General features: G+C 41.4%; 10 protein-coding genes and 2 long non-coding RNA genes across 21 annotated transcripts in view; 6 read left to right on the top strand and 6 right to left on the bottom strand.

Moving 5' to 3' along the window:
* Positions 1-35,088: 35,088 nt before the first annotated feature.
* Positions 35,089-63,875, bottom strand: LOC121709962. Its single transcript, XR_006032065.1, has 3 exons — positions 63,864-63,875; positions 47,886-47,889; positions 35,089-35,337 (listed from the first exon to the last, which is right to left on the bottom strand). It is a non-coding gene; the product is annotated as an uncharacterized LOC121709962 (long non-coding RNA).
* On the bottom strand, positions 36,558-40,814 carry LOC121709957 (amine sulfotransferase-like). Its single transcript, XM_042093719.1, has 7 exons — positions 40,735-40,814; positions 38,751-38,952; positions 38,279-38,484; positions 37,975-38,101; positions 37,777-37,871; positions 37,341-37,524; positions 36,558-37,247 (listed from the first exon to the last, which is right to left on the bottom strand). The coding sequence occupies exons 2-7, from the start codon at positions 38,923-38,925 to the stop codon at positions 37,126-37,128; spliced, it is 909 nt and encodes a 302-aa protein (XP_041949653.1). The 5' UTR covers positions 38,926-38,952; positions 40,735-40,814; the 3' UTR covers positions 36,558-37,125.
* On the bottom strand, positions 42,863-43,655 carry LOC121709961. Its single transcript, XR_006032064.1, has 3 exons — positions 43,522-43,655; positions 43,161-43,211; positions 42,863-43,004 (listed from the first exon to the last, which is right to left on the bottom strand). It is a non-coding gene; the product is annotated as an uncharacterized LOC121709961 (long non-coding RNA).
* On the bottom strand, positions 47,983-61,886 carry sar1b (secretion associated, Ras related GTPase 1B). 2 transcript variants are annotated; one of them, XM_042093722.1, is made up of 7 exons: positions 61,738-61,886; positions 58,973-59,047; positions 56,086-56,205; positions 55,066-55,131; positions 54,590-54,693; positions 50,553-50,684; positions 47,983-49,671 (listed from the first exon to the last, which is right to left on the bottom strand). In XM_042093722.1, the coding sequence occupies exons 2-7, from the start codon at positions 59,028-59,030 to the stop codon at positions 49,555-49,557; spliced, it is 597 nt and encodes a 198-aa protein (XP_041949656.1). In that variant the 5' UTR covers positions 59,031-59,047; positions 61,738-61,886; the 3' UTR covers positions 47,983-49,554. The 2 variants fall into 2 exon arrangements, with proteins under 2 accessions (XP_041949656.1, XP_041949655.1); XM_042093721.1 differs by having other exon boundaries at positions 61,714-61,874.
* sec24a (SEC24 homolog A, COPII coat complex component) lies at positions 62,297-85,124 on the top strand. Of its 4 annotated transcripts, none has more exons than XM_042093716.1 (24): positions 62,297-62,663; positions 65,764-66,300; positions 69,145-69,324; positions 69,583-69,663; positions 70,012-70,083; positions 70,220-70,383; positions 70,486-70,667; positions 71,595-71,697; positions 72,212-72,338; positions 72,459-72,568; positions 72,750-72,862; positions 73,864-73,982; positions 74,570-74,625; positions 75,012-75,218; positions 75,600-75,723; positions 75,995-76,153; positions 76,363-76,536; positions 78,122-78,232; positions 79,073-79,248; positions 80,188-80,325; positions 80,949-81,053; positions 81,420-81,512; positions 83,082-83,185; positions 83,480-85,124. In XM_042093716.1, exons 1-24 carry the CDS (start codon positions 62,606-62,608, stop codon positions 83,592-83,594), a joined length of 3,408 nt encoding a protein of 1,135 aa, XP_041949650.1. In that variant the 5' UTR covers positions 62,297-62,605; the 3' UTR covers positions 83,595-85,124. The 4 variants fall into 4 exon arrangements, with proteins under 4 accessions (XP_041949650.1, XP_041949648.1, XP_041949652.1 ...); XM_042093714.1 differs by having other exon boundaries at positions 70,009-70,083; XM_042093718.1 differs by lacking the exon at positions 69,583-69,663.
* A 1,407-nt stretch (positions 85,125-86,531) lies between these two features.
* camlg (calcium modulating ligand) lies at positions 86,532-90,501 on the top strand. Its single transcript, XM_042093720.1, has 4 exons — positions 86,532-86,924; positions 87,505-87,959; positions 89,129-89,194; positions 89,378-90,501. Exons 1-4 carry the CDS (start codon positions 86,756-86,758, stop codon positions 89,576-89,578), a joined length of 891 nt encoding a protein of 296 aa, XP_041949654.1. The 5' UTR covers positions 86,532-86,755; the 3' UTR covers positions 89,579-90,501.
* Positions 90,502-97,577: 7,076 nt separating this feature from the next.
* On the bottom strand, positions 97,578-107,305 carry zc3h12b (zinc finger CCCH-type containing 12B). Its single transcript, XM_042093723.1, has 8 exons — positions 106,888-107,305; positions 103,489-103,755; positions 103,326-103,383; positions 102,782-103,271; positions 102,149-102,288; positions 101,421-101,655; positions 101,016-101,122; positions 97,578-99,323 (listed from the first exon to the last, which is right to left on the bottom strand). Exons 1-8 carry the CDS (start codon positions 107,086-107,088, stop codon positions 97,759-97,761), a joined length of 3,063 nt encoding a protein of 1,020 aa, XP_041949657.1. The 5' UTR covers positions 107,089-107,305; the 3' UTR covers positions 97,578-97,758.
* A 1,519-nt stretch (positions 107,306-108,824) lies between these two features.
* On the top strand, positions 108,825-113,326 carry zc4h2 (zinc finger, C4H2 domain containing). The gene is made up of 6 exons (XM_042093713.1): positions 108,825-109,112; positions 109,890-110,061; positions 110,742-110,914; positions 111,019-111,181; positions 112,069-112,219; positions 112,318-113,326. Exons 1-5 carry the CDS (start codon positions 108,889-108,891, stop codon positions 112,180-112,182), a joined length of 846 nt encoding a protein of 281 aa, XP_041949647.1. The 5' UTR covers positions 108,825-108,888; the 3' UTR covers positions 112,183-112,219; positions 112,318-113,326.
* A 625-nt stretch (positions 113,327-113,951) lies between these two features.
* Positions 113,952-116,454, bottom strand: shisa2a (shisa family member 2a). Its single transcript, XM_042093104.1, has 2 exons — positions 114,963-116,454; positions 113,952-114,792 (listed from the first exon to the last, which is right to left on the bottom strand). Exons 1-2 carry the CDS (start codon positions 115,246-115,248, stop codon positions 114,278-114,280), a joined length of 801 nt encoding a protein of 266 aa, XP_041949038.1. The 5' UTR covers positions 115,249-116,454; the 3' UTR covers positions 113,952-114,277.
* A 2,653-nt stretch (positions 116,455-119,107) lies between these two features.
* On the top strand, positions 119,108-131,915 carry mtmr8 (myotubularin related protein 8). The gene is made up of 14 exons (XM_042093095.1): positions 119,108-119,502; positions 122,631-122,753; positions 122,970-123,132; positions 124,517-124,674; positions 125,073-125,201; positions 126,229-126,363; positions 126,700-126,832; positions 127,837-127,946; positions 128,270-128,395; positions 128,603-128,652; positions 128,755-128,955; positions 129,054-129,176; positions 129,293-129,419; positions 129,512-131,915. Exons 1-14 carry the CDS (start codon positions 119,479-119,481, stop codon positions 129,743-129,745), a joined length of 1,836 nt encoding a protein of 611 aa, XP_041949029.1. The 5' UTR covers positions 119,108-119,478; the 3' UTR covers positions 129,746-131,915.
* A 5,290-nt stretch (positions 131,916-137,205) lies between these two features.
* On the top strand, positions 137,206-139,413 carry asb12a (ankyrin repeat and SOCS box-containing 12a). Of its 2 annotated transcripts, none has more exons than XM_042093103.1 (3): positions 137,206-137,306; positions 138,038-138,806; positions 138,966-139,413. In XM_042093103.1, exons 2-3 carry the CDS (start codon positions 138,044-138,046, stop codon positions 139,112-139,114), a joined length of 912 nt encoding a protein of 303 aa, XP_041949037.1. In that variant the 5' UTR covers positions 137,206-137,306; positions 138,038-138,043; the 3' UTR covers positions 139,115-139,413. The 2 variants fall into 2 exon arrangements, with proteins under 2 accessions (XP_041949037.1, XP_041949036.1); XM_042093102.1 differs by having other exon boundaries at positions 137,238-137,609.
* Positions 139,414-139,532: 119 nt separating this feature from the next.
* The window catches only part of amer1 (APC membrane recruitment protein 1), an 8,525-nt gene continuing 5,761 nt past the window's right edge, over positions 139,533-142,296 (top strand). For 2 of the 5 annotated variants that reach the window (XR_006031992.1, XM_042093086.1), the window contains exons 1-2: positions 139,533-140,002; positions 140,900-142,296. The exon at positions 140,900-142,296 is cut by the window's right edge. Coding sequence is in view for 4 of the 5 variants with exons in the window: in XM_042093086.1 (XP_041949020.1) it covers positions 141,009-142,296 (1,288 nt within the window). In the remaining variant the exon portion in view is untranslated. Of the gene's footprint in view, positions 140,003-140,143; positions 140,321-140,346; positions 140,706-140,899 lie in introns of those variants that run through there. The other 3 variants (XM_042093087.1, XM_042093088.1, XM_042093090.1) reach the window with 3 other exon arrangements.

Genomic DNA, 142,296 nt, shown 5'->3' with positions numbered 1-142,296 from the left:
TCTGGATTCTCTGAATGTTTTAAACAAAGTGATATCAGTATGTTATTACATACCAGTAATTAGCTGCAGTTATTAGATTTTCAAAGTTTTTTTTAACCCAGCGAATAACGTATTAACCAGCCAATAATTACAGTATAGGCAAGTTATTACATTATTTGCTTTATTATATTAAAATGATTGTGTTAGTGACTGTCATTACATTATTAGCTGCTACAGTGTGATATACAAAACTAAACACAATAATGACAAAGGTCTTCTAGAGATGTGGAAAAGACCATTTTAGTCTCATTTTTTTTGCTTTCAAATTGAAACTTTTTTAAAGAACCTCCTAGTATTTTATACAGAGAATATGTACACATAGAAGGGTTTGATGGAGTGCAATCAATCAGTTTCATAAAAAAAAACAGTTATATACACAACACATTTGAATGCACTCAGCCATATAGTGTAGGCAAACGGCATCTCTTCCAAATATGAAACAAAATGGAATAAATATATTTACATGAGAGAGAGAGAGACTACTTTCCTAGCTAAGACTAGGAAATCATGTACAGTGTGTGGGAGTAAATGAAATGCGCGGTTGTCCAGAGGATTGAGCGAAGGCAGTGGATGGAACACGCTACTTGTGGTTGTTCTCACAAGAACATTATGGCACACTGGAAAATACGCCTGTGGTGGTTATGACAACAGCTGTCACGGAGAACCTAGAGGTAATGTATATGAAGAACACAAACTGGACACACACCCGCACATACACACTCTCTCACACACACACACACACACACACACACACACACAGGGCTACAGCTGTTCTACACAGTCTCATGTTATACTAGTTCTGGAGCATTTTTCCAGAGGCAAAAATGTCATTGATTGGGCTATTTTTGTAATAAAAGATTCTTTTTATCTACCTGTCTCATACTGTAGATGCCCAATACCATGTGCACAGCACTGCAGAAACAAAATACTGTAAAGTAAGTAAAATACGAGACATCAAAAGGAATGTGTTGATTCAGCACTGACTCCTTTTTCTCTCGCTGATTCATATCCTGCTGAATGACCAAGAACATGGTTCGAATTACGGGGGGTATTGGGGGTGTCTGACCCCCCTAGATGAGACTTGGACCCCCTCAAAAGTGATGAAAATAAAAGTTTGGGGGGTACTGAAAAAATGTAAAATTTAATGTTATCCAATATTGCATGTAATTAAATGCAGTATTACCATCACATACCAACAATTCAGGATATAATCTAAGGAAATACGATTTTCAAACCCCCACTCCCATTGGGCTGTACCATTTCTCTGGTTCATCCAGACTGTATTGTTTGCTATGATATAATACTGATGAATTAAAACAAATGCACAGTGTAGGCTGCAAAAGCAAAAAATGGGTTAACAAGCGGTGGCCAACTGGCCATACATTTGTCTAATATTTCACTGCCTTTGTAACATAGTGATAGCCAACCTTAGAAAAACATTGAGTAGCAAGATCTGCCTTCTACTCAGCTGCCACGACCATCGCTGCTGCTTAGCTTAAAAATCAAGCCTACAATCACACGCCATAGGAGGAGTTCCATAGATATACTGACACGGGGAGAGGTTAAATCAGGCGATTTATCTTTTTGTGCAATTTCATTCGTAATGTCTTAACAAGAGGGAATTTGCACTAATAGGCTATTCAGGGAATTTCGCATGTAGATTAGTGGTTCTCAACCTTTTTTACGCAAATGCCCATACATCCATAATTGCAACGTTACCTGCAGTTTGTTTGAATTTTTTTATTTTCTTGATGTTTTGCAGGCTTAGGCTATCCAAGAAAAACGGATCAAATGAACCAAAGGCTGGCCTTGTATTAGGCTAGGTGAACTTGACTATTAAACGGGAGACTTTCTGAGGCCCATCTGTAAACAATTCTGGGTCTTAAATTTAAGTTGCATGTTTGCCATTTCCGTGCTATTGCTCTGTATGCATTTCCATGTTTGTATTGCACTGCTATACCAAAAAATATTTGACTGTGGCGTGTAATTTTACGCACGGGCGAACCTTGAAGCAGTGTTTACCCAATTTCATCCTTTCGCATAACGTGTAAAGTAAATTGTGCTTGCTAGTATGACTAGTTTCTTTTAACTTGTCGGCCAGCCAGCCAGCCACGGTCATATGACCTATATTTCGAAGGAAAATTGACTGTGAACCACAAGTGTGAAATCATGTGTGTAAGCCTATATAAAATGGAGAGTGACGTCACCAGTCGAAATAGCGGTACCCCCCGAAGCTCATGGTATAATTCGAACACTGGTCAGGACATGGTCAAAACCACTGAGCTATATGACCCGCTTAGAAAGAAATTACATCTGAAGGCTAAGTAGACTCATACATGCACGTAGCACATACACACGCTCTTTCTCTCTCTCCCTCCCTCTCTCAGGTCTGTGTCTGAAGTATGGGTGGTCCATGCAACAAAGCAGGCCATAAAGCGCGCAAGCAAACAGACACAGCTCAAAGGCAGGGGAAATCTGAAAAATAATGCACCCTGGGAGGGCTTTCAGGAATACTGTAACCAGGATTCGTGTTTCACTTGTACTTGTAACTTTCAAACTGACAAGGATAAAGCTAAAAAGACCATAAGAGTGGAGGTTCATTAAAAATACAAAAACAACTTCAAAGAAACGAAAGAAAACAAAACCACATCAACTGCAGTAAAGAATGACAACCAGTAAAATAAAACATTTGATGTACATAATTCCGCACACATAATTTCGTATCCTGGGAGAAAAAAAGATCCTTAAGCGTTTTGGCGGTCCACACATTTTGGTGGTGTTTGCTTGAGTGCTGCCCAAGGCACCTGGGCTTGCAGTCATGTACAGTAGATACATACTGTACAAAACCACTGACAAATAAATACAATAAACAAAAAAAACTGATCCCAATCAAACCTTTTGGAAATGATCAGGTAAATATGACAAGAAACACATTGCTTGGAGCACATCACACTATTCCCTGTGTACTGTTTCTTATGCCAAAGCACACAACCAGCACATCAAGATGGAACAAGCAATACATCAAAATAGACTGAGGACAGTAGTTTCGTTCCAAAGGAAATAAAGCATGAACACCATAATCTCAGAATTGGTGTGTGTTCACACACTCATTGTCCTGTACACACTGCACCACTTGACAGCAATCTAAACACAGCCAATATCAACACAGTACGCCAGCATAATGTGGCTCTTGTGCACCTTGTGTGTGTGTGAAGAGGGTGTTTATATGCATGTGAATTTATGTGTGTGTGTGTGTGTGTGCACTGCACAACATGGATGGACTATTTCACCGCCACTATACATGTAGATACAGTTGGCAGAAAGGTTACTGCCCCCACGTTGGGAGAAAACATGCTAACAGCACACAATGGGAGTCAATGGGCTAAATCGCTAAATAAATCGAACATTTTCCCCCACGGGGGGGCGTTTCAGCTACGGTATCCATGGCAGTTGTACGCCTGTTCTGATATGAGAAATATAAAATAAGAGACATGTTCCTGGCAAATAAAACATTTTGAAAACTAGGGATTAAAAATGTTGATTTAAAAAATGAGTTTTGAGTGTCTGTATAACTATAGGTAGTATGCTTGCATGCAGTTCCCTTTGGGAGAACCTTTGACTGTAGAATTGGTCTCTCAGGATTCAGACCAACCTTGCTTCAATTCCACAACAACTTGGCACTGCACTGCAAAGATCTACCCAGCACTGTGCACGGCAAAGATCTTAGAGCATAGCGTTCTAATATCTTTGTTTTGCACAGCAAAGATCTCTATTGTCACATAAGTATTCATCGGAAGACAGATTGCCATGGTGAAACTATTATGCTGTTGTGGACATGGTGACCCTTCTCTGTCCTATGCCATGTCTGTCATAATGTGTCTTTATGATGTTTATTTTGTTTGTTTCTCTGTTTTCTTGTCATCCTCTGAAATAAAAGCATGAACTATTACAATCATGGCTACAAACACTCCCAAATCCCCCCACATGTTCACCTGTCTGTCTTTCTTACACAGTTACACACACACACACACACACACACACAGACACACATACACTCTCACCAACACACACTCCCACGTATGGGTAGAGGCGAGAGACGTGCTTGGTGGAGTCCAGCTGACGTCATGCAGGAGGGTGCAGGCAGGCACTCGCTCCAAATTCTACTATAACTAAGTCTACAAAGGTTGCTCAGGTAGTCCAACTTATCCAGAATAGCACACCAATACGTTCCATTGCCAGAAGGATTGCTGTGTCTCCCAGCGCAGTCTCAAGAGCATGGAGGAGATTCCAGGAGACAAGCAGTTGCACTAGGCATCTAGGCACCTAGGAGAACTAGGCAGGGTGGTAGAAGGTCTTTAACCTGCTTTAAGAGAGCTGGGCAGTGTGGTAGAAGATCCTTTACCCTGCTTTAAGAGAGCTGGGCAGTGTGGTAGAAGGTCTTTAACCCAGCAGCAGGACCAGTATCTGCTCCTTTGTGCAAGGAGGAACAGTAGGAGCCCTGCCAGAGCCCTACAAAATGACCTCCTGCAGGCCGCTGGTGTGAATATCTCTGACCACAGAAACAGACTTTATAAGGGGATAAAGTTCCTGTGCACAGCCTTCCAGGTGCTGGTGAGGTGCAGTCGTCAATAGATTAACACTGTGCGGTGATCCTTCATTTTCCTTTTAGACTTTATAAGGGGCTTGAGGGCCCGATGGCCTCTAGAGGTCAGGAAACAGAGGATGCAATGGATACAGACATGTAGCACACATACTTTAATTAAAGCAGCACTAAAAAAGATTTGCTCTCAGGGCCCCCCTACAGTTGAGAAGCCCAATAATAAACAAACTAAATATACTGTACATCTTTTGCAACAAAGTATGAACATTAATCTGATATAATGTAGAGGGAATGCACCTAGCCGTCTGTATAAAGAGATTTCTGAATTCCTGTAGCATAGCAGCTCTTTTCCGTTTCAGAGGTGAGGCAGTGTACCTACCCGAACACAGAAAGTTGCTAAGTAGGTAATTGCCTATTACTCCTGGACCTGGCCTGTAGACCCGTTCGCAATTTGGTATTGGGGGAATTTCTCACTTGAACTGAGTTAGTGGGTCCCTAGACATGAAAAATCACAGAGGTGCTCATCTGCCATAGTGCCACGAATTGCACAATGGTTAAATCAAATATGGCCACCATTGGCTATGTTGAAAATGTATCTTTTTTGTTTCTGAATGTTTATACACATGTAATACCTCTATTTTGACTAATTATGGTATGTGGAATTCATTTTTGCCATTGATATGACCATATTGGATGAGTTTGACCTTGAAAGGTCATGGTCAAGGTCGTTTACCTATTCTGAAGAATCTCAAAAGACATGTGAACTAACTGCAATTTTCAGTCCGCCCTTATACTGTGTATCTGTACAACACTAGACAGAGTTCACAGAAAATAAGAGGACAAGGTTGAACTTTTCTTGTATTTTGCTAGGAGTATCAAAAGATTTCCAAGGTTCCCAAAGTTTTCATCTCACTATTGAGTATTGCACCAATTGATCAACAGTGCATTACACATGAGAACTAACTCAAATTTACAGTCTTCCCTTATACTGTGTATTTGTATACCACTGGACAGAGTTCACAGAAGACAAGGTTTGACTTTTCTTGTATTTTACCAGAAGTAGTCAAATTTAAAAGAGTTTCAAGGTTTCTAAAGTTTTTGTCTCACTATTGAGCCATCACACATATTGATAAACATGGAGCATTCTAAAATACCTGGTCCCAAAAGCTTGAATTTGGTTGCTTCAATGGCAGATCAGGACAATCTTAATCAAGCAGGTCGAGCAGACCATTCAGCAAGTGTCAAAGGGTCCTGGAGGTCACCAGGGTGTGATTTGTAGGGGGGGATGGTGAGGATTCCCCCCCCCCCTCTGTTTTTCCTATCCCTACCTCTGCTAAATTATTTTTATCGTCGGGGGGGACAACATTTATCCCCCTCTGCCCCTCATATTGATTAATGCTACTTCATATAAGTAAAGCGCTGCAACGTGAGAACAGTCTAGTAGGCTAGCCTACATAATAATCTGACATCAGAAACGCACCGTCACCGTCAGCACTCATGCTGCTGACACAGTGGCTGCGTGATAACTTAATTTGGCCTTGATCGTGCAGGACATTTCAGAATGTCGAGTGTGTAATCCATCATAAATGGCTAGGTTCAATGGAAAGGTTAGCTGGACAAATGAAAGAAAACGAGAAGGATTCAGTGGAGCATAATAATGTTTTAGAACCTTCAAAATTAGAAAACTGATGCAACTGAGATGGAGTACAACTGCACGTAGAGAACAATACCTCAAATGTCCCCGCCGTGATCGCCACCTACACTGCAAAAACTGCTTACCAAGTGTTATTAATCTTATATCAAGATAAAAAAAAAACTAGTTGGTACACTCTAAAAAATGCTGGGTTGAAAACAACCCAGCCGCTGAGTAAAATGGCACTAACATTACCATCAGCCTAACATTAGGCTGACAAACATAAATTCAGCAGTGCTAACGTTAGCTAGCTAATGTTAACACATTATTCAATTAGTGAATCCAAGTTAATGTTACCACCAAGAACCACCCAGTAGGTTACATGGCTATAATATGAGGCTACCCTGAATGATTTAATAAGATGTTGTTTGGCATGATTATTATCGTAAGTTACGTGTTGTGAAGAGACTACTTCGACTGTGTTAGCTAGTTGACAAACGTTAGCCACGAACCATATTTAATTAGCATAAAGTTTCCAAGTCTGCTAACGTTAGGCCTACCTACCAGCTGCTGGTATAGATAGATAGATAGATAGATACTTTATTGATCCCCAGGGTATGCTAATTGTAGTTCGTTGTAAAAGTTTGTTTTGTTTCTGTTCAGCAGTTCCTACCCAGTCAATACAGAACTATGTTTTTATGAGTCTGTACTTTAGTAGATTTAACATTAACAGTAGCTAATATTAGCTGGAATGACACCTGCTAACCTGCTTGAAGCTGAACGAAATGGAAAGCAGAATATTCCTTGATATCACGAAGGGTATGTCTCTGGGTGAACTTTTAAAATCCGTCTGGATAAAAATAAATAAACGCAGATACATACCTTCCGCAATCACCCGATTTCCATTGCATTTTGACAGCTGCTGGACTTGACGGTTGAAAGAATATGCCTGCCTGCCTGACGATTTTTTTTCCTCAACCTTCAAGTAACTATGCAGCTGTGTTGAAGTCACCCTGGTGCTGGGTAGTGTACTCCACATCAGGTGGGGACAGGAGGCAGCACAGCCCTAAACTATCAACCCAGCAGTGATAAACTATCAACCCAGCAAGCTGGGTTACAGAAATGACCCAATATGAGTAAAAACAACCAAACAAAATGACCCAACAGCCTCAACCCAGCGTTTGGGTTGAAAAAATAACCCGGCATTTTTTAGAGTGTATTGTTTTCAGTATAAACCTAGCGCTTTTTTGTGAAATCATTTGGCTTAATTTAAAAGAAATTTGACTTATTTTAAGACATCTCATCTTGAAAACAAGCAAATGTGTCTGCCAGTGTGTTAAGGAAATTTGTCCTAAAAACAAGCAAATTTGTCTGCCAGTGCGTTGAGCAAATTTGTCTTGATAAGACTCCTTAAAATAAGTTAAAGTCTTCTTAAATTAAGTCAAAATGATCTTTTGAGAGGGCGCTAGGTAAGTATTTTCATACTAAAAACAATACCAAATAGATTTTTTAATCTTAATATAAGATCAATAACACTTGGTTAGAATTCATTTTTTGCAGTGTACACCTCGTTCCCAGACTGAATGCCGACTCGGTTCAGGCTGTGGGAGATTTATTTGCACGTAAGTAACTTGTACATGCAGCCAGCCCCTTTTAGAAGCGATGCGGCCCAATATGAGAGATCAGTGAGACAGTTACGTTACCTCTTGATTTATAATGTCGCCTCGCAAACCTAGGACCCGACACTTCACTGCAGCACCAGCATTCTGATTCTCTGCTCCTTACTACCGGAAGCAAACAGTCCGCACGTAGAGGCCCCGATGTATAAATAGACATGCCAATTTACTAATCTATCAATTACCTAATTCATCAGTGTCTGATGATTAGTTGCCAATCACTTCCCCCTACCTAGTTGGCCTGTTATTCCTACACTGCCTAGTGATGGCAGCGTTTCCCCAGTTCCACTGCCCACATCATCCAAAGACATGGCCGAGGCACATAGGAGTATGGACATTGCTAAGGAGCGGGGCATGTGTATCCGGCAGATACTTTCTCATGATGTGCTTTCAGCATCTCCCCTGTTTGATGGTGACCTTCCAGCTCATGTCAACAAGTCAAAACTTGTCAGTGAGATTGAGCCTCAACTTGATCTCACCCACACTGTAAAAAATAACAGTACATCTTACTGCAGTAATACAAGTATACTTTACTTATTATATGCTGACCTAGTGTTCTTACTAGAGTAACATTAGTAATGTGCCGAACTTGCATCGATGGGGTCTAAAACTTGAGATACACGAGTAAGCGTCACAACTCAGACCTGAGTAAACTGGACTCACGCAGTGCACACGCGCACAAGTGCTATTGGGAGCATTCTGCATTCCACAGCCAACGGTCGACTCGGCAGTGTTCAACTTTCATGATGGTGTGTAGCTGACCAGTGACTTGCTCTGTCTGGTAAGTTTATAGTATGTATTAATGTGTCAAATATTTACAGTATAGGTTGAACTAACAACCTAATTTGTGCAAAACGGCACATTCGGTTTCATTAACAGCTGGGGTAATGTTAAGTTCAACTTGACTGACATAATTATGAGCTAACGTTAGCTGCTAGCAGTTAACGTTAACTGATATTCGAGCTAACACTGCCTCAGACCATGCAGAGCAGAAAAGAAATATTAGCCATTTAAGCCCTTTGATATTTTTTGTTATCGAAGTTATGAAGAAGTGGTGGTGTCTAGGCTGTATAAATTTGCCAATAACAGTTGCATGAGCTGTCTTAATGACATGTAGTGCTAGTTCTAGCTATACTTCTCACGAGAAAGTGCTTGCTAGCATGCCAAGTTTATTCAAAACGTGTAACTTAAAGATTAAACCGTGTATATGGTTTGCGTCGATATTCCTACTGTATTGCTAAAACAATTCGGATAATTGTACTCGTACTGACTGAGAACATTAGCCATGGTTTTTTTTATCTATAATCTTTGTTGTGATTTAGCAAGGAGACTTTAGGCTGAAGTGTGGAATTATAACATTAACGTTAACTTAAAGCCTTCTACCAAGGTGCCGTTATTGAGGTGCAAAATGGCGTCATATAATTTCAATGTAACTAAAATGGTGCACCTTAAAGGGGTGGTTCAGGATTTTGGACATAAGACCTTATTTCCAAGTAAGCAAGTGTGATATTTATCAGTGGAGACCGTTTTCAGCACGTTTCATGCAGTCCTTCTAATTGCAGAGTTCGCAGGTGCTCGGCTAGCGCAAGTCAACGGTATGTGCTAGCCTGCCACTAAAGACAGTCTTACCCACTCCAAAGTACACCTGAGGCAAATTCCAGACAATCGATGTAAATGTCTGTGTTGATAGAATAGTGTAAGAAATACAACTACCCTTGCATCGCGTTGCAATAGTTATACTTTGGTCCCTAAAGTTGTTAGTAGTCATTTTGCAACTCAGCGGCGGACTGATATTACCAAGGCTACTACTAAGTATCCCCATTGGAGTGCGCTTTACTGTTTACTTTTCGGCGCAGTACTACTAACTGGAGCAAGTATAATTCCGCCGCTGCTAAGAAACTAGTCCCTCAAAATGTAATGCGATCGTTGAAATGCAAGGATAGAATAACGTTAGAAATAACACTGTCAATACAGACATTTACATCGATAGTCTGGCGTTATAATTTATTTGCCTCGGGTGTACTTTGGAGTGGGTAAGACTGTCTTTAGTGGCAGGCTAGCACATACCGTTGACTTGCGCTAGCCTAGCACCTGCGAACTCTGCAATTAGAAGGACTGGATGAAACGTGTTGAAAACGGTCTCCACTGATAAATATCACACTTGCTTACTTGGAAATGAGGTCCTATGTCCAAAATCCTGAACCATCCCTTTAAGGCCATTGTTTTTAGCGTTAGCGTGTCAAGTCTCAAGCCTTTTTGATGTCTGCATAGGCCTATTAATTCTGTAAAATCTCCATCATATGCATGTCTTTTTCTTAGTAGCCTAGCTTTGGTGCATCTCTCACATCATTAGCCTGTCATTTGCATAACTGTTAAGTCTGATGATCTGACAAATGCTCCAAAGCAAAGGAGAGAAACTATTATTGCCGGATGATTGAGATTTTTAATTCTGATGTGTAAAATGTATTAGGCCTGAAGCAATAAAAAATAAAAGTTGCCAAATCATGATTTTTTTAGCTTAGTTATAATTAAGTCTCTGGAGGAATAAGTTCAATTATCATTTAATGTGATAAACTTAATTAATAAAAATGTTAAAATGAGAGCTCCTCTCTTTCTCAATTGTTTCTCCTAGACAATAATGAGATCAGAGTGATATAAAAATGAGATTATTGCTTTTGTCTCCCGCTTCTCAGGTTTGTCTCTGGAGCAAAAGAGTTAAGTTATCTCAGTGTAGACTCCCTTTAATATACAAATGAGATCTCGGATCAATATTTTAAATAATGCTCAGTGTTGTCTAATTTATACATCTCATATTTTACTCAGCTTGAACCGTTCTCATTCTAGTCATCTCAGTTTAGTCCTTTTTTGATTTACAAAAGAGATCTCAGCAAAGGCTTATACAATACTCAGACTTGCTCAATTTATATATCTCATATTTTATTCAGGCTTATCCATCAGAGAGCTCTCTAAGTGAACTAATGTAATGCTCATCCAGACCTATTTGTTTTATAAATTAGTCTGATCTGTAAGAGCTCTAGCTGATTTGATTTTCATTGGCTTATTTGTTTTAATTGCACATATTTTCAAGTTCACATTTGCAAACAGTAGCCTAACCATGTGATGTGACCACCACACATGACGATGCTCTGACAGACCTCTGAAGTTCGCCTACAAAAAAGCTACCATCTATGCCCATATAAGGAGATCACCTGTTAAATTCTCGCGCAGGGAGACGACGAAATCGGAGACGCAGACGTTTTCCTGAACGCACTTTTGTCTTCAACCTTCGAGGTTTGAGTTCCGAAGACGAAAAGGAATAACTTTTGTGAGGCTTTGTCTGAAGATCAAGTGTGTCAGGTTTGGTGTCGATCGGACAAAATTTGTGACCTTTGAAGACTTTTTAGTGTTTTTGATGAAATCCAAAATGGCGGAAAATCCAACATGGCGGAAAATGACAACAGAGGGTGCGTTGAACTCGGCTTGGTCCAAGGATTCTAACAATACCTTATTTTTGACAACAACTATCACCACCACATATAGTACTATTTCCATTTCGGGTACTTAACCTATCTTGCTGCGTCAATTCAGCCACGAGTGGCTAGATATTATAATCAATGGTACGTGAAGGCGGCACAATTTGATTTTTGCTACCCCAGAGCTAACTTGCGACTTGTTAGCAAGTTAGAGAAATCAAGTTAGACTCCAGAGGTCTATGATGGTCGGACGTGACAAACTCGCATGCAGAAGACTCCTACCAGAAAATGCAGTCTAGATTTGGCGCCCAGTGAAACCATTGTGAAACGGTGTGTGGGTATGAAGGATTGTGCAGAACTTGCCACCACGAAAACTCAGAGAAGGTACATTAACATTTTGGTAATTTGGTAATAACGTTCTTGCATATTTTTAGACTCAATATATCATTGAACAACCTGACGAAGCAGCACATAAAGTTAGCTAGCTAGTTAATGTTAGCTACTTGTAAGTTACATCACGAGCTGTGCCGCTTGTATATAAAGCTAACGTTAGACAATTTAACGTTGCTAGCTTACTTTGCCTTATACAGCTTTAGTCTGTATGTTTTGAATGGTGTTAAGCCATGCTGTAGCCAAAATGCACGGTATTTTAAAATGTCTTTGGGATGTCAGTCAAGATGACGAAGCTAACGTTATTGCCACTGGTTTAAACTGGTTCCAGCTCAATTCCACTGAAAAGAGGCCGGCAGCTTCTTAAAAAATTGGAAGACTACGCTAGACCATCAGATCAAATTGCTGAACAAACAGCGTACCAAAATGGTAAGTATATTTTTCCCCATAATATGTTCTCACTTTTGTTTAACCTGCTATAAATTACAGCATATTGTAACAGGAGTGAAAGGGCATTCTTGTAACCCAGGTAAACTAGGAAGTAGCGTTGCTGCGGTCGAGGGATCGAGAAATAGGCAAGTCAGCATCTGCAGTCATGAATAACTTACCAGTCAACATTTCTTTTGCAATTAATAGAATCTGTAGCATGCAAATCAAACCAGCTATTAGCCTAACTGAAATAAAACCATGATATATCTAGGTATGGTGAAGGGTATGTGATGTGGGGCTATCTATCTATCTTTTAATTACAAAGGCCAAGGGAACTTTATCAGGATGCATAGTATCCTGAGTCCATTCAATAACTGGCCTTTAAAAATAAAAATCTGCCTGCCTCTATGGGATTTTAACATAGGGGGTTCCTTACTTATGCCCCCTGTATTTTAAGGAATAACATGTATTAATTTACGATACCTGGTTCATTCACAAAGAATATTGGTGTGTTTAAAGGTTGGATTTTTTCCTCATTTTTTAATTGAGGCATTAAGATCAATTTCCAACAGATGATTTATTGTATTCCTCTGGTTGTCTTAACTTATGCACAGTTGATGGTTTTATAAAGACACCCCTACACCAATAAATAGTTCATGTAGACTGTCACACAATGGTAAGTGGAACATTGGCCACAGCTTGGAACAACTTCATTTTTTACCATTCTTTGCGTAGGGATGTGTACACAAGGATGTGTAACCTTGTGTAACTTGGGAATTACAACAGAAAGGAACACGTTTCAGCGAATCAAAATCAATGACTGAAACTGTCAGTTTCAGAGCTATTATTACCACACTGATAGATTGATTTTGCTTTTTATTCGCAGCCTACGTTATGCACTGTGGAACGCTCTGCGGATGGACAGCTGTGGAATCCGCAAAGGTCAAGAAGGCTTTTGTTACGAGGGCTGGAGGTTCCAAAACATCCATGAAGCTGGGGTAATTTTCTCTTATTTTAAATTATTTCCAATTGTGGTGAGCATTATTGGTGGGCTTTTTATAAAGGGTAGGCCTCTATTGCACTAAAATTATTCAACCTTTATACAGTTAACATCAAACTGTGTAGCTACGAAAGCTACAAAATCACATTGTCATAGAAATGATAGAGGCGAAATTTCCACTAGGTTTTATGAAGATATTTTACAGATGGGCTGAACATACATCAAAAGTAAAAAAAATGACATGGCCAAAATGATTAACTCACCAACAATATTTGTTGTATGGTGTATACCAGGGATCACCAAATGGCGGACCGCGATCCGAGTCCGGACCGTGACGTGATCCTATCCAGACCCAGACCATAATAGCCTAATTTAGATTTTCACGTAAGATTTCAAAGCTGCGCTAAATGTTTCGTTGGTTAGGATAACAGCATTTACTTCAGGAGCTTCAGGAACCATCATTTCGCTTGCTGCTACTCAGCCAGTGAAATCTGTGAATTCTGATAAAGTCGAGTCAGTGAGTAAAGTAGCCTACTATGGGGAAGAGACTGATAGCCTGAAACGAGCGAGGAGAGGAGACGGGACGAGAAACAATCAGATGGATATCTAAGTTAACGATAAGTAAGTTATTTTCAAATCATCGATTGCTCAAGAGGAGGAAGCTAGACAGCGAGAACAGAGCTTTATATAACGATACGGGGGCAATACCACGCAAAACTGTCACGTCCGTAACGCCAACTAGGCTAAATATGGATGTGAGAGTTTTGCGCAGAATTGCCCTGGACCGCTTCTATTCTGAGACAGGCGATTGTTAAAAGCGCCAATTTGAAGCACCTCTACTAGACAAAGCATATTGAGCAAGCATAGGGTAGGCTAGGCCCATTCAACAGTGAACTGAGACCACAGAATATTTTACGATTTAAGAATCCACCACAATCTAGTTAAGCCGACATGCATTGTTCCTGGGTTTCCAGGATTTCGGGTCAACATAAAAAAAACTAAAAAAATTAAATTAAACTTGCTGATTAATGGGTTCAAGGAACCAGCCTTGTCTCAGCTCAGATTTTATTTTAAGTTCACGTTAAGATCTTTAAAATAGCCAAGGCTACTCAGTTTTTCTCCCCAATCACTCTTATCTTGCCTTATTTCTCCTCATTTCGAATGTTGCCTTTTAGGCTACTTATTTTATTTCACATTAAACATTAGGCCTAGGCCTACAATCTTCTTGAATTTCCCCTTGGGGATCAATAAAGTATCTATCTATCTATCTATCTATCTATCTATCTATCTATCTATCTATCTATCTACCTATCTACAACTAGGCTCCATCCATCCATCCTAATATTATATATATATACACACAGTGGCGATTCTAGACATTTTTAACAAGGGTGGCACTAGTGAGGCACTGATTCAAGGGTGGCATGAGGCAAAACATCCAGATAAACAGAAACAGGCTCAAGATGTGAAATTAGCACAAATACATTAGGGAAACCAGATGCAAACACCATACTCATAAATTGAAGGACAAAAAAACACAAATACCTTACTCACATAAAATGTCTTTGTATTTGAATACAATTTAATACAAACATATTAAAGTTAATTATCTAAGTTGTCTGTCAGTGGGCTATGCTGTTCTAAAACAAATTCCATCATGGGGACATTAAAATATAATCAATTTTATTATATTACTGTAAATGAAGATATACAAAATATACTCATCCAAGACATTTCCCCCACTCTATTGCCATCTATTTTTGTAGCTGTTACAATAATTTGACCTGCTTTTTTGTCTTTGTTTATTTTCTCAAGAAACTTGAGGTTGGTATGAAGGAGTGTATTGTGGATGTGTGCAAACATTGTGCACGTTGAACATGGTGCAACTTCTTCCAGGGCAACCACATAACCGGTTCCATGTGTTTGAATTGGATGACTTCCATGTGTTTGAATTGGATGACTAAAGTTCTCAAGAAACTTATCTCCCTGAATCTCAATATTCTGATCACAACAACTCTGGGCAAATTACAAGTCAGCACCAGTGCTGCATTCATTGTTTTGCACTTTTATAATCACATCACCAAAAGTAGGTTATTGGTTTTACCAAAATAATTTGGCACTATTTTTAAACTACAAACCTATAAAGTATTTTGATACAAAATATGATGCCATTTTTTTCCAACTAAATAAAATAAAAATGACAACATACTATTTTGTATTTTACATACATGTATCAGACATACTGCCTATCCCTGGCTGTTGGCTGCAGCAACTCAAGCTAGGTAGTACTGATTGTTTTGTGTTTATGTTAGTTTTGATCCAATTTGACAGCTTTGCTATGTTGCCCACCCAAAATTTCTACCAGCCCACCCAAATACAGTAGCCTAGCCTAGGTTAGAACCAGCCCTGCCCTGCATGGAGACATATTTTACGATAATAATGGAGAAAATGTTAGCAAAACTTTAGGTTTTCTCCCGACCCTCATTCATCTATTTGCGCAACAGCCCACATTCTGCCTTCAATCCAGCGAGACAAGTGAAATAAATGTTTTTTTTTATTTAAAGCGGTCATCGTCATAGGCACGATATTTAGGCTACCTCTGTTAAGCCTACACAAAGTTGCGTATTAAGGAGTATTTCCTGATCAGGGAAACCTTTCGTTCCGCAGTTCAATTGTGCCGCAGGCCAATAAAGGCAAGTGTGCTTGCCACTTACATTTCTGACGTCTGACACTTCACACTGCTGCAAGTGCATCAAGAAAGGTCCCGCCTTACACCATGTTAATGGCCAATCGTAGACTAGGATTTGGGGTGGCCAATCGAATCTCAAGGGTGGCCTGTGCCACCCGGAGCCACCCCTCTGGCTCCGCCCCTGTATATATATTATACATACATACATATACATAGCCTAAACATTATGATGCTCCGGACCTTTGCTTGAGGAAATTTTCCGTAACGACCTCGCTGAAGATTAATTGAATACCCCTGGTGTATACTGTATTTTCTGTATTTTGTTTTTGTTCTTGACAATTGTCAGTGTCTCTTGAGTGATCAGAGCTAAATGTTTTGGGCTAATTTAGATGTAATATTGAGTCATTGTCTTTGATTTACCGGATTGACCCTAAAGCACTCCTTGTTTACAAATCACTTAAAGGACAAATCCGGTATGAATTGATCCATAGCTCTTGTTGGAAATCACTGTGTGCTGTTCATAGGAAAAAGAAAATGTGGCACAGCCAATTCTGAGTTATGGACAGGGAAGTATAGCCCAGAGCCGTATAGAAGTACTTTTGGTATTCCTGACATAATGCAGGGTAGCCACGGGGTCTTAAAAGTCTTTAAACGGTCTTAAATGTCATGTTCCTTAATTAAGGTCTGAAAAAGTCTTAAATTCCGTTGCCAAAGTCTTAACTTTTTAAATGAAGGTCTTCAATTTTAATTATACTAGCCTGCAAGCAAGGTGAAATGGGGCGGGCAGAGAATTGTCTTTCAAACTGCCTAGGCATGCAATGCGGTCAGCAAAACGGCAAATACATCCTTCTTCGAAAGGAATGACTTAAGTGCATTGTGTTGCGCAACTTTCAAAGAAAAGCACAAGTCCAACTCCTCCAAAGTTGACGCCAACGCCGATTCAAACAACCGCTCTTTGTTTGCCATAGCCACCTTCCTTGTTGTTCACTGTCGCAGGACTGTCACCATCCTGTTAAGCCCGCCTTAAGACTCTCTAACAAAATAGAGCGCTGTGATTGGATGACGTCCACGGCGTCAGCCAATAGAAATCCCTATGGTTTGATACTAGATGTACAGGCTGAGCAAATTAATTTGCTGCCGCTAGGGTGCGTCTAGATTTCTAGGCTAGGAAAAAACAACAACAATGTGAAAATTCAACAGGGGGTTGATTAACGTCAGAGATCGTCTAATTTAGTGTTGCACGGTGCACCGATACTACAAAAGTGTCGCAATAGCTATTAGCAGTTGTCACAATACCTAATTTTATTAGTATCAATACTTTTAAGAATGACCGTGTTCTTGTTTGTGTGCACAAGGCATGCTTCTAGTGCCTCCTCCCCAAGCCTGCGGCTGTGCGTCTTTTCTCCTCACACACATATGCTCAGCTGTCGTGCCATAAATAGCGAGACATGGCTGCTAGTTTAGCTTAAGTGATTCTGTGGTAACACATAATAATAGGCTAATATCAAGTTGATTTGCTCACTTGCACCTCTCAACTTTGTGTTGCTAACCTACCTAGGCTATGAGATGTACGTAGGTCTACTATTGGGTTTAATGTCATTTAGAAATAGGCAGCGCAACCTTTGCAAACTTTTACATCTGGAGAGAGCTCCTTGCTAACTAATTCTGCTAGCTCAGGTCATGTATGTCATTCGTAATTAGTGCTAAAATCATTATTGAACATGATCCCTTCTATGAACTTGATAGTTTTTTATTTACATTTATTTTATCTAATGACAGACAACAATGAATTGCATCCACATATCCTTATGCATTATGTGCAACTATTATTCACTAGCCTAAAACCGTGAGACTGAAGGCTACAGTAATTACTCACGTATTTCTTAAATTGACAAACACTCAATTACACCTAGGCCTACACACCACATTAAAATTTGCCTAGGTGTAATAGTTTAAAAATAAATATTTAGTCATTTGAATACTTAATATGTTTAGCAATTAAGCAGATTAATAGTAATTATGCAGATTAAAAAATACTATACATTAACTGTACACTTTATATGAATTCGAAGGTATATGAAATAGAAACATATGAAATAAGCCATAATTTTCCATGTGTGTGGAAAGAGTCAAGCAGAATCTAGGATGCCCACTGGTGTGAATGATAACACTATATTCAATATTACTGATGATGTCAAGGTGGTCTGGGCCCCCAAATCAAATACATTTTTTAAGAATTATCGAAGAAGTATCGAAATCGCAGTTCTTGATGTGGTATTGGTATCGAAACAATAATTTTGGTATCGTGGCAACTACACTAGTCTAATTTCTTAGGATATGCGCAAACAATACTTTGGGTTTTTGCACCGGCAGCAATGAATCAACATAATCAGTCGAAAGGAGAGGACAGCACATCATGGGGAAGTGTTGTTTTAATTGTCATTATGGATTTGATCTGGCGTTTTACAACCACATAATGGGTGTGACGTAGGTCTTAATTTTCATATAAGTGGTCTTAAAAAAAGTCTTATTTGGGGTGGTCAAACCTGGGGAAACCCTGTAATGGAAAGAAGATACCGAAGGCTTTTTTGCCATATTCATATAAAGCGAGTCAGCTTTACTTTCTTGGCCATAACTTGTCTAGGTTATGACACATTTTATTGTTCTTTGTCCTTTGGACAGTGCCTGGTCAGCTCGAACAACAAGGCTTTGAATCAGTTTACACCAGATTTGCCCTTCAATGAGACTGTGTGACATGTTCCAGCAATACTCATCACTTAAACCTCACTGATCACAGGAGAAATGTTCCTGTTGAAACCCACTATCAGAACTAAACAAGGCAACGCTGCATTTAGTTGTTATGCGTTCTGACTATGGAGCCAGCTCCCAGATGACAAAAAAAATTGCCCAAATTACTTTTTTGACATCAGGACTCTGAACTAAACTATTTTCAGATGCCCATTTTTTTTTACACTGAATAGGCTTAGTCCAACCAAAACAAGGTTTTGCCTAGTGGTAAGCTGGATAGGGGTTAATCCTAGGCTGACAATACAGTTTACTAACTAGATGAGGTGAGGGAATTCAACAAACTTGTTTAAGCTTGACAAATATATCAATACAATCTGTTTTTCAATTGGGCAACATATAGCAAATGTGAGTGGTAGCTATCACATCCCCCATTCTGTGTTTAAGTGATTAATAAGGTGTGTCTGATCTTTGTGCTGTATCAAAATTCCCACAGTTATGAAAGCAGACGGTCAAACAAATGTCTTACTTTGTATTTTTGAGTGGCTCACAAACTAACAATGTTCTATTTTCTGCTCTCTCTCCCTCCTCCCTTTGGTTGGTTCCACCACCAGGATAAAAGACGCAGATTGACCAGCCCACGCTTTCATCCACCATTGTACACAGTATGGCACGCTTTGGCACAAGTTCAGTTTGTTTATGTTATTGTTTATTAGTTCATTTCTCCATGTTGTATGATTTATAGATAGACTTAAATTGTCATTGTGCAGTTGGTCCGTACAATGCAATTTGCTTGTGCAGCTTTTAAAAATAATACTCACATACACACTCACACACACAAAAAAATAAAAAATAAGAATACACAATTTTTAAAAAGAACATATCAAGGCATTAACATGCTTCCATTGCTTGAAGTCCATTTTAAAGTGCAACTGTGCAAGCTCCCATTGCTTAAAGTCTATTTTTAAAGTACAACTGTTTTGCTTTGTTTTATAAAATAAAAGTTTGAAATGCTATGGAGTGCCCTATTTTTTGACCCTCAAACTGATATCTCAATTGTAACTCCTACTTCTCAACAGTTTCTCATTGCAATGTCTCCTCATTTGCTCTATTATTTCTCCTAAGGAGAAACAAGTTGTAAATGAGACTGCACTCAAACATATAAGAGATCTCCTGTACTTCTCCTGCTTCTCAAACTAATATCTCTTATGTGTCTCCTACTTGTCTTATTGCTATGTGTCTCATCTTTTGCTTGTTTTATTTCTCCTAAGGCAAAATTAGGAGAAATAATTGTGACAAAAGTAATACTTAAATGATCCTTAAAAGAGAATCACCATTTTGCCTCCTTAGCAACAGAAGGGATACAAATGAGAAGCAAAAGTTTCCTCTGGGCAATACCATGCCTTTATAAAGAGTGTCCCTGCACCTTTAAATCCTTTAATGCTCTTAAGGTGCATTTGTCAAAATTGCATTCAGTGAGTTGCAATCCTAGCACTGACACTAAGTACGTATTCCGCTGCCAACTCTGCGAATTTGAAGAGCCTTGCACGGAAGATGTTTTTTTTCTCACATTTACATGCCCACATTCGGATGCACCAAAAAGTACAGTGCCCCTACCAGGACTGTCAATTTGAAAGCAGTGTCTATTCCACATTTAATGCACATAGAAGCAAGCAACAGGACAGTAGAGATCTGCACAACCAATTACATTTTAAACCAGGAATTGTGACATGTACTGAAAATATGGAAGTGCAGTTTGAGAATACAGAAGATTCAGAAGACACTGATTTTCAGCTTGAGGATTGTTATTATGACCAAACAAAAGAACTGCCGCTCCAGCTTGAGCATAATTTGGCATCCCTGCTTCTTAGAATGCGAACAATACTTAATATTCCTGAGAGTGCATTGCAAGATATATTACAGCAAGTAAACCACATCATAGACCTTTCAAAGCCACTGCTTTTTGCTGCTGTTCATGAAGTAGTCCTGAACCACTATCCTGGTGCTGACCTGTCTGTAGTTACAGAAATAGTAAATGCCGTTTCAGACAGTAATGTAATTGCAAAACACACACAGGATGGAGGTTCCCTCTCAACTTCACACAGAAGAGCTACATACATGGCACGAGAATTTGCTATTGTTGAGCCTGTGGAATTTCTCACAAGCACCAAGAAAACATTTGTGTATATTCCCATCTTGGAAATGCTTCAGACTTTGCTCAGCAAAGAGGACATCCTTGAGAAAGCTTTTGTTGATCAGAGTAATTTTGAAGGATATGCAACTTTCAGAGATGGCTCTCATTACAGAGAAAATGCCTTACTGATGGAGGAAGATTTCCGTATTGCCTTATCCCTTTACATAGATGATTTTGAGGTTGCAAACCCACTCGGCACTTCAAAGAAATTGCACAAACTTTGTGGTGTATATTGGGTGCTCGGAAATATTCCCACCAAATTTCGATCTTGCCTCAATTCAGTACAGTTGGCCATCCTTTGCAATGTGAATACAGTCAAGCAATGTGGATATTCTGAGATTCTTCGCCCCCTAATTCAGGATTTAATGGTGCTTGAGAAGCATGGTGTATATCTGGAGAAATTGGGCTCAAGTGTCAAGGGAACAGTCTTATACATTGCAGCAGATAATTTAGGAACGCATTCATTAGCTGGATTTCATGAAAATTTTGTGTCAGACAAGATGTGTCGCTTTTGCATGGCTACTCGATGTGACATACAGGAACATGAAGTTAGTTCTGGTTACTTCCCATTGAGGACGAAACATGACCATGACCAGCATGTTCTGGCTGTCCAGCAGGATGCACTGTTAGCAAAACAGTATGGTGTTAAAAGAAGTTGCCCTCTTACTGATAGTTTGCAGTTTTTCCATGTCATTGGTGGGTACCCACCAGACATTTTGCATGATCTTTTGGAAGGCATCATTCCCTCTGAGCTGTCTCTTTGCTTGAAGAACTTAATTAAAAAAAAGTTTTTCACTCTGCAGATGCTGAATGCTGCCATAAAGGATTTCCCCTACACAAATTCTGATAAAATAAATCGGCCACAAATGATTTCTAAATATGCGCTTTCCAGAGGTTCTGTCGGAGGTAATGGGCATGAAAATTGGTGCCTAATGAGGCTGCTTCCCTTGCTGATAGGTCCTTATGTCCCAGAGGGTGATGAGTCATGGGAGGTTTTAATCTGCCTTAAAGATTTGCTAGAATTGACTATGTGTCCAAGGTTTACGGAAGAGACAATCCAGTATCTGGATTTCAAGTTGTCAGAGCATAGAGATATACTTCAGGGGGTCTTCCCTGACTACAGACTTCGCCCCAAGCACCATTATGTGGAGCATTATCCGGGCCTCATTCGAGTCTTCGGACCGCTCGTGGATGTTTGGACGATGAGATTCGAGGCGAAGCACAAAGTCTTCAAAAGAACTGTGCGTGCAGCTCACAATTTCAAAAATGTAGCTTGGACAGTGGCTGAGAGGCATCAGAAGACAATAGCCTACTACCTGGACTCTGCTTCATTTTTTAAACCAGCACTAGAACTGGGCAAAGTTATGAGCATTATGACCTCTTCCTTCTCAGACAGTGTACAACAGCAATTGCATGCAAGATATCCAAATCAAGAAATGGTTCTTACTGCAAAAGCGGTCACTATAGATGGCATTGATTATGCTACTGACATGGTGCTGTCTGTTGGCTCCTGTGCTGGCCTCCCTGAATTCCAACAGATTCACAAGATTCTGGTTGTAGACACCAGTGTAGTGTTTGTTTGCAAGCAGATGACGGCATGGTACCACGAACATCTTAGGTCTTTTGAAGTTAGCAAAAGTGGTTGCATGGTCCTGACCTCACTGAAGGATTGTAATGATGTCTATCCTTTGTCCGTCTACAATGTGAAGGGTACCCTGTATGTTACTCTGAGACATTATATTTTGTGCTGATGTCCTTTTTTTATTCATACAGAACCATGGACCAGTCCTGGCCATTGAGGGTTATAGTGGGCGAAAATGACATCAGAAAAATACGTTTGAATGAAAAGCCAAGAGATGTAGAAGACTTGAAAGGAAAATTGAAGAATGACCTCAACCTTGATTTCAGCTTTGTCCTCCATTATGAAGATCCTGACATCAATGCCTTTTGCAACCTCATGGATGTTGCTGAATTGCCGCATAGACCAACTGTGAAGATTATCTCACAGGATAGTGTGACCATCACCTTGTCTCAAGTTATGATGAGTTCCTCCGTCAGTTCAGCCAGTTCTTCCGACATTGTGACTGAAACACTTCCACCAGCAGCGCCAACACTTCACCAAGTATGGCCATCTACATTTGAGATACCCCTCTTTGCTGTTGACACTGAATATAAATTGAAGCAGGGAAATCTAGCTTACATGAGGGATGGCAGACGTCTAAAAGCGCCAAAAGAGATGAGACATGACATGCTCCAAAGAATCGCAGATGAAATCTACAAATACACTGCATACCCTGACAACGACCAGCTCTTTGACATTGCACAGGCCCTGATTAAGAAACACCCATGTCTTACCGAGCCAGGATCCCGCATTGGGTGTCTAGGGTGGAAAAACAAAGTTGTATTGGAAAATGGGCAATCTTCGCTCCAAACTACGCAAATTAGGAATGGCAGAGGTGTCCATCAATAGCAGAATGAGCCAAAGGGCAGATGGTGCGTCACCCAACCGACGCGTAAAGAGAGCCAGGAGGAGTGAGACGAACTTCCTCCCAAATTTCCCCCAGGATCAAGATGGGTCCGCATTGGAAGAGAATAGACAGCGCCTTCAAACCGAAGTGATGAAACGGACACCCGATGCCGTTTTGATCAACCAATTGATGAACTTGACCTTTGCATTGAGGAGGAAAGAAATTGTAGAAGAGCAGCCCCCTGTAAAGATAATGTTGGAGCGTTGGCCGGCACTTTTCAGAAAACATCAGGTAACATGATAGTTATTCTTTTTAGTAGTAGTAGTTGAGTCTATGAGAGAATGATTCAATGTCTAGAACTTGAGTGTTTTAGGTGCTGAGAAATAATAAGTGTAATGCAAAACAATAAATGTTAGTTGTGTCTCTCTCTCTCTCTCTCTATCACTATCTTTCTCTGTCGAAGGTTTTTGCTGAGTTCACATGGGTTGCAAGTAAAAACCTTGAACAAGCCTTCTTCGACTTCCTGGATCAGCATATCCCTCGATTGCTTGAAATTTTCAAAGCCAAGACTGGTAATGTTGGCAAAACACTCACCGAGATCCTTGGTCAAGTTCAAATGAGGGTAAGTAATTTTTGTGGCGCGCTTATACCCCTGTTTCTAACGGCTCCTACACACAGTTGCGTGCGTTGCAGTGCTGGAGACGCATCCCATTCACTTTACATCGGCTCATCTGCGTTGCGTTTCTCCCGTCGCTCGCGTTGAGAAGTTCAGCTGTTGCTGCACCGACAGACGGCACCGGCCAATCATCAAGCCAATCGACGGACGGCATCTCTCTCTCAGTCCCTCTCTCCTTTAATCTTTTACAATATCTCCATCTCTGAAATTAGTTTTCTGCAAAGTTCAGTCATGTATGTATGTTAAATGTCACGCTTTGATGAATTTTCAAAAAATGATCTTTTGCATTGTTGAGCAGGTTGCGTGTGGGCATGAGGTTGCAACTCCTTGTTGTATTGGAAAATGGGTTCAGTAATGTGTATGTTAAATTTCACAATGTGTATGTGAATGCTATGTTGAATGTGAATGTTACTGTAAATTTCACTCTCTCAGCCCCTCTCTCAATCAGTCTCTCTCTCTCTTAGCCTCTCTCTCTCTCTCAGTCCCAATCTCCATCTCTGAAATTAGTTTTCTGTAAAGTTCAGTCATGCATGTATGTTAAATGTCACGCTTTGATGAATTTTGATGATTTTTTTACAAATAATTTTAATTAAAAAAAACAATATCTGAATTTTCAGTTTCCTTTATTCTGTTATGTAAGTACTTTGGCTGTTCAAGTTGGCAGTACTTAGAAACTATAATTAATGTGTATATTCTGCAAGTAAACTTGACTATCCAACATAAAGTACCCTTTACAACTCCAAGTAAGGGTAACTCATTTAACAGTAGTAAATACAACTTTGTTTCAAGTAAGCTTTACTAGAGGGCATGAAGTAAACTTTATTAGTTGGAAGTAAGTAACCAGAACTTTAAAGTCTTAAGTAAGGATAACTTTCTTCTAAGTAAGCATTACTTGTAGACATAAAGTAAACATAACTTAGAAGAGAAAAGTTTTGTTTACTTAACTTATTTAAGGCAACGAGTTTCCACCCTTTTTTCAAGTAACCATAACTTATTATTTTAAAAAAGTGCAATGGAGTCCTGAGTCTACTTATGCCACTCATGTTGTGGTAGACTTCATGTCGAAAACGCGGCAGATGCCTCTAGGACAATTCCCTACTTTAGGTCAATCAATCAATCAATCAGATTTATTTATATAGCACGTTTAAACATGACTTGCATCAACCATCATCAGCTCAACATCATCCCTCTGCCAAGAGCCGGAGTTCATCCATCTTGTACTAGATTCCTACATCGAAATATCCTTGAAGGAAAGGGAGCGCATGCGGCGTACAGACTCAACAAAAGGCATCGACATCATTGGCATGAACAGATACACACCCATCCCTCAGCAACTTGACAAGTTCTGGGCGTCTGAGGAGAAGCGGAATCTGCAACTGTTAGCTCGGGATATGGTGTGCAATCGAACCAGTGGCAATGCTACTATCATTGTCAGCTCTGTTGTCATTAATGATGAGGTGCTACCAGCAAAGGCAGTTGGTGGCGAAGAGATCCCAGACCTCAGGTGCATGTTGAGTGGGCTGTTTGTGTGAAGCAGTGCAAGAGAGTTGTCATAGTCTCCAATGACACAGACACCTTTGCATTGCTTCTCCACTACAGCCCATACTTCCAAGAACTTGGGATGAAGGAGATCTGGCAGCAGTATGGCACTGGTGAGAGGCGGCGAATGCTTCCACTCCATCAAGCAGTCTCTGGTCTTGGAGCAACACTGTCAAAGACAGTGATTAAAGCACATATCCTGACTGGAGATGACTGTATGAGCAAGGTGGGGACTAAACATGCTGCTATGGCTTCTGACCCAGTCCAATACTTAGCCACTTTGGAGAGGCAGACACCTTGACAGAACAAGATGCAGCGTTGGCTGAGAAGTACTTGGTGCGTGTCTGGGCTGGGGCCAGGTCAACTACAACGGCTAAGACATTTGATGACTTCAGGGTAGAAATCTACACCAGTGGAAGGGCTGGACTTGATGCTCTCCCTCCCACAAGTAGTGGGATCAAAGGCCACATCCAACGAGGGGCTTTTCTGGTTTACAACAGCCAAGGACCCCAAAGCAAGACTAGAGCCAACGGAACATGGATGGAATGAGCACTTTGGCACACTCCTTCCATCAAAATGTCTGAAGCCCTTACGAGTCTGCTCACAGTATGTAAGTGTCCAGGCAGTGTGACAATCGTTGATGTGGCTGTCGTGCTGCTGGAGTTTCATGCACCGTATTCTGCCATGGAAAAATGGAAAAATCATCCTGTAAAAACCCATCCCACTAACATAGATAGATAGGTAGATAGATAGATAGATAGATAGATAGATACTTTATTGATCCCCAGGGGAAATTCAAGTGCATGCTTGCACACATACAGTACAGTACACTTTGAGAGAAATCAGACTATATGGTGCACTTTTACTTAATTTGGTATGATGTTATTTTGTATCACTTTTATTGCTACATAGTTTTATTTGCACCCAATTATTTCCTTTTATATCATTGTACTAACACCCAATTAAAATAAAAGTTCAAAGGGGATGTTTATAATTGTTACGTTTCTTCTCTTCATGTCTTGTTATAATTAAAACAAATAATTGTGGGGAAAAATACAATAAAAGTAGATAGATAGATAGATACTTTATTGATCCCCAAGGGGAAATTCAAGGTCTCAGTAGCATACAGACATCACACACAACATGCACTTACAGCAGAAATGGTAAATATAAGTATAAACATATTACAAAACTCCACTGTACAATAGAGACAGTAGAAGATAAGAAAAACTAACAAGACTAAATACTAAATATACTATATAAATTAAATTAAAAAATCCAGTGTGCTTGAGGGTGATCAAGCATGAGACGCTTGCAGTGACAGGGCCGGGACTGGCCTGTAGTTCTGTGTGCATGGTGAGGTGCTCAAGAGAGTGAGTGACATGGTGAAGGTGCAAAAAGTAGTCCAACAGTAGTCCTGTAGTTCTGTGTGCATGGTAAGGTGCTCAAGAGAGTGAGTGTCATGGTGAAGGTGCAAAAAGTAGTCCAACAGTAGTCCAACAGTGCAACAGTGCAAGAATAAGGTCTAGAGACCAGGATAAATAATATGGACAAATGAGAGAGTAAAGTATAATGTAGACAAGGTAATATAAAAAAACATGTCAGTGGTTGGTTAGGTTGAGGTAATAGGGTTACAGCCATTCAGTATTGTAGAAGAGCCATTGGTCATGTGTGCTAATATAGCATGAAAAACAGTGTAGCAGTAAAACAGTAATAAAAACATTAGGCTGTGGACAGTAGTAAAACAGTAGTGAGCAGTCAGTACTCGAACATGGAGAGGGTGGAGAGGCAGACAGACTAAGCAGAGAAGTCTATCTCTCCTCTTCCCTTTAGTGAAGCATTGAACAGTTCAATGGCCCTGGGGACAAATGACTTCCTCAGTATGTCTGCAAGGCAGTGAGCGAAGTCTCCAGCTGATCAGGCTCTTCTGCTTTACAATAGTGCTGTGGAGTGGATGACACTCATTGTCCAAGATGTTGATCAGTTTGTTCAGGGTCTTTTTGTCAGATATTGAAGTGATGCACTCAAGTTCAGCTCCCACTACAGAGCCAGCTTTCCTTACCAGCCTGTCAAGTTGCCCAGCATCCTTCTTCTTTGTGCTTCCTCCACTGCATAAAAGAGGACGCTGGCAACAATAGACTGGTAGAACATCCTGAGGAGCCTGCTGCACACATTGAAGGACCGCAGCCTCCTCAGGAAGTACAGCCTACTCTGCCCTTTCTTGTAGAGTGCGTCAGTGTTGGCTGACCAGTCCAGTTTATTGTCCAGGTGGAGACCCAGATAGTTGTAGGTGCTTACCACCTCCACGTTGACCCCATCAATGGAGACTGTTAGCAGAGCGGGCTTAGACCTGCGGAAATCCACCACCATCTCCTTGGTCTTTGAAGTGTTGAGTTGAAGGTGATTGAGTTTGCACCATTGCACAAAGTCCTCCATCAGGCTCCTGTTCTCCTCCTCCTGTTCGTCCCTGATACACCGCACAATTGCAGTATTGTCAGAAAACTTCTGCATGTGGCATGAATCGTGTTGTAGCAGAAGTCAGATGTGTACAGGGTGAACAGGACTGGAGAGAGCACAGTTCTCTGTGGCGTTCCGGTGCTGCTGATCACAGTGTCAGAGAGACAGTTCTTCAGTCTAACGAACTGTGGTCGCTCGGTCAGGTAATCTGTAATCCAGGTTACCAGGTGAGCGTCCACACCCATCTGCAAGAGCTTGTCTCCCAGTCTGAGGGGTTGGATGGTGTTAAAAGCACTTGAGAATTCAAAGAACATGATTCTCAAAGCACTTTTCCCCTTGTCTAGGTGAGAATGTAGAGAATGTGTAGAAGATAAGTGATGGCATCGTCCACGCTCACTTTCTCCTGGTATGCAAACTTTAACGGGTCTAATGCATGGCGTACCTGGGATTAGGGGTGGGCGATATGGACAAAAAATAATATCTCGATATTTTTTGTGATTTTGACGATAACGATAATTAGTCGATATCCTTTAAAAAAAAAATTGTTCAAGTCTGAGTTACTTTACAGCTCATTATTTATGAATAGCATCATTACAATAATAACCAATACCCTAACCTGTGACTTTTTAACCAAATCAACCAATGCATTGTCACTCTATGACACATTTCCAATTCTGACACCACTGACCAAGAGAAACCTAGTCAGAAATCCATGGCGAGTTGTTATATGTTATTTTAAGAGCGCATTAACAGTGATACATCTCATTAGTGATACACGCAGGTGCACAACTACGGAGCCCAGGATATGTCATGGGGTAAAAAATAATTTACAAAAAACAAATTACCTATTTCGTGGGAACGAATTAATATTTCGTGGCCACAAATTAGTACTTTGTGGGAACGTATTGCTATTTTGTGGCCACAACTTATTATTTTGTGGGAACGAATTGCTATTTCGTGGCCACAACTTATTATTTTTTTTCCCCATAACATATCCGGGGCTCCGTACACAACGCACCCTGCAGCGCACATCCATGCAAAACATTACAAATTACACAATTACAATGGGAAACAGTTAGAATTAAGATATTACGAAATACATCTCACAATGAGTAGTTATTCACCATCATTTGCAAATTGGTATGACGGATAAAAGTGATTAGGCGAGAGGCTAATATGAAGCACAGCTGAAGACGCACTGTCACGAGATGTAAGCAACTCCTCTGCAGGGTAAACGTTTTTTATTCAGTCATTCGAACATTATTGGGGGTAAGTGTTAGCCTAGAAATCTAGACGCACCCTAGCGACGGCAAATTAATTTGCTCAGCCTGTACGTCTAGTATCAAACCATAGGGATTTCTATTGGCTGACGCCGTGGACTTCATCCAATCACAGCGCTCTATTTTGTTAGAGAGTCTTAAGGCGGGCTTAACAGGATAACGACAGTCCTGTGACGGTGAACAACAAGGAAGGTGGCTATGGCTAACGAAGAGCGGTTGTTTGAATCAGCGTTGGCGTCAACTTTGGAGGAGTTGGACTTGTGCTTTTCTTTTGAGCAACACAATGCACTTAAGTAATTCCTTTCGAAGAAGGATGTATTTGCCGTTTATGGTCGTAGCGCTGGCCTATTGCATGCCTAGGCAGTTTGAAAGACAATTCTCTGCCCGCCCCTTGGATTAAGCGAGGTAAATGGTTCGATTCCAGACTATACATTTCAATGATATAGGATGGCCTGCCAGGCTAGGTAAGTGTTGCTTTTTCCAGGCTATGTTTTTGATGGTAACCAATTGTCAGTCAATAGTTAAAGTAATTAACTTTTTAGCCTATAAGTGTTTTGTTGTTGACTGACACCACCGTGAAGTTAGTTTCACTTTCAGAGTTCAAATAATAGCCGAGTGCAAATGTGTGTTGGCTACACTTTGCTATGTTTTAGTAAACATAGTTTAATGGAATAACTGTTCCATATGGTCACAAATGCAAGTGTAGCCGGCGCGGTCTGCACCTCGCCGACTACTGCGTTAAGGTGCACTGATGTGGTTTTTCTCCATATAAACAGTAGCCTATACAAAGAAGAGAAAAGCTGAAGCATATAGGCTATTCTGCATGAAGACAAAATGGCGAGAGCTAACAACACACACACACACACACGCATAAAACATGGTTAGGCCCTATTAGCTATTTCAAACATCTCATTATTCACTTTGGATATATCAAGGAACACAAATCCACTCATCCCATATGCCCTTGCAATATTATGCATGATCGAAAACATAAAGTGTACTTAAACTGACGTTAAAACGATTATTTCTGTCTTAATGATCACATTGCGTATAATACATACCTCCCCTCAGTCAATGGTAAACAGCCTGAGAGAACGCGATACAATTCACTCAAGACACTCTTCCCACAGAGGGCGCTATTACACGAAATAATATAAAACTTGCAATACCAAAGCTAATTTTATACAAGGCAGACAAGTAAAGGATTTTGGAGAAATAAAACATTGACCTGAACCAAACACAATTGAAAACAAAAAAAAGACTTACACATTTTCTTATATCTGTTACACAAGCAGATTCCTTCAAATGCTCTGCTGACTATCAAAATACATGTGCGCTGTTTGAAGTTGCGCTGCTTGCTGTTAAAGGGAATGACAGATGTCATTCTCATTGGTTTAAATGACACCCTAAACACACCCATCACTGATTAAGAACTATAGGAACGCTTTGTTGCGTGTACCTGTACCCTAAATTGAGGAAGCGTTGCTGGTCTAAAAATAATAATAAAAAAAAAACGTGTGATGGGGAGGACTGAACCCATGTCGACTGCGTGAAAAAGCAATTAACCTGTTGCGCCACAGGAGAAGCACCCAACGCGAGAATTAGGAAATAAAGTATCAAAAAAACATCAAACCCATGTTTACATGTCAGTAACATTAACGTTAATAGCCTATAAGCCTAAGAGTTTTGACTCTCCCTGTGCGCAAATTTTGTGTAAAATATGGACACGTTATAGACTTCTCCTGCCCATTGCAGTGTGCGTTTCAATACCTGTGTTTCATGAACTGAATTCTTAAAAGAATAGGCTGGACAAATTTCTGTGAGTGCCGTCAGCTGGTTCGTGGCGCAAGTGGATAGACGTCTGATTACCAAGCAAAGCCAATTAATTATTCGTGGTTCAATGCCCATGTGGAGTTAATTTAGGTGTTAGTTTTTTGGGTTGCATGTTCATGGTCCAGTGCATGTAGTACTACATACAATTTTGACTTTTAAACATGTCATGCATATTTGTGTGCGTCTCTAGTAGGCCTATATCAGAAAGTGACAAATCTGCAAGCGGCCACATCTGGCAAAGACTCGTCATCAATCATGAAACGTCATCAACGCAGCCAGTTAACATGGGAGCCAGTTGCCATGTAACACCGGCACAGATCTTAACCTTAAAGGAGTACAGTGTGACGGGAATGTTGAGAAATGAACGTTCTAAAGAATATCTGGGTTCATTGAATTCAACATAGAATTTTAGAACCTTCAATTGTTGCGGAACTTAGAACGTTCAAAAACCTACACCTTTAAGGGTTAATTAAGAAACACATGTTGGGTCTGTTTAATTTTGCTTGGCTCATGATCGCTGAAGGCGTAGGCCAGTGATTCTTAAACTAGGGGTTGCCAAAAACTTCCGTGGGGTCGCCAATTATTTTCTGTATTCAGTCTGAAATTATTATTAGGTGAAACAAAGGAAAACTAGATGTACCGCATAGCGGTACAAAATACGACAGCCGCTCAGTCCTGTACATCCGTTCCGCGAAAATAAATCACACTTCAATTTGTCTCCATATTTTACTCCATCCCCCGCTCTTGAAACTTTTGTGTATGCTTGTTTGGCATGCCTGAGTGTGTGTGTGCGGCTGCTCAGAGAGTAGCCTACTGGTGCTGAAAAGGTGAATAGATTGTAGAATAGCCAAAGAAGATGTAGCATTGTTATAAAACCTTTAACATCTCTAAACAATCACAAGTAGGGCAGTTCATCACAGTTCATCCATTGCAACTGGATTGATGAAAGGTCACTTACACCTGTAGGCTACATTGTATTTGGGAAAAGCAAAAGGTATCAGCATAATGTTATTTATTTATTTATTTATTTATAAACAAAAACATCTCTGTCAGTTCCGTGCCGTTTTCAACAGCTATCAAAAACAAAGGTCATTTTTGGATGGATGGATTTTTTGTGAATGTTTCTTCTTCTACATAAGATTTTAGTCATCTTTAGTTCATGTAATACTTTATTGTCAATGCACAAATTAAGTAACAGTAGTCTGAAACGTTATTGTTAATGCACAAATTAAGTAACAGTAGTCTGAAACGAAATGCTGTTTTACATCTAGTGGTGCAAATAACTGACATGTCCAAATGGGCCTTGATGAAATGCGTCGCTAGACTGTTCATACACATTTTAACGGGCCAAAGTTGAAGAGCTGTTGTCCGTTATTGTTCGTGCAAATATAGGCTGATTCATGTTCCCTTGCATTGTGTAACTGAGGTCCATGGCTAGTCTGGCTTTCACCAGACCAACCTCAATCTTTTAAGAAATCAAAAAATAAATAGCGGCCAGATCAGGCTGGGTTCACCAAGCCTAGTCCATAGGCACCCGATATTGTTCACGCTCTGGCTATTCTAAATGCAAAAATGCATCAGGGAGTTATGACAAAACTGTAACTAACACACTAGATCCTAATAGAAAGCTGTTAGCTTCCCTAAGCTACAGGTAGGCTTATAAGGTAGGCCTATTTACAACATAAATTGTCAATAGGCTATGCTGGCGACACAAATAAAATCTCCTTTGGAAACCAATGGCTTACGCCTTACAGTATCAAGCGGACTTAAACTGCCATATCGTGGCGAAAAGTTGTAATAAAATTCACGCAGCTCCATCAGTCAAGGAAAGCGCGAATGAAGTAGCCACTTCTAAATGGGACCCACTACACAGTAGCTTAAGGTGTGTTGCTAAAGCAGCCATAATGAAATGAAGTTGTCATTGTTTGGATACTTCACACACACGTGCTTTTTAATTTCACAGACTACAACTACCAAGCTGGAATCAAAGCACATCGATTCCCCTCTCGCACCCTGCACGCACTTAAAACAAAATAAACAGGCGTCTCAGTCTCAGCATGTATATGCAAAACTGTATCAGACCGGTGTAACGTTGGTAAATCTTCCATTGCACAGAATGATTTTTGTAGCACATGCAACAAATGACAGTCGAAAGATACAATTACAGTGCTGCTATCAATTTGCTTGGTATAACCGCATTTATAGTGTTCTACAAATGCAATCAATCAAATTGGCCTCCATCACTCAACCAACGCTAACAGTAACATTACCTAGGTCCTTATTGATATTATAAGATTAACGTACCTGCAGTAAAAACCAAGCATGTCCGATAAACATCCTCAGATTTATTTCGGCTTCAAGAAGAAATGGGAATTACATTTCATGTGAACATCATCCTATCCTTATTAGACGTTCTCTGCGGTAAACTATAGTCCTTGTAGGAAGCGTCCATTGTTATTCCAACCCACGTTTAACTTCCAACAAAATTACGTCTCACTGCAACGATGCGCCATCTAGTGGACAAACGACAACTTATCGCCAATACTGGAAATGCAGCCATGATGATGATGATGAATATATATTTTGGCTTTCTTTTAATCCTACTGAATTTGTAATTATCTATCGGCCGTTCTAATACCGATAGTATGTGGGTGCCTGTGTGTGTGTGCATGTGTATATGTGTGCACCGCCATCTACAGGCCAATGAGTGTACAGTCACTAAATGTACACATAATCTATTTTTTTTAAGACCCCCCCATGGATGAAATTCTACGAAACTTGGCATACCCCCAGAGAATGCCAGGTCAATCATACAAGTAAAATGTGGTGCAGTTCTGAACATCTTAACTGAAGATAGGGGCGATTAAAGCAGAATAATATTGCATTTTCATTTTTTACCGGGGGTTGGGGGGGGGGGGGGGTGCAAATCACAAATGAGTGATTATGGGCCAGATTGATGTGGGCCCTTGAGACCAACATACCATACCATAAAAGATTCTTCATCCTCGGTGCCACGGTTCAGGTAGTTATTTAGGGAAAAACTGCTTTTTTTGCGGTTTGGGGGGCCCAGCACGAGGGGGAGTGGACCCCGGGGACGAAACGAAAATTTTCCGTAAAAGTCTAGTGGGGCTACATACCCACCAAATTTCATGTGGTTCGGTGTCCCGGGTATCGTTGACCAAAAATTCAGGAAGTAGAAGCTAGCTTCGCTAGCGGCGGTCATAATAATATTGGCCTTTTCTGCCTTTTTCTTATTTACACGCAGTTAAGAGAAGAGAGAGATTTTTTTTCGTCTTTCAACTAGATCTGGTTCAGCCTATGGGCTACTGGTCCGCTGATAGAAACAATGTAACTATCTGCTCCCACTATGCAAACTCAACTTGTTCCCGCTATTTTAAGTAAAACAAAACAAAAGACATAGGTAGCCTACTAGCCAAAATGGACAGGTGGCTGCTTAAAAAATTGAACAAAAGCTCGGAAGTGCCATCTAGTGCGTCTACTCCTCCGTGATCCTCAGATGGGACAAGTCTAACGGCCGGTGAGAATAAAAAAAACAAACGGCGCGTCGGCTTTATCAGAAAGAATTTCTGAAATATGCATTCACTTGTCAAGTTAAAGATAACCTCAACCACCCACAATGTGTGAATTGCGGCGATGTTCTGGCGAATGAGAGCTTAAAACCTGTCAAAATGAAACGACATCTCAAAATACAGATGTCGGCTCAGCACCGTGGAGGAAAATCTCCGTGTCGCCGTATGCAGCATTCCTCCTAGAATTAACTTGCTATGTTCACGGAAGCATGCTCACCCTTCCCTTTGAAATTGTTAAAGATAGTACACCAGAAAAGAGAAATAAAAAAGTATTGTTATTGTTATCGCCATAAATATAATTAATGTAACGTTGTAGGCCTAATGCTGCATGTGTATGTGTGTGTGCGTGCTTGTGTGTGCGCGCGCTGCGATAGCGCTCTGATCTGATATGGCGGCAGCCTACACTTGTTTAATCGTGATTGTTTGGTTTTCTCGGTTCTTGTTCATATGGAGTAAATAAAACAAATGACTTTGCTTTTTAGTTTTTGCTTGATTTAGTTGTTAACGTTTGAGGGGGGTATTTGAGTAAGGACTTAGAATGGGTTTGGGGAAAGTGGGGTCGCCAGACCTCGCCATACTTTTTTGTGGGGTCGCCAGACAAAAAGTTTAAGAACCACTGGCGTAGGCTACACATGCTCCAATAATTCAAAATGACAGAGCAGCGATTTCATTACGTTACAGTTTTTAAGTGAGAAATTGCAGTAAGTGGAGAAGAATGTTCAATATAGCATGACCCTATAGACGAGCAAGTGGGCTCTAAAATGTATTGTGTGCACAAGCACATATAGCCTCACTCACTGAATTTGGCTCTCACATGATATGCTGCTAGCCTGACGAGCCAGACCCACATTAAAATGTAGGGTCTGGGCACTCACCATTCGCAGTGCTCAGTCAGAGGGGCGGGATAATCGGTTGTCTTTCAAATTCCCTCTGTACGCAATAGGACAGCGCTGAGTCCCATGCGTTTTCCCACCAGCGGAGCTAGTTGGCTAGTTCAAACTTTTGCCATCTTAAAACAAGCTTAACTCGTGTCACACTGTTGGCCAACAGCAACATCCATCTTCTTTGTTTTCAAGTAGCAGGGAATTCAAGCCAAACTGTTGCAACTCTGCCATCAATCATTATGTTAAGCCCGCCTAACGACTCTATACACGATTTGATTGGCCTGATAGAAGTTTAATTTTTCGAGCTCACAAGCCAACGGAGAGTTGCTAGACTAGCCCTGGAAGCAAATGTAATTTGCTGCCGCTAGGGTGCGTCTAGATTTCTAGGCTAATATGCTGCAGGAGATGCCAAGACTAAGATTGGATTTATGTTTGGGGGGTGGAGAAAGAACAAACAAAAGTCAAAATAGAAATAGAAAACATAATTTGATGCCTTTTAAGTCGCTTAGATGATAGTAGAACTATCGCATAAAAACAATATTGCACTTGTGGGTTGGCCTGACGAAGACCCACATTGGCACACGGGCATCCTGTGGGCACACAGTCAGGGTGCCCCAAGCAGAGCCTGTCTGCAAACATTCACTTCTATTTTTGGGCACAGAGACTGATCGAGTGCTGCCCGTAACAGAAGGCAGGAGATCGTGCAGACCGTTTCTGAAGTGTTTGAGATGTTCTAAAAACAGACATGTTCTAGAAATCACCAATTTGAAAAATCGGTTTTGTAAATGTCACACATGTGCATATAAATTCTTAATGTGACTTTCCAATGTTCATATAATATGTGCGTATATGGGTAATCAGTCAATACCCAATAATATGGGTATTGACAGATTATTGACCTGTGAGAGGCCGAGAGGGTTGGTTCTGTTCTACTTACTTACTCTTAAAAAAATAGGCTTCAATCAGTTTTTGTTTTTATTATAGAAGTAGTAAGCGGATCAGTTCTCAACAATTTACATAATACATAATTTACTACTTTATAACATGAATGTAATATCATATTGGATGATTGATGAAAACATTGCAAGGGAAAATATGCACAAACCAAATAGCTCTCCTCAAAAATCAGTTTAGTATCATATTCATATTTTGTTTCATGTCTCATTTCACATACATAATTAATCTTTAATCAGTGAACATTTGCTGGATATTGAGCAGGGGGGGGGGCATCTTAAAGATGGGAAGACATGACAAGGTCATACAGGAATGTGATGAACTGCAACAGATAAATTTAAACTTGCACTGCTCTTCAACCTGCATATGCATACGCTCTTAAAGCAAATATGTTGTCCCTATCTGGGCACAAAGATGTGTTAGAAAACAACGTAGGTTGTGTTATTTTCAACACATTTGTTTTAAGAGTGTACATAATGATTTGTGTGTGTGTGAGAGAGAGAGAGAGAGAGAGAGAGAGAGAGAGAGAGAGAGAGAATGCCAAATGTATTTATGTCTTTATGCTGAAACATTCACTCATGCAGCTCCTTGGTCCCAGATGACCTTGACCGGAAGATTCTTCATTCTCTCCTTGTAGACCTGGTCAAAGCGCTCGCTCTGCGCCACCGTCAGAAAGTTCTTCCAGTCCCCAACGGTCCCTGTGCTCAAAAGAGGAAGAACAATGTGTGAGGTCTCCTATGTCTTCAGAGGCTCTGAGTAGGAGAGAGATTCATTAGATCTTGTCATCTTGCCTTTCCGCATAAAGCTGCCTTTGCTTGAATCCAACACGTTCCCTTGAACGGAATTGTGATAGTTTGCTTTTACATCATTCTTCATGTTCTTAAAAGTGACCCTGTCCATGACCTTGTCAATGTCCACATCAGACAAAATCTTTCCAACAAACTTGCTGATCTTCATGACCACCGATCTCAAATCCTAGTTGGTGAGAGAGAGGAAAAGAGACAGAAAGATGTATTTTTAAGGAAATAATGTGCTTTTTTATTAGACTACAAGCTTGTTAAAAGTGGCCAATGGCTTGCTTATTTAGAGTGCATATAAGCCACATAAGACCACCTGTTGGCACATACTGCAATTTGGAGTTCTTGCAGTGAACAAGTGCCTGAGATGGACAATTAAAGACTATGTTTGGGTTTTGACCTGACATGACCCTCTTAGACTTTTGCTTACCATTTTCATTTCCTCGTAGCTCACAAACAGGATATCATATTTGTCTTTGTTGTTAAACCAACCTTCTATATGATCAAACCAGTTTCCCCCTAAGACTGAAGGAAAACACAAATTAACACCTCAAACATTCACAATAATCATTCAAAAGTTTATAATATTATGCTAGTGTCTGAATACATGTAGGTTTTCTCCCCTTACTTTTACCACTCAGAAAGTTTTCCAGCATTTCATCAAGGTTGTCGGCAGTCTCCAAAGCATTAAGCACTTGTGAGAAGTGAAAGTATGACACCAGAATATCTTTAGGGTTCCTCGTAACATAAATAATCTAGTGTGGAAACATACACATACACAACTCAATTTATTTTTTGCTTTTCATATTCCATGTCAGATATTATAAGGTAGATGTTTTCTATTGGCTTTTTTTACTTTCAATAAGGCTCAGTGGCAACCAAAGCCATCTTTATTTCCTCCTTACTTTCGGAGCTTACAATGTTGCACCTACTTTGGCTCTGTTGCTCTGTAGATCCAGGGGAACCATGTGCTGTGGCAGATGGGAGCAGAACAATCTGGGAGACTCCCTTGTGTCAATTTTATGAGCCGGTCGGAGGTACTCCAGCCAGGGCACACGAAAATGTGTAGGCTTCTCCAACAGGTCAGGATGGTCATTCTCATGGAGAATGGAGACAATGTACTGCATCCAAATTGTACCTGACATGTTGATTATGGGGTAATGTTAAATACAGACACAAAAATGATGCAATACAAATTTTCCACTACATTATGATTGCTAGGGCAATTTTGTAATGGCAACTGATATGTGATGTTTTTATCATTTTTTTGTTATTATTGTTCAACTTTTAGATAGGAACTCATATGCCTGGTTAAAAGGCATACATTTTGCGTGGGTATTTCTGATGTGTTTTGTATTAGTCCTTTTTGACAATCCAAAAAAAAAGCAACACAAACAGCCTTACCCGATTTGGGAAATGTCATTATGAAGATGTCACCATCTCTTATGTGAAAACTCTTCAAACTGTCCAAGTACTCAAGTGCCTCAGGTATGCCATTTTCAAAGTGTTGCAAGGCGAAAACTGCACCCTTGTACAAGAGCAAGGATTCCCCAAGAAGTGTGTAGTCTTTCTGTGCCATCACAGTTAGGTCAAACTCGCTGAAACCCTGTTTCCATCCAAAAGATATTTCGCATGAATACGATGTGGCGCATCAAACATTCAGTACGACACACGTGATGACAAAATAAATCGCTGTAACCTTTGGACAAAAGCGTCTGCAAAATACCATAAAACAACCTCGTTTTTTTTCACGCTGCGTTAATTCGCTTGGCAGAGGTGGTTTAGCGAGAGTTAAAAAATGATGTAGGCCTAAACATTAACTACAACCTGACGACCAAAGTGATACAAGCCAACAACTCCACAACCCCTGACTACTAGCGCGGGAATGATGCCAACGATTCCCCCGCCATAGATAGGCTACAGCAGACATGTCAAAGTCAAGGCATGCGGGCCGGATCCGGCCCACGAATGAATTATCTACGGCCCCCGGGATGATATTTCATTAGTATTAGAACCGGCCCGCAGGCCACAGCCGCCGGCTGCTGTTTTGCACGCACCAATACTCCATTTCCCACAATGCAACGGTAGCCCACGAACTCACTGCGGCGCCGCAAGTGGGCCTCGGCTTCATTATTCATCAGTATTCAGTCAGGGCAGATGTCAACTTTCAGCTACCCCACTCCCCAGTGTTGTGCCTGAACACGTTCATATTTTGAGCGAACGTGAACTGAACGTAGTTACTGTATTAGCCTACCACTGCCTGATGAACGTTACGAACTCGTTCATTCTGGTGGTGAACGGCACGCTCTTTCAGTTTAACTTCGTTGAATAGGGTGTCAGATTTCTACAGAGCCTTCCACGCGAAAACCCGGCTAAACACACCGTAAAAATGCCTTAATATGGCAGCATGCAGGTCACCATTTGTCAAACTATGGGCCGCGGTCCGCAATGTGGACAATGGTCTGCAGAGTGAAATTATTCCCGGGCCATCGTCTAATAATTTGCTGCGCAATTGATCAAGGAGCCGCGGACAGAAAAAGAAAACAAACATTTCTGCAATTAGTAGGAAATACTTGTTTGGTGTCATTAAACATAGAGGCATAGAATTAAGTCGTGGTATGGGCGTTGGGGAGACCGGGTATGGTTGTAACACATTTTTCTTCAGCACCTAAAACTACCATTTCTTTTAAAGCTACAGTTCTGGAACTTTTTGGCAAAGTACCCACATTTGTCTACTACAAGTGGCAACCATTTAAATCTCTTCAACTATATTACAGAATTTGTGAGATTATGACAAATACAGTGTGTACCTTTGTTACAACCTACCCCACTACTGGGGTAGATTGTAACACCTATTGGGGTAGATTGTAACAGGTAAAAAAAAATGCAGAATAACAATGGAATTCCATTTGATATACTGATTTATTGCATAAACAGGGTACACAGGGTGTGAAAATAGATTCACCAACATATTGTATACCATACAATCCGTTCTTCACATAGAGAATGGAGATCATATTAATGTTTTAAACTAAATATAAAAACCACAACGTTTATACTTTTGTGTGTGTATGTATTTGTGTCTCTCATGGAAAGAGAGAGAGGGCTGAACAGTCACACACACCATTTAAACAGACATTAAATGGGTCTACTAGCCCCATTCCACAGGTTGTAACATATTAAAAAAATGTGTTACAACCTACCCCACCACTGTCATCCATTGTTTAGCTAGCTGTATTAGCATGGTGCTTTGAAACTAGCAAGAGAGAGAGCTACACCATTCTTTACTAGAAACTATAGTTTGACCTGATGTAACTCATACAACTGTATCTACAATGGTAAAAGCACTAGAAAAAAATAAATCTAAAAAAAAAAGTTACTTTCTTACCTCAGATGTTGAATTTTTCTCCTTACTCCGGGATAAATGGCACTAACAACTTGAAAATGTCCATGTGTGATCGTTAAGGAAGTCTGATGAGTCAGAAACTGTCACATGGCTCATATCTTATCCCTGATTGGTGGAATTGGTGATGTTACAACTTCCCCCATGTTACAACCATACCCGGTCTCCCCTATTCAATGCATGCGTGTGCACGTTGGTAGCAAAGCTAAGCTTCAACCTATTGGAAGGCTATTCAATTATGAAACGACATTTAATAGAACGACGTGGATTTATGCAACTTTCATAAAAAACAGCACAGACTATATTTGGCTATATTTAAAGTCAGCCTTAAGCTATTAATTAGTCTTAGTTAAAGATAGTTAAAGATCTCCAGATCAGTGATTTACGCATGGTCTGATCCGCCATTTACCATTCACAAAAGCTGGATATTGTGTTTCCTGAATCCTTACATTCAGGCATTCAAATTAAATGTAATTAGCATATAAATATTCTATCAGTGTATGATGCTTGCATGAGGGAAACATCCCAAAACAACAGCACCCATATAACTGCTGTTGTTTTGAGAAGTATTTCTCATGCAAGCATCATGCAACAATGCAAAAACAATGAAACTATTGTAGGCCTAATTATATTTTACATTAGTAAAGCAGTACTCTGATGTGCGTGTTTTCACAAACTTTTGTGAACAATCTTAGCACTTTAAACATTGACTGTTTTGAAGTGCATAGCAATATAGTATAAAAAAATAATAATTGTGATATCATTATGATAATTTGATGGGGGGTGGGAGGAGGGGGTGGGTTCATGTAGGTGGGCCCTATGACCCCAAAGTGTGCCTTGACTGGGCCTCAGGTCAAATAAATTTGAGAAAGGCTGATGTAGACGACAAAGCAGCAAGAGGCATTGTATGATCATTTAAACATTTTTTATGACAAGGTCGGTGAGGATGGGAAAAATAATTTCTGTGCAAACGTTGCCCGCACTTCAGTCACAGTCATTATTCATTTAATCATTAAATAAAATACAGTACACGTCTTGGTTCAATAGGTTACGTGCAGTCATTTTAATATGTTTTAGGCTAATAAACATTGAACCAGTCCGGCCCTCGGCTTGTAGCAATTACTAGCAAATTTGTTTTTTTGGCCCTCTAATGTATTTGACTTTGACATCCCTGGGCTACAGCTTGCAGATCGAGGCTTGCCTCAATGAGGGAGCTCAACGTTGACTTCAGCCCACGTTCAGCATGTCATTCCATATTGACCGTCCGTCCAGAGCGACGCTGTGTCCGTCTATTTATAATAGCCTAGGCTACTGTCTACGGAGTTACATTTTTCTCAAGGAAGAAGGCATAGCTTAACTCTATAAAAGGGTATCCTCCTCGAACCCACGTTGATCATAGAATAGAAGAATAGAATAGGTGTTCATTGTCATTGTCACAGGTAGGCTACAACGAAATATAAAGTGCTCTCCCGTCAGTGCATCATTCATGAGTCTATAAAAATAGGCTAATTTAAGTGCTAGTGTTACTTAAAAAAGAATAAATAGAAGCAGGCTATAACAGCATTAGCAGCATAGCCTACATAAACACACACGGTCATACACACCCAGACATAGACTAGGGCTGCCACATTTGATTTGTGAAAATCCGGGACACCCCCCCGGAAAAAAATTATATATATAGTTCAGTAAAAATGTATGTAACCCCATACAGAAAAATTATATATTCACATATATGCAGCTTGAACATATTTCAGTATAAGCACATCTATGTTAAATAAATATATTTACATCTATGTTAAATACATATATTTCCATGTATGTATCAATATATTTCAAAATATAAGTAAATATTCAATATTGGCCACTTTCTTATATTTTATGCATATAATTAAATATATTTAAATATATGACACTAAGAAGCATGATCACATGACCCTTGATGAAGATTCTGATCACATGATCTATATATTTCAGACATATATTTCTCTAATATAGTTCATATTCTACTATGGTTTGATATTTTCCACATTGATCAATACATATTTCACTATTGTGTTTACTTAAAATCAACCATAGTATCAGTATAAAGAGGAAGAATCACACAACACTTCTGTTATCTTTTATTCTATTTTATTGAAAATCTTTGTTTTTGTTATGGAACCTCAGTTCTGTCACTTTGGCATTTCTTGCCTGGCCCAGCAATCTGGAGCAATCTGGAGTGAGTGTCTGGCCTGGGAACTGCTTCAGGGTGGTCTCTGAATAAGACAGAACATATACAAATAGAACATGCAAAATATTAGTGACACAAATACAGATGCTAAAGTGCAGAAACAATGTTGTGTTATCACGATAACTGGAGATAAATACAAAGTGAGTTGGAGAGAAAGACATAACAAATAAAATAAACTCACCAATTATCGTCTTAGTCCTCTCAGGGTCCAGGCATTCCCTCTAAGTGCCTCCTAAAAAATAGCACAATCAATTAGGACCTCAAATAGTTACAGTTTACTAACACAGAAAAGATATATGATGGTGAGGCGAAAATGTGAAGCAGTCCACACAGACAGCCTAACACTTTTACATGACACAACACAACTAATATATCATATACACAGAAGAGAGAAGCACACAGATACACACTGAAAGGAAAAGTTAGTTTCATCCTCAATTTTTTACTAAACTTGTACAACCAAGAAGCTGCTATTTCATTAAAGTTAATGAATGTAAATTTTAATGTAAAAGTTCACATCTGTATGAAAACACTCTACAAACCTTGTTGAATAAAAGCCTTCAGACTCACAACCTCCTCTTGGAGAGCCATTATCGCCACCTCTTCTGTAGGTGGTTGTCAGTTCTTGGTTATCTCCCACAGCTCACACTCATAGAGAGCTCTACCAGCATTCTCTGAAACCTGCAAGTGAACAGAATTTACAGCATAAATGAGAGTGGCGTTGGTAAAGGGTATACTCGGGTAATATGTAATGTCCTGGGATATTCCCACTCATGAAGTGTCTCCTTTCCCTGCTGCTGCTATATTAGCCTACAGAACAACTAGGACAGGCGCGTGTAACTACAAAGTGGGGTCTGGGCATAGACAGTAAAATAAATGCTTTAATGTCCTCAAGGCAGTCTAAGAGCTTTGTAACTGACTGGGAGTTTTTGAGATTGAGTGGATATCTAGGTATCATCTGCATAGCAAATAAGACAAATGTTTTTGCTGTAGAACTTTCATGGGCTTATGATCTGCATCAATTTGTATGTTATGTATTTTGACATGACAAATTAAATGGTGCAAAGAAAGAAATCTATTTCTAAGGTCAAAATAGTTGGACTGCACTCGAAAATCGTTTATCGAAGCTCACTCTTGAATATCGTTGATTCTCTTTCTCTCTCGAATATTTATTCTCAAATATCGATCAAGGCATACTTCTTTAAGTTGGGAAGACTGGTGTGAGAAGAGGCAGATGAAGGGTCCACCGTTTCAATTCTGGGAGCTTTTGATGTCAATGCAATTGGTGATGTTCTCTTTGATCAGGTCTTCACTTCACTTTGTATTGTAAGTAAGTAAGTAAGTAAGTAAGTAAGTAAGTAAGTAAGTTTAGTAAGTTTAATTTATAAAGCACATTTAAACACAGCATAAACTGACCAAAGTGCTGTACAGCGGACAACTAAAGATAAGGACTAAGACAGATAATACAGAAAAACACATTGAACCAATAGTCATAAGAACATAAAACATAAATAAAAGGAAACCTTCAATATCAGGGCACACAACACAGACATACATAGGATGAGCAGAAGTACAGGGTTATAGGGAACAAAGGAGCAATTGTCAATCGTCAAGGAACAATATTGTCAATTTTTGTCTACACTCATCCCCTTCTTCTTAGCTAACAATAATGTCAACTATGCTAGACGGCTTTCCATACACCTTAGAGACATGGTCTCTTTACAACAAACACATCCTCAGTTGGCCAATGATTTTCAGCAAGTCCACAAGACCCACAAAGTGTTTTCCGGATTGGCTTTTGACCAAGCCCAGGCCAATGCAATTGTCAATTTTTAGGAGGAGTCCAGAGATCTTCTCACACTAGAGTCAAAAGCCATTGCACACCATAGTGCCACTGAGCTTATTGGCCCTCATCTTGAGAAAGGTAAGGTTTCTTTCAAAGACTTTTTCAATGGTTTGGGTGATTAAGCTTCCTTCTACAAACCAATTAAAAAGAACAAGACTGACTTCTTTCGCCAAGAGTCAGACTCAGGTACAGGTGACTGTAAGAAGCAAGTTCTTTAATCATGAAAACCAGTCTTTCCCTGCATCATTGAGCGACTCCAGAAAACTCCACATGGGTCAGAAGTCAAAACTTGTCAACATTCTGGAAACTCTTATTTCTCCTCCAGACAAAGAACCTAAATGTGATGCAGTCATAATCGATGGATCTTCTCTTGTTTATTCATTGTCTCCAAAGGCATCAGTGACATTTGAAGAATATGCTGTTCAATAGGTTATTCCAAAGATACATGCCTATCAAAGTATACTACGACAGACATCATATTTGATGTCTACTGCAATTCCAGTCTGAAGGCTGAAACACGATCAAACCGAGGCAAGGGCGGCAGATGTAGAGTGTCTGACAAAACCAAAGTACCACCTAATTGGAAAAGCTTCCTGCGAGACAATGAAAACAAGACTGAACGTTTTGGGTGTCTAGCTTGTTGTGACTTGGTGTCGTAACAATGTGGTGATTGTGACCAAAGAAGAAATGTTCTTTGCAATAAACCTGACAGTCTGGAAGGCCTAAGTCCTTGCAACCAAGAGGCTGACACTAAAATCTTTCTGTATGCCCTTCATGCAGTTGCATATAACCTGCGTTGTGTTGAACCTGCGCGATTCAGCCCTGCACATGCCCGGACTCGAACCTGCAAACAGCAGCACCTGGATCGGGAGTCGAGTGTGCTGACAAACGGCTAAAAGCCCAGGCTACTAGCTCGCATGGCAGCAGCACTCCAGGTGTCGGGGGAGTGAGGTTATGTTAAGGCCCGTTATGTTAAGGTAAAAAAAACAACTTACAGGTGCCTTTAAAGGCTACATTTCCACAGGGACATACTTACACAGTAATATGTAAGACCTCAGTAAAAAAAAGCCATTTGACCCTCCTACCCCTGGCCTGCGCCCCTTCTTAATCCATACATCTGCATGAAAGTTCTGAATATTGCAAGATACAACAGATATTGTTTAGTCATTCTTCAAACCTTACTCCATATTTCCACATCTGAGGATGCTAGTAATCAAATAGCGTGAGCAGGCAGAGATCTTAATGAAGAAACACGTTGCGTCTGTTTAATTTTGCTCGGCCCATGATCGCTGAAGGCGTACACATGCTCCCTTTGGTCATCTGGCATACAGAGACAGATCTGGGTGGGCTGCCACATCTGTTGACCCAAACATACAGTAAACAGCACACTCCTGACTACTCAAATACAGTTTACATGATGACCTTCCAATGAACAATATACCGAGGAATCAGAGATACTGATCCGTTTTGACCCTTAATTAATAAAACATTCTCTTGGAAAGAAGTAATGCAAATACCATTATGAATGATGGAAAATAAAACACAGTCTTCAGTAGCCAAGTAACCATATTTTATTTAATAACTAGAATAATCCATGCACTCAAAATATATTTAGCCTGTGTTATCTCAGCTTTTATTTGCCATGTAATATTTACTAAGTGAATACATATCAATGTGCTCTGTAAAAAAACTTGCTTGTTGCTTAGAAGCTTGGAATCACAAATCTGAAAACCATCCATGATATGTTCCTGATGATCATGTGGCAAGAAGTAGATCTATTCGGGTTGTTAATAAGAGAAAGTTAAAGAGCTGATTCTGGAGGAGGGCTGAAGATAGTTGTATATAACTAACCATCACTTAACACTAATATTCTTCAGTAAAAGGAAGGATAGACCCATCAACTCATCGTCAAGAACAGCTGAACACCTCACAGAGACAAATCCTTTCAAAATGACAGAATAGCATTCGATTCAGTTTCACTCAGGAAACTTTAAGAATGATGAAATTAATCTATAGGCACAGAGGTTCCTCATGTGAGTGATCTCCTCTTGCTGGGGGCATATAGGCAGGGAGGGATATCTTTAGCTTGTTCTCAATGGCTAATAATGACATGTGTGGTTGATCTTTTTTTGTGTCCAGACGACCTACAGCTGGACCATTATCAGCTTGTCATACCTCCACCCACTCACACGCAAATTTAGAACATGCCAGCGTTCCAGATGGCACCCGGCTACTGAAACTGCTTTTTCTTGACCGTCTCTGTTTCTTGTCCAGCGCAGTTCTTCAACATTCCCCACACGCTCACCGCTGTGCAGAGACACCACACGGGCCACTTCACCGATGTGCCACACAGCAGACAGCCCACCAGGGGTGGGCACTGGGCAGGCCATGAGCCCAAAGGTTTTGGGGCTCTCCAGGGGAGAGGGGAGGGAATGACCAAGAGGGAGGACATCACAGAGAGGGGGTGGGGTGGGGTGGGGTGGGGTGGGGGCCCGGGGCGTTATCATCCCTTTTCCTGAGAATGTCCAGGGAACATATACTACTGCCACAAGCTGGAGACGAATTAACTTGGATGAACGAGTAACACTTACATTGCATTGGTCATGTCAGAGATAATATGAAAACTGTACAATGAAGGTATTATAAACACATTATGTTGAAGTTGATTTATTCATTCTAATTTGTTGGTTGGCTTTGGTATTGAGACGGTAACTGTACAACCAATGCACTGATAAAATGTACGCAATACTCAATTCTTCAAGATAATAAACATAGCTTCCTAAATTCAAGGCAGCATGGGGCATGACCAATTTTAAATAGCTAAATAAGTTATCGACACAGTTTATGTTCCTCTGAAGTAAATGTTTATTTCCAATACTGCCATCCATTGGCCACTTGCTGTACTGCACTCAAATGTTATTTTAGGTCACAAAAGCATCTGTCTTTAACCTAAAGGCAACCCTGTATGTACATTACAGCTAAAAACGTCCTATGTAAAGTCATGAGGACTAAAACCTAAACCTTAATCAAACACCTGGAGCCACACTACACCGTTTTTACTCCACTGTGAATGTGAAGAGCCATGTTGTAAAACACTCATCTTTGCAGTCTGATCAAATTTACTATCCAGTGAAATGAGATGCAAATACACCCCAGCCAGTTTTCATTGCAAACATTTATTACAATTTATGATGCAAACAACAGTTTCTCCCTTACATGGAACAGCTCATGGAATGAAAGAATGATGACACGAAGGGACAGAACAGAAAAACGATTATGTGCCATTCCATTTCGCCTCCTCTTGGTTTTTTCTTTAGAAAAGACTACTGAGCCTATTCTCAGTTCTACTCGTGTTAATTTGGCATACGATACCCCCATGTTGTAAATTTCACTCGCTATACTCTCTGTATGTGGTCATTAAAAATTAAGGAACAAGGCATGCATAATAGTTCTTTTTTGTAATGCACATTGATCAAATCAAGAGCTACTCAGGAATCCACTTCTTTAAAAAAAAAAAAAAAACTCCATGTATGGTGTTTGTTTACATTACATCTGGTCCGCTCACTCATTCAGGAATACATCCCTCTTTCTTAGCGCTCTCTATCTCTCTTTTAGGTAGGGGGTCACGGTTTGGTCTCCTCCCCATACAACCATCAATTAGCATTCGGAGGAATCACTTCCATCATGTAGCACAAATCTGAGTTCACTCCATTACTCTTTCTAGTTATTCACAGTCATGTAGTCATTTTCCTGTAGATTTACCATCAAAACCACAACCCCCAAAGATAAGAGACAATTTTGGTCGATTAGAAATATCACCATGTCCTTCCTAAAAAGAGAAATGCACTTCCTCTGTCTCGTGAAAGATTTATTGCCATGTCTTTCGTTTACCTTTAGATGCACTTGGTAACACAAGAGAATGTGTGAAAAGTCTACGTTTCAATAAAAGTTGTGAGGATTAACATTTTAAGAGTTCACAAGAGCTGTCTGAGTCAGGTGTCAATTTCACTTTATAATTTCAATTAGTAAAAATGTCTGGATTTCATGACTTCCAAGTTTGCATGACACAGAGCTGGGAGGACAATGGACTGCCAGACAAAAATCCTTTAAAACCAGATATGTCTACATGGCCATATATATATATATAATATTATTTTTATATTTATAATTATACAAGTTTAATGAAATCATGTTTAAAAAAAAAACAAACAGAAAAAAAACAAAAGAAAAAAAAAAAAACATGATGGACAAAGGCAAATGTCTGAATGTTAGCCTTCCTGTAGAAAAGTGTATTGCGCAGAGAAAGGACAACTTGACAAACTGTTTAAACTGAGTTTCAAAACAGCTGGCCCCCATATACCATCGGAATCACCTACAACGGAGTTGCATTTCACACACCAACGGGCTTCTTGTGGAGGGAAAAGAAAAAAAAGAAAGAAAAATCTTCAGTTGAGATTTACATGTACTGTATCTGCACAGTCAAGGCTAGGTTATTCTCTTAGAAAACAAGTGTGTGAGAAGAGGGTGTAAGACCAAATGTTCGACCAATAAAAGTCTATTGGGCTCGAGCTGTACTGGTGGTGTTTTTTTTTTTTTTTTTTTTTTTCATTTTGTCGTTGGTTGGTTGTTTTTTCAAGAGCAGACTTTTCCAGACATGGAACTGGGAATGGTGTTGGCGGTCTGGGCTAGGCTGGGCTCCTGGAGCGCCCTCTGTTGGCCTGGGGGGCATCTAGTCGATGTATTGCGAGAGCCAGCGGAAGCCCTCGCCGTAACCCTGTCGCTTCAGCACGCTGCACATGAACACCTCCAGTGGTCTCGTGTTCAGGTCCTTCAGAGGGACATTGCCCTGGAAACCAGACCAACAGCATTAGCAAACATGAGCTAGCATTCCCCTCGCACCCACATGCATGCCATTTACCTTGCCCTACTTATCAGAGGCTGAGGTCTAAAGCTTTGCTTTGAGTCATGATGGAATTTGGCATAAAGACCTTTGCTAAACTGCCACCTTCTGACTATGCCTTAAGTAATCAGTGCGTTTATCACTCCTCATTATTTGAATACCCCCCCCCCCCCCCCCCCCAATACATGCTTTATATACACAGTTAGGTCCAGTCAAACCATTTATTAACTTTTGCTTGGGCAAGAAATATTCCACAGTGGGAATATCCCCAGGACATCCCCACTCGGATTGTTGCTCACTGCTAGTAATCACTCCGACGTGAACGTTCCATTAATTCAAAATGACAGAACAGCGATTTCATTACGTTACAGTTTTTGAGTGAGAAATCGCAGTAAATGGAGAAGGGTGAATGTTCAATATAGCATGACCGTATAGACAAGCAAGTGGGCTCTAAAATGTATTGTGTGCACAACCACATATAACCTCACTCACTGAATTTGGCTCTCGCATGATATGCTGCAGGAGATGCCAAGACTAAGACTGGATTTATGTTTGGGGGTTGGAGAAAGAACAAACAAAAATCGAAATTGAAATACTTGATGCCTTTAAAGTTGATTAGATGGTAGTAGAACTATCGCATAAAAACAATATTGCACTTGTGATCATGGGTTTGGTAAAAAGTACATACCCATGGCCAAGGACATACCCCCTCTGCCTCCAGACGAACCACAGCCGTGGGTATATTCTTACCAACCCTACGCTGCCATATTGCTTAACTGAACACTACAATCAAGAACAACTACTCAGCTTCGAAGACTCCCACTCACCTTGCCTGTTGTCTGACCGTATAATCCAAAAATTTCACGCAGTTTCTCCTCGCTGATGGCTTCTGGTTTGTCGATCTTGTTTCCAAGGATGAGGATAGGCACATTTCCAATGGTTTCATCTGTCATGAGGGCCTGTTCCAAGACACAACGGCCATGATTACATTAGGCACATATTCTACAGCTTGGTGAGCACAGAGCTTATGGTTTCCAGGAGTCAATCGTTAGAAAACAAAACATAACCAAGGTAGCCTACATGTAAACACAATGAAAACAAGAGCTGTCCTATTTGGTCAATAATGGGTAACGCAACGTGAAAAGAGAGTTCTTGACTGGGAGAGGAGAGGGGGTACTGACAGTTGTTGACTGAGTGACGCCCCTTCCAGAACTCATTACGTGCACAGCTACCAACAGGCGTAGGCCGCATTTGCCTGCAGCAGACATCAAAACAGACATCAAAAGTGTTCACTGCTTTCTAACCATCCATACTACCAGTCAAAACAAAACTGCCAGTCCACCATAGGGTACACAGTGTGCGCATTTTGTGTAGGAGTGCCACTGCCTTGAGACACAGTGGTTCTCTAGCTTTCATGCCCATAGACTAGACCAGTGATCCCCAAACTACGGCCCGCCACCTCATTTTGGGTGGCCCCCCAAAACATGTCTGTGGTATATAGCATCTGGCCCGCACGGGAGTACATCGTCAAACTATAACCTAGTGATGGGCAACTGAAGCTTTGGTGAACCACTAAACCACAGCAGTGTGAAGCTAGCAACACTAATGAAAAAATCCAATATGGCTGCCACATGTAGATTTTTCAACATAAAAGTCCTTACCCAAACCAGTATATGTAACCAAAAATATTGGTTTGCTATGGACTTTTATGTTGAAAAATGTATGTGTGGCAGGGTAGGAATTTCACAGCGGCCACGGCCGTCGTTGCCTCTTGCATTGGCCGTGAGGCCCCTTTGAAAATCAGAGGTTTCCAGGCCACGGTGGCCCCTTCTTTCAATATTCTGCTTTGCGTCCTACTAATAGCGATTTTTATTTAGCCTGTGGCCTGTCAAAATAATCTTAGCATTCACAGCGCAAATTAATTTAGTCTTTTACGCAGTGGAGAAAGTGACAGCGCAAGAAATAAAGTGCGACCAAATTCACCCATTCATCTCAGTTGAACTACTCGCGAAGAAGCCTATTCATCACAAGTATCACATGAAAGAGCTTTTTCTCAGCTTTTAAACGATGTTACCCGATAATTGCGGAGTTGAACGGTTCGCAAGAAAAGTAAATAATATAATTCAATTTAATCATACATTCTACTGAAGGTTTTGCGTCCCATGATCTCCCAACCCATTCATCTTGGTGGAATACTTCACGAACACCTCTTTTACCACACGACAAACCATATATCAGAATAAACAGCAGACCTTACCGAACACAAAGGTTTAAAGTACAGTTTAGGTACAGGTCCCCTGTACAGTTAGCCGTTCCAGAGTAATCCAGTTTTGAATTTGCAGTAAATTTCGACATGCATGGATGTCTCCAAATTTGGGCTTTAAGTTTTACAATGTGTTTAAATTGTTCCACATGATTTCATAACGGGCCAAATACAAAATAAATGTTACAAATATCGCCTAGATATTGGTTTATTGAGAGGACAGCTGACTGAGTTTGTGAAAGTAGCCTTAGCCTAATGATCACAAAATGCTAAGCATGCATCTAGGCTATTTGAGTTTCTTAAAGCTGAGCTGTGGTTAAATTGTTCAATACATGATTTTATAACAGGCCAAATATAAAATAAATGTTATATATAGCCTAGATCTGTAAATATTAGATGATCAGATGATTTACAGTTCTATGTAATATGTCATGTTTCTGTAATGTTTCATACAGTGATGCAGGTCTACTGCAGTGAATAGGCTAAATAAAACTTTAATCATTTTTATAGCCTACTACTGTATAGTTAACTTTGGCCTTGGTGCCCTGACATGTGGCCTTTGTGCCCCCCACCAAATATGCCCAACTGAAGGCCAAGTGGCCTTGCCCCCAGAATGGTGAAATTCCAAGCCTGATGTGTGGCGGCCATCTTTTTGCTTTTCAGCTAGTGTTGCTAGGTTCACACTGCTGTGGTTCAGTGGTTCACCAAAGCTTCATTTGCCCATCACTACTATAACCTCTGTAATTTCCCCCATTCATTCTCTATGGCGAGTCTTAACAGTACACGTGTAATACTCTTTTCGTCCACTAGTGGTTGTTTTGGTGCTGTTTCACGTTTACCATCGAAAACGGAATGAAATGTAGGCCTACCTGCAAACAATGTAAGAGGCCTATACTGACTGCATCAGTGCTCAAAGTATTCTAAAAGTTTATCAATTCATTGATAATAACTAACTAACTTCTATTCAAGTCATATTTCTGGGACTTCCTGGGATAATTATTTCTATTTTTGATTCACTCGTTCAAATGGTCATCCAAATTCACAATTCACAAAGTTCTCATCAGGTGAGTGAAAGTTAGAATGGTGGTCATTCCAGATGTTTTTGCCAGAACTTCATAAAACTCTCATAGTTTGAGAACTTTAAATTATTTGTAGGATATTGTTTGTTCACAACTTGAGCTGTGTATGCAAAGACACAGAGTTCAGAGTTCACACATTTTAAATAAAATATACTTTTGGGACTCCCTGCTAATACTTTTGGGAATGCTAAAGTCTTTATTAGTATTATTTCATTTGAGCTACATTTTACATGGCATGATGGCAATATAAACACAGCTAACAATGGTATTAAATTGCAGTAGCCTATGATTAAATGTAATGGAATATTCAACTAAGGTAGACTGTTGTTGTTCACAGCACTAAGCTATTTATGGTTACTGATATACTCAGAGTCCTCTGGCCCCCTCTTAGAGCCAGGCATAGTGAGCTGGCCCTCGGAAGAAAAAGTTTGGGGACCACTGCTTTAAGCCCTACTGCGAGGCTGCAGCTACGAGGCTCTAGGCCACCATCAGCCTTTTACCCAAAAGCTGCGGTGCTCTCTGTATCTCACAGAAGAGCCGTTTGATGCTTGAATTTATCACCATTCTCATCTCGCCTGCTAGCAGCTGTGTGCCGTTTCTGTTATGACTCGTCTTTGAAATGCATCCAAGTCTACAAGACCCGTTGGATTAGATCACCCTATTTCTCTTTCGTTCATTTCACATTTAATGACGCGAATAACTGACTACACACCGAGTAAGGCACTCTCACCGTATTCTGTAATGATGGAATATTTGTGAAATACTGTCCTCATCACAAGTCCAGCGGCACAACGAAGGCCTGATCAGCAAGTGTGGGGAAATTTCCAGTAATCGGACTACAATTTATCTGTTAAATGTCTACTCGGGTTGCTGTTGTCCAATTAACTACATGTAAAGGACATTACAAGGACGGTCATTACAAAGAGTTATTTTGAGTTTCTCTTGTCCATGACATCTGAGGTCAACCGCCTTACGGGGTCTGAGTAATAACAGCTTTCTTATATTTAACTTTCTTAATAATGACAGCTTTTTTACTTTCATTTTATGTAATCCATCAATACCCTGTTTAGTCCTATAAATAATGGTAAGACTGTCTACGACAGACTTGTTGCTCTCATGCTCGCTAGGATGCTTGTGTGTTTGTAACCTGTCTCCGGCGTCGTGAATAAAGCTTTGTACATTACCATACGGTCGGCTTGCCTGTCCGCTACTTTTTGCCTCTTTGTGGTTTAATACTTTATTTTGACCACACAAGCATCCAGTGTGCACCCGGTTTGGATGCATTCAGGAGTTCAGTTTGATGACCCATCAGATGACTCACCTCCACATTTGTGTTTGTGTTCATCTGAGGTTTCATTCATGTGGTTCTCAAGACTCGCATGCTGGCAGGCAGCTATTATGTGCATGCACAGAATATGTTTGCAAAACCTCTGCACGTCCCCACTAAGTTTTCCACAATAACTAGATCAGGCATCCCTTTGTTGTCGTTTTCAAGAGCACATTCAAGGCATTGGACACTTACATCAAGCTCTGCTTTCGATTCTACCAGTCTTGGATGGTCTATGCAATCCACCAGGAAGACAATACCATTGATTGCAGGGAGGTAGTTTTTCCACACTCGTCGTGCTTTACATACACAAACAGAGAGAAAGAGACAGAGAGAGACAGAGAGAAAAAGAGACAGAGAGAGAGAGAGAGAGAGAGAGAGAGAGAAAGAGAGAGAGAGAGAGAGAGAGAAAAGAAAGAGAGAGAGAGACACACACAGAGAGACAGAAAAAGGAAGAGCGAGCAAGAGAGGGAGAGAGAAATAATGAGACAACAGCATTCATGAGATTATGAAAGCTCAACAGCAAATTTCCAGTTAGTTTATTCAACCAATTCAACCTCTACATTAGTATAAACTACCACAGAAGCATCACTGCACACACTCTCAAACTCAAAGTCTTTGAATGTTGTAGGATAATAAACTCCTACTCCTAAACAGAGATTGGTACTTACCCTGTTGGTGACCTCCCAAGTCAAAAGTGGTGAAGGTCATACCAGCAATCGTCAGCTCTTCTGAAGCTGACGAAGAAACAAGCAGAGGATGGGTTAAAAGCTAATTAAATCACTGCAGTGTTCTTCGTGTCATATAAAATTAACACTAGCCCTTTTTCCATACGTTTTTCAAGCTAATTAACTCATAATTCGATGTAATTTTGGGCTATATTAGAAGCACCAAAATGGTTTTCCATTCAACAGACCGATTATAGTGAATTAAAAGTATGTCTTAATGTCCCTGTTAATGGGCATTTTTCTACCCTGGAAATCCAGAGTTCTCGCGAGAGCACAATTTGAATTGTGCCCGCAAGATACTCTGGCCACGAGCAATGATCCAAATTTCTTCTATCTCTCGAGCGAGAGGGACCAATCAAATCGGTATAGGCGGGACAAAGGCGAGCGACACTGATGACTGACACTGATGAATTGTTGTGATTGGTCGTAGCGTTATCCAACTGTGTGCAGTGAGAGTTTCAAATGCATGCTTGGTGCCGGCCCTCGAATTGGGCCATTTTCATTACTCGTGGCCAGACCCTTAATCTGAAAGATTCCAGGGTCTGGTTTATCAGGCTAGCATTTTTCTACTGCGCTGGGTGGTTTTCCATCAACAGATGTAGCGAATGTATCAAAAGTAGCGAATGGAACATTATTGTGAGGTGAACACCTTGGTATAAGCGAGACAAAATTCAGATTTTCGCGCAAACTTACATCGCTCCGACCCTTTTCCATCACATTATTGTCGAATTAACTGTCGTTAATCCACCTCTGGTGAGTGAATTAACTTAGCACGACAAAACCCACGTTACAGAAACATAAGTCCTTTTCCCATCACGTGTCGCACAAACTTTTTGATGCGCATCGTTTTTAAACTAATTATCTTTTTAATGGAAAAAGGGTTACTGTGACGTTGGCGAAGGTGGCCTGTGACAGACAGACAGCCTTGGTCTTCATGCTGCGCTGAGTCCAAAAGCCACTTACTTGGGTGTAAGGTTGGCACATGCTGTCCCAATCTGTCATCTTTGAGCATGTGCAGTAGTGTGGTCTTTCCAGCATTGTCCAGGCCCAGGAATACTAATTTGCCGGATTTCTTGTACAGTCCTGAGGGCGCACAACCACACACACACACACACACAAATACTTGTTACCGGTATGTCCCGTTTTTCTTTCTTGTTAGAAAGGAGAAAGGACCTCAACTCTAAGGCTAATGTAATTTCATTTTTAGTGACAGTAAGACTGGCTGAATGGCCGCTTTGTGTTATATAGGTCAGCTGTTGTTTAACTGGTTTTGATCTACATTTGAAGAGTTTGGTTCCAAAACGCTATATCCTCCATATTAATGAATTTTCATAAATCATTTTTTACATTTTGTTTTCCAAGTAATTTCAGTAGAACTGTAGTTGGATATTGTTGTTGGTCAGTCAAAACAATACAACAGCAATTGTATTGATATTACCCAAAAGACACAATTAAATTACATTACTTTTTATTTTTTTTAAAAATGGAGATATAGCATTTTGGAACCAAACTCTTCATTTAGCAGACACTTTTAATCCAAAGAGCTGGAAACTAAAAGAATACTCATTACCCCCAGAGTTTCAGTTCAACAATTTTAGCCTCATCTGTGTCTGATGGGACAATTTGGAGAAGTTCTGCTTGCTTACGTCATAACGGTGGTTATAAAATGAAAGAATGACTAAACAAGGATGTCATCATGATGGCCTTCATTTCCCTTTACCCTACTTACTTACTTACTCTGAAGAAATGTTTGTTCTGCCAGCTTGCATATTTTCATTCTAGTAAGTACATGGATGCTATGGTTGGTTGATATGCAAACATTTATGATGATATGATTCATTGAGTGAAACCAAAACAACAGCAACTGTTGTTGAGGTATGTCTGTTTATTTATATAGTATGATGATGCGGTTAAGTGTTATTTGATCCCTTTGGAAATGCAAAAGATGGAGCACCTCCTTAGGTGTGACAGAAACCTGGGCCTGGCCAGATACATGGTGTTCACATGTTGAAAGTGGTTTAAATCCTGTCAAGCTGTGGTTGAGCAGCCTCATTTAGCTACATCTGCTTCATAACAACCCTTAATGGAACAGTATACCTCTTCTCAGACCCAAAATTAAATCTGGCACTACACTACACATCACTCTGCTAGTCCTTTAGACAACTAAGAAACTCACTAACACTTCATAAGACTGAGTTAAAAGAGCAAAAGTCCACTCCCATGATGCAATCAGCTTCCAGGAGCTAGAACAGAGTGGTGAGAGACAGTGAGCTAATCCTATTGCCACCACCAGGCAGAGCATAACCAATCACTTCCTTCCCCAGAACAAAATGTGGTGATTGAAAATCAATACCCATCAAAACTTTGTGTAGTTATGTTAATAAATTATATACATATACATATACACACACACACACACACACACGTATGTCAGCAAGCATTACCATCTGGCTGAACCAGCCCAGTACCTGTCTGACAGGGTACGCGCTTCTAAGAACGTGAGTCAGTGTGACGTGAGAGAACACAGCGTGTCACAATGTTACTGATATGTAGGACAATGGAGAGCGTCAGGGAGTGGTGGCTATCTGTTAAACCCTGTGAAACCCATACCACCACTTACACTAAATCAGAGTTCTAATAGAGTAACCTCAAAAACAGCATAATGAACTGGCCATATAAAAACATTTGGGGAGGGGGAAAACTGAGAGCTGACAGATTTCATTACAGTTTTTTTCAGTTGCTAACTAGCGTTTGTCTAACTAGTTGTCACATTTTCAAAACTCTAAACACAATTAGCACAGCAGTCTTTTGTGGCCATACCATTCACATATTTCATGTCGTTTTCACACAATATGCAGTCAGTGAACACATTTCCACAATGCTTACATTTTCTTAACAGACAAGCTATACCTCCCAACAAAACTATGGATTGTTTTTGTAGTATTTACGAATGTTAACACACAACATCCCACAATAGCAAACACAATATTCCAAACCTTAGATACACTATAAAAACCTCTGCTTCTGCTCTGCCTCTGCTACCAAATGGTTTTATCCCAGGTGCATCGCCTTGGATAATATCAGATGCGATGTTGATGAAAACATGTGGCCTAACCCTGAAGATCGCAGAGATTAGACACAGTAATTTTGTGTTTTTTTTTTTAGTTCCCCCCCTTTTTATCTGGGCTTTTTGCTGTTTTTTGTTCAGAATACTCTTGTGTGTTTCATGGATATTTTGTTCACTGTAAGCAATACTGTAAAACTTTTTCTGTTCTATCATACTGTAAACAGTATTTCCACTGTACCTCCTGTAGTAAACAGTAAAGGGAAAAAAATATTTGCTTTTTACTGGAATGCTTTTGAATGTGAACATTACATGTGGAAATACAGTTCCCAACCAAGACATTTAGTGTAAAAACTGTGGATAGAGCATGTTTTGCATGCAAATACCTGTAAAACTGAAACATAAAAGTCTATGCCGTTTTTGTAATGTCAACAATAGCCAGTATTTTGAAACCTGGTGTAATTTGACTGCATGTACCTTGTGAAGTGAAAACAAGTGTTATTCTTTGACAGAATAATTTCATTTTGAGTCAGATTTCCAGTCTCTTGGTAAAGTTAGTGTGTGCAGAGAAAGATGTGTTCTGTTTTGAAATGAAGAGTTAGTATATATTTAACAAAATGTGTTTTTGAGAAGGAAATTATCCATTTGGCCAATTGTGTTTGGTAGGTGTGAGTGTGTTAAGAGTTTAGAAAAAGTATCTGAAGTATGGGTATGCGCTTGTTAGCGATTGAAAAAACTGTAAGTTGGGAATTAAATAACTGATCATTTAATTGAATGATTACTTACCTAGAAATTGCAGCACACTACTGACACTACTATAAATCCAATCAAATATGAAGGACATATCTGGAGCTGTGAATCCTGCAAGGCACAGACAAACAAATGAAACTGTATTAGACAATCCATGAAACCTGTTGCTACAGCATTTAAAAGACAATAGATAATAATACAAAAACATAATCAAATCTGCAATCACACCTATCATTAGACAAAGGGATTCAAAGGTTAACCCACCAGCCAACCCACTGACATTATGTCTTCGACAAAAAAATCTAACTTTAGGTTGACTGTCTTATGTGAAGCCAATAAAAGTACTTATGCCAGTCCCAGAGGACACTTTATTCCTACTACGGGTGTAAAGGTACATGTATTTGTACTGAACCGTTTAGGTACAGGGCGTTAGGTTCAACACCGATGGGTACCGAATGTACCAAATGGAGTCTTTAACAGTAATCAACAGTAGGCTTTTTTGCTTGCGGACCATGCTTCAAATTCGAGTTCCCACACAAGCATAATAAGTAGCCGACCATATATCAGTTTAGTCAATTTATGTCAAAAACATTTGACATCTTTTCAAAATACTATTTCCATTGCACACCAAAAATAGTCAGTGAAATTTAAGTTAGCAGTACCTAGTACAGGCGTACTGTAGCGAAAATTAACCGAACCATGACTTCAAACCCAACATACACACCGAACCGTGATTTTTGTATGCCTAACTCCTACCCCCTGAGCTAGTAGCAAGGAGGAACGTCACAGAACATTAAATCTGTCATCATGGGCTTAGTCCTCTGTTTGAGTAAAATATTACAGATTAGGACATTTAATTAATGACAAACAGACACCAAGATGTATTTGTTCCGTTGTAGTAGTCCATGCATTCAGCACAGATATGTGTGCAATAACTTCCAATTTCAAAACTGCTTTTTGGATAACAGCTAACCTTTTAAACCATCTACTCATTTTGAAATAAGTATGAACCAATACAGTTCAGTAGCCCAATATGCATGGAATGATATTTCAAGATTGAACTAAAACAAACATGGAGGTCTATATTGTTTCTTTCCATATGGTCCAATTATAACACACCTGATTCGCTATAGCAACCTTAAATAGGGTACTCTTATTGGCATTATGTGATACAAGAAGACATCAGTGTGACCTGTAGTTCTAGTTACACAATAAGTAAACAGTCACCGTGCTAAAGTATACTGAAGGCAAAGGTGAGGAACATGCAAATACAGCTGAATTACACGTCAGCACGTCTCTCCCTTGCCCTCTCACAACACGTGCCCTAAGGGAAGATCCCTACATGACGTGATACCCTGTGGGCAGATGTGATACATTTACCGGCTTATGGCAGTGAACTTCGAGAACAACTTTTCAACCGGAAACGATACTTTCACTTGCAACTGTATGCACTTCAGCAAGTCATGCTAAGGACATAACACACAATTCAGGATGCACCCGTAAAATAAATGCATCTATAAATGCATCTGTTGAACCAAAAGGTGTGTAACTGAGTTGGAAAGAGCAAGTCAATGCCAAAACAATCGTGGATCTTCAGTAGCCAAGGTTTTGTTCTAGTCAATACTAGAGGATACATTAACGTTACCGAGGTGTGTCTGTTCTTTCATGAAAATATAAACATGATTAAATGATGAGTGACTTACAAGTAAAATGAACCCATATGACTTCTAGACTTTGGTCAAAATTTAGACATGCTAGCTATCAGGTTGTATCAAAACGTATTCGGCATCAACATGACATTGGGGTTCATAAGATACATAAGAGAGGTAGAGATGGTCGATCAAGTAGTCAAAGCATAACCTACTGAAATCGGTATGCTATCTACCACATCTGATTGTGCAAGAGTAGACCGTCAACTACGTAAAAGTTTATTTAATTTTTTTCAAACGGAGCAAGCACCGTAAATTCCACATTCTTCAGTTAGACTCTACCAAATCAACTATTGTGCACACAGCCATCGAAAAACCCAGAGGTTACGAATGCATCTCGTAGATTACGTTCAAACAATTCCAAATTGTACTATCATGTTGAACTTTAGCTCATGACATCTAGTTGATACAACGTTAGCTGACCAAGTTTATGCAGCTAACCTTATGGTTAACGTAAGATGTCAGAACAAATACTGACTAATGCCATTTTCGCTTACTTCAAGCATATTGCATCTTATGTTTTTGTAAAACAGGTTAAACTGTGGACAGAGGCACTGGCTTTGGTTAAAAAGACACAGCTAAACTAGCCACTCAGTCAGAGAAGGCCACATATCCTAAATCGCTGAGATGGTCTCTACGTGTCACAGAAAAGCCAAGCTGACGCTAGTTAGCAAGGCCGGAGTGCCCATCGAGCTGTGACATCCAATATTCGCCATGGCTAAGGTTAGCAAAGCTATCAACTCAATTGTTCATAACGTAAATACCTGATCGCTGAGTTTTCAGAAAGCCTTGGTAACTTAAAATGTCATGTCAATTAAAAGTTTACAGCCTGTGTTCTCTACATATGTGTTTTAAATGCCCCACATCATAGCTAGCTAAAAGCTAGTTAGCCGCTAAAGAAATCAAAGACCCTTGGCTACCAATGTTAAACAATTAACTAACGTTAGCTCGCGCTAGCTTCAGCGGCGCTTCCTCTCCAAAAAACTTAGCAACTTCATTTAGCCTTCTACCACCCACGAAGACATCAGTGAATATTACAATACATCCAATGTTTAGTGTTATGCTTACCTATTATCTAAGAGTAGAAAATACCTGGATTTGTGCGTGTTAAAACGACGAAAAGCCTCTTCAACGTAACACTGCGGCTTCAACTCACTGCCTCTTTCAGTCTCCGTGTTTTGTTAGGCTACAGAGCCACGACACAGCAATGGCTGACTACTCCCGACCTGCCCAGCCGCTTCCGGTATCTGTAACTCACTAATTTGTCCGATTCCAAAGATTTACCTTACAATAAATTCAGTGTGTGTGTATATATATATTCTGAGGAATATAGGAATATGAGGAATACGAAAATATGACTTTCGCAATTATTGTCTTATTCTTTTATTGTTTTATTTATAAACTTTAGTTTATTTACAAAGTTTGACTTAGTAATGTTTCAGTTAAATTAGTATTAGTAGTATGAGGGGGAAAATTGTGTTTATATTTTGTATAATGGATATATATTCACGAGGTGCTTTGTAATTACTTTCTTAGAAAAAAAATCTACATTTTATCCATTTTCCCCCTCCGGTTAGTAATAGTTTTGCACAGGAAATGCCACGTGTACCATCTGCGCATGCTTCAAGGGGGTTTACGTTTCCTGGTAGTGTGATTTCGACTTCCTGTGGAAGAGGCAAAGAAACTCACGGCTGTCTTCTTGACAGGGCCTGAACCCTAGTAAGACAGGGAACGGCCTCAGTCATGGTCCTTTGGTAGATTGTTGACAACTTAGCGAAATAACGCTCATAATCACTGAGGGAAAACGCTGTATCAGGTTAACTGTCTACCCCCGCTGGGAATTCGTTTTACCTGGTTGCTTGCTAACCAGGTAACCTCGTAACGTTGCGTTACTTTGATAGGATAGTTAGCCATTCACTACGAAGAACCTCTACAATTTGATCCCTGTGTCTATGCCAAGATGTCAAACGCTGGTTTCAGTTCTCAAAATGGGGCAGGAGGACAGGCTTACGTAAATGGTAAGTGAATTTAAGAGTTGCATAATTTCTAAGATTTTCTCAAGTTCAAGCTTATTAGCTCCGCAGCTAGCTAGCGGTATGTTATCAATAATCGGGGTGGGTTAACGTAACCCGTTTAGCTTGCTATTGGCTAGCTAGTTAGCCTTTCGATAACGTTAGCATAAACTTTTCTCAGGATGTTGTGGATCCAGCCATTTAAGTTGGCTGGCGTAGTGTTTCTCTAATAAATAACGTTAGCTAGATAGCTATGTGTAACAGACACGGCTAGCATATAGACGTAAATTGAGTGGTTTTGTAGTGGGATAGCCACTGATAGTAATACGTATTTAACACTGAACATCTGAACTGTTGAAAGCTGTTACCGCTAGCTTGCCAGTTGGTTGATTTGCGTAAAGCCAATCAACTCGGGAGCAACGAATTGACTTTCGCCAGGCAGATGCGCTGTTTAGATGCCTTTATCATTATTTATATGTAGATCACCTAGGTCGCGACTTTGAGGCATTTCAGTTAATAGTGGTGAGTCCAATGCACCTGTTGTTGATATACGACACAGCGATTGGGTCCGGTTATAGTCCCTAAGCCGTGAACGATTGTTCGCTCGCTAGCTTTCTAGCTAGCCAACGTTGGCGTTAACGTTACGTATTTCACATAATTGGAATTACCAAAGTTTGTATCAACTTGCTAATTAAGCTAGATATCTAGCGCTAGCCAATTAGCCTCTACAGCTATTATTTGGCGTAATGAAGATAACCAGGCGTGCTGTATAATATTAGCATAGTTGGTAGACCACTGGTGTACGAGGCCTGGTGCTTCGAAAGTTTCGTCTTGAGTTGTCCTGGGGAGCGCTAGCCAAGCTACCTACCCAACTTCGGGGTCCCTGATTACGTTGCTGCTCTTTTGCTTATATTGTCACAATAGCAATGTTGATTTGTTAGCGAAAAGCCTTTCAACATTTGACATTCAACATCATTTGGCTTTCGTTTTCCTTAGGTAACGTTATCTATATGATGTCCATTACTTCTGAGCGATGCGGCAAACAGTTTCACTTATTTGGGGGTTGTATGTAGTAGTTTCACATATGCTAATCTAACGGTAGTCTCATACAGCACCTGCAACGACTCGTGCTTTTAATTGCTTATTTGAAATAGTCTAGATGAAGACCTATTGAGCAATCTCATCAGTGGAAGATCCAGATTTCACTCTACAATACCTTGCCTTGACGCTTTTGGCGCTCTTCGGCAGTGTACATGTGGCACATTTGAGTGATCCAGCTGTTTTGAAATCTTTCCAAAGGTTAGGCAGCGTTGATCTTTCACTGCTCATTTCTCTTTTCCCTGTGATCAGAATGCTGTGTTGTTGAGCCCTCTCGGTATGTCCTATCCAAGTTTCTGTCGTAAACTGTCAGTTCGGACAAATTTGTGTTTATTGTGCATGCCATGACTTGTGTTATGACGACGGATAATGTCTCTCTCTCATCAAGAGGTGGGAATTGTCCAGGTTTTTTGATAGCTATGTAAGTGGTTGTAGATTTTCTACTGCATGGTCATTGGGTCATCTTGTCTGACCATTGCTGAGTGTCTTGCAGAACTTATCTTTTTCTCCTGTTATCTCTCCCTCTTGGACCTTCTCCCTGTGAATTACAATCTTGGTGTAATTGACCTTTGAATTCAGAAACGGTTAGGGATATGTCAGATATGTTAGCAATCAATTGGGGAAGTAATCTATAGAGAGAGAGTATTTGTGAGTTAGCCTAATTTGAAGTAGGTAATTTCTTAAAGCTTTTTTTGACAAGGCAGTTTTTAGCCAGAGTTAAATTTTCATTGTGTCTTCTTTCAGTCTCCTGTTCAAGTCTCCACAAAATTGTTGTGAACGACAGGGATTGAGTTGGGAACACAGTGTGTCGTGTCATTGGAAAAAAGAGCAGACAGAGTTCCAAGCAAAGTACTCTGCTGTAGCCTAGACTCTTCAATCTAGTCTGTTAGTCTGTAACAAAGCCATGGTGTCTCTCAGTAATGTTGGTTGACCTTGGTGTCAGTATGTTCAGGTTGGAGGTTCTTGGTCAGGACTGGGTGGGTATATTGAATGAGCTGGAGCTTAGTCCTGGAGATTTTTCCTCAGCCCGGAAGTGCAGGGATTACACTGTTTGGCAGAGAGAGAGAGAGTCGTCTGCTAATCTTGCTATACCCCCTGCCCGAGCTCTTCTCTTTAGCCGAGTGTATCAGTGAACATAAGGACACTTAAGTCAATTACTGCAACAGTAGAATGTAGACTTAACAGATCACCTATATTTAGACAGACTGTAGTGGTATGGTTCTGTGTGTAGAGAAGCATTCTATTTGTGGTCTCTTGTGCTGTTGAGAAGTCTTTAATTTCCTTTAATTAAGACTTGGCCCACTGTAACGTTAACCTATCTGATTGGTGAGGCAGGTGATGTCACACTGATTACTGTTACTTGCTTAGTACTCTGGGCAACTTGCTGTGAATGTTCATGTGACACCAGTGTTTCCCATACATTGACTTATTTGTGGCGGCCCACCACAATATCAACACTGACCACCACACAATGATTTAAATTGGATGTAATTCTTTCAATGTAGAGCTATGTGCACCTTTGCACAGCCTCTCCTTGTCTTTCAACAAACCTACATGCATGTTTAAAGAAAACATTAACAATCTTGCAATTGTTGGCATGAAATTCGACTGGCTAAATTGTGCTTAAATCTGCATCATAACCACGCTGGGCTAATTTGTTAAAAACGGTTGCATTCAAGGTAATTCTGCAAACCTACCACCACAAATAGAATTCAATTCTGTGGGAAACACTGGACACACTATGATATTGCTCATTCTTGACATTTGTTGAATAACGATAGTAAATGCCGGACGTGACACCTGATGACTGTATTTATCATCTATACAGTCTCTGGTGTCAACATTAAAAAATAGTTCTTTTGTCCTTGACCGATGACTGTTCAGGTTTTAATTAAGCTAAAAGTGCACGCTAGTTTTGATCTTTGACTGTTTTGATTTTAACAAAGCTATAGAAAAAAGGCAAGTTTAGTTTTGATCTTTACCTTGTCTTTCTTTCCTTTTTTTTTAGGCCCCTCACAAAGCCCTTTTCCAATGCAGCAAGTGAGCCAAGGTTATAGCACACCTGGTCAGCTCGGCTATCATAATCCAGTGCCTGCAAAGGCCCCCATGCCGCCGGGCCCTGGACTCTACAACGCTGTCCCTCCAGTCAGCTCCTATCAGAGTGGCCCCGGGCCCCACATGCCAGTCAGGCCGCAGATGGGAGGCCCGCCACCCATGCCCCCTGGTCCGATGCCCCCCACTTCTCAGAACTCTGTGCCGCTCCCCACGGCATCAACAAACAACTACTACCCCAACGCTCAGAACCCCTCACCGTCCAGCTGGAACTACGGTGTGCGCCCTCCCATGGGCGTGGCGGGAACGCCGCCTCCGCAGCCAGGGAACCACGTGACGTCGACGTCATCGTCTCCCAGCCCAGTGCCGAACCTGCCCCCCTCTCAGGGGTTCAGTGCAGGACCCCCGCCAGGGCCCACTCTCACTCCCGACGCCTCGAGGCCCCCTGGACCCCCACTGCCTCCCGCCTCGCTCAACAGCTGGGCCCCACCAGGTAAGGAGCCAAGCGGAGCTGGCAGATCATGCACCTCGCTGTGTGTGTTTCTGTCTGTCTGTCAGTCTGATGGGACATTAGCATTATTATCCTTTGCTCATGCAGATTAACTTGTAATACCTGGTTGAACTTTATTGCTTTGCTGTAGTCTGAACTGAGAGTGCTGTCTTTGCTTACATCATACATTATCACTATATGAGGGATTCAGAACCCAGTTAAGTTAAAACTAGCAAGTCAGTAAGTGTGAGCGCGTTGCTTCATAAATTAGTTTCTGGAGTCTGAAACATATCTTTGTAATTTACTTTAGATATCCGCACACTGCCTTGTATGCTCCCAGTTTAGTGGTAGGTTACAAAGTTTCGACCACTCAGGTCTTCGTCAGGTAACTTCACCTGAGTGGTCGAAACGTTGTAACCTACCATTAAACTGGGAGCATACAAGGCAGTGTACAGATATCTTTTCTTTTTTCTACGTATTTGCTAGTATCCAGCACCTCAACGTTTTTATAATGCGTACATTTCTACACTACGATTTGTAATTTTCTTTCTTTTTGTGTGCTTGCTTACTAGTAGAATAGATCGCAGTCACAAAAGACAGGGAAGTATTTGAGACCAGTACATTCCTGGAGTGCTGATGGTAACGTAATACCACAGGGGTCTCCTGTTGCAACTTTGAGGTCATACATTTGTTCGGTTGACCACTTTTATCAGGATCACGTATCAGTGGAAAGTAAATCTATGCACCTGAACTCCCATCTTAAATGAAGACTACATTAATGATAGCTTACTGCTTAGAATCATTGAAAATGCATGTGTAGAGGTGAAAAGAACAGTGTGTTTTTCGGTGAATGCGGTAGTTTAACTGACTTATCTGGTCACTATACCCAGCCTGCCATAACCAGAGTCCTGAGGGTTTCATTTTAACTTTATGCTCATATGGATATCCCATGAGAAGTGGAATCGGAGAAAATCAACAGGGACCCACTAGATAAACTTATCAGTACATCTCTGGCAGAGCCTATATCTTTAGGGGCTCTCATGTGAACTGATCACTGGAGCAGGCTCCTTTCCCTCTCATTCGTTTCACTGCTTGACATTACCACTTACTGAGTCAGCAACGTTAGCACCTTAGCGCTGCCGGCTATAAGGTTACTTGTGGTGGAGGGTAGGCCTAGCTTATCTCCTGGTTGTTTTTCAAAAAGGGAAAAACTGAGAAGATGTATTCAGATGTGGTAAACTACAATTTCATCGCTTAAAAACTGAGAAGGCACACTGAATAATTGAAAACTTAAAACTTGAATGCAACTTCAACTAGTGTCTGTAGAGTCTGAACAGAGCAGGATGAACAACAGCAGCCAGTTTAATTAGAGCCTAGGACTCAAAATTGACAGCAGAATGAGCTATTGTTACAAGATCCTTTGGTGTAAACAGTGTAAGACAAATGTGAGATGTCTAAAAAATAATGATAAACGTGACATAAAGTTAATTTGACAAATGCTGTGGGACAGATGATAATCTTAGACATAGTTAGGGCATAGTTGTGAAATATATGTGGAAAGTTAAACCATTGCACATAAAGGTGAATAAAGTCTACTAACATGACTGCAAAGTCTCAGGCACCACTGTTTGATAAATGCTTCAGATGTTAAACCACCAACAGACCAGTGTTTTGATCTGAGGTGCACTCTATGGATATAAAGCAGTGTAATCTGCAATGCATTATCTGGACCAAGACCACATAATACTTTGTGGAAGAGCATTAAAATCTTGAAATTCATTTTGAAATGTATTCAGGGGCGTTATTAGGGGATGGACAGGGGGGACGTCCCCCCCCCCCCCCCCCCCTTCTGGTGGTAGCTTGCGAATCACTGAAGATGGATATGATGAACATTCTGAAAAACGAAATGAACTACAGTTGCACAGTGCACACTCACAGAAGGAGAATGCCTCATCGTAGCCAGCGTGTTGAGCGCAGTGATTCTATGCTTTTGTGAGAAAGCACGCCATTTATGAAAGCAAGAATTTCCAGACCTTTACAAAGTATTACCGCTTTGTAAGTCATCATTAATAATACTAACACCAAACACACCTGGCTCTTACCCACTCAACCACACAGTTTGAGAGCCACTGCCGCTAAGCACTGTCGGCTAATGCACTAAGCTGGAAATCTGGTCGGATGGGCCTACATCTTGTTTTTTTTTTAACACTATGATTTCCACACAAAATGTAATTTCTGTTGATAAAAACATAGCAAAATATTTTTATGGGTAACCTATGGCCATGTCCATGTCCATTTCCCTTGTGAGTTAAATGTTTTCATGCAGATGTCTGGATAATAAGTGAGGTAACAGATCATGCATGCATGTTTTAGGCATAGTATAGGTCCTATTCTCTGAAAGTGTGCAGAAACTGCACATTTACTTAACTTTAATTATGGAAGAAAAAGATGTATTCACCATGAGTGCCAAGAGAATTGACCTAGTATGTTCAGGTCATGTAATTTTTATGTCACTGTTTGTTCAGATAATAGAACTTGTAGAAAGCAATTTGTGACCACTTTAAAGCTAGACTCGCCTGCATATCTTCACAATTCATGATGAATGATTTATACAAACTCTCACTACCCTAATCATCACCTCACACATACCACCAGTGCATAGCACTCTCCTGGATACAGCTGTTGGATCAACAGTTCTGTCTAACAGCTAAATAATTTGCCGAACCTGCATGTATTTTAACGGTGTGGGAACACAAACAAGGGGGGGGTGGATTTGGTACCAGAATTGTAGCCATGTTAAACTTGACTATGAAAGATGATTGATGATTGTCACACCTCCTTTTTTAGGGTCTGTTCCACCTCTGCCTATGAACGCAATGACCCCACAGACATACCAGCCGGGGAGGCCAGCGTACGGGCCCCCTCCCACAGCGGGACCCCCGCCAGCCATGAGACCAACTCCGCCTCCCACCGGACCCCCCCTCGGCACAGCCACCCCTCCCCCACCCATGGCCCCCCAACATGAAGGTAGGACCCTAACAGAGCTCCCAGAATGCTCTCTGGCATCTCATCAGATACACCTTCAATGTCTGTGGCCAGTTTCCTGAACATGGGTTAAGCCTTAAGTCCTAGACTAAAAAGCCTCGGACGAGGCTTAATCGATGTACGTAAAAAACCGGCTCACAATGTCTGAATATTGCTGTGTGTGAGATGTTTGTGTTTGACGTTGATGCACAAGTACACACTGACCGGCTTAAAACACCGCTTTTCCTCTCGCCATGGCAGCTGGTCCGAGTGGAAGTGTTTCTAGTAACGCATCAGCGTTCAATGATGTGGAGAACATGGACTGGGATGTTAATCAGTCAGGTGTGACTCAGTGGATGGATAGTGGTGCTGTCTTAGTGCTCGTTCAGTCACTAGAGGTCTTGTGATAGTTGTTGTTGTTGTCCTAGTCAGTGGTGTACTGGTATTTCCTCAGTATCTCCTGCATGTCATCATCTTCTTGGTTCCATTCCTCTTCGTCTTTGGCTCCTCACATTCTCGTGTCGTCATGGCAGTCTGTCGTCTGTTGAACACTGTTTTCCTCTCTGTAGATCTCCATAGATTGTTCATTGGTCCATTTAGTATTCTGTAGTTTCATTGACTTTAAGTGTGTGTTTTTAATGGTACTTCTCTGTTATGTCTGTGCTTCATGGCGTCTCTCTGTCCTAGCAGGAATGAGACAAACTCACGCGCCAACCAACTCTCAAGATCCCAACAGCTTTGAGGCCGGCGACCGAACCATCCGTGAGTTAAATCATGATGATTATCTGTTTTCCTTTTCTGCCTGTTATGTCTTGTTGTTATGTCTGTCATCTGTTGTCAGTTGGAAGGCGGATTTATGATGAAGATAACCTTTTGACCACTTGTCTGTCTGTTGCAGCGGACCCCCCCTCATCTCAGCCAGGACCAGGGCCAGCAGGGAGGCCAATGGGTCTTGCCTACCCTTCCCTGCCCCCGGGGTACCAGAACATGGCCCAGCCTCCAAACGCACCCCCTATGCACCCAACACAGCCTTACAGCTCTGGTCCGGCGGCATACCAACAGGTAACACAGACGGACCGACCGAAACAGACAGACCGACAGAGACAGACTTGAATTAGGCACTGACCTGTTTTTTTCTTTTGTTGTTGTTTTTGTTGTTGCTAGCCATCGATGGGCCCTGCCCAGCTGAGTCCCTCAATGGCTGCGATGAGCCTGCAGTCTCAGACCCCAGACGCTCTGCGTGTGGTCAACCTCTTGCAGGAGCGGAACCTCCTCCCCCCCACTGCCATCGAGGCCCCCACGCCCTGCCTGCCACAGGACCTGCAGAAGGTCAACTGCAGTCCAGAGTGAGTGCACGGCCATGCTAGCCAGCCACCTGTATGCCAGCTGTACCAGCTTTGTGCCAGTCTAGAGACCAGTGGGTTTGTGTTGTGGTAGCTGATGGATAATGGGAGCTGTAAATCAGTAATAGAAACAGGCTGTACATCAGAAAATTGAAATGAGCGTTGTACAGTAAAGTGACTGGCCAGCATTAAGAACCAGCACCAGGATGATTTTGTGATTATCATGTCCAGAAGTGACTGAATTTGCTGCGAGAATTCTCAAAAATTGTCGTTGTTGCAGTATTATTATTATGACTGCTAATGTGGTCAATTGCAACCCTAAATTTGCATGAAATTTTATGAATTTGAGAAATTGCAAGAATGCAAAAGCCAGGAGGGACTGATTTTAAATAATCAAGAGATCATTCTAAACAATAAAAGATCATCCTGTACTGCAGTGTATAGCATTTGTTGTGCACCTTGTAGATTCTATAAAAGCGCCCACCAATGCTGCTTCTACCAGTCTAGTCCTGTGCTGTTAGACCTGCAGCAGCTCTGAGTAAGAGCTGTCAGAACCTGTTTTCATTCATCTAGTGTGTCTGATGAACACTGAGAGAGGCATTGTTCTGGAAATGTCTATCAGTCTTTCAGCCTGTCCTGTCAGATTACCCTCATCACAAAGGGAATGTCTGAAGTGACTGCTTTATAAGAGAGATTACATCTGAACTGGGCTTGTGTCTCTTTGTATTAAACGCAAGCATAATTAAGGACATGGCCAGACTAGCTTTGAAACAATGTAGCTGTTTAACAGTAGCAGCCGTATTAAGCACAATTCAGTTATTCATTAGTAATTGTTTGGGCTCTGTGTCGTTGCAAATGAGAAGCTTTCCTAAAGATCCAGAGTGATGTATGTATATTTTTGTCCCTCTCCTCTTGCCGTCCCTTGTGCAGGGTGTTCCGCAGCACTCTCACCAGCATCCCCCAGACGCAGGCCTTGCTTAACAAAGCCAAGCTGCCCCTCGGCTTGCTGCTCCACCCTTTCAAAGATCTTTCGGTAAGATGCCTGATTCTACACACACTCTTTTGCTCACCCGTACTTACTAGGGATGAGCTGATCCGATACTCAGGATCGGTATCGGTCCAATATTATACCTACTGTGTACCTACCCTCTAATTCCTTTAACCCCATTCATAAAACCCAATGAGTGCTCTAAATGAAATTGTCAAAGTGTGAATCATCACCTGAGAATGCCTTCATCCTCTTTTTAGGATTTGCTGGGATCATTGCTGAACCGTCTTAGTATTAAGACATTTTGGTGTGAAAACTAGTGACCTAAACTACATGACGGGCATACAATAACCTTACAAAAACATTAAAATGAATTTGAGTATGACTCGGGTTGGCTAACCCTAAATTAATTGCCTCAAAAAGTGGCGTACTCTTGTTTTGAAAGCCCACATTTTAGATCCTCTTGTGGGGTTCAAGCTAAGGACAGGAGGCCCTTTTCTTCCTGTGGTTTTGTTTGTGCGTGTGTGGTGATATGCTCTCCTTGTTTGGGAATCTGCAGCAGCTTCCCGTGGTGACCTCCAGCACGATCGTCAGGTGTCGCTCCTGCAGAACCTACATCAACCCCTTTGTCTCATTTCTGGACCAGAGAAGATGGAAGTGCAACCTCTGCTACAGAGTCAATGACGGTCAGTGATGACATGGAATTAAATTACATAAAGTGTGAGCTGTTCAATGTGAGCCATAGTTTAGTGGCTTCGAGTGTTGGCCTGAGTGTTAACCACAAGGCACGCTGTTCCTCCTTCCAGTCCCAGAGGAATTCATGTACAACCCCGTCAGCAGATGCTACGGAGAGCCCCATAAAAGACCCGAGGTCCAGAACGCCACCATTGAGTTTATCGCTCCCTCTGAATACATGGTAATGTTCCATCGCCACACTGGTTCTGTCTCCTAACAATGCAGCGATGTGTTTTAATAGATCATGTGTTCTGTTTGTGAGTGCGTATCCGTGTGTATGAATGCTTGCATGTGTGTGTCTCTGTATGTGATATTCTGAGTGCTCTCTCATCTCAACTTTTATGGTCTTGTCTTGTCCACAGCTGCGACCACCCCAGCCAGCTGTTTATCTGTTTGTCCTCGATGTTTCCCACAATGCCGTGCAGACTGGATACATCGATGTTGTCTGTCAGTCGCTTCTCGAGAACCTCAACTTGTAAGTCAAGCTAATTATGTCAAATTATTGGATGCAGCATCCCTCTTAACTCAATGCATTTTGAAGGCAGCCCATCTTTTCAGCTACCATAAAAACAGTTAAAGAAGCACTATGCAGGTCTGGTTATTCCTTTGCTGTTTCTGGGTTTTCGCCGGATTTGGGCTCGCATTTTTCACTACACAGCTCCCCCTGCAGCTTCGGAATAGGCGACAAATCAGGCAACATTCAAAGGCCGATCTTAATACACAACGAGAACCTGGATTCAGAACGCAAACAAACATGTTTGGTAGCAAGTGACTGCTACGCTATCAAGAAACCAAGCTAAACACATACAGGGCTCACAATAAAACGGTCGAGCAAACACATTGTTCAAGAGACTATAAAGCCATTACAAAGACGAAGTTCACCCAAGGGTAGGCTACTTACAATTTCAACAGCAACAAAGCCAAGTTGGCGTCCGTTTTGCAGTCTTCATAGTCTCTCACTTGACGCCATTCCTCAAAAACTCGCCCTATGTTCACTCGTGTCTGGTCTCTTTTTTTTTATTTTTTTTTTTGGTCAAACTCTCTTTTCTTCTGTTCCTCCGTCAGTCGCTTCTTGGGTTTCTTATTTGTCGATTGATCCATGATGAATGCAACAATTGCCTTGCAACTGGCTGTTTATCTAGCCGGTACCATGTTTGGGGGTGTTTCTGCCGTAAAGCATTTTCGAAACTACAACCTGACTACATTTTCAAAGTGATTGGACACTTCCGCTGAGTCACATCCGGTTTTACCTGGACCGGGTCCAGAAAGTTGCATATTCGTTTTTTCCGTGGAGAAGCCAAACGACCCAGAAAGTGTTGTAGAACCATCAGAACGACTCTCAACCTGCATAATTAAAGTCATTTTTGCTAAAATTGTTGCATAGTGCTTCTTTAAGAGACCTGACACCACCGTTTTGCTATGTTTGGTATGTGATGCGTAATAAGTGCTTTACTGATAAAGGTCTTGTTATTTCAGGCTTCCTGGGGATACTAGGACGAAGATTGGTTTCATAACCTTTGACAGTACGATCCACTTCTACAACCTCCAGGAAGGGCTCTCTCAGCCTCAGATGCTTATTGTGTCTGATATAGAAGGTATGTAAGGCTGGCAAGCTCCCAAAAGGCACACAGCTTTACAGCAAACGCAAGGGCAGCAATAATGTATTTATTAACAGCAAAGTATAAAAGAAATGCACATACGTACCTATTCAGTTTGAGTGGCAGATTTGGGGTGCGTGATTTATTTTGCAAAAGTGTCTTTTCAAACAAACAGAAAAAGCATCTGTAATCTGATTCTGTGGTTTTGTGCCTGTGGTTAGTTTGGCTAAATGGGGTCCGACAAGTTGGTTGCTGACTCATGCTAGTGTTTGCACAGAGATCCTCCAAGCCTAGAGCTGACTATCCGGATCTAGAATCCAAAGGTTCTTAAGTCAGCTTTTCTTTAAACTGTCATGTGTGCCAACTTCCTTTTTCTTTTTCTTTTTAGTACATCATTGCTTCTTTTTTTTTAGCTTTCGTCACAAAACGTTTTTTTTTTTGTGAGATGTGTTTGGTCAACTTTTGACCAGTTTCCAAGAAATTATTGCCTCATACACAGATAAAAAAAAATATGACAGTGGAGAGTGGGGACCGATTTGTGTGTTTGATATGAAGATTCATGTTCTTTTTTGTGTTCTTTGTAGATATATTTTTACCTACACCAGACAGCCTTTTAGTAAACTTCAATGAATGCAAAGAGGTAAGTTTGCTTTTGGGTTCTTTGCTTTGTGCTTTGCCATTTTATTTGGTGTTTTCTGCTAGTTGTACTCAATATAGTTCATATATAACGTGCTGTGTGGGTATTGTGTATGTGTGTGTATAGTTCATATATAACGTGGTGTGTGGGTATTGTGTATGTGTGTATAGTTCATAAATAACGTGGTGTTTGTGTGTATAGTTCATAAATAACGTGGTGTGTGTGTATTGTGTGAATAGTTCATATATAACGTGGTGTGTGTGTGTGTGTGTGTGTGTGTGTTGTGTGTATAGTTCATATATAACGTGGTGTGTGGGTATTGTGTGTATAGTTCATATATAATGTGGTGTGTGGGTATTGTGTGTGTGTGTGTGTGTGTGTATTGGCAGTTGGTCCAGGACCTGCTGAAGAGTTTACCACAGATGTTCAGTAAGACGATGGAGACCCAGTCTGCCCTGGGCCCATCCCTGCAGGCCGCCTTCAAGCTGCTCTCGCCCACCGGGGGCCGTGTGTCCGTCTTCCAGACCCAGCTGCCCACTCTGGGCGTCGGGGCACTCAAGTCCAGAGAGGACCCTAACCAGAGGGCATCTGCCAAGGTGAGGGCCAGTCCGAGCCATCAGAATGGGCACTACACTCTGGCATCAAAGCATTGATTTTCAGATTCAATTTTATAGTTGCATCTCAATTTATTTTTGCATATTATAAAAAAAAGAGCAAAAATCAAAGGTCTTGCCCTCCTCTTGATCTGCAGTAGCTTAATAAGCCGTTAGAATGGGCACTACACTCTTGGCATCGAAGCACTGAGATTCCACAAAATCCTCCGCAATGCACCTTAACCTTGACTTTGACCTTGGCATTGTAGTGGTGGTGCTGGTGAAAAACTCTGATGCAGCGCTGATGTCTGTCTGTTGTGTTGTCTAATGGTTTCTGTTGTGTTGTCTAATGGTTTGTTTCCCCTCTCGTGCTCTGGTCCCTAGGACATCCCGCATCTCTCACCTGCGACAGACTTCTACAAGAAGCTGGCTCTGGACTGTTCAGGACAGCAGGTGGCCGTGGATTTGTTTATGCTGAGTTCACAGTACTGTGACCTGGCCTCTTTGGGTAAGAACAGCAAAAAAAAGTATGCGTTGGTTAATAAGTAGTAAACGAGAAAGACGTGTATGGCTTTTATCCCAGACTTCCAGCGTGATTCCCTTGCATTTATTTCTGGGCTCGAGCAGTTAGCCATTACTAGATACTATTGTTTGTATGCTGTTCCATAGAACTTTTGTTATTTGGGAAACGTTTAAATGGCGAGGAGTGGATGACTTGGTTGGCGTGAACCTATTTGTCAGGGCGCTGACGTCCTCCTCCCTGTTCTCCCTCCGTACAGGCTGCATATCCAGGTACTCAGCAGGAAGTGTGCACTATTACCCCTCCTACCACAACCAACACAACCCTGCCCAGACGGAGCGCTTCCAGAAAGACCTCAAGAGATACCTGACCCGCAAGATTGGCTTTGAGGCCGTGATGAGGATACGATGCACTAAAGGTGAAGTCTCCATGGTCCTTGTTCAGAAATTGCTGATCGCATGTCAACCTTTCTTCCCCTGTAAATTTATGTCATTTAGTCACATTCCCCTCAAGATATTTTGTGTTTCTTTTTCTCTCAAATGAGAACACTAATGTTGTGATCTGAAGCGTGTCTGCGGTCAGTTCAGCGATTGGTGGAAACCTAATTCTCTCGTTTGACATCCTCAGGCCTCTCCATACACACTTTCCACGGGAACTTCTTTGTGCGCTCGACGGACTTGCTCTCGCTGCCCAACGTGAACCCGGATGCTGGTTTCGCCGTGCAGATGTCCATCGAGGAGAACCTGGTGGACATGCAGGTTGTCTCCTTCCAGGCTGCGTTGCTCTACACGTCCAGCAAAGGTATCCATGACATTCATGAGCCACCAATGGCTGTTGCCATGACACGTCAATATTCAGAAATCTGGTTTTCTATTTTCGGCCGACGCTGCATTGTTTTTTTGCATTTGCATTGCATTTTAATATGATGGTAAACAGTGGCTTCTGCATTCTAAGCCATATAAAAGTAAAGTTAGATTTTTTTTCTTTCAGTCAAACATTATATTGAATATCCATATGGACTGCAGAATTGTCAACATTTCGAAAGAAGTAGAAGTTGAAGAATATTCTAGTTAGCCTGCTGAGACTGCGTTAAGTTGTTATGTAAACAGAATGCACAGAAGATAAAAACTGGACGGAGGTAGGGTTTCAGGAATAAGGTGGATAGTCCACTCTTCACCAGTACCACAGCAGGATGGCCTCTGTTGCCTCTCAGCTGGAGTGTCACTCTAGACTAGAGGCTGTGGTCAGTGGTTGAAGGCATGGTTGGAAGTTTTAACTCCAGTTAACCAACGATAATGTGCTACTATTTTTAGGGATCAGTTTATTAAGTTGTTTGAATTTGTAGGAACATCTAGTTATACAGGTTTCTTGTGATCAGTCTGCTCTTTGTGTTGATCAGTGTGTAAATAATGATTGACTTTTGTTCTGTTGAAATGAAGCCAAACGTCCTTCGTCAGAGTTTGTGTAGTAAACAGAAAATTGGTCAGGACCGCTAGGAATTGACCATAGTTTGTTAAATCTAAAATCCTGTTCACACCTGGTTGGCACTCAATCTGCATTCGAGATCCGGTACCTTGAAGGTGCTCTCTCAATTTACTTCAATTATTATTTACATGCATATGCACCAATGGCTCATATGTAAACCACACACTAAAAACTTACTTTCTTAAATTAATATAGCTTATTGTGTCCAATTGCTTAATAACAAAGTTATTACACACCATGGGACAATATCAGTGTAACCTACAGACTCGAGTGGCTTATTGCTTTTCTAAAACTCTTACTATAAATACCTGGCAAAGTTTCATAAAGTAAAGGCACAGCAACTAGAAATGGAACTGATTTGTTCATAGATAATCACTCTTCTGCCAAGAAATATATTTCCTCTATCTGAATGGTTGCCAAGCAACATCGAGACGCAGCTACTTTAACGTTTGTATCAAGTTATGGTGGCACAGTAATATAAAACGAAATGCAGTCAAGGTGTATGTTTATGCTGGATTTTACAACAGCATTGAACGCCAATCACAATCAAGAACCGGAACTATCAGTTTTAGAATATTAATTAATCACGTCTTGCAGATTGCAGTCAACATGTGATGTTATGCTTGTGTTATGCATGTGATGCTAAACACCAAAATGTGCATTTAGAAATGTCATAAGACACTTAAAACCCCCACGTTATGAGGTGTGTACGGAACTGCTTAAAGGTGTGAAATGGCCAAGATCAGATCCTTCCTACCTAAGATGTGTACAGGGTCGAGACATGTCTTCCAGTGGCCTCGCTTGGACGTGCACTGTCCATCTTTATTTTCAGATGTATTGGTGTAGCCACTATCCTGTGGTCAGTTTCTCTTGCTGAGGTGTGCATTTGTGTGTTTCTCAGGTGAAAGAAGGATCCGAGTGCACACCATGTGTCTACCCGTGGTCAACTCTCTGTCGGACATCTTTGCTGGAGCTGATGTACAAGCTATCACCGGCCTTCTGGCCAGCATGGGTAAGCATCACTGGATGGACAAAAATTCCATACTGATGTTGCATATACTACAACTCGTGCATTCTTCAGTTTGTCCTCCTGGTTTATGCCATGATAATCAAGCATACTACCAATCATCATCGTAGCTCAGATGTCCGTATTTTGGGGCAGCCGGGGCCCACTGGTTAGCACTCCGGACCTCTAACCGGAGGGTTGCCGGTTCGAGCCCCGACCAGTGGGAACGGCTGAAGTGCCCTTGAGCAAGGCACCTAACCCCTCACTGCTCCCCGAGCGCCACTGTTGTAGCAGGCAGCTCACTGCGCTGGGATTAGTGTGTGCTTCACCTCACTGTGTGTTCATTGTGTGCTGAGTGTGTTTCACTAATTCACGGATTGGGGTAAATGCAGAGACCAAATTTCCATCACGGGATCAAAAGAGTATATATACTTATACTTACTTATACTTCACATGCTGGCTAGACCACGCCTTACAGGGAGGCTACACCAGGCACATAACTGAATGGAGCATCTGCTGCAATAATTAGCTTAAACAATTATCGATGCAACTGACTGCACCAGACATGATAGCGATGGCTACATTTGAAAAACAGTCTTCTAAAGCTATTTTTACGCTCTTCGAACCGAATGTTTCAATTGCGCACCTGGTCTCTCTGTTAGTCTCAACCTTGTCCTGCCTAGTAGCCACTTACTCCACTTCATATTGAAAGATATCTTCTATAATTAGTTATAATCAGTGGTTTACAGCCTCCAGTCATCTTATTCAGTGCAGTGTGTCCTTAATGGAAAGCCTCATACCAGGTTAGTAATGTTACTGTGGGTGTTTTTCCCCCTCTCTCTTTAGCTGTTGATCGCTCCGTGACGGCCAGCTTGAGTGACGCCCGAGATGCGATGACCAATGCTGTGATTGACTCGTTGGCCTCGTACCGCACCGCTGTGCTGACCATCCAGCAGCCCGGGCTGCTGTCCCCCACCTGCCTGCGTCTCTTCCCCCTCTACATCCTCGCCCTGCTCAAACAGGTAAGTGGACACCTGTCCAATGCACACCTACACACCTGTCCAGTGCACACCTACACACAGCTCTGTCTTTCTGTGAATTTTGTTACTCACGTTAATTAATTAAGGGACAGTGTGGAATGTTTTCAGTTGTTTGTTAACTAAATTAACATTTCCCATTTATGAAATGTGGCCTCATTCATGTTTAATTACCACCACCACCACCAATTCGAAGCATACCAATTGGCTTAGAAATCGGCATTTACATATACATAGCGTTTGGAAACGCTCCATCTACGTGCGCCATTTTAAAAATAACTGTGACCAGTTAGGGACATTTGCGAAATACAGCTCCGTCTTTGGCATGCAAAGAAAAACTTTATCTTGGATTCATCTGCTGAATTTCCCTACATTCAGCGATGTAAGTTATGAATCAATTTTCTACAAGATACATGTATTCCTAACATTCCTACATTGACATTGCAATTTCCAACAAAACAGATGAAGAAAAAATAACTTCAGTTACTGTCACTGTCTCAGCAAGACCTAAAGTACAGGTGTCCAGTTCAAGGATATATTTTATTTTATGGAGTTTATTACCACATACATCTCTGGAAAAAAATGAGCGACCACTGCACATTTTTCTGATGTCATCCTTTGGTTGCTGACATTCAAATGAGTTGACTGCTGCAAATATGACGTCAACTCATTCGAATGTCACTCAGCAACCGTAGGATGCCATCAGAAAAATGTACAGTGGTCTCTTAAGCTGTATATTTATCAGCAAGTTTTTAATTATTAAGTATAAATTCTTCCTGCTGATGAAAACCATGATTTGATCCAAGATGAATACTCTGTACACAGAGGAACTGCAAACTCTGAAACTCTGAAGCTCCCCTTATCTGAACATATGAATTGCACTGAGTTAATGTGCTTCTTGATTTTCTTGTCGGATGTTTCCAGATTGCCTTCCGGACAGGCACCAGTACTCGACTGGACGACCGTGTGTTCGCCATGTGTCAGCTGAAGTACCAGCCACTGGCTTACCTCATGCTCATGATCCACCCAGCACTGTACCGTGTGGATGACCTGACCGACGAGGTAAGGCCAACGAACAGCAATGGAGGATGTGTATAGTGAGTGTACCGCTCCATCTTAATTAACTCACATGGCCATTCCTTTAACTGGATGGACCACTTTGTTAAAAACCTAAACCTGAATGTGTGTGTGCATAAATCCACATGGTGGCAGTGTTAAAGGAATAAATGCCACATTCACCAATAACAGGTGGAATTCGAGGGAGAGTACAGCTGAGGTAATGGTATCCTTCCAAGACAGGTTTATTTGTGTCCGATTAGATGTTCGTTTGTCGTTATGACTAACTGTGGCCGCCAGCACACTCTGCAAAGAGAACACTGTCCACAAATGTAAATATTTTCTTTCTGCGTGGGTTTATCTGCCGGGTTGGTCCCGCTCCAGTTTCAGATGGAAACAGTGTCCCCTTTCAAAACATTTCCGATTTTGACTGTGTTGTGTTGTGCTGTGCTGTGTTGACTGTGGAGATGGTTTATGAAATGTCATCCTGTTCAGAAGGCCTCATGTACACAAAGTTCAGTTTGTTTATGGTCTTTGCCGTCTTTTGTTTCTGGTGTCAAGTGCTTCGTAAGGGCACTGCTGTGGAAGTGTCACTGCTGAGCTGTTCTGTTCTGCTCTCTGGTCCATAGGGGGCGCTGAATGTCAGTGACCGCACCATCCCCCAGCCTCGCGTGTTGCAGCTGTCTGTCGAGAAGCTGAGCAGAGAAGGAGCCTTCCTCATGGACACTGGCTCGGTAAACACACGCCTCCCACTCACCCCACTCTCCATATCTGTGAACACTCTTAAAACGAATGTGGTGAAAACAACACGTGGTGTTTTTCACACATCTGTGTCCAGATAGGGACAGCACAAACACATTGCTTTTGTTATTCGTTACACAGTAGGTGTTGAAAATAACACAACTTGCATTGTTTTTAACACATCTCTATGTCCAGATAGGGACAACACAGGTTGTGGTGTTTCCAACACATTCGTTTTAAGAGTGTAGACAGATGCTATAGGTCTCTTGATCACCTAAAGCTTATCTAGCATGAAGGATATGGTGGAGAGGAATTTTGTCAATCTTGTCAATTTTGTCAATCTTTTTTCTTTGTCCTAGGTGATGTATTTATGGGTGGGAAGGAACTGCAATCCTCAGTTCTTAACTCAAGTCCTTGGGGTTCCAAGCTATGCAGCTCTTCCCCAGAATATGGTAAGACAAGGAGGGATTTTGTCAATTGCATTCCAGTAATCTAGTACTACACAATGTCGTCTTTGCACTTAAAGGTTGTATCAGCGATTTCAGTCCCAAAAAAGACCCAAACATAAATGATCACATTCATCTAATCTTTCCTAACGATCCGCTAGCTGTCTACCCCATAAGCAGGCCGTCAAAAAAAAGCATCTTTGTAGGCAGCCTAGGCGCCGAGATATGCACACAAAAACAATTCCTATCAACAAGAGTTGGCAAACCACTCAAAGGCAAAATAAAGTGTTTCAACCAATAACCGACGAGATGCACGATTAGGAGAGTTTTAATTGCACGGGAGGGAGGGGGAGGGAGTAGCGAGCTAGCTCTCTGTTTTGTTTGAACAACAACAGAAGTGACGTAGAAAAGAAATGTCTGTCAGATCACTGAAGGACTGAAAATGATGGTTTCTCTGTATCTCTCTTGGCTATGTTGCGGTTTTGTAGTAAATTAACTGCAAAGTCCCTACCATTACCCTGTACAAGATATTCAAACCCTATGGGCAGCGGGGACCCATAATGATAAACTAAAGTAAATATTAGTAGTAAATAATTAGATTTACGATTGCTTACAGCTGTACCTGTCAGTGAATCCAACCATGGATGTGACTGCATGTTTTATGTACAGTGTCCTTGGGTACCTTGAAAGGCGCTAATAAGTAAATAAAATGTATTATTATTACTAGGGCTGTCAATCGATTAAAAATGTTTTTATCTAATTAATTACACACTCTGTGATTAATTAATCTAAATTAATCACATATATAATTTTTGCTGTGAAAGTATTTTAAATATTTAAATGAATCATTGAATAATCAGCATTAGTGACATTAAAGTCTTTTATTATTATTTTCACTGTTCAAATAATGGCCATAATAATCTATGATATGACCTTATATGCTGAGGAAATAAATTCAACAGTGCTTCGGGAAGTTTTTTTTTTTTTCACATACAAGGCATTTCAGGGCACAGATATAACCTAGGGGACACAATGAAAATAAATTAACACTCCCCTCAATGTCAACACTTATTTCTTTGCATTGATGTGTGACTATAGAGTTGATGAACTCCGATGATATGCAAATTCCTTGCTGCAGACATTTTCAGGCCATTTTTTTAAAGTAAATGTTCCAATCAATGATCCAGGCAGTACGTTTTCTTCTCCTTCATTTTACAGTCTAATTTTTACTGACTAGAACGGCTCGGGGTCAAAGGTCATACGGAATCGATTAATCTGCACTAATTTTCTTTAATCAGTTATTGTTTTCTCAAATTAATTAATCGAAATTAATCAGTTATTTTGACAGCCCTAATTATTACTATTACTTATTTAATATGCAAGTTGCACGCTCCACTACATTGTGATAGCGTTGCAATTAAATGTATATGGCAATGTAATGCTGTTCAGAATGTTAATGTATAGCAAAGGTTTCTGCAACAATGTCAAGCAGAGGAATCATTTTTGTAAAAGTGTTGCATGACTCTGCCGGGATCATCTGCTGTGGAAAAACATGCTGTTTTCTGTTATCCTCAGACTCAGCTCCCAGAACTGGACACTGCTGAGTCCACAAGGACGAGAGCATTCGTCGGCTGGCTACGGGAACAGAGGCCATTTTATCCCACCTTACATGTCATCAAGTATGTGAAAACTAGGTTTACTACTTGCAGTTAGCTATTACTCAAGAAACAACTTTTCTGTAGAAAACTGCTGCTGCTGTATATTGTTTTGTATTCATTTTTTAATATTTCAAAGACCAAAAAACAAATCGATTAATTGAGAAGACAATGGCCAGATTAATCAACCATGAAAAAGATAAATGTTAGCTGCAGCCCTACTTCATAGATGCATAAAGGAACTCTTGTGCCCTTAAATGACCACAATAACTGTCGATATGACATTCATTTTATCTATCTTTTTTTTTTCTGCTGTAGGGATGATAGCCAGCTGAAGGCTAACTTCATGCAGAGCATGGTTGAGGATCGAACAGAGTCGGCGCTGTCCTATTATGAGTTCCTTCTCCACGTGCAGCAGCAAATCTCCAAATAAGATGGTGCTGCAGGCGAGAGGGTTGGGAGGGGGTGCGGTGGGGGTCAACGCGAGGAGTATGCAGTTGTTCTGGCAGTATTGATGGGGTGGGGTTGGGGTGGTGTGAGGACAGTGAGAATGTGTCCGACCGTGTGACTGGCGTTCAGACTCCGAGCCTGTCGGTACGTTCTGAAGGACAACACCACCATTTCTCTCTCTCTCTTTGTGTATCTTCTCATCAGTTCCCCTGGAGACAGACTGGTCCACTTGGCTGCTTATTCTCAAATCAAACTTCTTATTCAACATGTCAATGATGAGGGGCAGATTGTTGATTTCCTAGTAGCATGTGGAAATCATTTGGGGGGGTGGGGATAAAAATAATAATGCATCCATGTAGGTCGATAAATCAAGTATTTGACCTTCTCGGGAGAGACAGTATGGAGACATTCAGATGATGAAGCACAGTTGTACTTACTAATAATAAAGTAAAGTATGTATCACACTAAAGTCTTTTGAGCTCCTAGCTCAATGTAGAGCTATACTGAGGGGCACAGTCAGTAATAAAGTAATGCTTTATGGTATGACAGAACGGCATACATATTCTCTTATTTCGATCACTGCTATTGTCAGTCGAACAAATCCACAGACTTGCAATGACAAAAGAAATGTGGCAGATGGAAGTTAGAAAAAAAAGGGGTGGCCTCACTCCTTTTGTAATCTTTTGCTGTGAGTACATTGATCAAGTGGAATGCTGTCTTCACCTTGTGGTTTCTGGCAGTCACTCTGTGAAAAATTTCAAACTTTTCATGTTTTTATTTTATTTCCTTTTCGTTTGTTAATTTATGAGAATCCCATTCTAATTACATCTGTGTTTGCCTTGTATGGGAACTCAGTTTTTTTAGGCTTCTGTTAAAAGGCAAGACATTATGTATATGAAATGTTTTAATATAATAGGATATGGGAAATTTCTTTAACAGACATAACAAAGCCATTTGATCTTTAATCATGCTTTATTAAAAACTTGTATATTGAAAAGTACATTATAATGATAAAGATGGATTTTAGTATGACCTTAAGGTGAATTTATGATAAAAAAAAATAAACTGGTTGGGCCTTTTATATCTAGTGGTTGTTCTGTCGTAAATGAAGGACTATTTTACTTAATCCATTTCTTTTCTGATAAATGTTGTCTCTGCATACACATTTTGTTCTTTCAAAATGACTTACGTTTTATCTCAAGTTTTAATCAAACAATAGGAGTGTATCACAGAAAACATTCAAACTGTGATAAAGAATCCAGTTACATGTAGTGTTAAGTTCTTCTGGTGTGTGAAATGTCATGTTATAATTTAAGTGTTTCTTAATTGTAATGCTGAAGAAATAAGTTATGAATGATGGTGAAGATTGGACTATACTTTTGATTTGCTTCTTTATGTGTAATAATCAAAATCTACCAAAACCTTTTAACTTCCCAAGATAAAACAATGTTTTCCCCATGTAATTTTGATACTGCTTTCCGTCTCAGAGATGATAAAGCTCACTAAATCCTCAGCGCAACAGAGTTTTTTTGTACTTTTTATATCAGGTCCCAAGTTGGTTTGTTTCTCTTAAAGGAACTGAATTAATATATCAGTCAATGACTGGCTTGAGGGAGAGAAAAAACCTATTTGTACCTAGCTGACAACTAGTTTTGTAAATGTGTCTTAAAATTAAACCAGAATTCAGTATAAAACTGTAGCAAATTGTGAGACTTATTAAAGTTGCTCTAAGCGATGTTACGCAGTCTATAAGCTAAAACATTTTTTGTCACATACAGCAAACATCACCTCACCATCCACTAGCTGCCTGTGTACTGGATACACTAAAAAACGTGGTCTCTGGACAGACGAGGCTCCAAAAGCGGCAACAAAAACAACCTGGACCAGCCTAGACCATAAATGTATAACAAACTGTTCCAGCCAATCACTGACAAGATGCATGTTTAGGAGAGTTTCCATTGCACGGGAGGGAGGGAGGGGAAGGGAGTAACGAGCTAGCTCTCTGTTTTGCTTGAACATCATCAGAAGTGATGTTACCCAACATTGCTTAGAGAACTTTTAACTCTTGTAAGGTGTTTGGGTCTGTGGGACCCATTTTCAATGTTTGCTAGAAAATTATGCCATTTATTATTTCTTCAAACTCAGATTCATTAGCCTTGGCTCATTTTCTGTGAATAACAAAAAATGACTTATTTTCAATGACCGCATACGGCACCCCTGCACATAGGCCTAACATGGTGTTCGGGTCTACTAGACCCAAGTGTAATAACTGTGTTTGTGTGCGTGTCTGAGTGTGGAAATGTTGTCTTTCTGCACCTGCTACTCCCACACAAACTTACAAAATTGTTACATTTCAAGCACTTGCACCTACTCTGATTAAGAAATAAGCTGTTGTTTCTCTTTTTTTTCCCTTGTTTATAATTGAATAGCCTCATTTTCTCACAAAAAAACGAAAATCATTCATATGAATAAATGTAATTTCACAGGGGTAAATGGCAAATATGAACCATAAATTATAATTGAGCTAAAGTAGCCTACACATCTGATAATTATTTTTTTTATATTTTACATGTTTACAGAGAACTTGAATTTCCACTTGGGGATCAATAGTATGTATCAAAAGTATATCAAAAGTATCTAAAATAAAAAAAGAAAATTAAATTAAAAAGTATTAATGTGGCGGGTCCACCAGATCCGGGAACATTGGCAACAAAAGTAAAAAGAGTAACAAAAATATGAACACCTTAAAAGGGTTGAGCAAATAGATAGATGTCAAATTTCCAAGCCAGGCTCTATCAGGTGGGGTTTATATATCGTTGTCCTGACCACCACGCTAAACATTATTTTATGACGTATTATTTTGTCTGAGGAAAAATACGCCACCCAGATTAATTCCATTTATCCATTTATCCGTCCATTAATGATTATTATTATTATTAACAGTAGTAGGAGAATTTCACTTTCTGAACAAGAGGGGTGGGGGATATTTTCATGAGGTCATCAGCACGCGCCCATTTCATACAGCGATCTAGGATTTTACTGTGAATGTGCACAATACTGCTCGATCATAGCTAGGCTGAAAAATAGACTTTATCTTCTCTAAACAAAGCAACGTTAAAGTAATATTAAAAACGCTGAGTAGGAATGGACTCTACTGAGGAAAACAGTGCTTCCAATTCAGAGGAAAAAAGTAACGTGAGTATGTCTGCTGCACAAAGGAGAGCTGAAATTCGCAGACGAAAACTGCTAAAGAATCCCGAAGAGAGGCTAAATAGGATAGTGGGATATACTAACAAAGACGGAGAAACCAGTCGTAAGTTGAAGCCCTTCTGAATTTACGCTTTGTGTGTGATTATAGAGACAGTTGTGCATCGAGCGGCCCAACCTTTTTGTGGTTGCTAGCTGTGCATGCTATTCCTTGTCATAAGCATTAGCCAACATTAGCTCATAGCTTTGGGCATTTCGAGGATTTTAGATCGAGTCAACTATGTAACTAACGTAGAGCCCTTCCCACGTTTACAAGCATCTACTCAATATTTATTCAGACAAAAATAATAGTCATTTCCCAATATATGAGGCGACCCAACTGTAAATGAAGGTATGACGATGTGTCATAGGCTGGCTAAAACTGACATAACTGGCATTCTCTATAATCCCTTTTTATCAGGCAATTATTTAAACAAAAATCAGACAATGACGTATCATTAGTATGTACCAATCTCTGTGGTCATCAATAAAGCTGCTTAATTCGTAAGGAATGTGATACATTTATTTATATATTTATATAGGGAAAAATACGTGTAAACAAGTACGATTTGGGAGTCTGTTATCTAGGAACTGGTCGACTCGGTTGACTCTCTGGAAGTGTTCAGCTCCTCCTTTTTCCGTTTTAGAATCACCCAAGCGTGTGGTAGAGCCACGGTTCCACCTGGACCTGGACGGAAGCCAGTCCTCCTGGACCTCCCCTCTTGTCACCACTAAAAGACTCTCCCCGTTTGTGTCTGACCCCAACGACACCCCGGAGCGAAGAGGCTCTCCCCTTCCCGATACGAGCGATGATCTGAGCAGCGGCGCACTACTGGACGACGACCTGGTCGGAGTCGTCAGACAGCGGCCGCGGGGAGAGCTGGCTGCGGACGACCATCCCCGTGGATCCCCTCACAAGGGTTTTCAGAAGTATCTGTCTCGCTTTGACGATGCCATGAAGCTCAAGGGTCAACTGGCTAGTGAGAAAGCTGCCCAGGAGAGCAGCTCAGACACAGAGGAGCTGGACTCCTTCAGGCTCTTTCGTCTTGTTGGGAGTGTTCTCCTGGCAGTGTTTGTCAGAGTCTTTGCATGCAAATACTTGGTGAGTGTTACTGTGCATGTTTGTTTACTGTGAGTGTTATTGTCATTGAACAATTTACCTTTGAGCTTAATGCACACAAATATAATCTGGTTCATCAGCAATGTGCCAGATTGCAAGTAAATGCAGGTCAGACAACACAGAAGTACTTTAGAGTGATAATTTAACACCTTTGACTAGAGGTATTTGGAGTAGGTGGCACCAGCCGGTGGAGTCATAAATGAAACTGCACTGACCCCTGTGTCTGAACTGTTGCAACCCTGCTGTAGTCCAGACATTTTGCCTACCGTATCTACAAAATCTTTTCTGCCTAGGACCACTGTGATCCAGTAACTGTTTTGGTTTAAAGGGTTCAGATAAGAAATTGCAAACAACTTAATGAAGGATGATGATTCGATTGTTCTGAAGCCGTTGTTGCAATCCACTAGAAATTCAGTGGATTTACTAGAAGTATGAGATAATGGAAATGATATGTTTCTCCATGTTAGGCCCACTTGAGGAAACTTATCTCCATACAAGTTTATATGTGAGGTCAATAGCATGCTCAATCCTCAGACTAGTTTTTCTATTATTTTGTTCTGGGTGAAACGGCAACAAAACGGCAACAAAAACAACCTGGGCAAACCTAGCCAATAAAAACATAACAAACTGTTCCTGCAAATCACAGACAAGATGCGTGTTTAGGAGAGTTTCAAAATGCTATTCAGAATAACTCCCCACTCCCTAGTAGTCTGCAGGCACAGTGCTTTATGCACTTGTGGCAGCATGCAATTTCAAACCCTTGTACCTCAAACCTGCAGGTAGGTTCCATGTTTCTGTTGATATTGTGTCATGGAGCAAATCAGTGTTCTACACCTTGGACCAATTATTTTTGTGGAACCTTGATGTTGAAATGCATGCTTTGCATGTTGAGCATGTTTGTTCCTATTTCAATGGTATCTTATCGGATTTGCCGAAAATAGAATTTGCCACTGTTTGTATAATATCGGATTTGTTCTGACAAACAAATTAGTGCTACACTCTGGAGGCATGAACATGGCAGCTCTAGCTGTTGGCGGCAGCAACTCGAGCTAGGTAGAACCAATCAGAATTCTCCTATAAGCTGGGCTGGTTTTTATACTGTGATGGTAATTGTGTTGTGTCTCATGACCTCTTTGAACTCTCATTTTCAGTCCATATTTGCACCATTCCTCACTCTGGAGCTGGCATACATGGGGTTGCACAAATATTTTCCAAAGGTGAGAACATTCAGTAATTAGTTAGAAGTTTTAAACACTCAAACAAAGCATGGAATGTTGAAGAAATTAGAATACTCCAACAAAAGCTTAATGATTCATTGATGTAACGTAGCCATTAATGGTCAAACGTTTCTTTTGAAGTGTTTGATGTGGATTAACTGTTTGCCGCCACAACTCCTGCAGGTGGAGAAGAAGGCCAAGACCACCGTGCTGACGGCTGCTCTCCTGCTGTCCGGTATCCCGGCTGAGGTCATCAATCGCTCCATGGACACGTACAGGAAGATGGGAGACGTGTTCGCTGACCTCTGCGTCTACTTCTTCACCTTCATCCTCAGTCATGAGCTCCTGCTCCTGTTTGGTTCAGAGATGCCTGTGGAATCTTAGGCCTGTGTGTGTGTCTGTCTATCTGTGTGTGTGACTGTCTACCTGTGTGTGGGTGGGTGGTCAGTAATGCCTGTAATGCCTGAGGGATCTTGGGCGTGTGTGTGTGTGTGTGGTGTGTGTGTGTGGGGCCAGTGCTATTGGTTGAGGCCAGCCCTGGGTGTCCCCTACCCTGCTCTGCCCTGCCCCTTCTTTCCAATGTTACCTGTCTTTTCAGTGGACTGCTGTTACTGGAGATGGGACCACGACCACAAAATATCACTGTCCCGACTGATGCTAAACTCTTAGAATTTTCTGTTAAGGAGAATTACACATTAACACATAGCCCAAAGTTGTGCACTACACCTCAACCATATTATTTTCAGGTTATTTGATGTGTTTCAATGTGATCAATGCTTTGTCCCCTGCCCCCCCTCATGTCCTCTGCCCATATATCAAGTTCTTGTTGGATGTGGCTTACGTTATATTTTCCTATGACATTGTCTGGTACTTGAGTGCCTACTGAATGTGCAACGACCATCTCAAGTATTCAGTCGAATACATTGGATCCTTTCACTTCAGGGCGGCGTGACCTTTCTCTAACAGAACTCTCGTGTCGATGGATTGCTAATGTATTTGTGCTGAGCAGGCCATGGGGATTTGGACTGTCCCTGATTGTACTGTATGACTGTCTATCTAATCCCTCCTCAGGCATACTCAACCAATCGCATGCTCTGTCAGTGTCTAATTCAGTCATGACCTAAATTAAATTATTTAATTTCGCGTCTGCGAGTACAGCATACTTGTGTTTTTTTCTTGATTGTTTTGATAAGGTGTATGTATGCCATAACTTATGTATTGTATTTAACATCAATATGGAATTAGTGCAAAATGATTAATATTGCTACTGGTATGTTCTGCAAATAAATCCCAAAATTACAAAATTACTTCTGTCATGGCATCAATATGCTTAAAAGCAATTGTCACTGAAAGTTGTTTTTAAACTTGCTATTATCTTTGATAGTTTATTCTTATGATAAAACATTGCCCGCACAACATAGACTGAGGTTACAGTTTTTTGTACAGAACCCAGTGTTTCCAGTGCCTCTATATGTGGTGGCAGCAATGTGCCATGTAGATCTACTGTTTTAAAGTCTGTAGAGTGCAGTATAGGTTTAAGGGAGAGAGGCAGAGACTGCATGCAGGGCCCTTGTTGCTCATTAGCTACCTCTGTAATGTAGAAAGAACTAAGACAATTGAGGTGTCTACTTTACAACTGGTTCCATAAAATCTCTGCTTGTGACAGGGAGTAAATGTATTTATTAAACTTGTAACAACAAAGAGAAAGGCAACATAAATATGGAGGAAATAGGAGTTTCTGTGAAGAAAACATAACTGAATGCAAAGGAGTTGTCTGAAAATGCTTATGTTCATAATCATTGCTGATTATTATTTAGGGTGAAATGTATGACATTTGTGAGCATTTTCCAGAAGGATAAGTTAGATGAGGCAAGTTTATGAATGGCTTGTAATGAAAAGCATATGCACTACAACCTCTGGGGAGCAGTAGATCATACATGGCAATAATGAACAAAACAAGAAATGTAATACATGTAAGCAAAGCTGGATTGTGATGGCTCAGTATGCGGACTTCACAGAGGGGAATAGACCTCTGACGTTCGCCTACAAAAAGGAACCAAAGCTGCCATCTTTGCCCACATAAGGAGATTCGGGGGTTAATTAAAGCTAACTACCTATGGCGAGTTGCATTGCAAGTTAGCTCTGGGGTAGCAAAAATCAAAGTGTGCCATCTTAACATACTGAAGATCACAGTATCCACTAGAAGGACAAAAGTGTAGAGCAAAACAGCTGCATTTCAAAATCCCCAGGTTATTTTCCCATAGGAAAAATCTCAAGATACCAAATGTCCTTATATGGGCAAAGTTGGTAGGTTTTTGGTTACACTTTACTTGACAGTTTCGATATAAGAGTGGCAGGACATACAAACATACTGTTTTTTTTGTAGGTGAACTTCAGAGGTAGATATACCTGCGGCTTTGAGATCCCAGATGTAAAACCTTGAGCTGCGGCTCACTGGTGACAAGTTCTTCTGACATTCACTTTGGGCTCTCCTTGAGCATCATTGTTTAATATCTCTCCATAAAGATCTCATAATTGCAGAATATGCTAGATAAGAGATGTAATTCTCTGTTACTGATAAAACAGAAAAGGTAAATTGGTCTAAATGTGTAAACAATATGGTGGGGAAGTGGAGAATACACAAAGTTTATAATCTGCCATGCATGTTGTTTCCTTCAAGTGAAAAACAGATATGCAAAACAGAAAACATCTCAACAGAAAATGTTGCTGACTTACATGTAGCAGCCCAGTGATTACTGATACCTTCTGAGTTGGTATCCTCTGTAGACCATGGAGGTATTGTAAAATAATGTACAAGCGCATACAATACAGAATGTGTAATGTGAAAATGTTCCCCGTCTACTTCAATAAACATTACTACTTAAACAAGGTGTGAGAGCAGAACCTGAAACAGTGGGCTTGTGAAAGGATCAAGACTGCTTTAGTTTCAGGTTTGTTCAGTTCAGCAGCACTGGCATTAACAAACCACAGGCTCTTCCCAGTTACAGAACAGGTGCAATCCTTTTTTTAGTTTATGTGTGATATATGAAACATGTGAGTCAATAACACAAAATGAGTCGATAAACAAAAAATGTTCACATAACCAATAGTTTGGCTTTATTTCAGGAAACAAACACATTTTGTCATTAAGACTTACATTTTGTTTGAGTCTAAAGACCCAAAGAGTTTTTAATAAAGTTGTTTTTTTGGTTAACGTTTTGTCATTTTAAAACAACTTCAAAGCAAACATGTTTCATTCAACAAAGAATAAAACAAACTACTACTGCATGTCACAACACAAGACTGAAGTGGTCAAAACTCACTCTGATTACCCTTATAACGGTGCAAAAAACCACGTCACAAACACAGCTCAACTTAACTTTTAGGACACAAGAGATCTGCACTATTTCACAAATTGGACTTTTTAAAAGCGCAATTATCATTTAATTAATAGCAAACATCGATAATATTGTTTTTGACGGTTACCCATTAGTAGTAAATCTCATAGTTCCTGAGGATAGCTTGGGGTGGGTTGTGGATATGTCCGCTGGTTTGTTACCTTTCCATTTAAATATACTACAGATCTACAGAGTAAAACCCGGATACCAAGTTACTTCTCAACAGGTATACAGGGCAACCAAAACCGAATTCCAGAAGTTTCCTTTGTCCTCTAGTTGTCATCAACCAGGAAATAAACAGGAGTGCAGCGGCTCCTTGCAAATAGAAAACATCACAGACGTTTCACCACCATAGAGATGATTTTGTAACAATCTGCCTCAGAGTGGCAACCTGAAGAATTCTTGTCTCTCTGACAAGACGTGCACTTGCAACACACTATCATAAAATCAGTAAGGCTGTGAGGCTAAGAGCCAGGTTTGTGAGGCAAAAAAAATCCCCAGATTCACCACATGCTCTTACATAATCATATATTCATATGTGTGTGTGTAATATATATATATATATATATATATATATATATATATATATACACACACACTGTGTATATATACGTCTTCATTTTATTCGTACATTTACTTCAGTGTTCTGCCCAGAGCCTCGCTTCATGAGCAATCAGACTGAGTAGAATATGACATTAATTCAGAGTTCCAACCCCCCACCCCACCCCATCCCACCCCCCTCTTGCCTTGAAAATGCCTCACCAATCGTCATGGAAACTCATTCCGCATCACCATAGCTATGAACATGCTGCAGCATCTGGTGTGTGTGTGTGAGAGAGTGTGTGTGCGTGTGTGTGTGGGCGTATTCAAGACATAGAGCAAGAATAATACTGTATATAGCTTAGATACATCTACAGTAAAAATCATTTGAGCCCAAGAGCGTTAGGGGGTGAAACTAAATCAGTAAATGTTTTCTTAACACTGTGTCGATGCCAACCCCTAGGCTGCCTTAAATCTGTGGTTATGCGAGTAGTCTGGATACAAGTGTCGATTATATATCTGAAAGTAGCTCCACTTCAATTCTCTATATTTACAGAGGTTTTAAAAGCACGTACACAGCCAACCTTAAAGCAGATCTGTATCAACAGAGAGCAAGAAAGAAAGACAGAGAGAGGGAGAGAGAGAGCAGGAGAGAGAGCTAGAGTGAGCTCGTTTAACATCACAGAAAAGACGAGGGATAAGGAGTCCTTGTTTGTAGGTGTCTGTGCCCAGTATGGGAAAGCCGTGCCCACGGGCTACTCTTAGTAACACACAGTGTCACTAATATTATGGCAATATGTTGTCTTCTCTCTTTCTTTTAAATAAAACTAGGATTTTATATGTATATATATATAACTATATATATTAGTGATACTGTACATTTCATAAATATTTTTACAATCAAGAAATAGATACAATTTGTATCAACAAACAAAGGTCATTTCAAGACATTTAAGGCATGGTAGCTTGCTGCAGTTTTGGGAGGAAATGGAATTGGTTAGGGGTATAGACCATGACGTACTTTCATCCATCATCATAGGTGCCAAACAGAGAACATGCATATCGAGCAATAGTCAATAAACAAAGTGATTACTTAAAAAACACAATAGAAAACAAAACTAGTGTAAATAAAAACTACAATTGCTTTCAGTCAAATCTTTTAAGAAAAAAAAAACACAACATACCAGTCAAAGCACAGGCAGCTGTACCCAATCCAACCGTCACAAATCATGATTCACACAATCACAGATATTTTCATTTTGGATTAAATAATCTCTGAAAGTTCGTCCTTTCATGCCGTAGGCAGGCGTCAGGTAAAGTAGCGTTACCAAATCCACTCCTTCACACCGAAGGTTGTAGTCAAGTCTTTCCTTGAAACGTAATCAGGGAAAGGCTCTTTACACGCAATGAAAGTGTAGAGGTTGTGGGTTTTTCTGGGAGGCTGGGGGGTGAGGGGGTGGGGGTGGAAGGGGACGCAGCAAGCCAACGGTAAGCCAAATGTCCGAAACAACCCAACGACAGCCTCTCGTCCCGTGTGTGTGTGTGTCTCACAGGGAGAAACAGGTAGGCAGTGTGTCACACCTTCTCATGAGGTGACCGTAGGGGACGCAACGCGGCCAACACAAACCCCTCATGAAAACAAACCAAAGGAAGGAGAGAGACAAAAAGGACAGACTGACAGAAATAAAGAATGAAAGAATGAAAGAGAAAGAAAGACAGAAACCAAAGTCAGCGACGCCCAGAATGTTCCTCTGGAGCAAGAACATTCAAGAAGAGTCCAAACAGCTGTCATTATAGGAGGGAAGGAATACGAGAGCTTGTCCCTCAGCATCAATAACGAAAGAGGTGCTTTTTGTTTCGCAAGCTCTCTGCTGACAAGATGCTCCCATTCCTCCCCCTACGACAGACAACCCCTCACACGGACACATCAAACTGCTCCAAAGCCTGACTCTCTGACACATCCTATGCATAACCATTACAAGACAAACAGCTGTGGATCGTTAGAGTCCTAACAGCATGCAAACTCGCCCCACCATTACCATCAACCTATGGCCACTTAGGTTGAACCTACAGCCATTATTATGCTATAAGCATAGCAGCCAGCTACACTGTACACAATTGGTGCCATAACCTTGACGTCCATTGGCTAACCCCATCGTCTGTGTAAAACAAAACAAATAAACAAAGTTCACGTCACACTTTTGATTACATGTTTTCTTCTCTTTTTTGGCATTGTTTCAAGCAGCTTACAATTGTCTTTCAAAAATGGCTTCATGTGGTTGTGTCTTTGCATGTCAATATGTAAATGTTGAGGCTTTCAAAATGTGTCTGCACAATGGTATGTGAGTGAGCGAGTATTTCTGTGTGTGTTGGTGCCTTTGCTGAGACCAAATTATGCACTGGTCCATTTGGCTTTCAACTCACTCAAACTCTACCAAAAATAAAGTGGCAGAATCTGACCGATGATGGAGAGAAAAATAAAACTCTAAATACTGATCTATTTATCAAGCTTGAACATGTACTGTACACAAGGAAACCTCTCTAAAACACAACGGTCATGGGAGAAGTCCTTCCCTGATAAGGCAATAGAGTTCCCGATAAGAGTTACCATGTCACGCTCTGAGGTACATCCGCATTCCTGTTCCGACTTCAAATTATTTGCACAAAAAGGTTCCTCAGTCACAATGTACTTGCAAAGATGCTGAGTCACTTTGCATATACACATTATTCAGTCATTGCTTCCTCGTTTGTCTTCAAACCACCGATGCAGAGGAGCAGAAACACTTTAGTCATTGGGTCATTCCACGTCAATTCAACCAGGGCCCATGCACTTAGGTCTCAATATTCTGAAAAAATTACCTATGTTACCCAGGAGACACACTGCAAAATCATCACGTTTGGTCTGGATGATCCTGCATGGTCATAGCTGTCCCTCAAAGTTGATCAAATTTTTAATTTTTGGAGTTTTTGGTTTAGTTCTTGTGCTATGGGCTTGTGAACAAAATCGACACCCCCCTCCCCCTGTAAAACTGGCTGTATCTTGGAAAATATTTCATAAAACATAAAAGTAATTTTACAGTGTGAATTTTTTCAGACTTTTTGAGACCCAAGTGCGTGGGCCCTGGTTGAATTGACGTGGAATGACCCCATTCCTATTTCGGACATACAGGAGGATTCTACGTCAAAGAAACTTCACAGACTTATTCCTGCTTCTGTCGACCTCTACTTCAGCCTCTACTCAGCGTTTGAAAAGGAACAATAGTGGTGATGTCCACACTTCAGTCTTAAACTATAAGGCCGAGATGCCAGTAAGGCCACACTGCTCAACCTCACCTCAACTAGAACACTCATGGAATCGACTCACTCAGTCCACCACATCAACAAGGTCACATGCCTAATTCAAGACCTTCTAACTGTGTATGTAGATTTGTGCACGGGCTTCATTAAGCATTTCTTTACAGACGATAGCTAGCGGTTAAACTCCCCAAAATTTCTGCTGTGGAATTTGTATTGATGCATACCACAGCATGGCTAGCTCCAAAGAAGTACTCACACTCAAACTGTTTGCTGATGTTAGTGTGTTGTGAGGTTCCATTTCTCCTCCTAGCTCATCGCTTCATAAATAACAATGGTGCTCTACTACGTTTGGTGCAGGTCTTAGTGACAATCTACGAATCATTCCTTACAAGCACACTGTTTTCTAAAGTTGCATGCCATTTTCATTCAATAGTACCATGTAATGGAATATATCTCTATCTCAATAAGCCTGGACAATTACATGATTCCTATTAAAGCCAGTTACTGTTACCAGTCTGACTAGCTTGATATGACCGAATGCAAGAGTCCTCCTATAAATTCAAAGGTGCCTCACTGACCTATGCAGCTACAAGACATTGACGGAATGTCGGGGCATTTCCGAAACATCGTGTCTTATCCACTGGTCAACAATAAAAACCAACAGGTGTTCAGACCTGGCCTAGTCCGAGCTGTAAGGCAGAAATCTACTCTTTGCAAAACGGGTGTAAGAATCGACACGGTTTGCAAAACGTGCAAAAACACCCTCGTCTGTTTCATTTCAGACATCAAAAATAGATCATGATTACATCTGTGTCTAACGAGACAATAAATTGGCCAGTTAAGCTCAGAAAAATGAGCTTTTGTAGCTAGTCTAAATCCATTTAGATGATTGTGGTACTAATGCAAAAATGCTGGGCATGCACGTTAATACGCAAAAATACTCATTGGAATAAATACAAAACACGATTAAGATAATTACAATACTTCACAGGATTGCTAATCTGTAGGATCCAGGAGAAAACAGAGCTTTCAGTCCAGATTCAGACGATTTTAAAAGACGAGCAACATATTGAAATATATATATACTGTATATATATATATATATATATATATATATATGTGTATATATATATATATATATATATATATATATATATATATATATATATATACTGACTGTAGATATTTCGTACAAAACCAGATTCCTATTTCCATTTGCTAGCAAATCTCTCCTGTGTCTCCTGTCTCTCCCTGACCCCTGCAGGCGTGGGCAGGCGTGGGCAGTCGCGGGCAGAGGTGGGCGGATGCGGTGAGGTTGCCAGCCCACCTTCAGTGGCGCAGCTTGGAGACGATGAGTGCGGCCAGCTGCTGGGGGTCGGTAAGGTGCGGGTTCTTCTCCATGACCGTGTGGACTACGTAGGCTGGGAAGATGTTGCAGAGGTTTCGGTAGGTTTGGTATTGGTGCTCGGGGATGGGATGGCGCTCCTGCTGGTCCATCGGGTGTCCGGCGCCGCTGGCCTGGTGCGACGGAGGTGGCGGGGTGTCCCAGGGCGAGCGCCAGATCTGCTCCATCTTCTCGGGCATGCTGCGCACCATGACGCGCTCGCAACAAGGCATGAGGCCGCCGGTCAGGCCGTAGCCGCCATAGCCGTACGGCTGCTCGTTGATGCCACAGGGCAGTGGGTCCCAGCTGGCATGCTGCTCGCGGCACAGCGGTGGCCTCCGCTGGCGCTGCGGGTTGCTCTCGTATAGTCGCGAGTCGGAGATGCTGTCCATGCGCGTCATGCCCAGCGAGCGGCCCTGCGGCGCCGGACACGACGCTGTCGACGTCAGCACCGACGCCGAGGGCGGCAGCACGTTCTGGGGCAGCTGCGGGTAGTCGCCGGGGCAGCTGGAACGGGCGCCCACCACTGCGTGCTGCACATGGGGCACCAGGTGGGCCGACGTCTGCTTGCGGGGGCCCGGCTTGGGCTCGTCTGAGCCGTAGCTCTGCACGCGCGTCAGCGCCTCGTGGTGGAAGCCGTGCGCAAAGGCCTGCAGCCGCGACTGCGACACCGACTGCGTCTGGGCCATTGACGGCGGAGGCTGCTGTGACTGACCCTTCATGCCCCCGCCGCCATCGTCCATGGATCCCTCCATGGAGCTCAGGTACGAGTCCCCGTAGGAGGAGAACGAGTCGGACGAGTGGCTGCGGCAGGGCTCGGGACACAAGCTCGGCGGGCGGCTGGGGTAAGTGCCGGCCCCACCACCACCACCACCGGGCTCCGGCTGTTCCAGGCTGCAGAAGCTGTCCAGGCCCTGCATGCTGCCCAGGCTCATAGTGGAGAAGTCGCTGAGCATGGAGTAGTAGCCGTGGTCACTCACCACCGAGTCGTACTTGGGGAAGGGCTCGCCGTAGGCCACCGAGGCGCCGTGGCTGTTGGTCACCAGGATGGGCGGGTACCCGACGCTGCCCGCGTGCTCCAGCAGGCTGTGGGTGAAGTGCATGGAGCCCGGCACGGGGCTGCTTGCCGAGCGCGTGTTGAGTGCGCCAGCAGCCGCGTGGCTCTTGGCCGGTGGCATGGTGGGCACGCTGAGCGCCGTCACCAGCGACGGCACCGAGCTGGCCTCGGCCTTCCGCGCCGGACACAGCCGCTCCTCCGGCTCACATGCCACCGAGCGGATGCTGGGGTCCGACTGGCGTTTGGGCGCCACACGCTTGGCCTCCGAGCCTGCCTCGCCCTTGGAGGTGATGCTGCCCGTGGTCCCGCACTTGGCCAGGGCTCCCTCGCTCATTGTCTTGACCGCCGAGAGTTTGGCGAAGGCACGGAGCTCGTCGGCCACTGACCGCTGCGGCTGGTTGGCCCTTTCGGGGTGGTAGTACTTGCACTTGTGACCGTAGGTGCATTTCTTTCCTGCACAGACATTAGAAAGAGAAGCAATGGGGTCCAATGAGATCTATCGTATAAAAAAACTCCACTGATTAAAAGGCCACCAGTAATTATGATTCAGTTTATGGCCAATCATCTTTTAATCTCCTAGCTTAATGATGTATAACATATCATTCATAATGATAAATAGCAGGAAAAGGACAATTGTACTGAGAACTTGTTCTGTTCAAGTCAACAATATGGGGAAGTTTACAATTTTAACTAAATCTAACTCAACAGACATTCAAATCTGTCTGTAAGCTTTTGATCTGACTATTCAAACCTAGTGATTCAATATGGGCAATTAACATAATAAGTTCTAATCCAGTTTTGTGATACTAAACGATTGATAACTCATAAAACTAGCCTAGGCTTTCCATCTACCCTACTATATCTTGAATTGTGAATGAAAACCCTCAAAATGTTCTCAAAATAACAGTTACCCTACACACCAAAAATATATATAATCTACCTCTGTTGTTGTGAGCAGAGTAATTATTTTGTCAACTCTTTCTAAAGACATCATGAGGCAATGTCAGATATTAATATTGATTTAGGAAATCCACTTTACGTTTGCACACTCTGTGGGCTACTTTCTAAAAGAACCATTAACACACCACTGACATCTGCACAAAAAAACGTATATTAACCATTTAATAAATGATTTTAAGCTATGATTTAATAGAGATGTTTGGTTTACTCATACCTTTAGTCCAGGCTGAAAGATAGAGAGGGAAGCAATATTAAAATGAAAGTAACTTTGTTGTGCTTTCAGATAGACGATATTCTAACACATATAAATACTGAATGCAGACAGGAAGCAAGCTGTACGAGATATATTTGGTCATAGCCATTTTGTAGATGATGATTACATCAAGACTGACAATGCTGGCATCCTAAGCAGTACATTGAGATCTACGCTCAGATTTAGATCATTTGTCAAGAGAACATGACACTTTGCACAGGAAAGGCCACTGAGGTCACAAATCATTCACAGCTTTCTGTTTACAGTAGTGGTGATTGCTTGCACAGAGGGGTGTTGTGCTCCTTCTGCGATTTTTATGCCTGTGTTTGTAAAATATTGTCATTGTCAGATGGCGCTTGTGGTAAAAAAAAAAAGGTGACTTATAATGTGAAAGTTGGCACTGTCACCTCTTAGTGCTAAAAAGCCAGGAATACAATAACCAGGCGTCAGGGTATTGAGCTTTTTCACATAATATCATATTTCTGTTAATGGCACACTAAATAATGTACCGGGTAATCACCTAATAATTTACTATAATCATAAACTCATAATTTAATCATATTTTTGATAATTACAACAATGTTGTATCATTGTTCATAAAAACGAATGTACCTTGTGGCCATTATATAATACCTGTCAGGTGAAGTAGTGTTCAGGTCATAAAAAATATCAGTCTCATAAATTAGATATTCAATTTAGTATTGTGAAACCACGGATTAAACATTCCAACTGCAGATGTTCTCTGGGTAAATAAATGATCCCCGTGTGGTTAAACCATCTCGGATCATGAGTACTCTTGGTACCGTCTCAAAAGGGCCTGACCAGACCATCCCTAAAGTCAGGCGAACAGGCGGACCCGTGATTTGATCCACACGCAAAGCAAAGGCAATGGACAGATAAAGCAGGACAGGAGCTGCAGGGTGGCTACTCACCGTAAGGACAAGGCTGCTTCTTGTGCTCAGGTACCACCGGACGCTTCCGTAGGAAGTTCTCTAAACTGGGACCATGTCTTCCTAGAGGGTCATCCGGAGGCATAAACCTACATGAAACAAATAAACCTTTTTTTTTAATCTACTTCCCATCTAATAATATCAATACATCTTCACAGAATAAAATGTGAATTGCCAAGGGGTAGACACAGAGGGATTCTTATTATGTTTCCAAGTCCAGAGGTTATGTTATGATTTCGTGGGACTTATAAGTTAATAACAACAGGCACGTCAATAAAGCTGTTCCGGTCGGAGCCAGTTGAAGATTAAACAGAGGGTCTAACGCAGGAATCAGAGGGAGAGAGACCCTGAAAGGAGCCAGTAACCGTGGAAACTCGGCAGGCTTACTTGTCATTGACAAAGGAGAACATGAGGAGGCGTTCCTCGATGAACTTCTTCCATTCCGGCTTCTCGTTCTGAAGGTCGCGGTAGTTGTCGTTGGAGACGATGATGCCGTCGGAGTCGCAGGCGAGCTTGACGATGAAGCGGTCGTCATAGCACACCACGCGGCGTCCCTGAACGCGGCGGGAGGGGGTGAACACCAGGATCTTCTCTTTCTCCAGCTTCCGGAGAATCTCCTGATCTGCTCACGCCAAACACAAAACAGTCACACTGAAATGTAAAGAAACTTCTTAAAACTTCATCTTAAAATGAATCTAATAAAAATGGCACAAACGGGTACTAAGGATTATAGGGGCTATGTGGAGTGAGCAAAAGTGTTTTGTCAAAATATGTTCAGACTAGTACCTCTAAACCTACTAGTACTAGTACAGACTGGTACTTCTAAAATACAAAGCTTTCTCTTGGCTACAGTCAAAAATAATATTATGATATGCTAGTGGATTGTTTCAGCTGCTCATATTATAGAGCATGGTCCAAATGCCTTAGACATGGCTGTTGATGTGCAGTGAAATTTCTGTGCTTTGCTGATTGTCTGTTAGCTGTTGTAAAAAGACACTTTCTTCTAAATCGAGTGGGGGAAAAAAAAAAAAAACTGTTTCCACTCTCCTACGGTGATGTTTTTCCGAGACACGTGGACACACACTCAAACACGTGCACCACTCGTGGCGGGCTACCTGTGATGGGGGCGTCGGGTCTGGACTGCTCTTTCCTCCACGCAGGCACAAACACTGTGATGTCTTTGTGGCCTTTCTCCAGGAACCAATCCACTGCCAGCTGAATCCCCATGCAGGAGAAAACCTCTTTGTTTCCATGGCTACAAAACATTACAAGACAAAATTACATACTTACATAGGCTGTGAGCCTTGCTCCCAAAGATTGCAAAAATCAAAACTATATTTAATGGCCCTAAAAGTCTGACTGATGAAAACTAGAGGAAAAATGCTTTTAAAGAAGTGTGTGGATTAGGCTCCATAGACCATGCTGGATAAGTATCGGACAATCACATCTGCTGATATTGCATTAGCATGCAATTAAACCATAAAACCATTACAGCACTCAAACCAGTATACAAAAGCAGAGAAAAATGATAACCTTATGAAACCAAGCTATGCTCCCAAAATGTTCCTGGTAGTCTTTGCTATTACAACTATACTAAACACATTAAGTGAAGTCAAGTCACTTTATTTATATAGCACATTTAAAACAACAGAAGTTGACCCAAACTGCTTTACAGTTGAGGCAGTTAAGAGTTGACAAGACCTCTAGTTGACAAGAACTCTATATGACAGAAGAATAAAGAAACATACCTCATGGCTACATTGGAGCCATCAATGACGATTGGTCTCAGGTTGTCCGAGCTATCCACGGACTCCTCCTCCAGCGAGGCCTCTGGGCTGACCGCCTCCTTGACCCCGGGGCCGTGGGGGGCCAATGTGGCCTGCCCCAAACCACCCTGGGCCTCCAGCTCGCCCTTGTTGCCCAGTCTGACCAGTTCGGCGAGCACGTCATTGATGAGCGCCCCGGAGCCCAGCTTGCCGAGCACAGACTCCACCTGCTCGCCCGAGTAGCCCAGCTTGAGCGCGAAGTCCATCTTGGACTGGTAGTCACGCTCGCTGGCCTGCCGTGCTGGGCCCCCTGCTGGGGCTCCAGGGCCAGCGCGGCTGCCGTCCTCGGTCCTCAGCTCCTGCAGGGTGCTGCTCTGGCTGAAGCTGGGCCGGTCTAGGCAGGGTGACCGGCACAGCTGCCGGTGAGGCTTGGTTGCCATTAGTGGCTCTCTCCTCCTGCCCGTTCCAACCCCTCCTCCTCCTCCTCCAGCTCCTGCTGCTGCTGCCCCCGCGCCCCCTCCCTCACCGACCTTGGCCTGTTGCTCCGCCTCGCTCTCCGAGCTGCTCCTCTCCTCCTCCTCCTCCTCCTCCTCCTCCTCCTCCTCTCTGCCCTCCCCTCCCTCTTCCTCCTCCTCGTCCTCCTCCTCCTCAGAATCTGCGGCGGTGGCGGTGGCTGCGGCGGCTGTGACTGTGGCTGCAGTAGCGGCCGATAGTGTCGGCAACAGCTCGCGGCGCGGCGCTCGTGGCTCCATCCTGGGCCGCTGCTGCAGCATGGCCCACGCGGCGGTCACCTGAGCCTCTCCGCCCTGCAGTACCACGGCATGCTCGCGGAGCGTCAGCACAGCGCCTGTCTCATATTCGATGGCCGAGTGCAGTGTCTGCAGCCTCCGGTGCAGGGACAGAGTCAGGCGCACTCGACGGTGGTGGGCAGGAGCAATCAGGGACACTATGTACTCCTGAGGAGAGGAGAGGTGTGTGTGTGTGGGGGGGGGGGGGGTGAAAGAAAGGGGAAAAAAAGAACAGAGAGAGGGGGAGAGTGAGAGAGAGAGGGCGGACAGAATTAATGATGATCAGCACTTGTTCCAGAGTCGCACCACAGCAATATAATGACACCACCATCATCATCATCATCAAGCACCTGTCAATTACAATGATGCCATGACAGTTTCCCGTGGAATGTAATTGAGTGTACAGTACAGGACAACCTGCTATCTTTCACGACACTGCTTTTCATCAATATACCAGCTCACCAAATCTCTATTGAACAAAAGGTTCAAACAAACCTAACAGTGACAGTAACAGTGTTCTTGAACAGAACATTGCCAGGGTACAAGTGGGGCATCAGAAATAGCCTGAAGAATATCAGGTTCTATCAACTCTGTACCGTAATACTGAGTGAAACTGAACTCTGAGTTATTTGATTTATTCAGCAGATCTTTCCATGTGCTCCTGCATTTAGTTCACAATTCTATTTTTATGAGCACAAATGACAGTGTCATCTATCCGAGAGTGAGTAAATGGGCAGATTGCTTGATGGTCTAACTGCTCCATGCAAAAAGCCCAAACCTGCAGGCTTTTACTAAGTGGCAAAAGGAGATAATAGTGGTGCTTGTGCGTGCGTTGGGGCAGCACATGCGTGTTTCCCCCGTCGCACGCACAAACAGATACTGCCATCCAGCACTGAGAGCTCTGCTCATGACACTGGTTGCCTAGCAACGCTGCACTGTCATCAGCTAACTGCTTTTTAGCAGTCACGACTAACACAACACACAGTCCGTCGTTCTCTAGGCAGCCCTGGAACAGCAACACACACACACACACACACACACACACACACACACACACACTTTCTCTCTCTGGAGCTTTTCTAAAAACAAAACAAACATCCGCATTAAAGGAACAGCTTATCACAGATAGAGGCAGACCTTGCATAAATCTATTAGTTTGAGCAATTGGGATGGAATTAGTATAAGAAAAAAAAGCTTATGGAGAAAAACAGAACACATCAGGGGAAATCACCAGCTTACGACACATGCAGAACTCCCCCTCTGCTTTCTCTTTCTCTCCCTCCCCCCCTATCTCGCGCTCCCTCTCTACTGAGAGAGAGAGAAAAAAAAAATGCAGCATGCTGAATAAAGGAGTTCCCTGAAATCGTGACACAGCCTGTGCTCAGGGTTGCTCGTCGTGCCGCTGCGCTCGAACAGCTCACTTTACACTGAGGAAGAGCAGCGCGCTCCTCTGGCAGAACTAAAGCGAGTGTCATCATCAGGAATGTTCACCTTCAGAACTAACAATGCGCCTGATTCTACAATGACGTGTTTATAAATCATGACTAGGTAGTAGTGGTGGTCAGCTTAACAATACGGTGAGGAAGACTGAATGTATAAGAAAGATTGGGGGAGCATTCTAAAGGAAGGCTGAGAGACTCTCTGCTTCCCCTGAAGTCAAAGCCAATTTTATAAAAGTAGCCTAATAGCTTAGCCAATGAATAATTTGGTGTTATTTGAAATTGCAAATAGTCAATAAGTCTGAGCCTTTCTAAGTGCACAACAATTTTGTATCTCCTTTTGTCCATGTCTGTGCTTTGGAGTCTTGGTTTTTAGAGTTGTTATTGCCAGATAACGGCCTAAACAAACTGTTCTAGTGGACAGAACCCAGCAACATTCACCATGCAACTTCCACATCATTTCATCATAAATGAGAGATCCTTTTACTCCCAACTCCTTCTCAGTGACTAACTGTGCTTTTCTGGGACCACTTCTTCAATTCTTAATCTCTTCACTGCTCTTATGTCTTCTCCTTTCCTCTGTTCCCCTCAACACATCCCCATCACAGGCTGAGACCCAGCAAGGCCACAGAGCTTTCAAGCACCACTCCAACACACACACACACACACACACACACACACACACACACAGGTTTGTTTCATAGCAACAAGTGGAATCAGATCCTCAGTGGAGCTGCATTGCATGCTCAATTCAGGCCCGGTTTGCCTGTGTGCAGCAGCATTTTATATAGCAAGGTACATGACTGATGAATTGCAATGGCAATGTGGACAACTACACTTGCACAAAGTATCAGAGATGAATAACAAATTGGTTGTGCATAACAGACGACTTTATGCAACAAAAAAACACACACACTTCCAATAGCCTACCTTACGATAATATCAAAGCAATTTGCTAATGCGTTAAATGTCAACAAGCGTTAAAAGGAAATAACATGGACAAAATGTTTTCCTATGCATTTATACATTGTACTCATTCAGTAAATCTAGTTCAGTCGATGATACATTGCTGGTTGACATTGCAGTATTAGCAAAAGTCACGGAAATAACCACAGCTGGCCTGAGGTAGAGAATGTCTATGATCAGTGAGTAGGACGTCATTATTAGTCAGCTGCATCTCCAAATATAAAATACAACTTTGTCTACATAAAAGCACAGGAACTACTCGGTGTTTTAAAGGCAACCTAAGGCTAAATTGAATGGCATGAACATCACGATGTCCATGGGAATGCAGCTGCCAAATGTCAGATGAGATGCAGTGTTAATTGTGACCAAGCAGAAGACAATTTCCAAAAGGTGACCACTGTGTTGACAACACAGCGGTACTAGTAAACGATGTAGCTTGCTAGCCACATCAGAGCAAATTAAGATACGGTTGAAAACACAAGTCGTGAGCATCGTGCCATATGTATAACGTTAGCTATCGTTAGCTAGTGTTACTTTAAGCTAGCTCAAAAACATAATGGATTTGTACATTACTCGTGCGCATTATCACTATATAAACACAGCAACTTCAAAAACTGTTGATAGAAGTCCATTGAGAATTGTCATACCTAACCGAACATAAAAGCACAACACATAACATTAGATAACATTACTTACAGTTCTGATTTGTTCAATCTAGCTAGCAAGTAACTTGCTCTACAAAGGTAAGCAATGCAGCCTGGCTAGTAGTAGCCAGCTAACTACAAGAACACTGAACAACGTTGTCTACTGTTAGCTAGCTAACAATATAGCTGCTCAAACAAGCAATGGGCTAAATGTTCATAAAGGAAAAGAACAGTTTACAGCATGCTCTTACTTTAGCTTTGACGCAGTCATCCTCGTTGCCGTCCTGAATAATTACAGTGATACTGTTGCTTGAGTTGCTTCCATTAGCACTGTCGCAGTTTGACTCAGCGGAGCAGTAGCTGACCCTAACCCGGAAAACACGCTCGATATGCGGGATGGAGCGCTGTAGCAAAGGGCCTGCACTTGCGGGCGCTGCCAGCTCCAAAACCATTTATTATAGTAATTTTGCAACCGATGATCACAGCGCACACCTGCAATGGAACGAACTGAGTGCAGCGTGCGGTTTCACGAGCCAGATCTAAAGAAAATAAGTGAAATCAAGTTTTTATTATCCCCAACATAACGGCAAACAAATAGCGCTGGTGAAATATCATCCATCATCTCCTCCCTTCATCACTCGGGCTGCCTCCCCACAGACTGTATCTTAGCAACAAGTCGGACGCCCCCTGTCGCTGTTCTAGTGGCAAAGGGAGTTGTAGGTGCGTGTACAGAGCGTTCAAAAAGTAGCCAATCTCGAACAAATGCCGCCAACGTTTAGGGTTGCATAGAATGGATACAGTAGCCTACAAACAAACTAAAAATACCAAGCTTTATGTCAAGCAAAACAAATGCAACAAAAAGCTACGGACGTGCATAATTTCCTAAAAACAATATCGTAAACGTAATTCCAACCATTTCGTTCGAAAATTCTAAAACAATGTTTTTTTAATACTTCAAAATAACATTTGATGAATGAACCCTACATTTTTCAGTAGCTATAGTTGTGTAGATTTGAACAAAATCTAGCCTACTGTTTTACTGCTACACTGTTTACATGCTATATAAGCACATGCATAACCCTCCTCCCTTCCACAGCCTGGATTGTGGCCATACCTAATACTGGCTGTAACCCTATTACTTCAACCTATCCTTGCACTGATATAGTTTTTATATTACTTTGTCTACATTATTCTCTTACATGTGCATATTTATTGTATGCTGGTCTCTACACTTAATTCTTGCACTGTTGCACTGTTGGACTTACTTAATTGCACCATCAGTGATCACCATGCCATGATACTCACTCATAGAGCACCTTACAGAATTACAGGCTCAGTCCCTACCCACACAAAAAAAAGGCAATGTGTCGAGGAATTTAATCTGTGCTGTCTATGCAACCGGTCCAAAAAGTATGACCTTTGGCTTTCTACACGACACGTGCACTTATTTGGGGCAGCCGTGGCCTAGCTACTGGAGCGCTTTTGACTTGGTTCGAACCCCGACCAGTAGGCACGGCTGAAGTGCCCTTGAGCAAAGGCACCTCACTGCTCCCCGAGCGCCGCTGTTGTGTGCAGACAGCTCACTGCGCCGGGATTAGTGTGTGCTTTACCTCACTGTGTGTTCACTGTGTGCTGAGTGTGTTTCACTAATTCATAGACTGTGATAAATGCAGAGACCAAACTTCCCTCACGGGATCAAAAGAGTATACTTATCGGAACTCCCCCTATTACCGTCGGTCCAGTATTTCCGCCGTCTTGCGTGTAGGCGTGTAATATCCATTTCTATACAAACCAAGACGGCGGACTCCTACAGAAACGCAAACCCACACCATAGGTGTATCTAAATTAGCTATGTACCAAAAATAACATATACCGGGACTCGAAGAGCTGTAGTGTTGTAAGGCTGCGTGTAGAACCTACACAACCGCTTGAGGTCCAGTGGAATTTTAATTTCATGACGAGAATTCTCGGTCTAACCGTTTATGTGCCGTTGAAACGGCGTAAATAGGCGACCCATCAGGCCAGCACTATACCTCCGAGCGTGGTAAACAAAATCGGATATTTCAGGCAGTAAATGGTCCCGTTACCAAACCAGATTTTGTTCAAATCTATACACCTATGGCTACTGAAAAATGTAAGGTTCATTTAAATGTTATTTTGAAGTGTTAAAAACATCGTTGTTTTAGAATGTATCAACAAAAGTGTTGATAATTGGGGGTGTTACGATATATACTTATACGTGAGATGAACCGATGGGAGCTGTTGCAGGCGAACGCCTGCTGAGCCTGCGAGGTGTAAGCTATCATTGGCGTGTTCCACTTGCCTGCCACAGCTGGGTGCTAGCCATTATCTCATTGGACTTGGAAATCTGTACTCCCTCTGCTTCACCAGCTAACACACTCCGGCCTGCGACAACTACCGTCATGGCAGATGAGCAAGATATTATGTGTAAACTAGAAAATATAAAAGAAATAAGGTAATATCACCACGTTTTCAAATATTATGTCACATTACTTTAGAAACTTTATCGAACTTCGGATTTTCACATCTGGCTAAGAGATGGCTAGCTGACAAGTTAGCTAGCTTGCCATTGTACTCACACCTAACGTTGGGCGATATAACATTAATTGATCTGGTAATTGGCTTTGTGTTCAAGTAATTCGAGAAGCATATTCTTGGCCTTGAGTTGTCATACTGTGAACGTGCGAGATACCCAGATGTAATTCTGTCCACACCACACTGCTAACCATTAACTTAGCATGTCTACTAATCTATAATTTCCGGCTAATAATTACTGGCCATACGTTGCTTTGCTTGATATTTTCACAAATTCCTGTTCATACATGTGCCATTGTTTTCTCCCATCTGCGTTTGTGTTTGTCTGTTGACCACTTTTTTGGTAAATAGATAGCAAATTAGCTAGCCTTGTCGGTTTCATGCAAATCAGTTTACCCATTGTGATGGGATTAGTAGTAGGCCTACTACTCTAATTTAGTTTAATGCAGTGTAATTTAGTTTAATTTAGTCTAATGCAGTGTAAGTAAATCATAATTATACTGGAAGCGCAGACGTTGTAAGAGGGGCTTACTGAATATACACATGGCTGGAATATCGTTACATCTCTCTACTTTGTTACATTGACCTGTTACATTGTTGCTACACGATCATAACAAGCCCATATACTTAATAAAACGGACTCACTTGTGAAACTCCGGAAGTTCCGGGTTGTGACTAATTTAAATGGTGTGTGCAGAAATAAGACAGTACAAATGGAGAAACTCAGGTCTCGATTGAAGACTGAATTTGAGGCGTTGGAATCTGAGGAGAAGCATCTAAAGGAGTATAAACAAGAGATGGACCTTTTGCTGCAGGAGAAAATGGCCCATGTGGAGGAACTCAGGCTCATCCATGCAGATATTAACGTGGTAAGATAATTTAAAGTTACACAGATGAATCACACAAAGCTGAACATATTCAGTCATATTTTGGCAACAGGCCTATGGGTGTAGGGATAGGAGTTGTATGAGTGTGTTGATTGGTCTTTTCTGTGCTAGTGTTCTCTGCATAGTCATAAAATATAATGACAGAAGTATAGTTCACCATTTCTCCATTTAAGGGTGCAATGTATAAACAGTATAATGTGTTGTTAATCATCACAGCTCCAGAGGTTCATACTTTAAAGCAACACCAAATAACTTTCCCTCTGTCGCACGCACGCTATGTGTTTATCCAGCACCGGCTTTGCAAATAATGATGTCCACAGACAAGGTAGAATATGTTGCACGATTTATGAAAGTACGATGTATTGCGACATCAGATGCAAGTCAAATTTGTAGTTTCTTATGTCTCATTCCATCGAACTACAGATCCGCTACCCGATCTGGCAAACTTACATAGTGCGGTTATAGCCGATAGAGGGCCGCAAAGCGAATGCAGAAGTGCCGGTTACACTGTTACAAGTTGATGAACCACTGATACGATTTTGGAAACATTATTTTAAGGTACAAAAAAACTCTTTGGTGTTGCTTTAACTGTCCAGTGCATTGTTGAGAATTTCAATCAATGCATCTGCATGTTTGAGTTTACTGAAATTTATTGTCTATAGATGGAGAACACAATAAAGCAATCGGAAAATGACCTGAACAAATTGCTAGAATCAACTCGCCGACTCCATGATGAATATAAGCCTCTGAAAGAACATGTTGACGCACTGAGAAAGACACTCGGTTTACACAGACTTCCAGACCTCACTGAAGAAGAGGAAAAGTTGTCCCTGGAGTGAGTTGAATTTTGTCACATGTATTTTTTTTGTCACAATTTGTTTTTGTTTTTTTTATTTGTTTTTATTTCTTTTATTTCTGATGACTTTGTGTTGCTTTTAGCTACTTTGAAAAACAAAAAGCAGAGTGGCAGACTGAGCCTCAGGAGCCACCTATCCCAGAATCCTTGGCAGCAGCTGCTGCAGCAGCACAACAGCTTCAAGTTGCTAGGAAACAAGATTCCAGACAGACGGCCACATTTAGACAGCAGCCGCCACCCATGAAGGTACACCATGTTTACATGATTGTATAATATACAGTACAAATGTTTATTTTGTGTTCCATGGTGGGTCATTCCATCCCGCATGCACTCATAGTGATGTTGACAATACTGTGCCAGAGTTGCAAGGATTTATTAATTTAAAGGTGCTCTAAGCGATGCTGGGTAACATCACTTCTGTTGACTTTCAAAGAAAACAGAGAGCTAGCTCGCTACTTCCTCCCCCTCCCTCCTGTGCTGCTCCCGTGCAATTGAAACTCTCCTAAACGCACATATCGTCTGTGATTTTCTGTAACAGTTTGTTATGTTTTTATGGGCTAGGTTTGCCCAGGTTGTTTTTGTTGCCGTTTTTGGAGCCTGTGCTGTCCACAGAGATTGCGTTTTTTTACAGTGTATTCAGGACACAGACAGCTAGCGGTTGGTTAGGTGATGTTTGCAGTAAGTGACATAAAATGTTTTATCCTAATAAACGCGTGGCATCGCTTAGAGCACCTTTAACAGGAGTAACTTTCAAGACATCACTAATGTTTCCCATCACCACGATGGGTGGTACTCCTTCCTGCACAGCTAGTGTTAGGAAGAGAACTTCCTCAGTATTGTGTGATTATCTGGCAACAAAGTCAGTAGGATAATGGCCCAATGTGTCCTATTTATTTATGTTAACATTTAATGTTGCTCTGCAGTGCTGCCGTTGAGGTCACCCTATCTTTTACCTCCAGCATATTGACACTGCTAATGTTGCAAGTAATTTCACATACATCAAAGGACAAGGGAAATCAATTGTATTTGTAAATGCAGATATGATTTCATATTTGTCAAAACAGAATGTTGAATATTTTTCTATTTGTGTTGTACTGGCTATGTCTTAGCTTGTCCATTGTTATCTTCCCCAGGCTTGTCTCTCCTGTCATCAGCAAATTCACCGCAATGCCCCAATCTGCCCTCTATGTAAAGCAAAGAGTCGCTCACGAAACCCCAAGAAACCTAAGAGGAAACCCGACGAATGAATGAATGTTTACATTGTCTCTCGTCTTCGCTCTCCACGTAGGTTCCCTTCAGCAACACCCCAAACATACTTTTAACAATGCAGATGTACCAATAGAAAGTGAAGTAAACTGGAATTTGCATGTTTTGTTTTTCAGAGATTCAAAGGATGAAGAAAGCTTTGTTTTATGCGTTGACATTTCAGGAGATGGACCCAGAATATTTTTACTTTATTTGACCATGTATAAATACTAATTCTGAATGAAAAGGTTACCTTTGTAAATCTGTAGTTAAATACTGCAGACATTTACTGGGATCAAGTTACTTGAAAATGGGATTTGAAAGGAATTCACAAAGAACACTTTTGTTTGGTTTGTGGTTAGATATGGAGTCTTCCACAGATTAATATCGATGTGACATGTTTTGATATGTTTGGTAGCTTCTGAGATAATACAGTAGCATTTAAAGCTTTTTGAGAATGCCTTGAGTAACAGTTTACTTAGTGTTAGTGTTCATAATATGGGACACCTAAATGATGTATAATGGAAAGAATTGTCCTGATATCATGCGAGAGATACTCAGCCTTAACTCCTTTTCTAAATATACTCAGTATTGTTCTGTCCAAAGCTCCCACGTGCCACAGACAGCTTTACTGTTGTGTATACATGAACTTACATTTTGAAATATAGAAGTGCTATTATAATTTTGTTTACAAGCTCGCTGGCCAAGTAAATGTTATAAAAGACAAATGCAGAACAGAGGCCAAGACCAGTTGTAATCCCAAGAGTGGCATGGCTTTTTTTTCCGGTTATGTATTGTGTTCATATTAGTTGTTCATGCTTTTGTTTCTGCACTTTTGATGACATTATTCAAAACATTTTTTTTTTTTACATTGTTTCACCATAATCTGTCTAAAATGACTAAGTGGTCAGTATTGATAATATGCATACCTCAACACATAACGAAATACAACATGTGAAGAGTTACTTATTCCTCAACATAGAATTGTGGTTGAGTGCTCTTAAGCAAATTAAACAAAATTTACTGTGGAAAATTACCTCTTTTTATTCTATGTTGTAAAGTCAATTGATATGATCACCTTTGTCGCAAAGAAACTTAAGACATCAGAAGAAAGATTTTACATTAAGACATAACCAAGAGAAATGGAATAAACACTAAAAGTAAAACATGTACCGGTACAAACTAACAATGTAAAGTCCCAATTTGTCACTGTTCATTCAGGTGTTTTGGCCAGCAGGGGGAGCTATTTCCTCCAGGTTGAACTTAGTCCATTACATCCATATAATGCTGCCTGGATTTTTTTTTTTTTTACAAATATATCAACAGCATTATTTCTGTTTATGTCAGTCAAACTTAGGATTTCAGTCAGCTAAGGCCTGATTTTGTTTGAGTTGGATCTATTGGTTCAGTTTGAGAGCGTTAATTAGCTCTTGCGCATCTTGTTAATCTCCCACTGGGCTGTTAGGCTCTCCCCCGGTCCTGGCCACATAGACCACCCATGCCCCTGGTGTCAAGTAGATAATCTCTCTCCTCTCTCTCTCTCCATACCTGTTCTTATTCAGACCCCAATGGGGCAGTTGGGAGATAGTTGAGCTCATCTATTGTGCCTGACCCACCCCGCTGTTCGGTCCCCAACCCCCAACTCAACTCTTCACATTCACACTTCTGGTACCCAAAAGTCTTGATTTTAACACAGATATAACAGGACACAGTCCTTCATTACCAATTATTGTTTTGTGTTTCAGAAGAGGAAAAGAGGCATGACATTAGATCAAACATAAATAACAGGCTTTATTTTTTATATTTCTAATGTACACTTTAATCATTAGGAGAAATCATTTCATAGAAATGGTCATGGTGTTTCTTCTATTCAGAAGTAAAGCTCAAAAGGTCATGCTTGCTCAGAATAACACAGTTATAACAGCAAACTAGTGAAACATTACTGGACAAAATAATTAAACTAAACTGTTAGTAACCTGAGCATGTAACAATTGCGGTGAACCTCACAGAGGACCATAAGAACTTAACTGTGGTCACAATTACAGATTTATACTTTTTTAGTCACGAGGCAGCTGTCGTATGGGTCCAGATTAGCCCTCAAATGGTAAGTCCAGGGCAGATGGGCTCTGTGTGCATCGGGGCCTGATGAAATGGCTGCCCATGGGGCTGCCTGTATACAGAGTGATTGTCCAGGAAGGCTTGAGCGGTGATCATGGTGTGTTCTGGAGGCACGCTGTAGTTCAGGTACGGCTGGTAGAACTGTGCGGGCAGGTGGGATGGAGAGGGGAATTGCTGTGGGGGCTGCACCCCCAGCGCAGGGTACATATTCCCCATGGGGCCGTAGATGTTCATGGTAACATCTGACCCTGACGGCCGGGTCATGCCAGTGGACCTGCCTGCAGTGCTGGCACTGGAGCTGGAGTCTCTGGACGGGGTCAGGCTCTCTGCGGCGGCCCCTCCTGGTTCCAGGAGACTGGTCTGCGTGGGCCCACTGTGGCGCTCTGCACTCTTGGGCTTCAGGCAGTGGCAGCAGCACACAGACACCACTGTCCCGACCAGCACAAAGGACAGGAATGCACTCACCACAATCACAAATGGCAGATACGTGGGCACTGTTGGGGAGAAATTGATCATTAGGAATGGGCACCTTTTATATTGAAATACAATACTGAGGTCAAAGGTAACTACATAATATTTCTACACAATACTCCTAAAACTACATCAATTCAATGAAAGTTGAAATGTAGGCTAATTTCTTATTTAAGTTTTCCAGACGCCTTACCATTTGAAGTCATCGTCCTGACTTTGCCATTGCTGAAGTCGTCTGGATCACAGGTGCTCTGATCAAGACGGGCCTCCACGGATGTGCAGCAATATCGAAGAGTACAGGTCCCGCAGCAGTAGCGCGCTTCCTCGCCATCGTATTGCTCGGGGCACTGAAAGCCCCTGTGCCAGGTGTTGTACGAGTCCGACCAGCCATGACAATACTCCCCGGCAGCCTCCACAGCCAACGGTAGAGATATGTCCAAAAGCGTGATCAATAAACCGCAAGTCACTAATTTAGCCATGCTGTTATCTGCGAGTGGTAATTCCGTTAAAGATAGTCTTCAAGTTTGGTGAAAAGGAGAGGCAGAGTTCCAGAGTTATCCTCAGTCAATCCAAATGCGTCCTGTTTGATTTATGGTCCCAACCTACTGACACAGAGGCCTATTTATCCACACCCACCCGCGTACAGCGCCCGCCTCCGCCTGCCTGACGCCCCCTCTAACTCCAGGCTCCACTTTGCATGAAAAGGTGTGGCTGGGCGAGTGTCGGACAAATCCTTGTTTGCTCAACGAATGAGAAAATAAGACCATTGCATTAGATAACGTCAGAATAATTTACTCCACACTTACTCCACACAACTGTGTTGAGTTGTCAAACAATATACACAACAAGCTAATGTCATGATGGTATATCCAAGCTTCTCAGTAAATGCACACTATGATCTGTAATTATATGGCTATTACAACAGTCAGGGAATAGTATGGGCCCATCAATATCAACAGCTGGCAATACCTTTCACATATTTGTAGAAAACTGTATGTTTTGTACTATGGTGAAATGAAATACCTGTTGCAGCGCACAATGAGATCTAATCTCCTTACATAATTTTCCTAGACTGACCTTAAACTGAACCTTACCTTTAGGAATGGAACTTTACTCTCTATGTTTAGGACTTCTAAATCTGCCCACATAACAGAAGGCTGCAAGGAATGTACCTCCTGAGCAGACTGTCCCAAACCTAATCCCATAGCAGCTAGTTAAAGTAAATTATTTGCAAGTTAAATACCAGCAAGACAGGCTTTCCAAATTACCATCACAACCCCTGTAGAGCTGGCATTGTTTGTTAAATGCTAATGCACAGACCCTTAGACAATAGCAATTTACTGTCTTTGTGTCAGTGCTAATCTCTGTTAATAACATGATGACATGATCAGACCTATCCAGCTGCTCGGGTTTATCTCTTTCTCTCTGTGTGTGAGTATGTAGATGTCTGGGTGACGGTGTGTGTGTGTTGTGTGTGTTTGGGTGTGTGAATTGTAAATGTTAATGATTGAGTAAAACATTGAATGAAAAATTATCTCAACACTACTCCCAGTCTAAGCAATCCATTGGTGATGGTCTAATTAGAACTGCACTTGGAACTGCTGTATATCTCTGGATGTAATTACTGTGTGCCACATAAATTGTAGAACCTACATTGATTTACCTTTCAAATCTATCAGAAAGACATGTTTCTACTGTTAAATGGGGAGTGCAGACGTTCTGTGTGTTATCAGTTGATGAGGCTGGAAGGTTAAAGGGGCCCATTAGGATGATAATAGGCCGATCGATGGGTGTCCTCCCCTGCAATTAGGGAAAGCTTGATGGGCCACCCTGGAACAATACCCTCCCCCCAAACAACCTCGGCCTCCCGGGAGGAGAGTTTAGTTGGGGGAGGACAGGTGAGAGAAGTAACCCAAACATACAGTACAAACACATTTCCCTAAGCCAGGCAAGCAGAATGGTATTTGTGTGTGATTACAAATGTGTATTATTCTCATTTACACAAAGACCGTTCAGAATATTGTGTCCAAATGAAAACTGAAAAAAAGTTTACTATGCTATGTTTAGCACCGTAGATCTGTGTAATGTGTTCACTGATGTATGCATTTGCAAGTAGAGTATATGCTCTTACTCTTAAGCAACTCTTGTGCTAAAGTGACCAATGCCTTTTCAAACACAACTCAAATGTATGGAATTTTCAAAAGAGACCTAGTGCTCCTTCAAACATAGTAGGCTCAGGGAACTTTATTTTTTAGCCTTGGAATGTTCTGATGTTTTTGTTTTTTTAATCTGTCAACTTCTTTGTAGAACTTCTTTATCTGACATAGACTACACACACACACAAACACACAGATGCCAGTACACACACACACACCCACACACACCACACACAGATACAGTATATATATATACTGATAGATAGATAGATAGATAGACACAGGGAAAAGCAGAAAGAAGGTAAGGCCTGTTTCAGACTGCCTGTTTTGTGTCGGTGCTCTGGCTGCATTACAGTTGATTTTCATTTCAGACCTAGTTAACCGGTTATACTACAGCATTCATACTGCCTTTATTAGATGCTTATGAGATTTTTACCTTGTGACCTTTTCAGGCCACCTAGTATTCTCTTCTGTGGATACATTTACGCCTGCATGTCATCTAGACTACTCTGGTGTTTTTGAGCTCCTCAAACAAATTATTTGAAAATGTTGTTGGTTCCATTTCATTTGAAAACGATGGCTATGCATTTTAAAGAATTATTAGGTCTATAATTCCAAAATCGCTATAATAACTATAGCCTATAAATGTATATATAATAATATATAATTTGTTTTAAAACTAAAAACGGAATAGTGCAGATGTAGCCTGTGATCTGTTCAAGGTCTTGGATACTATGTTCTTTTAGTGTTTTTAGACCTCCCAATCAGCACTCCTTCCTTCTACTGCTGTCTTTCTAAGAGTCCTCAGACACGTGGTGCAAGGCCAGAACTGGGGCCCTAATTTGAATGATAGGCAAAGTGCATTATGCAGTCTTAAGTCTAACTAAAGATTTAATAATAGGCTAAATCAATTTGCATTGAGGCTCCGATCGGGCATACAGAATTTCAAATAAATCACTAGGAACATGAAAATGATTATGCCAACCAGAAGATGATTTGATTTACTGAAGGAGGACTTGGGTTCATTTCTAATCTTTTCCAGGATTTTATCAGTTCTTCCAAAAGAGCTTCCCTCCTGTCACAGGCCCATTCAATCAATGATGAAGTAAGCTTGAGTATATCCCCTCCTTTAAGCAAATATCGGTTCAACCTCTTTCCTTTGAAAATAAAGAAAAGGGGGAAAGACTTCCCAATCAAGGATCTTTGCCTAGGCTAGCAGGCTACTGTCTTCTGGAATCTTGGCTCGTCTCACCGAGGTGAAGTTAGTTTGATATTTGATATTCGACAGATATTATTTTTTTTTTTAATGCAGCCGGTTTCACCCCGTGTTTGCAGACAATGTACAAACAGATGACCTGTCTACTTGCTCCCAGCCGACCTACTTAGGGACCGTCTATAAAGTACCTTCGGAATTACCTTCATAGTCTTTTTTGTCTATAGCTTTGACATCATGTGACCTAGTGACTCCAAACCAATGCAGAATATTTATCCTATATGGGACTCATCAGACACACCTCTTTTTATAACCACTGTATGCACGCTGTATTTTATATTAATTGTTTAAAGAAAATACATTATTTCCCATAAGGAATGGTCTCCGTTTTTCAATACCTCGCAAGCCATGCGAACGAGGAACTCCAAACCAATGCAGAATAGTTATCCTATATGGGACTCATCAGACACACCTCTTTTTATAGCCACTGTATGCACACTGTATTTTATATTAATTTTGTTTTATTATTTATTTATTATTTATTTTGTTCATTCCAAAATCGCTATAATAACTATAGCCTATAAATGTATATATAATAATCATATATGTATGTATCATATGTATCATATAAAATACAGCGTGCACACAGTCACTATAAAAAGAGGTGTGTCTGATGAGTCCCATATAGGATAACTATTCTGCATTGGTTTGGAGTCCCTAGGTCACATGACTTGGGAGGTATTGAAAAAAAGACTATGAAGGTAATTCAAAAGGTACTTTATAGACGGTCCCTAAGTAGGTCAGCTGGGAGCAAGTAGACAGGTCATCTGTTTGTACATTGTCTGCAAACACGGGGTGAAACCGGCTGCATTAAAAAAAATTGAATATCTGTCGAATATCCGAATATCAAATATCAAACTAACTTCACCTCGGTGCTCAACCCTGGCTGACTTGAACGATGTAAAATAAACGCTGTCTGACTGTCAGCTTCCAAAACAATGTTTTGAAGAATGCCAGCAAAATACCGAGATGCCAGAATACAGTGTTAAAGTCAAAGATCCTTGATTACCAACTCTCTTTCTCCCCTCTCACTTTTTTGGCTTTTCAAAACATATACACCGTAAAATTCCCGTTACGTCTGATGACCTGAGTTCTCGCGTGATTTAGACAAGTCATGTGATCAAATGGCTCCTAGATAGGAAATATCATACCGAGATGATTTCTTGAGGAAATGGGCACAGCGAATGAGATAGTCCTCAGTTGTACCAAGCAAATTTGGCAACATTTCAAGATTTACCTATGTTTTGAATGACGGACCACAAAATATACCACGACGAAAAATGGAGCACATAATAACACCAAAGGTAGGCTGTTTTGAATGCAGTTTGGGGAAGACTGTCACTTTTTGTTAGTTGCCATGCAACTGGTGAACATATGTCAGCAGCTATCCAAGTTAGTGAGCTAGCCAGGTACCGTAGCTTGACACCTTTCCGGAAAATTAATTTAAAAAAAGGCACTTAATTGGAATTTTGTGGCTTTTGTTTTTGGAGATCGTCCTTGTCGTGGTCAAAGTCAAAAAATGCACTGGTACATCATTTTACAGGATGCTCGAGAGTTCATTTATAAAACACTGACAGCATGTTGATTGTCATATTTAGCTACTCTACCTAGAACATTGTTATTAACGTTGGTGAATTTTAAATATGCTTCATCGATCTGTCTGAATATGTAATCAAGTTTATTTTCAAATAACTTAGATGACATGTCTGATGTAGTAGGTTGAGTGAGACAAGGTGTAAACAGCATGTTAGGAAGGCATCTGTGGTTCATGTGACACGGCGGTTTACATGTTTTAATAAGTAAACCATATCTGTTGGGTTGTTTCAGAGTATGCCTAACGACAGTTAGTGTTCTTTGTAGGCTGTTCAAGGCAGAGGATATGAATTGCTGCATGTCAGCATAGTCAGAGGAAGCCTTGGCGCATTCCATCCCAGCAATGAAGCAGTGCTATTAACTCATTCGTGTCCGTCATTGCACCTGGAGATATTTGGAACATTGGCAATCTGCGAGAAAAGTGTGTTAATAAAATTCAAAGAAATTTTGGATTAAACAAGACTAGCCTAGTTCTCCTGTGTTCATAAAACAACAAAACAGAATGTACGTGCAGCCAGGCTACCACTGGGGTGTTTCAAAATAGGAGCGTCAGGTCTTGGGATCAACCCTCAATCTCCCTTCCTCTTTTCCTGTTAGGCCTGCAGTATTCTTAAATTACAGGCATTGTTCAGTTTGGGTCCGAGGGGAGTTTGTCTGCCTGATTCTAAACAGACCGTCATTTTAGACATCTCAAACCATTTTCCCAGGAGTGCTAGTGTCTGAGAGACCTGATACAGGCTTGTTAGGGTGAGCTGTCTTACATGTCCAGCTTGTGATATCTCTTTATGGGTCCTTAGCCTATACTTTCCCACTTAAAAGTCCCTGGAATTAAAAGAAAGGCAAAAATAGCATGATACAAGGAAGTTTATTGTCACATGCATATAGTTACTGGAAGTAAGAAATGCAGTAAAATTATGTCTGGTGTCAGCCTATTTGTGCATTTATGAGGGGGGGGGGGGGGGGTAAAAAGTGCAGTAGAAGAGGGGTTTAGTAGATTAAGTGGCAAGGGCTGCATAAGAAAGGTGGGGGAGGATTGGGATTGGGGGGGGGCACCAACAAGGAGCACCCAAGAGCAACAGGGGCAAGGAAAAACTCCCTTACCAAGGAAGAAACCTTGGACAGATCCACGGCTCAAGGGGCTAACCCAACTGCCAGGGGTCTTGGTGTGTGTGTTGGGGGGATGACAGGGGAGATGGGATAGTGTGCTGTGTATGTGGGGAGAGGGCAGCGTGCAATATGTGTGTTGGAGAAGCTTCCTCATGAGACAATGTGCTGTGTATTAGGGGGGGGGGGGGCATTGTACTGCAAGTATGGTGAAGGGACTTACTATTGCAGAGTACTGTATGTATGATGTATGTGAGTGATGACCGTGAAGATGTGGGCGGGAGGGGAGTGGAGCAGTGACTGTGTGTGTGTAGTGTGTGTGGGTAGGTAGGTGGGGGCAGTGTGCTGTAAGTATGTAGAGGATGTGTGTTGGAGAAGATCCTGAAGACAATGTGCTGTGTATGTAGGGGGGGGGGGGGGGGGCAGTGTGCAGCAAGTATGTAGAGGAGGCTTACTGTAGCAAGCAGTGTGCTGTATGTATGTGAGGTGATGACAGTGATGATGTAAGTGTGTGTGTTGGGGATGGGGGTGGGGTAGGGGGTGGGGGGGGGCAGAGCAGAAAGGCTAGGCAATCAAGGACATGGGGTAGATAGATGGAGGAGAAATCAAAAATAATAAATAAAAAGTTCTATGGAGATGTGCAAAAGTTGGAGAAAGTCAGATATGTGTGTGTGTGTGTGTGTGTTGACGTGTGATGAAATAAGAAAATAAATAAAAGGTCTGTAGCATAGGGAGAGGGATGTAAAAGTGCTAAAAGTCATGTAGGTGTGTTCCCAATTCAGAGTTGGGAAATGTTTGAGAGTGCTGAGGAGTGAATGTGTGCAAAGTCAGTATAGTGTGAGTTCAGAGTTCGGATGGCCTGGGGATAAACTTCTCCTGAGTCTCTCAGTTCTGGCTTTGTGACTACATAGGCGTCTTCTTGATTTCAGCGGTAGGAATAATCCATTGTTAGGATGAGAAGAGTCCTTCAGAATCTTTTGGGCTCTTAGGATTACTCTTCTGGAATAGATATCTTGTAGAGCAGGGAGTTGAGTTCTTATAGTACGTTCAGCTGAGCGCACTACTCTCTGCAGAGTACTACAATCTCTAACTGTGGAGTTCCCATACCAGGTGATGATGCTACCAGTTAGAACACTCTCAACCGCTGAAGTGTAGAAGGCCTTCATGATGGATGTAGAAACTTTGAATTTCCTTAGCTGACGAAGGAAGTAGAGTCGTTGTCTGGACTTCTTCAGAACATTCAGAACATGATGACACTTAAAACATGATTTTCACACAGTTCCTCACAGCACACTATGAGCTAAATGAAGTAAAGTATTCAAGTTGCTACACGGTATTATTAGGATAGACCTATTATTAAGAAGGGGTATTGGCAGTTCTATTCTATTTCATCACCTTAAAAAAAAAGAGCAGAGCATATCCGGATGAAAATGACATGACCTATTTCTACAAGTGTGCAGTGCACTTGCGATTATTAGACTACCAGATTAGTTAAGCAACTAAGTAAAAGCGCAGCAGTCTGGTCAGTTTGCAAATGTTGCACAGGTTAAACAAAGGTTGTTTACAACATTTAGTTAGGATTGGACTTCAAAAACCACATAATACCACATGGATCATGTATTAGTGTATGCATAATACAGTATGTTTATGTCAGAGTGTACTCTATGTAAAGTAAAAGTCTGCCTTAATGATTTCTTCCAATAGACTAAATATTGTCCTTTTTATTGTGGTGTAGGTAGAACATGTGAAGCTGCTTGATAGATATGCTACCAAGAAATCAGCCACTGGTACCATCTACCTGACTGCCACTCACCTCATCTATGTGGAAACATCGAACAACACAAGACAGGAAACCTGGGTATTGTATTATTGTATGATATTGATGACAAAAAAAGTGTCAAGAAATACTTAAATAGTCTGCACACTTCTTGATTTTGTGTTTATTTTGTCATGCTTATCAGCCAAGCACAACAAAATAAACACGAAAAAGGGAAGAATCAAGAAGTATGAAGACTTTTTAAGTATTTCTCCACCTGTTCTCATGTCTCATTTGTTTCCTCCTGCTGTGGTGCAGATTCTGCACCATCATATTTCCTCGTTGGAGAAGCTTCCTCTGACCACCTCTGGCTGTCCGCTGGTCATCCGATGCAAGACATTCCACCAGCTACACCTCCTGCTGCCCCGAGAGAGAGAGTGCCAGGATGTCTACCAGTCACTGCTGCGCTTGTCTCAGCCAGGTAATAGCCTACACACACACACACACAGATAGTGATGCTCTCCATGATTTTGTAGGCTCAGCTCAGTTCAGTTAGAGACTGAGAAGGTAGTGTTGCAATAAAAATGATTCTGCATACTTGCATGCAATCTGTATTTGTTTATTAAGAAACGTCTGCTGCAGTTTGTTGTGTGCAACATAGATACAGTATGGGATGAGTAATTAGTACAGACATACAGTATATAACATGTACAACATAGGTCAGTGTCCTTCTTTTGTTGTCTTCAGGTTGAGTCCTTGTTGACTAGCTTGGCGTTCACGGAGTCCAGTAACACACCATTTGGATTTGATCATGGGGCATGTTCCAACCTAGCCTGGAAGCCAGCCTGAATAAATTCAATATTGAGGATTTCAAATGCCTTAATCACTGTTTTTTTTTTCATCTAGTAAAAAGCACAACAAGTTCATAAAGTTACTGCTCTGTCATTATATTTTATAACAGACACAATAGCGAAATTTAAACATCTGGCTTCTCCACTGGCAATGATTTTGTTGTAAACTAAATCAACTCAAGCAGACTCGGGTCACATGGATGACTGCTTCACTGTTGTTCAACAGTCCATCATCATATAAAGTATGATAAATATTGTTTTTATTGTTGAAAGGGTCAATAAAGGCCATATAAAGATTGGCCCAAACACATCTTAACCGGGCTTGTTATACGGCTCTTCACAATGCTAGTAGAACGTTCCATTGACTTGAATGGGATTTCCCAACGTTTTACGGTAAAATATTTTCATGTAATTACCGCTGCAAACATATAATTACCGCTGTCAATGGCAATGGGTTTTGTGCTGCTGATTTAAGTTTTTCATATCACTCCGCAAGTAGACCGCTTTTGTCACTTCTTGCATTGGAACTTTATTCAAAAGTGAAAGCAGATGGTTGATCAGCTGTGTTCTAAAGAATGTTGGATTGGAAGTTTAGCGTGTGTTGCGAACTATTTGTTTCTCAGCAAAAGCCACGATGAAACGGTAACAAATATGTGTAAAGAGACATATCGTGGAGTTTATTTTTTCGTTTTGGCAAGTAGCCGTATAATAAGCGGGATAATGTATAGAACGCCGGTCATTATTGGGAAAATATTGTCCTAATGACCGGCGTTCTATAAATTATCCCTTACATATAGACTTCTCAATGGAGCGACTTTAGACCCAATTTGTGGGCGGGGTACATTTGGGTTGGCTTCCAGGCTGCTTGTTGACTGAAGTGCACGTAACTGTTGAAGTAAATTCCTCTGACTCATTTTCTCATTTTCCTGGACACACACACACACACACACACACACACACACACACTCTTCAGCACTCAGACAACAGTGAACCCAATCTTTGTGTGTGTTTCAGTGAAGCTCGACGAACTCTATGCATTTCTTTACAACCCCAAACAAAATGAGGAGGAGAGGAGAGAAGGCTGGACCACCGTGGATTTGGCCACAGATTTCAGAAGAATGGGTTTGCCTAACGACCACTGGGAAACTACTGAACTCAATAAGGACTATAAGGTAGTGTGTTCCTCTTTCTGCATTATTCATTGCTCTCTCTTCCTTAGAAATTATGTCTGATCATAATTATCTCTGTAGTTATAATTAAATGTGATGGAGGTGCTATGTACTTTACCTCTGAGTCAGTGTCACAAAACAGGTCATTCTCAGTTTTGTAGTGATGTTAGGATATCAAAGGTTAGGTTGTTAGATAGGAAGTAGTTGTGGTCTGTAACATAGGTAACTTGAAATATATTGGTATTGTGGCACATTTTTTTGAGTAACCCACAGCTTCCTGTTTATTCTCAACATCTGACACTTTTATGTAACTGTCGTAGATTTTTATTTGAGAGGTCCTGGGTTGTGTCTTTCGCCTCGTCATTTGATCTCCTTTCATGTCACCCTCTTTGTCTCTTCAGATGTGTAGCACATATCCGTCGATGCTGGCAGTGCCCAAAGGTGCCAGCCAGGCCACTATACTGGGCAGTGCCAAATTCAGGAGTAGGGGAAGGTTACCTGCCCTATCCTACTTTCACAAAGACTCCAAGGTGAGTGCCAATGCAGACCTCTCAGGTGGAGGACATGACATGGCATGTTGATAAAGAATAAATGGAGATGTAACGGAAGCCTGCTAGCTTAGCTGTGCGTGTAGAACGTTGGTAAACCTCACTCTCCGACACCTCAAGAGTGCTGCTGGCATGCGAGCTAGTAGCCTGGGCTTTTAGCTCAATTGTCCGCACGCTCGACTCCCGATCCGAGGTGCTGCTGTTCGCGGGTTCAAGTCCGGGCATGTGCAGGGCTGAATCGCGCAGGTTTAACACAACGCAGGTTTAACACAACGCAGGTTACACAGACACCGACATTGTGAAATGTTACAAGGGAAATGACCTCAATGTTACCTGAAAAGAACCCTTTTAACTCCATATCACCTGCTGTCAACTGTTGGATGTTTTGAATATCCAAGTTCTTTAAATCAGTCTGACATCTTGAAAGCTCCGGTTCTCTCATTTGAAATGCTGATGCTTATCACAGGATGACTGCAGCTCTGTCAGTGAAGTGTTGATGTGTAGGACTGTAAGCAGTCCCTATTAATAGTTAACCTGAGGCCCTGCTATCAAAACACACATACCACAGTCTACATTTAACCTAATAGCATTTGCAGACTGAAGACTGTTTGTAACCTGTCTTAGATGTAGTAGTTAATGTGGAGTAGCAATTAAGTAGTTAATGTTGTTTGAATGGCTGGAAGTGTATTGCAGTGTGTTACTATATATATATATATATATATATATATATATATATATATATATAAACACAGCAAAATAAGGTCACTTGAATTACATGATCATGGGTGATGGACATGATTTAAAAGTAAAAACCCACCACTTTCGACGAGCATACTCACTGTGATTTGATTGCTTATGACTGCACTAGTTGTTATTTTATTATTATGTTAATTATATTTGTATATGTACATGTGAAGTGACCTAGGGTGTCATGAAAGACACTTTGCAATAAAATGTATCATTATTAATGCTATTATTATTATTATTATTATTATTTGTTGGTTTGTAGGCCGCTATCTGTCGCTGCAGCCAGCCTTTGTCAGGCTTCAGCGCTCGGTGTCTGGAGGATGAGCAGATGCTCGAGGCCATCCGCCAGGCAAACCCCAACTCCCCCTTCATGTACGTGGTGGACACCAGACCTAAGGTAGCACTCACAGCCTCCCTCAACCTGTTTGGGAATGCGAGAACTGGGCAGTCAGTGGGACACTGCACAGACCCGTTTAGCTTTAAGGGAATCAGTATGGACAATAGCAGATAAGCACTCACACTAGGTGGTATGTTTCTAAATGCAGTCGTAATTGATGAGCTGCTGGAATGCTCAGATTTGTCTGTTGATGACAGATAACCAGTTGGTTACCTTTTTTGTTTTTACCAAATGCCTTGTTAAATGAACATACAGTGTATATTGCATTGTAAGGAACCTATTTTAGAGGTATTTATGAATCCTTTGCATAGCTAACACCTCTCCTGTTTTCCTCAGCTGAATGCCATGGCCAATCGAGCTGCAGGGAAAGGTTATGAGAATGAGGACAACTACTCAAATATACGATTCAACTTCCAGGGCATTGAGAACATTCATGTTATGAGAAACAGTCTCCAAAAACTGCTTGAAGGTATTTGTTTTTTGCGTTTATCACATTTATTTTTGCAGACAGTTTTTGCAAACTCTTTATTAGGGTCATATGATCAGCACACCACTATATTGGGGGAAATCATTTACAGGAAATTCCTTCAAACGTGGACACAGAAGTGTTGGCCACTGTTTAATAGGCTCCTATATGTTGGACTTTGCCTTTATTTTGTCCTTTCTTTTTGGTTACAGCTAGCTGTATGATGGTTAGTCAAATGCAATGCTGTAGTAAGTGTATGTAATTGTAAATTAGCATATCAAACAATATATCCATTTCCTTACTGTCTGCCTACAAAGCATTTTCTGGCTGCATGTGGATTTCCCAAGCACAGTCAGAAGATAAGCTCCTTTTGCTGATCTGATAAGGCACTGCAGGCTGACACTTACCAGGGTAGAGAAAACATCATGGCCAAACTATGGAGTATTTTTCACAAATATAGTACATGTAGTAGTCAACAAGCACATTGCGTGTGTTTTTTTCTCATGTAGAAAAATGCTGTCTTTTGTGGTGTTAGCCACAGGCTTTGGCCAGTCGAGCGGTTCTCTGAAGCAGCCGTTCCAGAGGTATTTAGGCCTCTGTCCTTTAAGCCCTCTGGCTGACTGGGTTAGTCATGTTGCTCATTGTCTGGTGTTCACTTCTGATGGGGGTCTCTTGTAGCTGAATAGGTTCTCTTTAAAAAAAAAAAATCTTTCTGTAACATACTAGCTTAAATGTGCTATGTGGTGTTTTGTTTGTTTGTTAAAACCTAGAATTTGAAGTTTTGACGTCATTTCAAAAAAGCCTGTGTTCCATGTAGTCGCACTATCCGCTGAAGTTGGCATGCAAACTAATACCATGTTGTACTCTATGTGACCGCTGTACACAACGCAAGTCAATGCAAGAGTGCCATGTGACCACTTGAAGGTTACAGAACTCCACATAGCTCTGTTGTCTCTTTGTATCCCATAGCTTATAATGTTGTTCTTGCTATGTGTTTCTGGTCTTAGTTTGTGCAATGAAGTCTCCTTCGATGAGTGACTATCTGACTGGACTGGAGAACTCGGGCTGGCTCAGACACATAAAGGCTGTGCTGGATGCGGGGGTGTTTTTAGCTAAGGTACTGAAACTAATGTTGTGGTTTTACATACACTCCTGTGCTTTGTTGATGTAAAGTAGACTAAAGGAGGTTAGAGATGAGAAAAAAAAGCCTTTAGAATATCTATATTAATGTATTTTTAGTGTTTGTTTTCAACAACAATACGTTGCATGTTTAAACCAGGACCCTCCTAAATTGCTCTCTGACTTAAGGGCTTTGTTGCCCAGGTGGATGCTACAGTACACATTGGTGGTGGTTAGTGAGGTTCTCGCTTCACTGTGAAGCGCTTTAGGTGTCCTGAAAAGTGCTATATAAATACAGTGTGTGTGTTTGTTGCTTTGCAGGCAGTGAGCGATGAAAAGGCCAGTGTGCTGGTGCACTGTTCTGACGGCTGGGACCGCACGGCGCAGGTCTGCTCTGTGGCCGGCATCCTCCTGGACCCGTACTACCGCACCATCAAAGGCTTCATGGTAAGGGAGGCCCCCTTCTCCAATAGCTAATTCTAGTAGCTATTTATTCATTTGTGTGTGTGTGTGTGTGCATGTGTGTGTGCGTGTGCGTGATTGTTTGACCTTTTTACTCACACATCCATAATCATATCCCATATTACCTCCCTACAAATTTTGACTGCACTCACCACTAATGTATGACCACTGTTTAATTGTATTTCCTTCAAGGTGTTAATAGAAAAAGAATGGATCTCCATGGGTCATAAGTTCACACAAAGGTAAGTAGAGTGTATGCATTTCCATTTTTGGAGCTCAATGACTCATGAATCCATCACTATTGAAATATGCAGTGTTACTCACACATGCTGGGACGTTTGCAGGTGCGGGCACTTGGACGGCGACCCAAAAGAGGTGTCTCCTGTCTTCACACAGTTCATTGAGTGCGTGTGGCAGCTTACAGAGCAGTTTCCCTGCGTGTTCGAGTTCAACGAGAGGTTCCTCATCAACATCCACGACAACATATATGGCTGCCAGTATGGAAACTTCATCGGAAACTGTGAGAAGGAGAGACGGGAGATACGGTGAGAACGCCTGCTGGCACACAACATATAACAGTTTGTATATTTTAGATCTGGCTTCTGGATTGTGAAACTGTTTTTTTCTTCATGGTCCTCCTCAGGCTTCAGGAAAGGACGTTCTCTCTCTGGCCGTTCTTGCTAGAGCAGGAGAAGCAGTACAGAAACCCGCTTTACAAACGGAAGACCGGCACACTGAGACCAAACACTCTACCTTTGCATTTCAAGTATGTGATTAAATCTGTACACAACATCAAAGATCTGAATTGTGCTCTGTTCAGTTCTGGCAGCCTTTACAACCTCTATACACAAGAAAAACAATTCTACGCATTGTTCTTTGTAGGTTTTGGTGTGGCATGTACAACCACTATGAAAAGGGCATGCACCCGAAACAGTCTGTGTTGGATCAACTGCTCTCCTACACCCAGAAGAAGGCTGATGGGGAGAAAAATATGTTGGATCTACAGAGGGTTAGTAGAATTCTGGTAAATGTAGTCTGTTAGCATGTTTTTGTGAATACTGTTTTTAAATTCAATCCCATTTCGATGTTTCCCTGTTGTAGCAATTAGCGGTTGCTGATGGAGTCCTGCCAGCTAGACCAATTGGATCACCTACAATGCAATGCAGCCAATCACTGTCTACTCCTACACCACCTTTTAACCAATCATCCGGTGATGTCCCCTGCTTGAAAAACGGTACGGGTGAGGACGCTGGCTCGGGTGGTGAATGCACCAACGGAACACAGCCGGAGGATTTCCCAGACTCCGAATCTGACATGACTGTCCAAAACGGGTAAAGCTGTCGCAGTGGACTACCAGGATCTGAAAGAGGACGTGCTGGGTTCCTCTTAAAGCTCCATGGTGACAGAGCAGGCGCATTGAGTAAGGTGTACGAGGGCTGCGAGCCAGTGAAGCACATGCCCCAGTATGCTGGGAAATAAATAGCACTCACTTCTGAAAGGAGCGACTGTCAGGTGTTTTAAAAAGCCTCTAGCCTTTTACGAGTGGTGCACCTGTTAAGGGGATCGGGAACACAAGCTCATATTTCAGCATTTATGCTCCACATGATCAATATTTTGATAACTGAGAAATATCTCAGCTCTCCCGTTCATTGGGTCCTCAGACTGCATTAAGAATCCATCTTCAAAGGGGTTCCTTAATAAGTCAATCAATAATTTTATAGCAAGGCAATAATATTCCTTGTATTCCTTGATTCAGTATCCTCACTTGGTGACACTTTAAATGCGGCCAGTTGGTCTCAGAGCAATGTCCACAGTGTCATATTTCTGTGAAAACCACTATCAAATTGCCTAGTTGCCATTTCACAAGGAATGCTGTGTAAAAAAAAGAGAAAAGGATCAAATCCAATTGTCAGTCACTATTAGTGTTTGTTTGTTTTTTTTATGGTGATTTTTGTACATTGTGTTTTTTTATCCGTTTCACAAAAATGTTTAAATATATTTGTTATTCAAAGTTTATTCATGCGCTAATATATTGCTAGGGTTGAAAAGGGAATTGAAACTGCAATACTAGTGTTTCCTGTTGGCCAAAGAAGCAAAGCACTGCCTTGGTGGAACAAATGTGTTTTTGAGGATGTATCGAAGTGCCATTAATGTTAATTTCAATCTGATGTCTCCAGTGGAATATGTACTACAACTAGAATTAGGGCTCAGAACACTGGTTGAATGCATATGAGGGACCAATGACTGTTTTATAAAGCTTCAGTTCGTACTGATAATAACACTGTCTGTTTGATTGAGAAATTCTGGATGAGTCCTTTTTTTTGTTTGCTGGTTGGCTACTGCTACTTAACAGGATGTAAATCAAACCAACCTTCCTCTGTAAGAACTGTTACAAGCACATCTGTTGATTTCACTGCTGCTTTTGTGCATGAATTCTGTATGTTCCGAAGCTTTTTTCGCCCTGGAGTGGGGTGGGGTGGGGGCTGTCAGCATGTTTACGCCATTGGTAGATAGCTAGCTCCAGATTTTTGACTTCTCCCCATATTTGTGATAAAATCTTCACCAGCCCAGAAATTGATTAGGCAGATTGTTGGAAGGTAGATTTTCAAAAGGGAACCAGACATAGGCTGTGGCTGTTGCTATGTGAGATGGGAGATCTTTGTGATGATGTCCAACAGTCTGCCACCATTTAAAAAGGGATATTTTGACTGAAGTCTGTTCATTTATCTCTGTCTTTGTCACTCCATCTTTCCACGTCTGGAATATTTTGCATACCTCTGCCACACTTGTCAATTCAAGTCCTGGGGAACATTAAGGGAATGTTGCTGAAGTTCAGAGCAATGGCTTTTTTGGTTGTTGAAAATAAAAAAGGGTCTATTTTGTATGTATCATTTAATGTATAATTGTACAGTATGTAGTTACTTTTTGCATTGTACTCGTCTACATTTTCAGGATATGCATACCTTTTGGTAACACCATTCCGTTAACTGTGTCTGGTATGCCTGTATCGACCAATTCTGTGGAAATACTCCTTGAAAAGTATGCTGCTGTACATTCTGTTTTTAAAACAAGTTGTGTATCTGGATCAACAAATTTGGGCTTTGTGACCCCCCCTCCCTTTTAAAAAAAATAAAAAAATAATGTTCATATGAATATGTTCATACAAATGAAATTATATGATTTTATTCATAATTCATATGTCATGCTTATGTAAGATTGATGAGCACATAGTGGCACTGTGTGATTCAGGATTCATTGATTCAGGATTCTCCCCTTTATCAGAATAAAGTGTTTATGAATGGTTGTGTGTACATTCCGAACAGAAGCCAGAATTTGGGGATTTTGTATGTTTATTTTTACGTTTATAGGCCTATGGTAACATTTGTGGCACATGTTGGCAAGTATTGTTTCTTCTATGTCTTTTTGTGGCAGCGGCATGAGGCAAGCTCATTTATCAGATCAATCAATAAACAGAACATGGCTAGTCCTGTGGACCAAAGTAGTAGTTTTTTTGTTGTTGTCATGTTTTTTTTTTATAAATTTTTTTAACATTTCTGCAAAGGTTTGCTATTGTCACTGTTTGATATCTGTGATTTTCATTTTAAAAAGCTTATTCTGAATGAACCTTTTCATTTAAATTAATTATAGACTGTTTTTTAATGATAACTATTTTCAAGCTGTAAGGAAAATAAAGAAAATTCAGATGCACTACCAATCAAGTTTAGAGACACTTAGAAATTTCCATTCCACTCCATTATAGACAGAATACCAGCTGAGATCATTTGCATTTTTTTTACTCCGGGTATAGTTTTCAGATTACATTCTGTGCTTACATAATTGCAGAAGGGTTCTCCAATGTTTTCTCAGTTAGCCTTTTAAAATATCAGATTAGTAAACGGAATGTGTCTGGATGAATGGTTGCTGATAATGGGCAATGTAGATATTGCATTAAAGTTCAGCCATTCTTTCAACAGTCGAGAACCCTTTTGCAATTATGTAAGCACATAACGTAATCTGAAAACTGCAGCCCTGATTAAAAAAAAAACTGGAAATAATCTCAGCTGGTGTCTATAATGGAGTGGAATGGACATTTCTAAGTGTCTCCAAACTTTTGACTGGTAGTGTATATTTAGGTGTTTAATAAAATATTAGCTTGAAATGAAAATTGGCATGTCACAACCCTAAACCTCACTAAAAATCGAGCATAATTGCTTTTTATTAAAAATAAATGCTTTATATATTAAAATATATCACCGTTGCTCTGATAGTGAACTCCTGCAGGCCTATGTTGCTTTATCAACTGTTTTGTTGGCAAAGTCACTGGAAAAAAAATGGGATCCAATCTGATCTCGTTAATTATAATTTGAATAGGCCTAGACCAGTGACCGAGGTGAAGTTAGTTTGATATTTGATATTGGACAGATATTCAATTTTTTTTCCATGCGGCCGGTTTCACCCCGTGTTTGCAGACAATGTGCTCACAGATGACCTGTCTACTTGCTCCCAGCCAACCTACTTAGGAACCATCTATAAAGTACCTTCTGAATTACCTTCATAGTCTTTTTTGTCAATAGCTTTGACATCATGTGACCTAGTGACTCCAAACCAATGCAGAATAGTTATCCTATATGGGACTCATCAGACACACCTCTTTTTATGGTCACTGTATGCACACTGTATTTTATGCTAATATTTTAAAGAAAATACATTAATTCCTATAAGAAACAGTCTCCTTTTTTTCAATACCTCCCAAGTCATATGACCTAGTGACTCCAAACCAATGCAGAATAGTTATCCTATATGGGACTCATTAGACACACCTCTTTTTATAGCGACTGATTTGATTTGATTTATTTCAGGATCAAGAGAATAAAATGTATCAGTCTAAAGGATGACATGCAGAAGTACAAAACATATTTCCAGCATGGTCCTTGGTGTTGAACACATAAAAGAAATAGACAAGGGACAGACAATACTCAGACTGGGGGTGAGGGACATAACATATAACAGATAAATAAGAAAGACACAACTGCAGAAAAAAATATTCAAATGATCAAAACATATCCACCTTATTCCATAAAATCTGTTGTACCTGTCTTTTAAAAATCCCCCTTGAAGCTAGGAGTAGGCAAACTATTCCAAGCCATGATACCAGTATAAAAAAAAAAAACTTTTACCTGCATTATTTGTTCTAGGTACTAAGCAGGAGCGGATGCTAGCCCTGGTGTTATGTCTATGCTGTGTGTGGACCATGGTGACATTAGAGCCTAAATATTTGGGAGCCTGACCATTTACAATGTTGAACATATGATTCAACTTAAGTTGTTCAACTCTTAGATGCACAGGTAGTAGGCCTGCTTATTTAAACTCCTCCCTACCAATATGAGTACAGGGGGGTGCTTTTAACAGGTACCGAATAACATTGTTTTGCAGCACTCTAAATTTGTTTTTAAGTTTCACAGTCAACCCAGAAAACCATGCAGAGCAAGCAAAATCCACATGACATTGAATCAGAGTTTGAACCAATCATTTCTTTACAGAAAAATCTAAAAGCTTTGTCTTGCGATATAAAAACTTCAATTTACAGGCACATTTGTCTAAAACTTTTGCTGCAATAGATTCAACACTAAGTGATGTTAGACCCAAATATGTGATATTTGATTTAGACACAATTTCAGACCCATTACACATCACTTTTAAAGTATTTGATTTTGCCAACTTCCTTTTTGTACCAAACAAGATTGATTCGGTCTTGCCCAGATGCATAGAGAGCTTATTGTCTACCAACCACTGGTCGACAGACTCAAGCTCATCACTAAGAGTATTTTCAATGTCTTTAACGTTACCCCCTGGGACAAGTAAAGCAGAATCATCGGCATATAATAACAATTTGCACTGTACCACAGCTGACATGTCATTTATGTACAATAAAAATAACAGGGGCCCCAGGATCGAGTCTTGCGGCACCCCACATGCTATACTCTGTGGATCAGAGAGGGTCCCCTCTACATCGCAAACCTGTGTCCTATCTGTTAGGTAAGAAGTGAACCATTTGAGTGCTGAGTTGCTAAAACCCATGCACTGCAATTTAGAAATCAGAATATCGTGGTTCACGGTATCGAATGCTTTTTGCAGGTCGAGTAGAAGCATACCAACATAATTTCCTAGATCTAAATTCTGATGCACATAGTCAAAAAGGTGGATGAGACATGTGTCTGTAGAATGTGCGGCTCTGAAGCCAGACTGAAGGTCATATAACAGATAATGCCGGATAAGATACTCCTCGACCTGTTCATACACAAGACGCTCAATAATCTTTGATATGGTTGAAAGATTGAGACTGGCCTATAATTCCCAATATCAGCTCTGCTATTTTACTTAAAAAGAGGAACCGCCCTGGCATTCTTCATCTCGTTTGGGAAAACACCCTGACTTATCGACAGATTTATGACATGGGTAAGAATACTACATGTCTCAGCACTATCCCTAAGAAATCTGGAGGGGATAAGGTCCAAGCCAGTGGCCTTATTCACTGATAGGGTGGAGAGGCGTGCTCTTACTTTATCCTCTGAGACAGGACTAATTGCAAAGGAGTCTGCAGACACAATTTTATTTCTATAGAAAGAGTTAACAAATGATTTGCCATATTTATCTGAAACACCTGGCAATTTACTGACCAGACTAGCACCAGACTGTAAAATAAGATTAAAATGGCAGGCAATCTGACAAAACACATCTCATCTTCAATAAAAATCCCAGCTTTACCAGACTTTGATTTGGATTTTGCTGTTGATCCCATATCATTAAGAACTTTCCATAGCTTTTTAGGTTGCTTTGCATTTGCAGCAATGGACTCAGAAAAAAAGTCTGACTTTGCCTGTTGAACCTTGTCACTAACTTGATTTCTAAGATTAATATAAGAGTTGTAGTCAGCTGGAAGTTTAGACCTTTTAAACTTTATGAAACATCTATTACATTGTCTGATTAGATCAACGATTTCAGAAGACATCCAACAAGCCCTTCTATGCTTAATTCTTGTTTCCCTCATTGGTGCGACTTCATCAAGAACAGCTATGAAACTCTGCTTGAACAAATCCCAAGCCTTATCAACATCATTACATTCGAGCACATCAGACCAATCTCTCTCAGATAGCCTTTGATTGAACACCTCAGCAGAGTACTGTTTGGTACATCTGTATTTGATGGAACAATGCTCATTTATTGGCTGAGATTTCAATTTCTTTCGTGTGCAAAAAACTGCATTATGGTCACTAAAAGACACATCCAACACACCTGATTGACATATCATTCCACAATCAGATACTAAAATTAAATCAATAAGGGACCGGCTATTTAAAGACAACCTAGTGGGCTCAGTAAATAATTGCTGTAAACCAGACACCTTGCAGAGATATGAGAAAGACTCGTACAGGCTATTCCCTGGCAGAAAAAGATGTATTGTATTAAAATCACCCATTATTATACATTCATTCTCTAGGCATATATTGCTTTTACAACAGACGGATTCAAGAAGTTTGTAGAAGTCAGTTTGTTTAGGTGGGCGGTAACAGACACTCACAATGATGGGCTTGGTTTTAGGAAGTATTACCTCAACCCAAGCTGACTCCTATCTATCCACCTGTAGATCGTGGCGTGGATTGAGTCACTAGGTCACATGGCTTGGGAGGTATTGAAAAAAAAAGGCCATTCCTTATGGGAAATAATGTATTTTCTTTAAAACATTCATAGAAAATACAGTGTGCATAGAGTGACTATAAAAAGAGGTGTGTCTAATGAGCCCCATATAGGATAACTATTCTGCATTGGTTTGCACTAGGTCACATGGCTTGGGAGGTATTGAAAAAAGGAGACCGTTTCTTATAGGAAATAATGTATTTTCTTTAAAAAAAACATAATATAAAATACAGCGTGCATACAGTCGCTATAAAAAGAGGTGTGTCTGATGAGTCCCATATAGGATAACTATTCTGGATTGGTTTGGAGTCCCTAGGTCACATGACTTGGGAGGTATTGAAAAAAAGGAGACCATTCCTTATGGGAAATAATGTATTTTCTTTAAAATATTCATATAAAATACAGTGTGCATACAGTGACCATAAAAAGAGGTGTGTCTAATGAGTCCCATATAGGATAACTATTCTGCATTGGTTTGGAGTCACTAGGTCACATGACTTGGGAGGTATTGAAAAAAAGGAGACCGTTTCCTATAGGAAATAATGTATTTTCTTTCAAATATTAGTATAAAATACAGTGTGCATACAGTGACCATAAAAAGAGGTGTGTCTGATGAGTCCCATATAGGATAACTATTCTGCATTGGTTTGGAGTCACTAGGTCACATGATGTCAAAGCTATTGACAAAAAAGACTATGAAGGTAATTCAGAAGGTACTTTATAGATGGTTCCTAAGTAGGTCGGCTGGGAGCAAGTAGACAGGTCATCTGTGAGCACATTGTCTGCAAACACGGGGTGAAACCGGCCGCATGGAAAAAAAAATTGAATATCTGTCCAATATCCGAATATCAAATATCAAACTAACTTCACCTCGGTATTTAGGACCTGAGCAGACTTTAATAAGGATTACAAAACAATGGTACATTCCCTGACCACAAAGAATGCAGGAGAGCTTGAATAACTTTCCCACGCCACCTGAAGAAACTAACCCTGGCTATGTATTTAAGAGAATGAACACTTCGAAGTAAATAATCCAGGTCTAGCATGACAAGCAGTAAATTGAAGTGAATATGATATATCTAAGTAGCCTGATATTTATGACAAGGGGACCTGCTTGATCGCAGCGTCTGGCTTCTGCCCAGTGCCCACTTAATTTTGCTGACGAGTGGTGACGTCATCAAAACAAGAAGTCCTTGACGCTGTGAGTGATAGCTTGCATGCCAGCTACTTGCCAGTAAAACACAGTGTTGTGCATAACTGTCGACTGTACCCCAATATCTCAAGGCGATATTTCTTTGTGCTGCGAAATGCTACAAGCTTAATAACTGTAAAGTGGATGCAGCCGACTAACAACAGCTTGGTTAGCTCAAGGATTGCGCTAAGTTAGCACTACCGCTAACTTACCTGACGTTAAATCGCCGCCTATCTTTCGCTAACAGCTCGCACTGGTGTCGTTAAATTTACAGTGATCTCGCGCTGGATTTCTACTGTGAAGATATAACAGGTGTGTTTTTTTATATATATTTCCCAGACGGAGCTAGATAGATAATAACCTATTTATCCTGTAATGTGTTGCTCTGAAATGTTGAAATTCAACCAAACCGTATATGGTCAGGGTGGCTAGCTTTAGCTAGCTAGGAAGAAAGCAACACTGCTGTTACTTCACTAAACAGCAAACGGGATAATGAAACATAAGATGTCGCTTAAATAACATTTCTGCCGAGTCTTCGCAGCTCATATCAGTGTGCCGAGTAGCATGTAGGAGGCAAGTCTCAGCTAATTTGCATAAACATGTTGGGGGGCCTGGTAGGCAGGCAGGCCTAGTTGAATGCACCACATGTGTCTGCTCTATATTTTTATTTTAATGTGCAATTTGTTCTGCGCACTAGGTTTGCACAACCATATATTGACCATGTTTTATATATTTTGCAGCATTTTATGCTACAGCTCAGGTTTGGAGTAGAAGAGGAAGACAGTGGTGAACTCTGTCATCTTAACCAGGCTGTGTCCAACGATGACCACATGCTTCTACTGGAGCTACTCTCTCAAGAACGGTACAAGCGGGTCATTAACCACCGCAGTGGCTGGGGCGTGCCAGGAACCCCGCTCCGCATGGCCGCAAGCAAGGGCCACCTGCGGTGCCTGGAGGTCCTCTTGGCGCACGGAGCTGAGGTGGACTGCATAGACGTGAAGGCGCAAACCCCGCTCTTCACTGCAGTATGTGGCCGCTACCTCACATGTGTGTTGGCCCTTTTGCGTGCCGGGGCCAACCCCAACGGCTGTCCCAAGAACAACAGCTCCCCTGTCCTCACGGCTGCCCGCGAAGGCGACCCGGATATCCTGAGACAGCTCCTTCACCACGGAGCAGATGTCAATGCCAGGTCAAAAGTGAACCTTTGGACATCGGGTGTGGCCATTTGCAGTGGCCCACTATACCTATCGGCTGTGTATGGGCACCTTGACTGCTTTCGGGTTCTGCTGTTGTACGGCGCCGACCCCGACTACAACTATCCCGATGAGAGGCTTCCAAGTAAGGGGAAGCAGCCTAAAACTGTGCTTGAAACATGCTTGAGGCATGGATGTGGAGTTGAGTATGTGCAGCTACTTATAGATTTTGGGGCCAATGTGTATCTACCCACCCTGATCATAGAGAAGACCACCAAGCAAAACGAAGCAGTGGAGCTTCTGCTAAAAGAGAGAGGTGAGAGAGTAGCATGTAGTGTAGTGTTTGCTTTCAAAAGCCATAAAATGTGATGATACTACTGCACTCCATACGAGTCTTTTTCATAATATCTCTCTTCTGACTGATTATGGATTTTGTTGTTTTTTTAACACATCTGTTCTATTCTTTTCCTACCAGGATGTCCGAAATCACTTACCTCCCAGTGCCGTTTGGCCATCAGAACGCATCTGAGAAAGATCAACAGGATTGATTCCATAGACTGTTTGGACATGCCACCTTGTCTGAAAAATTATCTCAAACACATACCAAACCGTGTGATCCTGTAAACTGTGCTAGCAGCAGCTGTGCCTTTCACACATAGTATTCAATGCTGTCTACAGAAAGGAAACTATTTAATTACAAATTAATCAAAGCGCTTTTACTGTAATGGACTTTTTGAAATTACATGTCATGTTTTAAGAGTCCTGTTGAAAGGCTTTTTTTAACGAAAGGCTATTCGTTAATGTCTATATATGTACGCAGCAGGCTAGGTAGCTCAATATATTGGAAAGATTACTTGTGTTGTCTCTTTGAATTGCAGCTCTTGGTACTGGAACTCCATGGAATAAATCACATTCTAACTCCATCTTTCTGACGTTTTTTTTTTTTTTTTTTGTCATAGTGAATGTCAATGTGAATCTTGTATAAGATCATCATCAGGTCATAAGTGCTCTGACCTGTGCCGTTTCATTATCTGAGTCGAACAAGAGACATGGGTCGTACATCCAGGAAATGGGTTGTTCTTGCACATCACTAGGCCCAACGTTCACATTAGTTGCAATCTGTAGGGTTGGGTACCTTTCACATTTCAACCGATTTTATACAGTCTATGGTTACAATCCGATTGTCAAAAAGAATCTGCATGTAAACGACGTGGCTAGGAAATTCTGCGAAATGCAGTAATTGAATCCGGGCAAAGTGGACAGATCCTTTGTCAACACACAATATAGTCTTGACGATTTTATTTAGGTAGCCTACTATTTTTCAAGAACAGCTTTCATGTAGGACCTACAACACCCATCATGCAATTCGATCAATTTTACCATCCAACAGCAACAGGAAGCCTTTCCAGAGGTAGCTTAGCGCTCATCGAATGAACAAAGTGAGTCAAGTCCTAAACGTAACTGAATGGTTAGTTTATTGTGACGGGATGTAGCATGCTAGCGTCAGTGAAGGTGAGCTATTTTTTTCTGATGTATGCATTTGACTGCTTGTTCAATAAGCGCGCAGATCCGCAGGGCAGTAATCTGTAACGTTGCAGTATCATTACCTAACAAAGGACCATCTATATTTTGAGTTAACGTTAAGTGAAACAGCTAGCTAAATGTGACATCAACTGGCTAGCATACACAACTCTGTCATGTAATCGATACTTATAATGTTATATAATTTGGTCAAGAAACAGTTTTCAACTTTGCCACGATGCAGAGAAACGTTATACCAGATTTGAATTTCTGCTTCGACTTAGACTAATTTCATGGCCATATTCCAAGGTAGCAATCACGAAGGCCTTAGCTAACCTTGGCTAATAGCTGGAGAAGGATTATCTGACTAACGTTACAGTGTGACTTAATGTTGTTGTTTGTTTTGATGATCTCTGGAGTCTTTTTTTGAGCGCAAATCGAAGCTCTTTTTCAGTTATGAGTGGCCAGATCTGTCATCCAGAAGAGCCAAGTTAGCAAGCGAGGTTCCACATGGGGTTTCTTTGTGTCTAAATAAATCGGTGATTGTCATAGCTACCAATAAAGCTACGCTTAACAAGAACAATGCATTGAATGCAAAATACATAATCTCAGCTGGACTTAGTTTTGTTGACCTCTTGAGCTGTCTACTAGATTTGACTTAACTTCAAGTCATTCCCAAAATGAGTAACGTTAGGTATTTCTTCAGTGGACAACTGACTGTTGCTCATGCCTTATGTTTGTCACCTGTGTAGACGCGACTAGATAAGTACTCTCTGTGGGAGTTTCGTGAATTTATCTGAAATAGTTTCCTTTTTATCGTTTAACATGATAACACCAGGGATGGATTGTACTGTTTCTAATATATTTTGTTGTTCTCTGTTGTTTTAGGTGTAGCATGGCAGACAGCTTGTGTGAGATGGCAAGTCGAACATCCTTTTTCATTGGACCTGAAGGTGACTTCATGTAGCCTAGCTTGTTGCTTTAAACCTGCATTGCCATGGAGACCGGGGCAGGAAGTGAGCTCAGTGAATCAGAGATTGTGGAATCCATCTCCCAGGAGTCACCACACCCTCCTCCACAGCCACCCTCTGGGAAACTGAGGAAGACCGCCTTTAAGTTCTTCAGCAGCCGCAAGAGCATCTGCGTGCTGCCCAGCTTCTTCGGTGGGCTCGGGAAAGGCCAAAGCCGAGGGTCCTCCAAGAGTGGCGTCACCAAGAGCAGGACGCACGACGGCGTGAGCCGAGGATGCTGGGACGACGGCGTCAGGGGGAGCGGCGACATCGCGGCCGGAGACTTTGAATTTCGTGCGCAGCGAGACTGCGGAGGCGGGGCTGAGTCGCAACGGGGAACAGGGGAGACTTTGAAGTCACAATTCCTGCCATGGCAGAGGAGGGGCCTTCGAGGCCTCTTCAGCAGCATCAGGAGACACAAGAGGAGCAAGAATGTAGAGAAAATCTCGAGCCTGGAGATGTTGCCCAGTGCCTGTAACGTGCCTGTCGCCCAGGTGGACGCCGGTCGTCACAGCAGCAGTGACGATGGCCACCTGGGCAGCGTGTTGGAACCGGTTGTGCCTGACTCCGCTAACGGCAGGGAGGGCGTTGTGTACGCCGCCGCTGAATGTATGAAAGCTGACGTGTTAGTGCCTGAGATGAGGACGAGGGGGGTGGGAGAGGGGAACCTCGAGGAAGAGGAGGACGAGGAGGAGGAGGAGGAGGAGGTGGGGGAGAAGAGGAGGAGGAGTGGAGTGGAGACAGCTGCTGAGGAAACAGAGGTTATCCAGAGGGGTGTTCCCGGCACATATCGGCAGCCCCTGTGTGCCGACTCGGAGCTGGTGCGTCTTGCCGAGCAAAACCCAGAAGGGGCGGACTGCGACCCCCCGGCTGCGTCTTCCTCCTCTGACCACGCCAGCCTGGTCTTTGGCGACGTGGCGTCCCTAAAGAGCTTTGACTCGCTCACGGGCTGCGGCGACATCATCGCCGACCAGGACGACGACAGCGTCGCCGAAAGCTCGGTGTCGGGCGAGCGGGGCAGCCGCAACGCCGGCAAGCGCAGCTCGTGCTTTGTCTCGTACCAGGGCGGTGGCGAAGAGATGGCCACACCTGACGAGGTAGACGGCGACTACCTGCAGGGCCTGTGGGAGGCCGAGGCTGCCAACGAGGCGTGCTACGTCCCCGACGAGCATTCCGACGACCTGCCAATCACCCCGGACCAGCCTATCAGCTCGCTGCACACCATCACTACCCCGACCACCAGCAGCAGCGATTGCGGCGGCATCAGCAGCAACA

Source organism: Alosa sapidissima, chromosome 5, assembly GCF_018492685.1.
Source record: "Alosa sapidissima isolate fAloSap1 chromosome 5, fAloSap1.pri, whole genome shotgun sequence".
Lineage (NCBI taxonomy): Eukaryota > Metazoa > Chordata > Actinopteri > Clupeiformes > Clupeidae > Alosa > Alosa sapidissima.
The sequence above is the reverse complement of the archived record's forward strand: the minus strand, read 5'-3'. Positions and strand labels throughout refer to the sequence as shown.

Excerpts from the sequence above, each read along its gene's own strand:
- camlg (XM_042093720.1), top strand. The coding sequence starts at position 86,756 with ATGGACTCTACTGAGGAAAACAGTGCTTCCAATTCAGAGGAAAAAAGT. Across the intron at positions 86,925-87,504 it reads CAAAGACGGAGAAACCAGTC|AATCACCCAAGCGTGTGGTA; the intron begins GTAAGTTGAAGC and ends TTTCCGTTTTAG. Across the intron at positions 87,960-89,128 it reads TCTTTGCATGCAAATACTTG|TCCATATTTGCACCATTCCT; the intron begins GTGAGTGTTACT and ends TCTCATTTTCAG.
- shisa2a (XM_042093104.1), bottom strand. The coding sequence starts at position 115,248 with ATGGCTAAATTAGTGACTTGCGGTTTATTGATCACGCTTTTGGACATA. Across the intron at positions 114,793-114,962 it reads CAGGACGATGACTTCAAATG|TGCCCACGTATCTGCCATTT; the intron begins GTAAGGCGTCTG and ends TCTCCCCAACAG.
- LOC121709957 (XM_042093719.1), bottom strand. The coding sequence starts at position 38,925 with ATGGCACAGAAAGACTACACACTTCTTGGGGAATCCTTGCTCTTGTAC. Across the intron at positions 37,872-37,974 it reads AAACTTTCTGAGTGGTAAAA|TCTTAGGGGGAAACTGGTTT; the intron begins GTAAGGGGAGAA and ends GTTTTCCTTCAG. Across the intron at positions 37,525-37,776 it reads GCTACGAGGAAATGAAAATG|GATTTGAGATCGGTGGTCAT; the intron begins GTAAGCAAAAGT and ends CTCACCAACTAG.
- sar1b (XM_042093722.1), bottom strand. The coding sequence starts at position 59,030 with ATGTCCTTCATATTTGATTGGATTTATAGTAGTGTCAGTAGTGTGCTG. Across the intron at positions 56,206-58,972 it reads TAGTGTGCTGCAATTTCTAG|GACTGTACAAGAAATCCGGC; the intron begins GTAAGTAATCAT and ends GTGCGCCCTCAG. Across the intron at positions 54,694-55,065 it reads CTTGGGAGGTCACCAACAGG|CACGACGAGTGTGGAAAAAC; the intron begins GTAAGTACCAAT and ends GTGTATGTAAAG.
- zc4h2 (XM_042093713.1), top strand. The coding sequence starts at position 108,889 with ATGGGAGCTGTTGCAGGCGAACGCCTGCTGAGCCTGCGAGGTGTAAGC. Across the intron at positions 110,062-110,741 it reads TCCATGCAGATATTAACGTG|ATGGAGAACACAATAAAGCA; the intron begins GTAAGATAATTT and ends TATTGTCTATAG. Across the intron at positions 111,182-112,068 it reads AGCAGCCGCCACCCATGAAG|GCTTGTCTCTCCTGTCATCA; the intron begins GTACACCATGTT and ends TATCTTCCCCAG.
- zc3h12b (XM_042093723.1), bottom strand. The coding sequence starts at position 107,088 with ATGGTTTTGGAGCTGGCAGCGCCCGCAAGTGCAGGCCCTTTGCTACAG. Across the intron at positions 103,384-103,488 it reads CGGCCGCTACTGCAGCCACA|GAGGAGGAGGAGGAGAGGAG; the intron begins GTCACAGCCGCC and ends GAGGAGGAGGAG. Across the intron at positions 99,324-101,015 it reads GAAGCAGCCTTGTCCTTACG|GAAAGAAATGCACCTACGGT; the intron begins GTGAGTAGCCAC and ends ATGTCTGTGCAG.
- mtmr8 (XM_042093095.1), top strand. The coding sequence starts at position 119,479 with ATGGAGCACATAATAACACCAAAG. Across the intron at positions 125,202-126,228 it reads ACTTTCACAAAGACTCCAAG|GCCGCTATCTGTCGCTGCAG; the intron begins GTGAGTGCCAAT and ends GTTGGTTTGTAG. Across the intron at positions 129,177-129,292 it reads ACTCTACCTTTGCATTTCAA|GTTTTGGTGTGGCATGTACA; the intron begins GTATGTGATTAA and ends TGTTCTTTGTAG.
- sec24a (XM_042093714.1), top strand. The coding sequence starts at position 62,606 with ATGTCAAACGCTGGTTTCAGTTCTCAAAATGGGGCAGGAGGACAGGCT. Across the intron at positions 72,339-72,458 it reads CTGCTACAGAGTCAATGACG|TCCCAGAGGAATTCATGTAC; the intron begins GTCAGTGATGAC and ends TCCTCCTTCCAG. Across the intron at positions 83,186-83,479 it reads CCCACCTTACATGTCATCAA|GGATGATAGCCAGCTGAAGG; the intron begins GTATGTGAAAAC and ends TTTCTGCTGTAG.
- asb12a (XM_042093103.1), top strand. The coding sequence starts at position 138,044 with ATGCTACAGCTCAGGTTTGGAGTAGAAGAGGAAGACAGTGGTGAACTC. Across the intron at positions 138,807-138,965 it reads GCTTCTGCTAAAAGAGAGAG|GATGTCCGAAATCACTTACC; the intron begins GTGAGAGAGTAG and ends TTTTCCTACCAG.